The sequence below is a fragment of the Tenebrio molitor genome, chromosome 6 (assembly GCF_963966145.1).
Source record: "Tenebrio molitor chromosome 6, icTenMoli1.1, whole genome shotgun sequence".
Lineage (NCBI taxonomy): Eukaryota > Metazoa > Arthropoda > Insecta > Coleoptera > Tenebrionidae > Tenebrio > Tenebrio molitor.
Window position 1 is genome coordinate 20,355,257 of NC_091051.1, and position 144,179 is coordinate 20,499,435.

The following is a 144,179-nucleotide window of genomic DNA, read 5'->3' on the forward strand; positions in this document are numbered from 1 at the left end:
TTTGTTATTTATTTAATGTTTAACAGAATAATAAACGTTAATCCTACAATTTGTACAATTCTACAATTACTCTTCAAATAAGGAATCAACTTCGGAAACCGCTTTAAATCAACATATTCCTTTAAATTTTATATTTTTCAAAAAACTGAGACAGTCACCCCATGAGATACGTTCATCTTTAACAAAAACTATAATCACCATGGCTTCAAACATAAAAGTGTGGAAAAATAACGGAAACCGTTTAACGATTTTTACCATTGCTTGCCCAACCACTAGGTATGCAACAGCATGGAATACCTAGAGCACATTGTTTTTGATTTTTCTTCCAAATATTCCAATATGAGGCAGGGCCGTAACCAGCGCAGGGCCAGGCAGGGCGAAGCCCTGCCTGCGCAGATTCTTGCCCTTCCAGGGCAAATTTCAGATGTAATATGGCAAAGCCCATTATATTAAGAAATAAATTACATAAATTATTATTAAAATAGTGTTTCTCAGATTATGATATACCTACGTTTGTTAATATTCCTTTCGTCAGCTGTAATTAATTGGTATTTTAATTCCAAAACATAAAATACGATATAATAAAATCGTGTTTTTTTTTGTCATAATTCGATATTCAAAAAGTGCCAGTTCGGTAGTTCGGCTGTGCGATTACGATATCAATCGCCTACCGCTTTACTGAGAATACTCTTTTCCAAGAAACAACAACACCCGTTCCGGTAGTTAATTCTGCACAAGTGCAAGCCGCAGAAATTCTTATTTCTGTAGCATTCAGATTTTGCCTTACCTTTAGTGGAGTGGAACCAAAATTTTAAGTGTTATTAAAGAGTCAAAAGGTGAAAGTGGTACTGACTAATAACTATCTAGTGGTTGGTTAACAAAAGTAATTTAATAGGCAGTAGATAGTGTACATATTTAGTAGTGATGGATATAAGGAATTTTTTCGTTAAAAAATCAAGATTAGAAGATTCGAATAACTCGCACGTTACAATTCCCAAAAGTAATGATCATCAGGCTGGCGATGATAATGTTCAAATAGCCTCTACTAGTTCTAATTATAAAAATCAAAATACACCGGCGCCATCGGATTTAGTTGGAATGGGAAAGCTTATCAAGCAAGTGGAACTTAAAACTTATCCTAAACAGGCTAATGGTCGTTCTTTCCACTCAGATTGGTACAAAAAATTTAAATGGCTGGAATACTCTGTTCAAAGTGATGCTGCCTTTTGTTATGCGTGCAGACAATTTCAACCATTTGCCAACAAAGAAAAAACATATACCGAAACGGGGTATAGGAACTGGAAGAACGCTCTAGATTCAAAAAATGGTTTCCCAAAACATGAAAATACCGAAGTTCACATAACGTCAATGAAAATGTGGAAGGAAAAACTCGCAAGACAGAATACGGGCATCTCTGTATCCACACTAGTCAATCATAATATACTGGAAAAGCATAGATATTACATTAAATCGATTGCAGAAATTATACAATTTCTAGCGATTAATGAATTAGCGCTGAGAGGTGCATATGAAGCAGAAGAACACGCTGAACGAAGTTTATTCAGTAATCTTTTCAAATTCACACTTAAAAAAGATACATTGCTTTCTGAATGTGCACAGCATATACCGAAAAATGCGAATTACACATCGCCAGCAATTCAAAATGAAATTATTGAAATTTTGTCAGACATGGTGCGGGAGTCTGTTGTTGCAGACATCAGAAACGCTGATGTGCCGTGGTTTACATTGATGGAAGATGGAACGCGAGACAAAAATAATAGGGAGAACATATCAATAGCCATCCGGTACGTTAAAAATGGAAAAGTCTTCGAGGAGTTAGATGCGAAGAACTTTACCGACCTGACGCTGGATATCATGGAAAAAAACAATTTAGACACTTCGCGTCTTCTGAGTCAATGTTACGACGGTGCCAGTGTCATGAGTGGCAAAAGAGGAGGTGTTGCCGCATTAATCCAGAAGAAATTAAAGAGGAATGTGCCATACGTACATTGTGCTAATCACAGATTGCACCTAGTTGTTATTAAAATGGTCTCAGATGTAGCTAAGATCAAACATTTTTTCGATCAATGTATACTGTTACACACATTCTTCCAACACGGAAAAGTTGCGGCGATATATGAAGGTAAAAGTATTGTTAGGGTCCTTGATCAACGCTGGTCAGGTCATCTGGCAATTGTCAATGTTATTTCTTCCAACTTTAAAGAGATCTTAAAAACACTGGATGCCATCATAAAAAGTGATAAATTTACTGGAGAAGATGTTGCTAAATGCATTGGATTGAAAAGTGTCATGCTTGGAATAGAATTTCGCTTTAGTTTAATGCTTATGAGAAATATCTTGTGAATTTTAGAACCTGCAGATGCCATTTTGCAAAACCGTTCAAGTAGTTTGAAAGATGCTTTGTCGGTTATAAAATCTGTAAAGCAACGCATCGCAAAACTAAGAGAAGTGGATATATTTCCTGAAATTTTTACGGAGTCAGAAGTATTGGTGGGCAATACTAAGGCATCAACATCAGAAATTAATTTTGATTCTAAAAAACGGGAAAAGAGAGTTCCTGTGTCTATGAAAGACTATGTAGTTTTCTAAAAATTACCATGTAACACAGGTAATAATGATAATGAACCATCGCAAATGAGACAATTACATTTCGAAGTAATTGATTTAGTAATAACACAATTGGATGAACGATTCTGTGAGAACGAAGAACTTTTAAATTCCATCAGCAGCATAGAAGAATTCAATTACGAAAAACTGGTAGTTTTGGAGAAACTACTCGTAGGTATGTAGTATAAAAAACCTAGTAGGTTTTTCTTTTATTTTTTGTAAAGAAGTGATTTTATTTTAATTCAGAACAATAAATTATATCTTTCTTTGAGGTGCCACCATTCCTTCCAAAGAAGAACTCTCAGTGGTAAAATGTTTCTTTGAAGAAAATCCATCAGATGCTGACAAATTTGAACATCTGTATAAGCTGCGAGAAGCTTTCAGGAAAACGTACGATCTCTTCTCCACCGTTGCCACTTTTGGATGCAGTACAGCTTGCTGCGAATCTTCATTTTCGACAGTAATTGCTATTAACCGTCCTCAAAGAATTGCAATGACACATCAGCGTATGGCTGACTTGGTCTATTTAGCTTTTGAGAAAAAACGAACGCAGGAAATTGATTTCGATTTGTTCTTGTCAAAATTTAATAACAAGCGTGACAGAAAATTACAGCTTTATTAATTAGGTACTCATCGCAAAGGTGTATTTAAACATACCACTACATTTTTGTTCTTTCTTAAACTTTTATATCTCTAATAATAAACTACCTTTAACCTTTACGTTTAAATTTTTTAGCCCTTCCATGAAAATCGCCTGCCCTTTCTGCAACCAAAGGCTGGCTACGGCCCTGATATGAGGTTTTTTGTGGTATTCTTGACTTCTTTTTCAATGCATCACTTCCGGAAAAGTCCATACATTTTTTCATAGGTTTTTCTCGATTTGGCAGGTATGTAGCAAATTGTTAATGGCAGCATTTTGCAGCTTCGACAATTCCAGGATTTTCATCGGAAGAGCTAATCATCTCGAAACCACACAGAAAACTATAATAAACTAGCTGACCCGGTGCACTTCGTATCACCTACAATCGCTGTTCGTTAGCCTCGCTAAAACTCAAAAACGGTTTCACCGATTTGAATATTTTTTTTGTAACATTTTGATTAGCTATAATCAATCCTAATCAACCTTACAACTTCAATTCATTGAGATCAATAGTACTGGCTATATTTTATACGGTTTGAATTTCGTGTGGTTATTAAATGAAACTTGTTTACAATTCCAATGAATTTGATGTCTTTTATGTACATGAAATATAAATACAATTGGTACCACTGTGATCTAAACGCATTTCTGATTTCCGGTTGTCAGCTTTGACAGAGTTGACAGGCGAATTTGACGTTTACGTGGTATCATTCTTTCCAAATTAGAAGAAGAGTGGTCGATCCGGAGGGTAACCCAATATTATAACATCGCGAAGAGCTGACTCGACAGACGTTGCCTTGTCCAAATTTCAATACCTAAATTTGTTTGTGATCGTTTTGTGAATTTGTGAAAAGCTATTGGAAATGTGTAAACAAAGTAAAAATGAGGAATTTTACATGGGAGATGAATTCTATCGGCAGTATTCTACACTGCTGAAATGCTGGAAATGTGTGATGTGCCTGGAATGTGATCGAGTTGGAACCATGCGGTTTAGTTCCAGAATTTAAGTCACAATTTAATAATTAAGTCAGAATTTCATGTCCAAACTAATTATTTATTTTCTTCCATTAAATTTGTAATCACAATGAATCTCAAGCAGTTTTATTGGGTGGTTCAAAATGATTATGAAGAAGTATTGCAACTATATACGAAAATTTATGTGGCAACTGTGTGAATGGGATAGAGTTGACATTTGTATGACATTTTATAAGCGTGCATTTGATTTTTTAAATTTCATCACACATTGATTTGACAACTTTCAAAATTGCGCGACTATGAACTGTCAAAAAAATGTCAATTCTATCCCACCCACACAGTTGCCACATAAATTTTCGTACATAGTTGCCAGATTTATCCACAATTATTTTGAATCACGCAATATTTACATTTCGATTGCAAGATCGATGTTCAAGTAAACAATCCGATTGGTTTGATTCCCAATTTCACAATCAGCTGTCAAATGACATTTGTGCATGTAGGGTAGGCAAATAAATTGGAATAGAAATAAAACAACCACTACATTTGTTGGACAGATCGCGAAACAGCACAAAAGTAAAAGGAAATGTAATTTTATTTTAATTTACTGGATTGCGTTTTTCCAGATTTTTCTCCAAATCTTCCAGATTTTTTTTTTTCAATTGAAAACAAAAAAAAAGCATCAAGCAAATATGTAGCTCCAAAAGTCAGTTATGATCGAGAGTGAATACAAAAATTATAATTTTTGAAATTTGTCCGAATTTTCCGACTTTCCTTTGTAATTGTCCCGAATTTTTTTTCCAAAAACTTATCCAAAACCCTAATAAACAAAACCAAAAAAGAATTACGCATAGCCATCGTTCGAATCCTGAGTTATGGTCTTGAGTTCATACAAAAAAGCACTTTCAGTTTTCCCCGAATTATTTTAATTTAGTTTTTCCAGATTTTTCTCAAAATCTCTCAGATTTTTTTTCTATTGAAAACATTCAATTGAGTTATTTCCATCCCGGGGCATATCGAACAAAAAAAGAATTAATCAAATATGTCGTTCCTTTCGTCAGTTATGATCGAGAATGCATACAAAAATTATAATTTTTGCAGTTTGCCCGAATTTTTCGGCTTTCCTTTGTAATCGTTCCGATTTTTTTTTCCTGAAAACTTTTTCACGACTGTAACGAACAAAACAAAAAAAAAATTATGCATATCCATCACAAAAAAAGCACTTACGGGAAAAACTGAAAGTGCTTTTTTCTGTGGGAACGGCTGGAACGATTTGGCTAATGTTTTTTTTAATGTTCGTAATAATCCGTATGAGGTTTTTATGTAAAGAAAAATTGGAAAAGTTGCCCGGAAAATTGGAAAATTCGGGAAAAACTGAAAGTCCTTTTTTGTGATAGATATGCATAATTAATTCCTTTTTTTGTTTTATTCGTTATAGTCGTGAAAAAGTTTTCAGGAAAAAAAATCGGGACAATTACAAAGGAAATTGAAAAAATTCGGGCAAACTGCAAAAATTATAATTTTTGTATGCATTCTCGATCATAACTGACGATAGGAACGACATATTTGATTAATTCTTTTTTTTTGTTCGATATGCCCCGGGATGGAAATAACTCAATTGAATGTTGTCAATAGAAAAAAAAATCTGGAAGATTTGGAGAAAAATCTGGAAAAAGTAAATTAAAATAATTCGGGGAAAACGGAAAGTGCTTTTTTGTAAGACCGTAACTCAGGATTCGACCGATGGCTACGCCTAATTCTTTTTTGGTTTTGTTTGTTAGGGTTTTGAATAAGTTTTCGGAAAAAAGAACTTGGAACAGTTACAAAGCAAAGTCGGAAAATTCGGAAAAATTTCAAAAATTATAATTTTTGTAAGCACTCTCGATCATAACATATTTGCTTGATGCTTTTTTTTTGTTTTCAATTGAAAAAAAAATCTGGAAGATTTGAAGAAAAACCTGGAAAAACGCAATTCAGTAAATTAAAATAAAATTACATTTGCTTTTACTTTTTTGTTGTGTCGCGATCTGTCCAACAAATGTAGATGTTGTTTTATTTCTATTCCAATTTATTTGCCTACATGCACAAATGTCATTTGACAGCTGATTGTGAAATTGGGAATCAAACCAATCGGATTGTTTACTTGAACATCAATCTTGCAATCGAAATCGAAATGTAAATATTGGGTGATTCAAAATAATTGTGGATAAATCTGGCTACTATGTACGAAAATTTATGTGTGGGTAGGATAGAGTTGACATTTCTTTGACAGTTCATAGTCGCGCAATTTTAAAAGTTGTCAAATCAATGTGTAATGGAATTATAAAAATCAAATGCACGCTTATGAAATGTCATACAAATGTCAACTCTATCCCATTCACACAGGTGCCACATAAATTTTTGTACATAGTTGCAATACTTATTCACAATCATTTTGAATCATCCAATAAAACTGCTTGAGATTCATTGTGATTTCAAATTTAATGGAAGAAAATAAATCATTTGTTTGGACATGAAATTCTGACTTAATTAAATTGTGACTTAAATTCTGGAACAAAACCGCATGGTTCAAACTCGATCACTTCCTTTTTACTTTGTTTACACATTTTCAATAGCTTTTCACAAAACGATCACAAACAAATTTAGATATTGAAATTTGGACAAGACAACGTCTGTCGGGTCAGCTAGTCAATTATTAAAAAAAATCCTCCACCACCCGGCGGCACGGCAATTTTGCCGGATTACGGATTACGGATAATACTATCAAGTAATAGTGCAGTGATTATCAACATAATTACCGGCGTCTCGCCTCCACATTTTGACTTTTTTGTGTTTTATGTTCTGTGTCAATGTTAAGAAATTTCCTCACGACATGACATGAGTATAATAATATACCTTTTTGAATTTCAACCACCAATGTGTTCTCTAAGTTCAAAATTTTTAAATTTTTAAAAAGAGATTGCGGTACTATTCCCGTTGCTGAAATTATAAGTGGTAAAATCGAAATTTTTTCTAAACACCAAAGATTTCTCATAGCAACGGAGAGTTCTAAATATTTATTAATTTTTGTGTTATATGTCTGTGTTATATTGTGTGAAATTGGAACAGCTATATCTAAAAGATATTATTATAAAAAAAAATTAAAAAAAATTTGTTACACAGTCTAGGACTGGTTTTTACAAATCTATGAGGGGCATGATGACCAACTCAATAGACCGAGACCAATGGCTTAACGTGACTTCCGAATCACTGGACAGAATATAGCCTTTTTTTTTTTACTTATTTAAATTTCGTCCTGGATCGGAATCGAACCCGCGACCCTCGCGTCCCTGAGCCGAAACGCACTCCCTTAGGCTATATTCTGCCTTAATATTATTATTATTATTATTATTATTATTATTACCGTTTAATTTTGATTTTAAAATAGATTTAATTCTTAAATAAAATTGTTTTTCTAAATTTTCTTTTATAATTGAATGTTGAATATGATTTGATCGAAAATCTATTTATTTAATTATTTTTAATTTACAATGCGAAAATTTCCGATAATAATACGGAATCTGGAAAAGTGCCCTGAATGCTTACAGCGTTTCCACGTTGGATGGCAAGGGAAATCCTCTCTAAAAGGAATTTCTTAGATTTTGAAACCCCTGATTCCGGGATTAGTCGGTCTCCGATGACATTAATGAAATCTATTGTTTCTTTGCACCAAGGGCCTAAGGTTTCAAAGGCTAAACCTTTAAATACGAGTATGTAGTTTGACGAAATAACTATATTTGTTATGTTTGCGTTTGCAAGCCATTTCAGCGGCAAAACCTGAGACTTCAGATGTTTTCAATACGTAACTGTCTGCAAGTGTATCTACGACAGTAACGTCCCAAACCAAAGGTTGACCTTTAATCCACGGTACTAAAGTCATCCCATCAGGGCGTTTTCCGTCATCACCAGATAGTCCGTTTGGTTCTAAAGTTGAATTAACATGAATAGAAGTCAAAGACCGGTTGATAATAGAATTAATTGATTGATTAATACCTAAATATTTATAAAATTCTCCTTTATTTAAATTTTTAATGATTTCTCTTTCTTTAGTTATATATTCTAAATTTTCGTAATGACCGCGACATATTGATTGCGTTTTACACTTACCAATACCAAAACTCATGCCAATATCATTTGAGAAATTTTCAGTTATTGTTAGTAAAGATAAAATGTGATTCTTTTTAGATGCATAAAGTTTTATGTCATCCATATAAAGAAGGTGATTTAATTTGGATAGTGTGGTATTATTAAGTCTAATATTGAAACCATATCCAGTGCTATTTAATAGATTTGTCAAAGGATTAATGGCTAGACAAAACCATAAAGGACTTAAAGAATCTCCTTGATAAATTCTCCGTTTAATTTGAATAGGCTCGGATTTTAATTTAGTATTGTTTATTGATAAATTTAAAGTAGTTCTCCAAAATGTTATAACATGGGATAAAAAGTTAATCAAATCCAAATTATTTTATAAATTTTAAGAATTTTAATTAACCATGAATGTGGTACTGAATCATAGGCTTTTTTGTAGTCTATGAATGCGGTATAAATATTTCTATTATTTTTTCTAGCTTGTTCCATTATTACCGTATCTATTCACAGGTCTACAGTGGATTTGGTGCCGGAAAGATTAAAACTGTTTTTGATTATGCCTGCTATGCTGATTCGAATGGTATAGATTTTTTTCTAAATCTACGTGTAGTTTCCGAGATATGACACGTGTCCAAAAACTGCTGCTTGTACATATTTTTCACCTTTTATGACATTACTGAACATAAAGAAAGCTTCTTTTTCGTTATTTCTTTGAGTGAATTTCTTCAGGACATTCACGCCTGATACCCCAGCAGTAGTCAGCCATCATATGTGTAGCCCATCGACCCTGGTATAATTTTTAGGTTCTGATGAAATCGCTCTTCTTGTTCCTCACTGTAAGAGCCAAGATTTGCAGGAAACTTATCCAAATGATTATGTACTCGTAGATAATGGACTTTGATGCATGGTACTTCAATTTTTCCAAAACCAGAAATTTGTTTTGATACCCCTCCTTTAATTTAGTGGAAGGAGCAATAGGTTCTGCACCATATTTATTACCATTATGTAGCGGCTTGAGTAAAAGGTAGGGGTTTTGATGATGTTGCCTCAACTACAAGCACACGTCTCTTGGCGGATTCCAGATCGGGATAGATCTTTTTTTTTCGGTTTTTTGGTTCCCTCCAAACCATAGGCACACTAAACTTCGAATGACGTCTTTTGACATTCTTCCACTGTCTTAAATGTTTCCTACACGTTTTGCAAACATTGTTTGGAATCCAAGGTTTGTCAACCTTTTTGATTTTCATGTTGAAGTAAGCGAAATAGGTATGCATTTTGCACAAATTCAAATATGGATTTTCGACATTTTTTTATCGTATATTCGCCACAAACATAACAAAATGTATTCGGAACATTTAGATAAGATACTTTTTGACGAAAATATCTCGAAGATTTTATTTCGGACCGTTTTTTATTAAACAAACACCAACACTAAATACGTGAAACGGCAAACAGTTATCGCTGCGGCTACCGCAAAAACTGTACGTAGTTTTTACAAATTAATATTACTGAGAAGATCACTAGACCCTATGCATTAAAATCACGTTTAAGTTTCAGCGGCACCAATTTTTTTTTTTTATTTTGTAGACCTGTGTTATGAGTTGTTCTTTACAACCAAAACACTCCTTAACACAACCTTTTTGTTCTTCATTAAGTATATTTAATTTTTGACAATGATCGTAAATTATTACTTTAATGCAAGATGTCATAATTTTATAAATTGTAGGCAGACATGCGATTGGCCTATATTTTGATGGATTTTTAGTATCGGAATCTTTTGGTTTCAGATATGTTATACCATGGGCCAAAAACTCTGGAAATGTGTTAGGTTCCCTAATAAATCCGTTGAAGTGATCAAGTAAGCATTTATGAATACAAGTAAATTTTTTTTCTTTATACCATACTGTTATTAGGATTTATCAGTACTCAATGCTTGATTGATATGATACCTATAACAGACTAGGCCGTTATTCAAACTTATCAGAGCGAGGCCGTTATTTTTGCTACCGTTGCTACGGTTACGGCACAGATGACAACTAAATTTAATTTTTGAAGTAAAGAGAAATGTCAGTCTTACAAATAAATCATCGTTAAATGTTAAGTATTATTGGTATAAAGAAAACTATAAAACAACATACGGCCGATATGGATATAACAGACTCGGTTGATTATAAAATCTCGGCTCCGCCTCGATTTTACAATACCTCAACCATGTCTGTTATATAACCCATATCGGCCTAATACCGTTATATACTATTAACCAACCTCCAGGGGATTTCCAATTATGTGAACTATTAATATTTTAACTAAAATTTCAAGGCTAATTTGAATATGATGTGGATTATTACTATCTTGTATCTCATTGTCTAAATGAGGAATCCAATCTGCCTGATTATTAAATTGAACTTCATTTTACCATGTTTGACCAGAATTCTTTAATTTCATTTATATTTGGTATACCATTATTATTTTGAGTTTTATTATCTGCTAAATTTTTGTAAAACAACTTCTCGTTATTTCTAAATAGTTGGTTTTCAAATTTCCGTTGTTTATTGTTTTTATATCTTTTTAGTCGTTTAGAATAAATATTTAATTTCTGTAATAAAGTGTCTTTAATTTCTATAAATGTTTTATTATATTCCTTATATTTTAAACAATGTATTCTGTTTTTATTTAAAATCGATTGAATACAATTATTTAGATGATAAGAATTTATACCCTTTAAATATTGAGTTATTCTACCTAAATTATTCTACCTAAATCTCTGCGTTTATTTAGTCTTCGTTCCCATTTTGGTAATTCTTTAACTTTTATATTATTTGTCTGGTTAATTTGTTTTGAACCATTTAATCTGATAATTGTTAGAGCTCCACTATACAGGGTGATTCATCTTTTACCGCCGGTGGCAAAATTGACCCTAAAAATTATAATTTCGTTTTCATATTTTGCAGACCTAATTTATCATTCATGAAATTTATAGGTTAATTAGGTCAAATGTTGGCATTTTCTCAATTATTAGTTTTTTAATTTATTCAACCTTGTGGCATATGCACACTCAGGTATTTTCACGCAATTTTACCATGTTAAATTAATTTTATCATATGGTATTATTGAAATAAACGCATTTTGATATTCAAATTTGTATTTGTTTCATGATTTAGGACATAATGTCCCAATATTTAACAATAAGATCTATTAGGGGATCTTTATTGCCACCCCTGTGGGTCCTTTACAACTCTATTCGTAAAACCGAACAAATTCATCTAAGCAGGTCAGTTTTACAGGGTAGTTATTGTTAAAGAAAATTTACAATACTAAAAGTCAACGAGTACCAATAAAAGCAATTTTTCCATTAAAATTGATTTAATTCAAAAGCTATCAAACATTTTTCAAAACGGATTGTAGATATTGATTTTATACGCCATTAGCCACATTCTGATGTAAAAATTTAAACATGAAATTTTTTTCAAAAACAGTTTTTTATAAATATCTGCTCATAAAATTATGTTATGAGGAGCAAAAATGAAGTTTTATGTGCTGCGGCTGGTAGATTGGCTGCCGAACGCAGTGAGCCAGCCGAACTGATTTAAAATTTCAATTATTGCAAAGAATTTTTTGGAGCTTTGTTGTTTAGGTAATAGTGGTCTATTAAATGGTTCTACGGGGTGATCAAGAAGGACTGTTTAAGTTGGTAACACTGGATCGTATTTTAAATCGTATAACAGGAGTAACTTCCGGTTGTTGGTGGCTTGTCGTTATTAATGCTATACCTATATCAGATATTTGTCAAATAAACCAACCAAACATATCCAGTTGCAGTGTTATAAATAACCGAATTAAAAATTTTTCTCCATTGTACTGCCAACTTAAACAGTCCTTCTTGATCACCCGGTATATGTTCAAATTCGTTCAGAGTTCTATTGAATTCATCTTCAATTTGTTCTTTAAAATTTTGATGGTAGTAAAAATTTTGATTAATAACATGTATATCATTGTAACTCAAGTCTAAATTATTTATGTCGTTTTGTATCGTGTTGTTTGGTGTTGACCTATTTTGATAACATTAATTAATATTAACGGTAATACAATGTAAACAAAGATGTACTCGTACGTCATTACCTTGCAATGTTACCGTAGTGGATTTAAAATATTTTTTTCGATTTACGGTAGTCTCTTCTACACCGTAGTGCACCGTTAGTACGCCATTTTTGGGACACCCTGTAACTCAAAAACAAAAAGACTTTTACTAGAAAGGATGTATGTAAGAGGTATGGAAGAGGAGGGAAAGGATAGAGAAGGAGAGGGGTGGGGAATAAAAGAAAATGTAGGTTAATTTAAAAAAGAAAAAAGAATGATTTTGGAATTGTAAGTTTATTTAGAACTGTAAAGTATAGGAATCCTTTAAAGCCCGTAGGGTAAAATAAAGTAAAGTAGTATGAAATACTAGAAAGGATGTTTGTATTTAACTTTTATTCATCGTCACCAACCACCGATTTTTTTGACATCCATTTCGAGGACACCTGTCCTGTATATTAAATTTCATTAATATAATTAATTTATAATTATTCATTTCATTTACTTATAATAAGGTAATAGCTAGGTAGTAGGTACCATCGGTGGACATTAAAACCTGGGACATCCAAAAAATTTTCATTGTGTATCAAACTTTCGCTTTGTCCCAAATTGGCAGATTAGCTATTGTCACACTGACATCACTCTTTGCAATCAACTCTTACCCCGTCGAGTTTCAATGTTTTTTTGTTACCTACCTGTCCTGACCGCCAAAAAACCGATTCTTGAATAATTACCAACCATTTAATTGGGAAAACAAACAATGTCATTCAGTATGAAATAAACTAAACTTTAACTTGATGGTTTTGACAAATAAACGTCATTCACCCCGTCATAATTTTTATAACCTTTTCGTAAAAAACCAAATTTAACCGACACAAATTTTGTAATTTTTGACTTTATACAACTGTCATCTTGTCCCATCTTTTAATGTCCACCGATGGTACCTACGCTTTTCAATCAAAAAATCTTTGATAAAGTAACGCTTAAGGTATAAGATTATATGGCCCTTTAAAAGTATTTGACCGGAGATAAACGTCCCTTTTGTCGCAATCGCAGTAGGCGGTCAGCCCAACCATAAATCATGCTTCAAGCAATTCTCTGTTGTGAATACCAGAGCCGGCCTCAAAACAAATACGTACCGATGAAATTATATTTATTTATTAAATATTACAATACTATTACAAATCATCTTTACTGTTTTCAAGACACAAAGTACTAAAGGGAATTTCGTTACAATCACAAAATTTACAATAAACATCAAAAACATGTTCTATCACAAATTTTTAATCCCTGCCCTGAACCAAGGAAAGGGGATGCAGCTGCACGAGCCGAGACAACCATCTCAACGCCAATATTGGTTTCCATTATTGGGATAATTTTAGTGCTGCCATATAATCTTATACCTTAAGCGTTACTTTACCTACCTTTTGGGTTCTTCTCTTACTATATTGGTTATTAAATTATTATTATTATCTAATAAACTCTAGCTAAGCAGGTAACAACTTTAAGTAGTTAATTGGGGTTCTTTTTCCTTATGACATTAAGTTTTATTCTAAATTTATTTATACATCGTTATATTATAATTATTTTTTAATACCTATATTGTAACGTCTTGCATCCAAATATCAAACTCATTAAAATCATTGAATATTGTTAGATCAACTACTTCACTTCTATCGTGTCTGTAGTTGCACTGAATTATTTAATTGTTACTTATTTTTAAATCAACTAATGAAATTAATATTAATTAAATCATTATTTATAATGATATGTGTTCTTGTTATTTTCCAGTTGACGTTCTTTGTCTCCTAATTGTGTCCTAAATATTAATTTATATACTTCCTAAACGAAAAGAAACATAATTCAGCCAAACTGATGCAAGATAGAAACTTCCAGCAGCCGAAAGAAATCTTCTTATCACCATTAAACACTCGTACGAACCAAAACAACATTATCTTCTTTTATCTCTGTTACCAGATGCACCAGTGTTCGCACAGTTGCCTAACCAACGGTTATCACGTTTACAATTCCACAAAGCGGTTACGCCTACCATCGATAACGCACAACACGCAGTAGTAGTAGTAAATGCCTTCACGAAGGAGGCGAGATTCGAAACGATGTTGTGCCACATAAACCATTAAAGTTTTATTTTTTTCTAATACGACAAAATTAAATAAACTGTTCATGTGTGTGCTAATTTTATTAATATGGCCATTAAATTTCATACCTGTGTGATCTGTTTCTTCTTTCTTCAACTTTCACTTTTGGGTAAGTGCTTACCCGCATTTTCTTTATATCAATTCACATCGACAATTATTGAAACACATGTATTTTCTGACAAATAAAATACGGCAAAAATATTTTCTTATCTTTTGTGTAGAATGTTAATAAAAGCATGTCCACATTTAAAATCTCCACTTGAAATTAACTAGGCAGATATGACATTTTTAAATTAATTTAATTCCAAGATCAAGTCAAATTTTCACACGATTTCGGTTTTTTGAAAACGGCAAAATCGCCTCAATTGAACTCTTGTTGTTAGCTAAGATTTCTTGAGTAAGAGTCTTGGTATTTAGGTGATTCTGTATTACCTGGCTATGACTAATCTTGTGGATCAAAGGTATTGCGAAATCAACTGCCAATATTTGTCATCTCTTTTATTTATTTATATTTGCTGTGTCAATATTAAATTAATTACTATATTTATTCTGTACCTACCTACTCTTAATTAGTTACCAATTTAATAGTGATAAGAGATATATTTTTTAATTACTAATTTTAATTAATTAATTTTTTATTTAACTCTACAAAAATTTTATTTACCTTATTATATCAACTAACTAAAAACAACCAATATAATAATTTTATTATAAAATTTAAAATACATAGTTAGGAATAAGTTTAAATCAAAGCAATGATTAAAAAGTATTAATCAGCTTTGAATCGATAAAAATATACCCACATATAACATTTTGTAAATGTTACTCTTACGTACAACATATAGAAAAAAAATATGTCTTCTTGCTCTGACGTCATGGGAAGGAAGTGGTCGTGTTGTCTAAATACGCAGTATATCGTTATAAAAAATGTACGCGCCAAATTAACTTTAACGTCATAACCACCATAATCTTATAATTTTATTTATACTCGTAGTATTTTCCCTGTCTCGTTCCCGGATTTGTTTTTTCGGGAGTTAAAATTATTTCTCAAAAAGTTCTCTTTTCGTCTAAACATCTTATCAGTGGTATTTATCTTTAATTTTAAAAAAGTTACTCATGCTGTTTACGAAGAATTTGATAAAAAGGAAGGATGCGGTAAAAACGAATTTTAAGGTTGAGGGTAAAAAAATAAGTATGAATAACTGTAAATTAGATTATACCGTGTGAACAACAATTACTAATTGAGTTGGCAATAAATTCTGGTGACTTTTATGTCATGTTCCAACGAGAAAACTCATTTTATTAATAAAAGAATACAAAAACCAAGACGTTTAAATATGAAATGTATACCAGCTTGCAATAGTGTCAATAAAACAAACCGAAATAGGTACAATTCACAGTCTTGAAAATTTCATGTAAAATTTTTTATTGCCAACTGAAACAGTTATTGTTGCTCACCCTGTACTACGAAAAGATCATTATTCTATAGTAATATCAATATAATATGCGATGAAATGAAAATAAATTCTATGTATCCAACTTAGTAAATACAGTCTAACTAAAACTTAATGATGAGAATAAGAGAATGATAAGAGCTTACAAAAATAATTTTTTAAAGTAACTCGAGAAATTTTAAACAGTTTCTAAAATAAAATATACCCAGTTCTATTATTTTCAGTGACCTTTAGACGGTTCTTTTAGATTTTGCTCCGTATATTTTATGTATGTTTTAAATGTACCCATGTAAAATGAATATTTTCTGATGTTTTAAATTAAAATTAAGTAATTGATAACCAATGCTACCGACAATATTAATTTGCATAATAAAACAACCGCAGTATAAATACAAAAAAATAACTAATGTTTTTAATTAATTTTGACTTTCTAAATACACTTGTGACTCAATACGAGTATCTATATGAAGTCACTGGGTTCGTGTTTCATATTTAAATTTTGTTTAAATAACTCTTATTACTAAAATGCTATCAATATTAATATTGTTATTTATATTTTTTACATTAGTTTTTCTTTTATAAAAGGACACAAATGATGTGTCATCAATTGTTAATTGACGTTCATAAACAAAGAAGCCATCGATTTCATTAATGTCATCGGAAACCGACTTATCGCGGAATCGGGCGATTCAAAATCAAAGAAATTCCTTTTCGAAAGGATTTCCCTTGCCATTCAACGTGGAAACGCTGCAAGCATTCGGGGCACTTTTCCAGATTCCGCAATATTATCAGAAATTTTTGTATTATAAAACAAAAATGTTATGTAATTATGTTATTAATATAAACAAATTCGTTATACAGGTGTTTTTTAAATGCTAGTACAAAAAAAAACTGGGTCATATGGAGATTCTAAAGAGTCCAGAAAACCTTTTTTTAATCGAAAACGGTAGAGATAAATTAACCCTGTCCATGCACATTCTACGCCACAGACCCAACAATAGTAAACAATAAGTTAAACCATAGCAAGCCGACAATGCTATGAACAAAAATAATTAAATAACAATTACGTTTTTAAATACCTTTAATTCAGCACCGTACTGACAATTTTATCCAATATTTAATTTATTTTTATCTCGAAAACGAAAGAACTTTTATTACCACCTATTACCAGTCTTTTTTTGTACTATCATTTAAAAAACACCATGCATGAAGAATTGTAATAAAAAAAAGACATTTTCTCGAGAAAATTATTTCAATGGAATAGTTCTAAATAACTTATTTCCTGGATTTTGTACCTCTTGTATGAAGTGAACAAAAACGTTGATACCTACATAAGTACTAACAAAAATATACTTTTTAATAAGTATCGTAATAAAATAAGTCAGATATCACATTAAAATTTGTTTCACAGTCTAGGACTGGTTTACAAATCTATGAGGGGCATGATAATCAACTCAATTGACCGGGACCAATGGCTTAACGTGACTTCCGAATTACGAGATAGAATATAGCCTTTTTTTTCGCCCTGGGTCTGAATCGAACCTTTCGACCCTCCCGTCCCTGAGCCGAAACGGACTCCCTTAGGCTATATTCTGCTTTTTCTATTTCGTTGTCACAATGAGCATTTTGTGACACTGAAAACACTTTCACAATGCTATGCTATCGAACTCGTTCCTTTAGATAGAGCACTCCTCGCTGCGCTGGTCGTGTCCTAAACCCTCTCGTTCAACAATGACTGTTTTGTGGAACTTGTATAACAATATATTATTATTTACGGCACTTTCAATCTAGTAATCTGAATTGTTTCTCATTCTCGTACTTAGTAAGTATGTATGTATTACGTAATTAATGAATTTAATCTCTAAAATGTAATGGCCAAAAATACATTGTTAGTTTTTCTTTCTCCTTTTGATCATTAAACCTTTTAAATTTTACCAAGCCATTTCAGCAAACACCTCTTAATAACAACAACCTTTACATTTTTTCGAAATTCTTTGTATTGTGATGATTGATTATATTTTACTGTGGACGTAACCTGTTTTAAATGACTCCATATCTAATGATAACGATTGTAATGACTAATGATCTTTGAAATCTCTATGTTTTTAAAATAACAACAAAACTTTTAACATAATAATTCTAATATAGCCTAAGGGAGTCCGTTTCGGCTCAGGGACGCGAGGATCGCGGGTTCGATTCCGACCCAGGGCGGAAAAAAAGGCTTTATTCTGTCTCGTCATTCGGAAGTCACGTTAAGCCATTGGTCCCGGTCTATTAAGTTGGTCATCATGCCCCTCATAGATTTGTAAACCAGTCCTAGACTGTGTAACAACATTTTTATACCCTTATAACGGCAGATTGTTGCTTTTTACGACAACAGATCATAAATGTTTATTTCCATTTTTAAAGTTATCTTAAGTTAACCCACCTCTCTATTAGTGTGTAGGTACTAATTAATTAATTAATTCAAAAGTAATATTAACTGAGAGTTTCTTTTGATACAGGAAACACGTAATGACAACATAGTGAGTACTCCAGGGCAGTTAACTAAAGTACATATTTAGATCTTGAAATACAAAACAAAGGTCAAAATAAAGATAATGAGCAAGAATTAGATTGCAACTAAAATATTTTATGATATTTGTATAGTTATCTTCATTTCAATGATATAAAACTTGAAACGTAAATGTTTAAGAAATTTTCTTAATGTTCTTTCAAGTCGATCAATTTATATAGTGTCAACACCAAAAAATAAAGGAATTATGAGGTTGTAATGATTTGAATACATTACTTTTTCCGCCAAATATTTGAACCTACGCAAAACGGTAACAAATGTGGTCGTGATCGTCATCGAATCGGAGGAGCCCTACGTTGTGATTTTCTTTTGGCGGAAAGGTTCGGAATGCAAACGGTGAGGGTTCCAGTTGGAAGAGTGCCGCAAATAAAAAAAAAACACACATGTGAGGGACGCAAAATACCTTTTATTAAAAATGTCTGTAATAACTTTGATGAAAAAGAAATTGGAACGAATACAAAGGACAGAAATTAAGTTTAACGAAGTACAAGAAATTAACTAGTTGAGTACATCACAAAGATAAACTGCAAGATGAATGCAGCAATATTTAAAATAACAGAAAAACGGGCACATGACAGACAAAATGACAGTTTAAAGCTTGCAAAACAAGTAAACAAATTATAAGGCAGTTATTACAGACAGGGACGGATGAAAAACCCTCCTCAAAAACCGTATCCCAGGTATTACTCATATTTTACAATTCGATTAATGACAAAAACAATGTTTAACTCGGAACTACGCGGTCAAGGTACGCCAACGGGAACTTAGAGCTGGAGGTAACAAACTTTCGGCCGCGAGGGGACTCAGAAAATCTGAATCGTCTTGAAAGCAGCGACATTTATAGGTACTCGGGGTATCGCGTGTCGGACTACTGTGTACCGACCCATTTCCGAGTGATATAAGCGTTCGGGGTTGTACGATGAGCTTCTCAGAGTCGCGTAGAGCAGAACTTGTTCCACCTTCCCCAACCAACCGTTTCCGACAAACTCCCAAGATCCCTATAACTGCGACGGGGGCTTCACGTCAGCTTCTCAGAGTCGCATACAGCAGAACTTGTACCACCTCCGTTATACGGTCCTACATAACCGTCGCCCCCACGGGAATTTGACTAAACAACCCCTCCGACCTCCTGAATGTCACCTAGCCCCCATGTGATCGTACTTACAACATTTTACCTTTAACTTTTCCGAAATCTAGCAACACAGAGCGCAACATTAAACAATGATAAAATAAGCAAAACAAAACGTAACATTAAACAATGGAAATAAAAGAGAACAAAACGCGAGGTTAAATAACGATAAAATAAAACGCTTTAAAAGGAATACCATACTCGCTGGCAATACTAAACAAAAAATATGGCGGGTCGAGTGCCGTTAGAAAATGTTAGTGAAAGAAAAACAAAATGGACGCACGCGGTCCGGACGACGGCTACTAATCTTCGAAATTAACAGATTGTCAAAAATGGACCTCCCGGGAGAAATTTAGGGATAATGCTTAAAATTAACAAATGGACGCCTCTTAACGAAACAGCATGCAACAAAATGAAATCTACAACATACCCTTACCACGTGGTCCTGGTCCCAAAACAAAACACAAAAAAAAGGCAACGAAAGTGGGATAAATTACCCAGGTGAATTAAAAACGTTGAATTCTTCAGGGGGACACAAAATATATACTCGGAACGGTAGTGTAATCGGTTCAGATGTAACTTACTGATTTTTGGAATATTGGATCGCTCTTCGCAAGGTCTGTCCGTTTCGAAAAACCAAACAAAAGTGAACTACCCCCTTCAACCACCCGCGCGAGCCCGTTTCCTCCCCGCTATATTTCCGCTAGTAGTTCCCAGTCTAACCGCTAGTACCTTCACATTTGGCGCGCTGTTGTGGCGGTACCGGAAACTTAAATTTAAATTTTAAACTGGGTCACTACAAGGTACAAGAGAATATATACTATACAGAGAGTTAGAGTAATGACCTACTAAAATACGCTAACAGAACAGTGACAACATTGGTGCATACCAACCGATGTTGCCAAGTTTGCTTATTTTGAAATGTCTATAACTTGGAAACTAGCCAAAGGAAAAAAAAATTACAACAAAATTGAACTCAACTCTTCAAATAGTTTAACCCCTCAAGAGATTGGGCGCCATTTTTGAGACACCCTGTATGTATAACTATATTCAATAGCAATGTCCCGAGTGCCTGTCAAATTCTCGATAATTTAATTTTGTCGAGTGCGAGAAGCGCACGTTTGGAATTTATGAGACAATTTGACATGCACGAGAGGATAATTTGGCAGACTGTTTCCTGAGAAAAATGTAAAGTAAGTACATACAAATAATTTTAGATTATATCATTAAGAGTAGAAGTGAGTCTTTCTGTGCTCAGCCCAGAGATTGAAGACCGAGACGAAGTCGAGGTCGCAACTGGGCGAAGCACAAAAAGACTTACTGCTACTGCAGGGTTATTCTAAATGATTGTAGTCCAAGTACCTAGGTGTAAAAACTAAATGTAAAATGTATGGTTGCCCCTCCATATAAAAAACATCAAAATGATGTGAATAAGTGAGTACACACCGTTCACACACATGAGGTAAATTGGGTGCAAAACAACTCAATATTTTTAGAATTGGTTGCAAAACAACTCAATATCCTCATCACTGCACTTTTCACGTAAAAAATGACAGTGACAGCGACAAAAATTGACAGTTCACATGAAAGCGGCAAAATTTCATAAGATGGGCATGGCCTCCTTCGACTACAATAATTTAGAATAACCCTGTACTTTATCTTCAAGCGGATTCCAAAAAAAAAATTGGATATGAACTCATTTATTGAGTTTTCTTTTCTTGCAGTTACAATTATCAATTTTGCAGTTGTCAAATTTTAATCCCTACTTCCCTTGTAATATTATTGGTATTTGAAGTTTCGATAATATTAATAAAGTCTACAACGCTATCTAAATTATCCGATGTACTTTCCGCAAATTTCCAAGTGAAACTTTCCCAAAATCGTGAATGATCGCGATTAGTTATTTTTAGTATCCGGAACTTCTACGAAGATAGCAGAGCCCCAATTGACAAGCGCCAGGCACACCTAGTAGAAACATAACCTACAATAATAATTTCATAATTCTTCCTCTACGGAAATCAGAAATTGTACCTTTGTAGCCAGATTCTTTTCATCAGGAGCATTATGTACAGTAAATTCATTTTTGTAATGACGAACTAGCTGGAACTTTTTTTTTGTTAGATTTTTTACAAAATAAATAAAAGTTAGACAGTTGGCAATGATTTCAATTGTCATATTATTGTCGCTGCCACAATGAATGAATTTCCAAAACGAAGTAGAGCATCAATAACTAAGCAGACGAAGCAGCACATTTTAAAGGCTTTCAACGAAATAAAAGAAATCACTCACGGAGATAATGGAAACGTAATAAAAAAGTACAAAATTGTAGAAACAAATAACGTGACCCATAACCTATCTTTTTAAAAGCCCAAATTCGCGGTAGAAAGGTGTGTTCACAAGACAAAAGTTACTAAATTCAGTAACTCTACTTCCTCATTACAAAAATGAATTTACTATAGAAATCGTAGACTTTTCGGGACTTTGGTGGGATTAGATCCTGCATAGAGTTTGCCGCGATCTACGTCAATTCTGGAGGCGTGAAATGCATTTCTTTTTTGACGACATCGGACATACTTCAGTTATTCGCTAAGTATAACAAAAATTATCAAAACGTGAATAGCGAACGATTACAACTTACCACTGTTTACTTTTTAATACTGAACGGCCGTCCTGCTATTTTTGATTTTGACATCTGGCATCCATTCACCCCATTCGCCCATGACAGGCGACTCGTGTTACATCACAATGGAACCGGTTAAATATTGGATAATAGTTTCGTTTATTCCCATTTTTAGAGGGATAATTTAATTATTAATTATTTTGTATAAGTAATAATTGTAATTGATAAATAAATTGTGACAACTGTAGACACTTCTACTCCTAGGACTTGAAATATTTCTACTCCACTCTCAAAAAAAGTCGCTTTAAGATAAACATAATACAGTGTTTAAAAATTGGTTTTTCTTTAAATTTCTATGCGGTCATTGACGGTCATCACTCATCAGTCATCACATTTGCACTGAATTGGTATCTAAGGTGATTTATTGATAACAGTTTTGTTCTATTAAAAAAAACATCTATAATTAATTGCACTAGTGCAGTAGGTATTATAAAATATTACAGCTTCTTGGCTGTCTTAAATTTTTCTAAGGAAATAGTCAAGATTAACTAGGGACATTTAAAAGATGTTAGAAGAAAATACTGTGACAGAATTTTTACGAAGAAATCTAAAATTCTGCAGCAATAAAAGGCGTTTTTAACATCATTAAACTTCATTTACTCATACTTCTGATCAAACATAATTCTTCTCAGATTTAATGTTATTCATTTTAGCTCTTTGAGATGTAGATAAACACCGTTCACGTTGTTTTGGCATAATAGGAGGCCATGATTTATTTTTTTAACGTTGGACACATTGTTTGATTTCCATCACTAAAGTGCCTGACATGCGGACCTTTCAAAATGAACATAACATGTTGCTGAATTTCCCGCGATGTCTGAGTATTCTTCTATTGCAAACTAGTAAAACTGACATTGCTAGCTATTGACGCTATTTATAACCTCAAATTTAGAAAACCATAACCTAATTCAACAGACAGCTTTACTACCAAATTAAATGCAAAGTTTCCATGGCCTCCCATTATGCCAAAACAACATGAATGCATTTTACTCAGTATTTTTCGCCATTAGTGTTTGCTTCTTGAATTGGTCACAATCAATAATTGTAAATGTTAAATCAGAATAATACATGTTTGACACCAAAATACCACACTTGTTTTACTTCCTCAAGATCTCCGACATAAAAGAAATTGGTAATATTTGTCCTTGATAATTTATCAGTAAGTGATAACGATAACAGCTACAGACAGACCATTTATTTAGTGTACCTAGACCGGAATCTCTGCAAATATAAAATTGCAATGTTGGTTTGTTGAGCTAATACTTTCCCAAAACGAAGGAATGATAAACATCTCCTTATCATAAACGAATTATGTAATCATTCTAAAGAGTTTTTATCTATTCGATAACATTTTAAAATCATTGAAAGAAAACTTTACATGAAGTGACATTGATAAAAGGATTATTTTTCACTTATAAACGTAATGATTACAGTCGAGTTGCATTCCACAATCCCTTGTAATTATAAACACATTAAATAATTATTTTGCGTAGTTTTTATCATTACGTAAGTATGGTTTAGGAAAATTAAAACAAGAGCGGCCGTGTTACACCCACATGTGACAGGAGACACCAATCAGCACTCGACAAGGCCAATTCATTCTAATACGAATTTCATTACTTATCGATCGTCATTTGTTTGTCGAAATAACCAAACAATTGACACACACAGCTACAAGCAGTTAGTCTATCATTTTTCTAACAGTCTAAACAAAACAAATGCTATCGGAAGGAAACAGTAGCCTACTCGAATCTGATAGAAAATCTAACACATCCTCTTACTGATAGAGCTTTCCAAGCCTCAGTTATCCAAAAATAAATTTGGTCATTTGAACATTTCGTTATTAATTTCAGGAAATATTTTTGTGTCTTCGTTCGAACATGTCAAGCCCGAAATCCTGTCAGAGTACGAGACCATTGTCGAAAGAGGTGACAACTTCACTGTGATATGTCAAGGAAATGCGCCTTTGAAGTGGACAATACCCACCATTACAGTAATTTTTAAGTACTTACTAAACCGACAGTTGAATTCACATTTTTTTAAATTTAAGGATCCGAAATATTCAGAATGGACGACTACACAGGTCGTAGACGTGTCACCTAAGGACGACATCAAATTCAAATATGCCAGCAGACTTTTTTTACGAAACATCACTTATTTGTATACTGGATTTTATAAGTGTCACGGAAAAGACGTTGATCCTTCTGACGAAGATTTTGTCGCAGTCATTTATTTATTTGTCAGTGGTAAGATTTAATTTTGCCAAACAATTTAAATCTCTTAATTATTTCAATTTATCCTTAAATTTTAACAATGTTTTGGTTGTAGATAAAGACCACTTGTCCGTCGGTGGTGCAGACGTCGATACTGTTTTAGTAACACAATTCAGTGAAGCCGTTTTACCTTGTAGACCAACGTCTCCAGATGTTACTGTAGAGCTTACTCTGATAACTGGGGAAAAGGTAACTTTAGTTGAGATTTCTTATATACTTGACAAAATGCTGTACAAAAAAGTGCAAATGATGAGATCCTATGGAACTGAAAAAACTGAACAAAATAAAAATAATTGAATAAATCTTTGATTAAAATAACAAATCAAGATCCCAAATTTACAGTTTTACGCATACCTAAACCGTTTTGTAATGTGTTTCTGTTCCGCTATTTTTGTAGATTTTTTCATACACACCTCACAAAGCTTAATGTAACATAACCCTCCATCCAACATCTTGCTTTGTTTCTTTAATTACTTTTCTTTAACCGCTTCCGGATTGTACATAATTTCTATTAACAACCGGAAGTACTCTAGATCACCTGGATTACTAACACTCATGTAGTTGTACAACTTATCTAATAGAAACCTAAGGTCTTTTTGGGTCCTATCGATGAAGAGGGAATCTTGTACCGGTACCATCCTCACTACGGCTTCATTACTAACAACACAAAACAAACCGAAATAATCATATACACCTGCAGCTTCTTCTGGAATTCCACCAGTGAAAATAAAACGGTCATATTGGAAGTGGAACGTACGTATGGTACCAGAAACAAACCCTCGCGAAAATTCACTGACCACCAAACGAGCAATTTTCGCTGGGGTTGTAACACTATTGTTTTATTTTACAGAAAAACGCCACATATGACCCGAAAACTGGATTTAGATTTTACGTTGCTGATGCAAGCGACGACTCAATATACTATTGCACTTTTTCACGTGGAGATTTTGAGGTCGATTTATTAGTATATCTAAAAGTAATTCGTAAGTAATTGTTACGATAATGTCTGTGGGTTTGGAGCTTTCTGTCTAGTCCAGTTTCGGTGTTGGTTTGGTGCTTTGTTTCCTTTTCTGTTTTTGAAATAGGTACTTTTTTCTTACTATTCTCGACAAACTTACAGCAATGACGCATTCCGTACCTAAACCTCTGCTGGAAGAGATCAGTGGAGGCCACACAGTTGTTGGTGAAAAGCTGGTTTTGAGTTGTAAAATAAAAACACAGATTTACGTTACGATCGTTTGGATCACACCGACAGGACCACCCGATGTAAGTACTTCGTCGTATTTAAAGCTGTTTGTTTAAGTTAAAATTATGATAAAGGCCACGCGCATGGAGACATCCCCCCAGAGAAAGAGTATCGACGCTTCCAGTGTTGTGCAAGAACTTACCATCAATCAGACCACTCTAAAGGATAAAGGAGTTTATTATTGCAACGTCAGCGATAATCAAAACCACTTTAGCGTGAACAGCATCAACATCACCATTTACGGTATATTAGATCAACTGATCATTTCATACAAATGTCGAATCATCTTAAGTAATGTCAAATTTCGGTATAGTTTAACACGTTGTAAACGCAGAAGATGGTATTCAGCATGAGCTACTTTAAATAACACTATAACAAAACAACAATAAAGAAACTGTTTTTTTTTTGCGTAGGACCTAAAGAACACTTTATCAATCTAACTGAAGAAAACAACGTGTACGACATTTCTGTCATAGCCGGCGAACCTGTAGTCCGGTGGCGTATCGACGTCCAAGGCCATCCCCAACCTAAGCTCAACTGGCTGAGTAACAACAACGAAACAATACCTGAACATATGACCGATAAATATGTCATAAATATGACACTAACTGAGGCGATTCTTGAAATCAAAGACGTGGCCATAACCGATTATGGACACTACACTCTAGTTGCCGAAAATAAATTCGAAACAAAAACTCTAGTATTGTTTCTGAATGTGACCGACAAACCAACTGTGATTATAGAAGCCGACACTTTTCACATGGTTAACCAAAACGCATCCATCAAGTGCATAGTAGCCGCTTATCCTACGCCTACCATATATTGGTCATTCAAGCCTTGTCTCGATAATTCGTGCACGTTTCAGCAGATCAACGAGAGCTCATCTGCGACAAACGGTCTCCAGATCATTTCTCGCGTTTCTATCAAGTCGCTGAATACAGGTTTGGTAAAGTGTTTAGCCAGAAACTCAATTGGAGAGGATTCGTTAGTTCAAACTTTATATGTCACAGGTAAGTACCTATTCCAAAGAAAAAGAAGAAAACAACTATGAGTTGGATTTTAGATGTTAGAAACGGTTTCGACATCTTCGGTTTTGATAGTACCGTCATTCTCAATGCCGAAAATGATGAGGCTGTGATTGCTGTTGGTGAGAATGTCCAAATGATTTGCGGAGCCTCCGTTTACAATTACACCACAGACATGAAGTGGAAGCGTGATGATAAGTTGATAGAGACTAGTGATCGTAATTGACACAAACTAGTGATTTTCAAGTTTTTCAAATACTTTTGTAGGATACAGGATTGACGTCAGTCATACGGATTATTCGGACCGTTTAATTTTGAATATGCCAAAAGTCAAATTCGTTGACGCAGGCCGCTACAGTTGCCTGGTTAAAACTAAGAATGGTAAAACTGTTTACAAAAATATGACGCTACAGGTGTCAGGTAAGACCTTTTTCGTATGATGTTCGTTTCACGACTTTTGACTTCACAGAGCCATCAAAACCAGTGATCAAAAATACTAATATGAACAAAGATATGGAGATAACTTTACCTAATCGTGTAGAATTTTTCTGTAAAGTTTGGGGTGTTCCTAAACCAACAGTCACTTGGTTTGCGGTAAGATTATTGTTCTGTTCTTTGATAATACCTACAACTATTGAGTAGGTATTACATTTTGTTTCCTAAAAATACGAATTATTTAAAGATAAATTCTTGTTCTCACTAAAATCATATTATACTTATTATATTTTTAGAACGATGAAATTATACATCCTTCCCGCAAAATTTATATAAGAGACAGCAACCAAAGGATTCACTTTTCGTCGCTTGAATTTCAGGACGAAGGGACGTACAAATGCGTAGCTTCAAATAAAGTAGGAAAAGTTTCTAAACAGATAAATTTGAAATTCAAGAGTAATGTTAAAAAACAAGTGTACCGGAATAAATCAAACTAATCAAGTTTTTTTTAGACAAGCCGCGGACAGACCAGATGCTAAAAATAGTAATTAGCTGTTTGGTAATATTCGTAATTGTGATTTTAATTTATATAGGATTTAAAATCCGCAAAGAAAAGAAATTGCAAAGGGAACTAAGGATTGCTGGATTAGCAAATTTCGAAAAGGGAGCTTTAGAAAATCTGAATCCTGAGTTGGGAATTGACGACCAAGCCGAACTTCTGCCTTATGACAAGAAGTGGGAATTTCCTATAGAAAAACTCAAACTAGGTTAGACAACATTTAGAGAATGAAAAATTCATAATAATTGTTTGCTTTAGGGAAACAACTAGGCTCGGGTGCCTTTGGAGTCGTCATGAAAGGTGTAGCCAAAGGTATAATCGACGGTGAAGAAAACACCACAGTTGCTGTCAAAATGGTAAAAAAGAATGCCGGTCACACCTACATCAAAGCCTTAGCGTCAGAGCTCAAAATCATGGTACACTTGGGCAAACACCTAAATGTGGTTAATTTACTAGGTGCTTGTACGAAGAACGTTGCCAAAAGTTCGTTCTACAAATCGTTCGATTTCAACTTTTCTTAATATTTTCTTTTAGGAGAATTACTTGTGATAGTAGAATTTTGTCGTTATGGCAATCTTCAAAATTATTTATTGCGTCATCGGGATAATTTTGTTGATCAAGTCAACCCCAAAACTGGTCATATCGATTACACCATTGGACAAGAAATACTAGAGAGAACGTATTCTGTGTCTAGTAACAGAAGGTAATTTTGTGGTGTATTTAAAATGATTGGTACTAAAGTCGTTCAAAATTTTTAGTAATTCTCAGTCGCCATACATGAAATATGCCGCACTCTCATTTTCAAACAATCAAAGTGGTAGTTCTCAGGTACCACAAATGATTGATTACAGAGCTGAAAATTACAACGGTGCTACCGGTAAAACCGACGTTACAACTGTTTCGATGTCGCCGAATTCAGGTAATTAGGACCCATAAACTCTTTGTCTTTATAATGTTGTTGCGTACTGAACTAGGTGATGATGAGGTGGTCCTAAGTAATAACAGCAGTGTTCAACCAGAGTGGCGTTCGAATTACCGCGGCGACTACAGAGGAAACGTCAAACCAATTTGTACTACAGATCTCTTGGCATGGGCTTTCCAAGTGTCCAGAGGAATGGAATATTTAGCGTCACGCAGAGTTCTTCATGGCGATCTGGCGGCAAGAAATATCTTATTAGCAGACAACAACGTAGTGAAAATTTGTGATTTTGGGCTTGCCAAAAGCATGTATAAAAGTGATAACTATAAAAAGAAAGGAGACGTAAGTGTTTATTGTGGTGATTCAAACAAATGATGATTTTGGTTGAAACAGGGACCTCTACCGGTAAAATGGATGGCAATCGAATCTATCAGAGACAAAGTTTTTTCCACCCAATCAGACGTTTGGTCCTTCGGCATTGTCCTGTGGGAGTTCTTTTCGCTGGCGAGAACTCCTTATCCTGGAATGGAAGCCGACGAGAGACTTTACAACAAACTTCTAGATGGCTACAGGATGGAATCGCCAGAGTACTCACCAAAAGAAATGTAAGTACATATGTATATGTGATTGATTATCATCAGGATAATTATATTTAATCAGGCCGTTTGGTTTCTTTAACATCAGTGTCTTAATAAATGGAAAAAAAAAACTTTTGTGAAAAAAAACCTCAAACTGTCAGTAGATATTTTAGAAGTTTTTGCACACTATCCAGACCTATTTTATTTTTATACCAGATACAAGATGATGCTAGACTGTTGGCAAGCCAAGCCTCTGGCAAGACCCACCTTCATGAAACTGTCCGAAAGGATAGGTTCGTTGCTGGAAGACACCGTTCGAAAGCACTACATCGATCTGAACGATCCTTATCTTCTAATGAACACTCAATGGCTCGAAGAAGGCCACAGTGATTACCTTGCAATGGTGAATCCACCAAATTTTGAGAATCTGTCGTCTCCCCAGTATGTGAATGATTTACCACCTAACGAAGGCACTCCCGGTTACCTCTGCATGAAATCTGCAAACATCTTCAGTCCGAGAGCTGATGATTCTCGAGTCTTCGATTTCGAAGTTACCGGAAAAGGAAAGAAAGAAAAGAAACCGGAAGGCGGAACAGGAAACGAACTAGTTCCGATGCTCCCGATCAATAATGACTCTGACTGCGACAGTTCGAGTTGCAATAGTCCTGTCGTACCGAACAGTTTTTCAAATCCTTCTTATCATCTCCCACCTATTGTGGAGAAGAACCAAGTGAACTCTGACAGTGATAATTACGTAAACATGCCACAAAGCAAAAGTGTGTTAAAAGACACCAATCCTTTCGTTACTAAATTGGGAAAAGATCTAAAAGACGCGAATTACGTTAACAGTAACAGTAGAGACTGGGAAAGTATAAAGTTATAAATCATTACAATTATATTTATGATTTTATTCATGTCATCGTTATTATTATGGATTTTTTACTGTATTACATATTTATCTTTGAACTGAAGATGAAGATAATTACACTGTATATTACATAATTTTCTATCATGTGCCAAAGATTTCGTAAATATGTGTACCTTAATGTATATATTTTAAACCTTTTGTGCGTACAAATACTTTATTAAAAATAATAAAATTTCAGGCTTAAGTATTTATAATTTCATTTAATACTAATTATATACATAGAAGCATTTGAAGTTATTAATGAAATTGGAAATATCAGAAAAGTGTACCTATACAAAAGAAATGAAATATGTATACTTAATTTTATCGATATTTTTTTATACGAAATAAAATGTTTTTTTTAATTCTCTGTGTATTTATGTTGATTTTTGATTTTCTGGATTTTTATTTATAAATCGAAAGTGTTCAGTACTTAGGTACTTCGTAACTGCCACTTTACCAATGTCATGTAGCGGTCATGAGCATGACTCATGGGCTAGATACTGGTTTATCAGTTATCACCCATACCGCCCGGGTTCGATTCCCTGTTAAATCATCAGGTTTTTTCAAATCACTACCATCTTTCGGGAGGAGATGTAAAGCTGTCGGTCCCAACTACTTACTTAGTAGTGGTCGTTAGGTAGTTAGAGACGCTTGCGCCACCTGAAAACTTCTAGCACTTGGCCTTAGCCAGAAGGTATACGATTATTTTTTTTTTTACCAACGTCTTAAAATAAAAATTCAGTCTTCTTTGTAATAGCCTATTTATTAGGTATTGTTGAAGAATTATTGTTAAAATTTATCACAAAACAATTAAGCCTGGTGATTACACTAACTCTTTTCAGAACATATTTACGAGAAATTTTGCTTTTTTCGGAAAAATACAAAAAAATGAACAATGGACCTGGACCTTACTTACCTAGTAGTTGATAACTAGTAAAAGAATAATTATAATCCAGTAACTGTGGATGATTCTTAATAATTTTCTTCCAGCTAGCTGAAATTTAGAATATACATATTTTCAGTTAGTGGGTAAAAATAATGTATCAAAAGCACCCATCAGTGAATTGTACGGAAAGAATTTACTGTAAGTAACTAAGAAGTGTCATAAATGAGTTTTTATTAAATATCGCCTTATGGATTCTTTCTATGACTAAAACACTACTTATCAACGTACATAAAAAAAATTATAGCTCCTAAAATGTCTCAAATAGTTATTGGGATCACTAGTCCAGAAAATGATATTTTCCGAATGTGAGTGGTATTGCGTAGCCAAGGCGCCTAGCCGCGGCGAGCAACACGAGCACTCGCAAAATATCATTTTCTGGACGTGTAATGCACAAAATTTTTTATGCCGACAAATTTAAATCATTTTTAAAAAGTAAAAAATTATTATTAATTAATTCAACCAAAGTAACTTCTATGTCAAACTTTGTTGACATTTAAGAATCAATACTGCCAGCCCATTTTCTCTAGCGAATTTTTAACCAAGGTCACTTTTGTAAGTACTAAGCCGGGAATTTAACGTTCCCGGCGGATTTTGAATCATGCAAAACCGTCGATAACGGCCGGCGGCATGAAAAAGGAGTTTTCAGTAAATATTTTCTGATCTATTAGTCCTATGACTAAAACAGTTAATATCAAATAGATATAGATTAAGAAATTACCTAGGTACAAAAAAGGTTTCAACATTTTTCGAATACAAGCAACAGTTTTTACATCTTACGCCTTCTCAGTTTAAACAAACTGTCAAATGTGAACGAAAACCTAATTAAGACATCTTTATTAACATTACTTTACATATAGATTCTGAAGACCATTTTCAAGGAAGTGAATAGACTATTAAATTCTGATTTATGTTCATGTACGATACACGACCTTCAAAGCACAAACACGGTGGCAGTGAAATTCTTTCCACGCAAAATTATTTAAAAAATCACTAACTCTATGCTTAATTTAGAATTCTAAAAAGAATCTACCTATTAAGCTGTGATGCGTGAAAATAATTGCTTCTACGAAAAAAGTGCGTGACTATTTTTATGGGAAATTTCCTCATCTATAAATTTGATAATAGCGGTTTTAGTTGTAGAACTAATAGATAAGGAGGAACATCAAAGAATTAGACATTATTTACGAAACGATAGCTTAATGGTGACTTTATTTCCGATTTCTGGTAGCCTTGAGAGTAAAGTGTCGAAACTTTGAATCTGAGATCATAGGAAGGAAGTGGCCGCATTGTTCAAATAGACAAAAGTGGTTAAGAAGGGAATTTGAACTTATGGTTAGATAAAAAAAAATGTCGAATGTGGGAAAAACCAATCGATATCAACAGATACCACTAATGAAAGAGATTTCGTAAGTCGAGACAGTTGGTATACTCCATACACTGGTATATAGATTGCTTAGATAGATGACAGACACAGAGACAAGTGTCTACGCGGTAAAAAGTAGAATCGTGTTCGAAATTATGTGTATAACGTATAATAGGTAGCTACTTTAAAATTTTTATTTCTGTATTCTATAAATGCTAAACCGTAGAGGGATATGGAGGGAGCACTGCCTATGCTCTATGCTGGCAATGTAAAGAAAGCGGCACGTCGCGAGACCTGTGCGGAGACCTTTTATGACGCCTTTTAAAATGACCGCCAGTACTACATCAGATGCTTCATAGGCGTCGGTGTTCCGTCATTTTACTGGGATTTGGTTTTTTACACGTGAACCGGTTAGTGAATTGTTTTTGTATTTTTTCAGTTGTATAACTCTGATCTGTTTTTATTTTGAACTAAATATTTACCGTCGTCTTCCTACAATTCCTACAAAAAATGTCCCAGAAAAAAAGTTAAAGGAAAGATGAAATATCTGCGTTAACTTCGGTTTCTCTCGGCTCATCTGGTCTACAGAAAAGCGCGGTCGTAACCACTTTTTTGAAGAGTGCTCCTTCCATATCCCTCTACGTGCTAAACTAAAAAATTAAAATAATTTCAAGTTGCCTAATAAAGCCCCGATTAAATTAATTTGTAATCGAGTTTATCCATGAATTCGAAATCGTATGTCGTTACTTGAACTCCAGGCTCCAATAAACACAGCTTGAAACACAGGTTACATCTCAATTACATCTCACTTAGGTTTCGACAAAATTTTTGTAAATACCTACAGATAATCTTACCGAAGAGGTGGATATCAATTCAACGTTTATGTTTGCAAGTAGGTACAGTTGGTTACAAAAAAAACGGGAACTGTCAAAATAAAATTGACGCATTTTTACAATTTTTTCATAGTGTGACATTTTTAAAAATTATTTGATAGGTATTGTCAAGTAGACAATTAATTGACAAATGGACAAAATCAAATTTACATTAGGAAAATTTTCGTTTCCCGTTTTTTTTGCAACTAACTGTAGGTGTAATACGCCAAAGAAAAACATAGTTTAGTTATGAATTTGAAAATAAAATCATTGATAATAAAAAAAAAATCTAAAAAAAATCCTTTTTTAGGTACCCTTAATGAAAAAGGTAATTTTAGGTAATCCCATGCCGTCGACAAGTACTATAGTCTTTCTAACTCGGGTTGAGCCAGCAATAAAAATAAACTGCGTACCCTTATTACCGCAATGCCATCATCCTCTTAGCTTTTAAATGAGCGCATTTTTTAAAGCACGAGCGACGAAGGAGCGAGTGCCTTTAATTAATGCGCGAATGAACGGTGGTTCGTACAATATTTTTTGTACGAAAATTAAATTAAATTTTTTTGTTTTAATACATTAAACATAAACGAACATAAAACCAAGTAGGCAGTGATCTTTGATTATTGGAAACAATTGCTTCACTTGATATTTCAATTTTTACAATAATTTGTGAATTTTGTAGGAACAATTTTCAACGATTATAAATCTTTCCGTAATTTTTTAATGGAGGAAAACCCAGGGAAGTTGTATTTTATGAACTAAATTTTATTATTATCAAGACAGATTTTTTTTTTGAATGCCTCAAAGGGCCAGTGTTTTTTGCAATTTTTACATTCGAGTCGACCGGGAAGCACTCGTTCGGAGCGAGCATTGGATGTTGGAAGCGTTGCTTTCAAGGCTATGAGTACAAAAAAAAATTAATGTGCACCTCGGCCAAAAAGTGCCTTTTGTCCTCGCGTGTTTTCAAGTCTCGGCTGCGCCTCGACTAGAAAACCCAGACTCGAACGAAAAAGATGCACTTTTTGGCCTAAGTACTCAAAACTCTCTTATCATTTGTCGTAACTTTTTTATGTAGATTTTTATATTTGAAAGTTTGTTAATATCGAATAGACAATTAAAAACAACAACCCTTTACTGTTGAAATCAAATAACTATTTTTTTTTAATTCATCTTCCTTCTAACTAGAGCGGTCCCATGTACCTACAGATTGCACATAACGGCCAAAATTCTGAAGGCGGCCCTATAATCAGTATCATTTCCTTTCTCCGCTGAACGATTTAAAATTTAGCGAATTTAAATATTACTATGTACTTCCTTTCCTCATCCAACAATAGGTTTTTTAACTTTTAAAGAGCTAGAAAATGTTAGTGTTCGGAGCTTTCAGGTGAAGCCACAGCATAAATACAGTGTCAGTGATAATTTCTGCATTATTATCGTTACTGTTTGTGAAGCAAAATTTAATTTAAGCTGAAAGCCACCAGCCTAACTTAAAAATAAAACAGTAATTGCATTCTTTTCTACCCGCACTGCGCTAAAAATTTTCGACGCACCAGTGAATTCCCACCCGAACCTCATAATTCAAATAAACTCCTCACATATTAATCAACTTTCATGTTCCCATCCAATTTCCACAAAACAATTTCCATGACCCAAATCGATTTTATTCCCATTATATCCAGATGTCAATCGGTAACGAGCTTGGAAAAGTCGTGATTTTATTACATATATCGACCAAACATATTTTTCTTTTATTTTAACATTTCGAAACTATTCTAGACGAAAAAATACAAGCTGTGTTCAAACATGAACAAGTCCCAGCTGAGTGCACAAGTGTCAGAGAAGCTCGAAAATATCAAAAAACGAGTAGCCTATTTCACGTACTTTAACGAATGGGATGACGAGACCGTATCACAACTCTGCCAAATTTCCAAAATTAAAACATTCAAGCCGGACCAGATTATTCTTAACGGACAGTTCGGACAGAAGAGTTACGTCTACTTCGTCACAGATGGTTCTTGTAGGGTGATCGAATGCCTTACTTTACCACACACAATCGGAGGGGACGCAAAATCTGTTTTCATAAACGTGAGAAACTGTCCAGTTTCGGAAAGAAGTTATTTATAATTTTTAGGTGTGCACTTTACATCGCTTATCGTGTTTTAACATCGGCGAGAATTTGAAAAATCGACAGATAGTGAGCATCACAAATACTGAATGTCTGCTTATTCCGTTCTATTGGTTACTGGAACGCAACGAAGCTAATATTTGGGTGAGAATTAGGCAGTGTTTGACTTGGAAAATTCCAAAAACAGAAACTATCGTTAGAAATTTGTCGGACGAAAAGAGATGGCAAAGCTATAAAAAGAAATTAATTCGGACCAAAATGAAGAGAAATGTGGATAAAATCGGATTTCATGACGTGCCCTACAGCTTGAAGGTATTATATTATTAAGAAAAATTATGTTTATAATATTTATTTAAAAATATCGCACGAAACACATCCACTTTAAAAACAAATTTATTTACACAATAATATGTTTATATGATTATACATCTGTTAAAATTCGTTTTTTTCTACACCTTGTCGACCTCCTTAGGGTTGCTTCAGTGTCGTTACTGAAACTGTTAATTACAATTGACAAACACTTTCACTAGACACAACACAACTTACTCTGAATCTGAAGTTTCTGATATTACAATACTGTTTGTCCGTCTGGTCAAATTTTGGGAGGTTTTCGATGAATCTGTTGTTGGAGTATCAATAGTTAAACTAAGATCCAATTCCTTCATCTGAATATTAAAAAAAAAATAGAACAAGAGATATCTAGTGCGTGTACGTCAAATGACGTCAGCAACTTACTTCCATGCTCGTTTCGACGATTGTGTGAAGAGTTGTTTCGTTCGGATTGGAATTTCTCCAGTTCATCCTTTCTAAAATAACCACACAATTTTTTCCATTACTATGTTTTCTTCGCTTTATTTGTTGTGGTTCCTTTCCCCTATTTTTTTCGTTGTCTGGTGCGACTTCTTCTGTAAATTATAAAGCAACCAAATTAAGTACTGCAAAAGTTTTCCAATGAAAATGCAAATAAAAATTATAATTTTATGTTGCAAATGAACTTTTTTTTATGCAATCTACACCTATACCACAGATTACTTATACCAGATCGGACACTCGAGAGAGATGTTAAGAAATTAATAAAGGATAGAATATTAACCAATTTAAAAGTCCCGTAGGCATGCGCAGCACTGCCGCTTGTCCCAAAATAATATACGAGTACATCGTGCATGTTCGGATCATGTGCTATGTGAAAATCCGTAGCGAGAAAAACCGTCGGCGTCTGACGACAATTTCGATCTGTCCTTGCTTTATCGCAGTATTCGCACTTTTGTTTAGCATATCTGTAAGAAAATCTTCGACTAATGCAACAGAATTCGTCGTCGTCAAGTCGACGTGGATGTCCACGTGGAAGATGATGCGAAAATACCTCACCCCTTCCGGCCCAAGTGGTGGAAAACACGGTGGTATGATAGTTGTTATGACCATAAATAATGGTCATCTCCCTGGCCTGGCAACATTTTTGTGTACGTGGCCACGGGGGTGAAATATTGGGAATGTATATAAGTTTAAAATGTTAAGGAGGGAGGACTTTCTCTCGCTATTGTCTAAGCATATTTTGATTAAAAAATATGTTTAAACCTGTCTTTTAACACTCCGACGCGACGTTTCGAATAAACCTGTGGAATTAGACTTCAGGATTTTTTTTCCATTTTTTTTATTTTAAATCTGCGACCATTGTATCGCTGACATATTGTTCAATATGGCAACAGCAGCAGTAACCCATTTAAAGGGCCACGCTAGTGAAGGTCATTAACGGCGAATGCAATTCATCAAAGGTTCCGACAAGAGTGTCCGATCTGGTATAAGTAATCTGTGCCTATACTTCTTGATCAATACGTTATTTCTCACTACCAAAATTGTCGATTTTTCATTGTTTTTTTTTTACCTGGCGACATTTAATAATCTTGACGAGTTAACTTCAGCTTTTTGCTACTACTGGAGGATTAGCAAAAGCAAATACATACACTCACCATCACGAAAAACGGGTCATTTGTAATTTTGGAAATCCTAAGTTTCCAATGAAATTATATCGAAAAATGATTCAATCTAATTCTTTACAAGATTCTTTTACACTTTTGTAACCACAAAAATCATTTAAATAAAAAGCAACATTACATTTTTGCGTACATGAATAAAGACAATCTTCTATAGTTGCCGGGTGTTTTTCATTTGTTTATAACTTTGACATTTTGTATAATGTATTTATTGTAGTACCTACGTATTTAAAATATAATTAAAATAGCATTAAGGCAGGAAGTATGTACTAGCAATGGCAATAGCACTGATTGAAGATGGCAGAAATCAACATTATGTGATCCGTAGGTTAGGAATTTCACAACGTATTCTCCGTAAATGGTATAGGAGGTTCCAAGATAATAACACATAATATTACTGCAAAGACTGTTCGAAGGAGATTAGAAGCAGCTGGACTTGAGGTACGTCGACCAGCTGCAGGACCGAACTCCTCCGGCAGCATCGAGTAGATCAACTGGTATTTGCGAGACAACATCGCCACTGGGGAAATGAAAAATAAAGAAATGAACGTTTATTGTTCACTGCCAAATCCACTTTTTATCTGAGATCCCCACTTGGACGGAAGAGAGTGTGGTCACGTTCTGGGGAGCGATATGTTCCCTGCACTTTTAGTGATTTTAGAGTTTGTTATCAGGAACGGCAAATCATGACATGAGCTGGTATTTTTTCTATGAATGCACACACAAAGTTGTATAACATTTCTGGAGGAAGGTTTAAAAGCTCAAAGGTACATAGTGGAAATGCTTCAAGATTACGTATAATACTCGTACATTCATTTTTGTAATGACGAACTAACTGGAACTCTTTTTTTGTTAGATTTTTTTACAAAATAAATAAAAATTAGACAGTTGGCAATAATTTGAATTGTCATATTATTGTCAGATTGTCACTAAACTTCGTCCAGCGAGAGATTGGGTGATTTTAAATTGTATTAAATTAACCCAACACTACAAAATGCACTAGAAAACATTAATTAGAGCATAATTTCAGGGCAAACATGTTACTGCTTGAAGGATATATTTCAAATTTTACGTGCCCGAGGTATTCCTTTCTCTACGCAGAATTTAGTGATTTTTATGTCAACCAATCTCTCGCTGGACAAACTTTACCAAAATGTGAATTTCCAAAACGAAGTGTGTAGAGCATCAATAAGCAAGCAGACGAAGCAGCACATTTTAAAGGCTTTCAATGAAATAAAAGAAATTACCCATGGAGATAATGGAAACGTAATGAAAAAGCACAAAATTGTATGTGGCGGATATTTTTTCGGTAAATTATAATCTAAAATAAAACTCCAAGTACAGATTTTAGTCCCAGAAGTATACAAAATTTTAAATGAAGGAGTTGATAATTTAAAATCACGAGTTGCGGGACGGGGCAATAACAAAAAGAAATTTTGGGGCAATGCTTTTCGGAAGGATTTGCAAACAAAAATTTGTAATTTTCAAAGGGCCAAAAAACATTTCAAAATTGATGAACCACTCTATACAAAATCATAAAATCAATTGGGTACAAGTACTATCGCGGCCAAAATACTTTGGTCGTCACTTTTTGACACTTCAAATGTAAATCAAGTATTAATGTCAATATACATGACAATTTCAAATTATTCTTGTCAAAAATATGGCACCCTCAGTTTTTGATAAATATAGAATCGTCTTACTTGCTTCTGAAGGTTATCTAAACCGCGACCATGTTGATCTTTTGCTTTTGAACCCTGCCTCCGCAGCTGGGATTTACCCCACCCGTATGACACTGACGGATTAAAATAATTTTGACAACAGTAAAAAATAAGGTTAAACATCCTAAAGCTTGCTTTACAATTGAATATCATTTATGTCACATTGACGACCAAAGTATTTTGGCCGCGATAGTACTATGCCGGCCAAAAAATTGTGGCAGTCATTGTCTGTCAATTCAAAAAAAAAATTGTAATCCGTACTTTATTGTCATCATGATTAGAGGTAAAGTCAAAACGAAACATGACATCACGTGGTTTGCGCAGAAGACGAATGTAGATCAGTTGAATTCAGCTTACGTATATGACAGTGGCTGAGTCAACAATTTTCTTTTGTTTACGCTATAGAGGGTTTTAGGGGAATGTTCTGAAGATGAAGATAGTTTTTAGTGTTCTATTAGAGGTTCTACAACAAAAGTAGATGACCTCGGTGTAGAATTTCTTTCATCAAATGAAGAAAATTGAGTTTTGATTAAGTCATGTTTCGTTTTGACTTTAGCTTTACCGCTTTGATTATGAACGTTATTTTTTGGGTGGTAAATTTCAAAACTCAAAATTATTTTGTCATTTCTACTACACAGAACGTTTACCTCAGGTTATCTATGTACGATTGCTCTAATTTTGTTTATTCATGTCGGATTTTTGGAATATTTGAACTTCAAACAGTTTAAATTGATTGTCAAAATGACAAGAATCGAAAGTGGGGTTACGATTCCTAAAGGTTTGTTTACACTTTACTGAATGTCAAGAAAGTGACGGCCAAAATTTTGTGTACTATGGCGGCCAAAAAATTTCGTCCGTCATTTTTCCGTCATTTCAAAAAAATCGGTGTAGTCCATTCCTTATTGTCATTATGATTGATGTTTTTACTTGTCACTTTTGAAAGTCAAGCAAATGCCATCGGTATCAAATTTTAATAAAATTAAAATAGTAACTCTTGCACAAAGAGGAATGAATGTCCCAAGCTGAGATTTCGATGGACCTTCGTATACCTAAAAGTACAATTTCGTCCATTCTTCAGAAATGGAAGCAAAATGAAACTATTGAAAGACGCCAAGGCTCAGGGAGGCCTAGCACATCTACTGCAGAAGAAGATAATATGCTTCTCAATAGATTACGCAATAGCCCTTTTATGACGGCTGTTGAAGCGGTAAATACAAGCAAATACAACGGAAAGGAGCGGTCGATTTTCGGCAAACATATGGACATGGATTTCAGTAGATAGCCCCGGGATAATGTTGCATCTAGAAGATCAGCTCAACAGTGATGTGTTTATGTTAGGATTCTTGAAGACGTGATGATGCCCTCAGTTTCAAGAATTTTTCCGAATTTTAACTTCATATTTCAACAAGACAATTGTTCAGTGCATACAGCACATAGGGTAGCAGAATGGTTCAGGAATAATAGCATAAACGTTCTTGATTGGCCGAGTCGCAGCCCTGATTTGAACCCTAAAGAAAACATGTAGGGACTTTTGGCTCGTAATTTGCAACAACGACAAGTGATTCGGAATAGGGCAGGACTTTTGACTGCGATTACTAATGCATGGCGATCATTACTTAGGAATTATCACACAGATTTATGCCTCTCCATGTCGCGTTGTGTAAGGCGAGTTATTGATGCCAATGGAGCGATGACCAAGTATTGATTTTAAACTTCATTCATTTTATCTTTTGATTTAGCTAAGTACTTAAACAAAAATAAATGTTTCATTTCCATGTCTTTGCCTTAATGTTTTTCGTTTGATTTTTTTAAAACTACGGCATACTCGTATAATTTCCACGGTTCTCTGTTTGGTGCTTTAATCCAAAAATAGCCGCAAGTCTGCCTCTAGTGCCACTAGCGGTCGTGTGGTAATTGTGTAAGAGTAGAACTTGTCCTTTGTATTCACAAAATTTGAACTGATGGACTGAATGACAGATTGTCAAAATGACAATAACGATAAAAAAGCGAGGTTATTGGTGCTTAAGGGTAGTTTACACTTCATGTCAGGGCCTTGAAAGTGACGGACGAAATTTTTTGGCCGCAATAGTACTATGGCGGACAATAAATTTAGGCCGGCAAATTTCTGACATTTCAAAAAAGTCAATGCAAGCGACCATTTATTGTCATTATGACTGATGTGTCAGTTTGTCAAATTGAAGGTTTTCAAGCTGTTTGGCGTTTCCTTCGCCTTTTTCATAACTTAAAGATCATGACGCACTAGCATAACTGATTTGTAATAGCACTTCTCTCTGGAGTACTTACGTTTCTTTTCGTAATTTTAATTTTGATTATCGCTGTCACAATGACAAGAATGACAAAAATCGAAAATGGGGTTAGTTGAACATAATGCCAGCTTCACATTTTGATGTCAACTTAATGACAGGCCGGCCTAAATTTATTGTCCGCCATAGTACAGGCAACTTGAAAATGTATCTCACCATAGGTACACAACGTGAATGGTGTTTAGTTCCCTATTCACTTTTCAAAGAGAAGAAATTCTTTTTAATGCAGGATAATGCTTAACCACATGCTGCACGGACTGTTGACCAGTAGGTATTGATGTCAATATGACTCGGATAGAGAGCTTTTATAAATAAACGTAAATGTTGACTTATAATTCATCGGGCCAAAGGCCCTCGGATTATAACCACGTCAACCTCAGGGAAAAATCCCGTTCATATCTCCCTTAATGCATAAATATCTATTACCTCGCTAACATCGTTTTATCACTAAAAATAAAAATGATCCGTTTTTCCAGCCGGTGAGTGCATTTTTTGCTCAAGGTAAACAGTAGGTAAGATTTTATTGCAATCAAAGTAACTTACAGTTGGCTTAAAAAAAAACGGGAAATGAAATTTGACCTAATGTGAATTGGAAATTTAATTTGTCAATTTATGTCAATTTGTGTCTGTTTGACAGTAGTATTTCTGACACATAAGTGCAGTTTTTTAACCTAAATTCTAAAAGGCCGCTTCAAACTATAAAAATTTAATAAAATTTGACAGAACTTTTTCTGACAGTTCCCGTTTTTTTTTTGGAGCCAACCGTACCAACGCAGATTTTTTTATTAATACGTAGCAGACCGTTCTAAAAAAAGATTCACTTTATCAACTAAATTTGAGTGAAATTCATATGATTACGAATGGTTTGAGGCAGATATTTCTCCTTCAAAAATGTTTCAGATTTTTTAAAATCTCATGTTTTTAGTATCATAAAAATCATGAACGTTTAATACCAAAGAAGTTTTAAATATAGCTGTTGCAAAAGATAATACGGGGTGATTAAGGATTGTTTAAGTTGGTAGTACTGAATTTTATTTTTAAATGGTACAACTTCCGATTGTTGACGGTTTGAGTGACAGCCGCATCATTGACAAATAACATTTGACATTTCAAATTAATAGTGAATCTGTTAAGGAGCCTAAAAAGAAGAGTTAATTTATCTTTGGAGTGAATTGGGGGGGGGGGGGGGGCAGTTAGAAATTTTCCTTTAGTTAATTTTTAGATAATTGTTCTCTATTTGAAGTTTGATTTCTTTTTATCGTTAATTTTTACTCTTATAACCTTCCATTTTGCCGCTGTTATGTTACGTCAGATATCTGTCAAATAAACCAACAAAACAGGTTGCAGTGTTGTAAATAGCCGAATACAAAATGTTCTTAACCGTATTGCCAACTCAAACAGTCTTTCTTGTTCACCCGTATAACAATTTAATTGAAATAATTTTAAAAATCGCGATTAAGAAAACTGCAGAATTTCAATTAAATAGTGAACATTTAAAATTAAAACAAAGTTATGTTCTCTTTGTATATCTAAATGTTCTCGACATAATTTCGCTTAAACAAGTAAGAAACTTAAAAATATGGAGCATTAACTAAAAGATAACAAAAGGTAATGCCTAATTAATGACCACTTGCAATGGATACAATAAATAACTAGCCTTATTAACGTTACTTTCACTTCAAAATTTTGAATTCACTTACGCAACACAGTGACAGGAGGTTGTTCCGTCGCATTTGAATCTGCAATTGGACTATTTTCATTTTCGTCTCTTTGTTCTGTACTGCCAGTAGTAGTGTGGATCACTTGTCTTAATTTAAAAATAAATTTCTCAACGTGTCTCCTCGGAGCTTTATCTTTCAAGTCCTGCAAAGTAATAAATACTACAATCACTAAAATGTGTTTTTTAAACGTTCGCACCTCTAATAACATCTCGGCACGATCTATCATTTCACTCGCAGACTCCGCATTTGTTCGTTTTAAGTCAAAATTACACATCAATTTTGTCAAAAGTGGTACGATACGATCGTTGGTGTTCTCCGATATCTTCATAGATATGTCCAGCACTAAAATCTTGAGATCATCCTAAAATCTCAAAATTAGTTTGTAAACAATAAGTAACCTCAGGTGTTTTTCGTAAACATCTTACACACCGGTTCTAAACTGATATTCATATTCTCCGAGAAAAACATTAAAACGTTGTCGACGTCGATGTCGGCTAAAGGACTGGTTTTTGGAGCGTTCGCTATACTCGACAGGGTCGGTACGATAGTTTCTTTCATTACATCAATGGAATTTCGACATTGCAAGTACTGATCGATCAACAGTCCCAAATAAACTTCCAAACGAATATCCTGTTTTTCTGTTTGAAAATTTAAAAAAATGTACAGCGTACAAACTACACCTTTTCCAATTGTATTTCAGATAATGTCAATTGTATTTCAGATTAGTAAATTGTATTTCAGAAATCGTCAATTGTATTTCAGATTAGTAAATTGTATTTCAGAAATCGTAAATTGTATTTCAGATCGGTAAATTGTATTTCAGAAAACGTTATATGAAATTCAGAAAATATCATTTGTAAATCAGAAAGTATCATTTGCATTTCAGAACGCATCATAATTGTATATTACCGAGGAGAACAATTCTGTCTTTTGCCAAATCTATGTACATAAAATTTGTTCCAAGTAAAGAAGTCTTCGTTCGACAACGCCAATGCTTCTAACTTGTATGTAGAACCCGAAGATCAGTTGTTGCGTATGTTTTAATTTTATTATTATTTTCTGAAATACAAATGATATTTTCTAAAATACAATTCACCTTTTCTGAAATTCATTTAATTTTTCTGAAATACAATTAGCACCTTCTGAAATACATTTTACATTTCTGAAATACAATTAACACATTCTGAAATACATCTTACTAATCTGAACTACATTTGATATTTTCTGAAATTAATCTCTTACTTTCTGAACTACAATTGGAAAAGGTGTAGACACAATACTTACCAGTTAAAGGACTATACCATTTGAGTAAAATTCTAGAGAATAAAGTCGGCGTTACAGGAAACGATTGTTTTATCAAAGCCGTTATCGCTAAAACTGCCTTGTATCTGATTTCCTCGCGCTACAAAAAAAAAAAAAAATCCGTGGAAAGATCATAATACAAAATTAACACACCTCATCATCCAACATGTCCAAGAATATTTCAAAAATGTAAGAAAGTGTCATATTATCGATCTTCCCATTTGTCATGTCATCTTCGCTGTCGGTAGAATACAGCTTGCGTTTCGTCATATTTTGATTAAGTGTTGTATTGTCGGTCTCTTCGTTTTGACTTACAATCTCGACACCGTACAGCGAGATTATGTCTGTTACGCCGCAGACCGACTGAATAAGAGCCGAAACGTTGTTCATCGGAACCGTTCGGTACGTTGCAATCTGTGGAATGAACTTACTTATCAGGATTATTAACTACTTAAGACGGGAATATAGAGAAAAATGTTTCTTGACATGAACTGTTAAAATAATTACTTGTATGTATAATACCATTATCAATTAAATAAATTTTAACTTTGGGTTCTTCCACGCCCACCACGACTATAATCTTTGGGGATTCCCTCTCTACACATTACCATGAAATCGGGAGGCCTTTCTGGTTCCATATAAGGAAGAAAAGAAAGAACTCGCGGAAATAACGATATTTCCCAGATTATTCAATGTGAACCATGCAGTGTATGGCAAATAAAGTATCTGTCACAATGTTGTGTTAATGTTAATGTTATTATAGTCAGAATGTTAATCTTACGAACATTAGTGAAACGTTTAACCGTTCATAATAATGGTGATGGTGATGTTAATGTCATTAACGATCTTAGTTGTTATTAAAATTAAATCCAGAAATTTTCTGGTTCAATTTCAACATCTTCGTTATCATCAACCATCTCCATCTCTACTAACATTATAACTTTGTAGACTTAGAGGCCGATTTCAAGTTGACCTGCAACGGTCGTAAATTCTATTGTCATGGTAACGGCGTAAAATTACAAGTTTGAGAAAGATGACGCATATTGGTGATCAATGTATAGGACAAAGATAGACACACTTTTGCGCTGCACCACCATGACTTGAAATCTGGCCCTTTGGCGGAAAATAATGAAAGCGTAAAGAATACCTCCCACCATCACGATCTTAATATAATAAAACGATCCACGGTTCACGGCGTTCACGCTCGCAGCGAAAAGATAGCGGTGCGGCGCTGGAGCGGACTGGTGGGAGGCGAAAACCCTTTTTCGCCGGTCTCTGATTATAACATTACCACTAACATTAACACTATTGTGACAGACCCATGATATGTTTATGTTTGTTTTTATAAATGTACATTACCGGAATGCAGATGACTTTGGCGTACTCCTCTGCAGTCGCTTTGTCGATTACCGAAAACAAGGCCAAACATTTGAGCACCCTCCAGTGAGACTCTGCACTTTGACTGCTGATCAACGGCACCAGAAAGTGATCCCTGCACGTCACCAAAGACGGTGTCAACTTGTCCACAACAGGCAACTCTAAGACACTAGCCAGAATATCCAGACAACAACACAACGTTTCGTTGTCTGGCCTCCGCATCCGAATCATTTGGGTGCTCGTTTGGTTCTGTAGTTCCTCCAGCTGTTTGTTGCAGCTGACCAGTTCGTTATCCAAAATCTGAGCTGTCTGATAGTCGCGTTGGTTAACAGCTTCATTTTGTTTCTCTCTTAGGATGTTTATCTTCACTCTCAGCTCCGCCACCTGTACAACAAAACAAAATATATGTACGAGCATAAATAAATCTTTTAAAAGGAATAAATGATATAACCTGAAATGAAAACGGTCAAACTCTGGTTGACAGAACAATTTTTATTTTTCTATTAGAAACTAGCTCTTTGAAATCTCAAAATTTCTCGTTGAGCAATCTTTATCAAACAATTATTATTAACGGTGTGTTCTTTGACACTAAATATGTCATTCAACACACTACGAATTAATTTTCCTTTTGTAGATGTAATAACGCTCTTGCTTTAGGAGCCACTGTTAATTTTAGACGCTCTCCTCTTTCTGACCATAATTTTAAGAACATTGTTGGCAATCTTACCTTAAAATCGCGTTCTCGCTGGTGGTCCTGAGACATGGGTTCCTCTACAAGGGGTTCCCTGACGTCAGAGATCAACTGACACATGTCGCATGTGAAGAATTCAATGTTGCTGCTGCACTTTTGTGCAACCGAAACCAATTTCTTTGTAAGTTTTATAGTAAAATTGTTATTTTGTAAAACTGTTGTTGCGAGGGATTGCATTGTACGCCTGCCAACCTGCAATGAAGACAAGTAACGAAGTCTCAATTTTGGCAATTGCAACTTACTTCGTCTGAAAAGTCGTAGTTCTCTGCGATTTCAAAAAGGTTCAAGAGATCAAACTGATACTCGAAAAATTTCCATTCATCCATTTTTTCCGATGCTTTGGTTTTAATTACTCTAAAAGCCATTTATTAGCACCAGCAAGTTGTACAATAAGATTTATTACCGCTCAATATAGTGACAAAATGGTGTCAGTTCAGGTAAAATGCTATCCAAATGCTCATCCATATTACCAGATTGTCTCAATAATTCAACAAGGATGTTCCAAAATAATGTTACATCATTTGATAAATTGCCAACATCGACTAGTTTGTCCTTGTTGATAGGTAGAGCTGCTATTAATTCAATGACTGAATGTTTACTACAATAAAAAAAAAAAAAAGATTTTCATCTGTGCAAGTAGAATTCTATAATTACTTGTAAAATTCCCTAATCAACTCTTTGCATAAATATGTCATCTTGTTAATATCCTCTTCATCTGCTACTAGTTTTAATGCACCCACAAAATTTAAATAATTGCCTCTATACGCAGTCAACCATTTAGGTAACAGATAATCATAAAATGTAGTCTTCACTTTGTCATTTGTCTCTTTAAAACCACACAACAATATCATGTGCTTATGCGCAATTTTGAAATTTGAAGGTCCTATATCTGCACATTTATGAAACGCGACTGAGCGAACAGACGGATCTACGTCTCGAATTCGGTCTTTTATTTTACCCAGAGTAAACATATTTGGAGCTATTCGTGAAGTCGCCTCTTTCCTAATCTAAAATCCAATCAAAGTGATAAATAAGCAAGTAAACTATTGCAACAAATACAATTGAGCTTCCACTGGACAATGCTTGTACGTAAGCATTTATCACAGGACATTCAAAATTTTGAGGATCTTGCAATCGCACCAAAGCAGCCATCGCCTCCAGTCTAATCGGTATTTTAGGTTCCTAAAAATGAATTTCATAACAAACATTTTACATTATTGGTGGAGCTTGCCTGCATCCGTTCCAGCATGACTTTCTGTATTTCATCAATTAAATTGATTTCTAGTTGAACGTCTTCTCCAATGTCTTGCAAGACAATTGCAATAAAGTAACAAGAATTGTATCTGAGATCGTACACGTTCAAACAACTCCACTAGAATTAACCAGAATTATTCATAAATAGTCACTCATATCAATTTGACCAACAAAAAAGGCTATTTTGATAAAGAATTTGATCAATAAGTTTGTTGTTGGTTAAGCTATAATAACTAATCTACTCAAAAATGATGGATTTGTTTATACCTCAAGTGTTTTCTCAATGACAGCGGCGAGAAAATCATGGGACTCACTTTCTTTTTCTTCTTTCAGGGTGAGGTCAGCACAAAAAAGTGAAGCGAAGTTTAAAGCTCTCTTTGTGTACACACTACTTTCAGAGCCCTGTCGAACTATTATTTTCAGGAATTCCAAAAAGACTTGGAGAAATGTGTCCACTGGAGTCTAAACATGTTCTTACATTATTTTCTACCGAATCATTCCTTTTCTTATGAAAACGATATTAGAAAGATAATTTTAAAGTTATGTAAACAAAAAGTAATACCTAACGAAATAATTCTACTCCGTCTGTTTCAATTTAACATTATTGGTATACCACATTATTTGAGGGTGAAAATAATTGTAATTATTCCAGTTAATAACAGTTAACACTTACCTTTTTATATAGTTCCTTTAAGACTCGAACATACTTTCGATGACATGACGATGTGTTTTGCACTTTTTCGAAAATGTTTTGGATATCTTTTCTCGACATTTTGTTTACTATGTATTTCTTAATTTGTTATAACTTTTTCCACATTTGAAATTAACCACAAAATAACGGTAAGGTTGTTTGACGCTATCCCCACTACTGTCTGTCAAAACTCAAAAGTGTCAAACATTCAAAATTCAAAACAAATGACGAAGTTGCGAACACATCACTAAATAATTCACTATTCACTAGTATTATAATAATAATATTGGAAGATTATGGGTAATAATAACGTTAAGAAGCTTTACTTCATCAATATGAATTTACAGAAATTTCACAAAATAACAGAACTACACTGAAGAGTATAAGGTATAAGATACTCTTTGAACTACACTTTGATAGATATAATACCGAGTTTAGGTAAAGTGGGTACAGGTTGCAAAGACACACTTGTGATTTGCAACAGCACTTTTATGGCATTCGTCATTTCAAATTACTTTAAAACTGTACTTATATGGAAAATATTCAATCCAAACTATGAGTTTCTGGTTCCTTTGGGCCTTTATTTTGTTCAGAAATATTTAAAAAATGCCCCTATTTTTTTTCTTGATAATGATAGCCCTTTTAATTGTCTAAATGACAGTGTAAAAATTTTGTTATCTTATAGTTGACTCAAGTTGCAAAAAACCACTTGTCATCTGCAACAGCATTTTTTTCATATTTTTGAACCAAATAGGGCCAGAAAGGGATCATTGTTTCGGTTGAATATTTTCCATATAAGTAAGTACAGTTTTAGGCTAGGGCCACACTACAGATTTTTCATCGGCCGACAATTTAGTTGGTTCTTAATAAGTATGGGGACTTATGTGAGTGCGCACACTAAAGCGATTGTAGTCGGCCGACAGATTGATCGAAAAATAGTTGCAAGGACTTCCCGATTCCCTTTCAACAAGAAAGTTGGCCAACTATTGATAGAGCATAGTCTAGTCTACTATGCGAGTGCGCACATTCACCGACTGGATAGTCCACACATATTATGCGTGCAGTGGCTCTCTGCAGTGCTAAAATTTTGACTTTTAATTTATGATTATGAAAGTAATAAAATACCGGGTGATCAAGAAGGACTGTTTAAGTTGGCAGTACAATTAAGAAAATTTTTTAATTCGGTTATTTATAATACTGCAACTGGATATGTTTTATTGGTTTATTTTACAAATATCTGATATAGGTATAGCATTAACAACGAGAAGCCACCAACAACCGGAAGTTACTCCTGTTATACGATTTAAAATACGATCCAGTATTACCAACTTAAACAGTCCTTCTTGATCACCCCGTATATTGAACCAAAGGATATTTTCAACCTATAGTTTATCTCAATTCTAAATTTCCACCACCTGTTGAATTATGTTGGTAAAATCAAAATATTTCTAAAGTGGGGATTCTGATTACCAAAGTTGGCAATATAATTATTTTATAAACATGATTCGAAAACATTAAATTTAGTTCATAAGTTTATTTTGCTTTTATAATTTTATTTTTTACCTACTCACTTGCTGCATTTTAAAAAATGTTTTCGTTATGTTCCTTTATTCTGAAATTTTGAGCTGTAAAAACGGAAATTGACAGATAACCTAACAAATACAATCTGACACATTTTTCACCAAACAGTGTTGTCGGTTGTATTTCCAATGTAGAATGCAGTGTTGGTGGAAATTTAGAATTGAGACAGACTATATGTCAAATCTCATATTTAATTAATATCGCTTAGATTTTATCAACTGTGCATAAGCAGTCGACCGATTAATAGTCGCCTGTCTGCGCACCGACAGCCAACCAAATAATTTATAATAATTTAGTTTGCCTTGGTTTGCCTGGTGTGCGCGGAATCTACCCAATCGGACTAAATTATCGGCCAATTATTTAGTCTGTAGTGTGGCCCTAGCCTCAAAGTAATTTCAAATGACTAATGCCATAAAAATGCTGTTGCAAATGCAAAGTGGTTTTTTGCAACTTTTTATATTATGTGAAGCAAGCTGACAACTTCTTCAGGGAACATGCCCCGAAATTGGTTGAATGCATAAATGTCGTGTGCCAGTGTAAAAACCATTTTCACAAATAAAATGTTATCAAAATGAACCTTTGATGATAAATTTGAAATTTGCCTGTCAAATCTGTCAAAGCTGACAACCAGAAGAAGAACCAGAAATACGTTTAGATTACAGGGGTACCAAAATTACCTATTCAAATTTTCATTGTCACCAACAGATGCAGACATTCATAGATCAGCCAATGTTGATCACGGTGTCGGCTGTACTGTATTTTAGCATTCTCGTTTGTTGTGTCGAATGTGTCACTAAAGGGCGAGAATTGGAAATTAAAAACAAAACGCAATGTAAGAGCAATAAATATTTCTTTTCTCATTATATTTACTTTTATTTTGTATTTTTCCGCCAAAATATCATCCGAGGGAAAGCGGCAACCAGCAAATAAGGGCGAAAGTTTACATTAAGGTACAGTCGCAAGCAATAAATTTTGGTCGTCAAGGTCATTCCTTGACGCAATCGAAAATGTTCCATTGTATATAAAACAGTCGTAAATATCGTAAAAAATTTTGACATTGACGACCAAAATTTATTGCTCGCGACAGTACGGTTAGCTTCAAAAAAAAACGGGAACTGTCAGAAAAAGTTCCGTCAGATTTTATTAAATTTTTATAGTTTGAAACGGCCTTTTAGAATTTAGGTTAAAAAACTGCACTTATGTGTCAGAAATACTACTGTCAAACAGACACAAATTGACATAAATGGAAAAATTAAATTTCCAATTCACATTAGGTCAAATTTCATTTCCCGTTTTTTTTTTAAGCCAACTGTATGAGTTGCACCACCACAACGTCGAAAATTTCCCAAGGAAGAATCGGAGAAGATGTAAAACATCGAAACCCCATATATTACTTTAATAATAGTTATTTATACAACGGGTTTCTGTATAAATTGGGCTTGCTGCTCATTTTACTTTAGGGCAGCTAAGAGGGAGTTTACAAAGGAGAAAAATGAAAATTTATGACAATTGAAAACAATAAAATGTGGCAAACTTTTTCGAACCTGATTATTGTTTGTTGTTATGATAACGAATCAACAATCTTAAACATTGACACAGCTTGTAATAAATTGAAGTGCAAAATGGCCAATTCAATTTTTCATTATTACCTATTATTTTTTATTATTCATTAAATTATCTCCTTCGGACTCGTTTTTTTCATCGTACTTATGTGGTTTGTGTCGTCAATTTACCAAGCAACTAAATTAAATTAAAAAAATTTCATCCAATGAGGTGATATGAGGAAGGGCAGGGGGGTGAAACTGGCATTGGCAAAATGGCAGCGGAAAAAGTGTGGGTGCCACCGGCGGGGCGTGAAGCAAAGGGGGGAATTTTGAATAGACCGCGCAGACAAATGTCATTCTTGTCATTTAGTGACTCTTGTGAGCTTGCGCCTTTGCGGGTTTGCGAACTAGCATCCATCTTGTGTGTTTTGTTTTGGGTTATGCCAAGGATGCTTGGCAAATTTCCCGAAAGTTTTCGTTTAGGTTAGTGCGGATTAGTGCCATACTTGATATGTAAACTGTGTAAACTAAAGTTTTTCAGTCGTGGGAGTTGTTAGCCGAAAGAAGTATTCTTGTAAATATCCAGAATCCAACAACTGGTGCATGGAAAATTTGTGAACATCATTTTGAGGCAATAGTTTTGTGAATGAAAGAAAGGATCGTTTAAACACCGGTTCTGTACCAAAACCTTACGACCATTCTGCAAATGAAGATTTTGTAGTTGTTGATGTCATCAGTCTACAACATTGACCGCGGTTTGCAAAGGTTTGGATCAAAAACCTTCCTCACATTCTCAAGATAGTGAAATAATGGACAGCATTTCCAGTTTTCATCTTCAAGACCATAATTATTGTGGAACAGGTGAAAGTGAAGTTTTGACAAACAAGCGTAAATTCGCCAGTAGAAGTATTCCGCACTATCCGACGGATATCAAGACTGAAATGTAAATAGTACTGTGATTTGTTTTTTACTTTTTTCAAGTGAATGTTAATTTGTTGTTTATCTGTTTTCTTGAATTTTTAGAGTTTTATCTTGTTACATTTTTTTCTTATTTGTGTCGGTTTTTCGTTCAATATATAACTAATAAATATATTTGTGTTTAATTTTATTTTCCTACTATTAAAATTGTTAATATTTTAAAGTGAAAAAGTATATTTGGTTATTTTAAAACCAAATTTACTTTTTTCACTTTAATATCTTGACAACTAAAAAAAACTTATATCTGAAAAAGGGAGCACTATAAAGACGGTTGCGTTCAAATTTTTCCCGCGGTCATTTAGTTTGCCACTGGACTACCAGGAGCGCTGTATTTTCCGTTGCCAACCTTTAACATAGGGAAATCAGTTCTTATCTTAGGTGTTCTGTGAGGAAGGGTGCCGCGAATGCTTGCTGCATTGCCCCGTTGAACGGCCAAAGAAAGTCTTTGACGAAGAAATTGTTTTGCTCTGACGTTGCTAGTTTCTTTAACCAACTTAGAGCTGATAGTGTTGATAAAAGATCTAGTTTCTTCGCACCAAAGACCCAGTGTTTCGAAGGCAAGTGCCTTGAAAATAAAATTTGCAGATTTTAATATTTTATATTTTTCATGTTTTTTACGGCAAGCAATTTCTGCTGCTGCCCCAGCTTCTACGGAAGTCTGTGAAAGATATGAATGGGCAAGTGTATCAACACAAGTTACGTCCCAAATGAGACGTTGGCCCTTTGACCAAAGGGTGAGCGTGGCGCATCTAGGCGTGGCGCCATCTGGTCTCTTACCATCGTCACGTGAAAGATTCGTAGGTTCAAGTGTAGCTGGGATATGAATTGATGATAAAACTCTTTGAAAAATACAATTAAGTTCACTATGCGTTGGGAGCCTTCCTTTGCTTTTAGTACCTACAGCTTAGACCATGAACTCCTTGAGCATTGACAAATGTGCGGCAGTTGCAAATGTGATTTTCAAATAGATCGCAGCCAAGTCGAAGATCTACGCAAAGTTGAAAAACTTGCAAATCCAAAAAGGTACCAATATTTTTTGAAGGAATGGCATCTAACCAAGATCCAGATTCATTGCACTGAAGCGCTTTAAAGCGAGCTATGTCTGTAACTGTATTAAATTGAAGTTCACTTGTGATAATTCTTGTTAGGTTAATGTTATCCCAGCATTTCTGAATATGTCTAGTCGATGGAAATACAGAATTAATTGATGACCATTCTTCCAAGGCTGTATCCAGGAGGTGAACTTGAATCGGAATGTCCTTAGTAGGGAGTAATGAAGACATTCCATTCTGAACGCCATAGGCTGAACTCAGAAATGCTATCAGGCACACATCTGAAATTCTGCGAATTCGCAAACCACCTTTAGAAACAGAGAGAGTTGCTTGCAGCCATTGGATATCATTGATATTAATGTTAAGAATGCACGTGAGGCGACGGAAATTTCCAAAGCGCACAAGTACGGATAAAATAAGTTAGTCTTGGTATAAAGAGGCAGTTCTTCAATAAAAAATACGCCACATGAGGGTTGAGGTGGTCAAGGCGAGAGATAAGTAACTTAATTTTTTGTTCTTTAATCCTGAATTGTTGAATATACGCCTCTTCAAAAATTGGAGCTTCCAGTAACTGTAAGTCGTTAGACGATACTATTCTAATTCCTGGACAAATTTTTTCAAATTGCTGAATGATAGACGTATCTTCATTCTTTGAATTGAAGAAAATTTCACATTTATCTGTGTTAACTTTCAAACCAATTTCAGCTGCTAATTCAATCAGATTACGAAGGTCATTTAAAACAATTTCTGGGGTATCTGCAAGAGTGGCATCATCCAAATACCAAATGTTCAGCTCCTATATCATTATCGTTACCAAAGGTTGAATTGAAACACTAAACGCCATTGGATCACAGGTATCACCATGTTGAACACCAACTTCTGAAGATATGATTTTATCTCCAAAAAAAAGAGATGAAGGTAATCTGTAACTTTGATTCATAAATGGATAAAGGATAGGAAAATTTTCTTTAATTTGTAAAAGCATTTTATCTCTTTCTACGGAATTAAATGCATTCGCAAAATCAGTCTTCAGCATAATTGTATCATTATTTTCAGGAAGATTGAGATAAGTACGAACTGTGTGGATAGCCGTTTCGGAACCTTTTTTTGTTGCTACTCCAAAACCAATTGCTATTGGTCTCAAACCACCGTCTTTTTTTGAAAGAGCGCAGAGGGAAGCTCCAAAAAATTTGGCAAGAACTTCTTCATTAATCTTACCAGCAAGAATAAAGTTACATAATTTTGTAATGGCTGTGAGGGCACGTTTACCAGCTTCTCCAGCAGAAAAAGAGACCATATCCTTCAAAAATTGAGGTCTCATACCATCGATTCCTAGTGCTGAACCGCGATAGAATGAATTAATACCTCTTAAAACATCTGACTCGTTCACGGATAAGACAGGAATGTTGTTCAGAGGTGGCTCCGGAAATGAAAGAGGACGAGACGGTGTTGGATGTTTCGTTTTTGAGACATTGAAGGTGACGTCATCAAAAGGAGCAAGTTTGTCATCAGAACTTAAAATTTTAACTGCTCCTCTAATGTCAAAATCATTCACTTTTCCTTCTATTCTTTTTTGAAATGTACTTGAACCAGTTACCTTTGTAATCGATGACGGTAAATTGAAGTTGGCAATATTATCCTTAATTTTCGACGTTAAATTTTTGATTTTCGATCCGTTTAAGTTAAAAGATATATAAGCAAAAACAAATAAATTTTCCCAAGCCAGAATAGAGTTGGAGTTGATGCACTCGTGAATTACAGACGACAGTTTATCTGCAGATTGATTTCGGGCTCCTTTCGGAATTCTTCTCAGAGTAGGTATGGATTTTGCTATGTAAATTTATTAATTTGTCTTGAATCGATCTTCTTGACAGATTAATATGACTGATATCAACTTGTTTGTCGCAATATTTTCCGACATGTGTTCTAATGCGTTTCTCGTCTTTAAATAGGTGTAAAGGTGAAAATGGGCACGCAATTTTCGTAAATGGCTGTTCTGTAATAGAAGACGTTTGTGAGTTTTCCAAATTTGAAAAAGGTTTGACAACTTTGGGCAAGCTTGACTCAATTTCAAAATTATCCTGCGAAAGTGGTACATCTTCATCGCTTTCAACTTCGCTGTATCTATATTGAGGTCTAAAGAATTTGCCTAAATTGGATCTTAAACCAGTAAATCCATTCGATGTTGACGGGGCACATGGAAGAGGCGGAAACAAGGATACAACATGAGAATGACTTTTACTCATGTGAATTTTAACTCCTGCATTATTTTTCAATATCTTGTTGCATATTTTACATTTTGAACCATCATTAGTTTGTGATAAAACAATATTTTCTGATGAAATAGATGATTGAGATTGTGACATTGACATTTATGCTTGCTTTAAAATTTTGTTCTTGTTTAAATTTTTATTTTTCATGTGTTATTATACAGGGTGAGCAACAATAACTGTTTCAGTTGGCAATAACAAATTTTACATGAAATTTTCAAGACTGCGAATTGTATCTACCGGGTGAGCAACAAGTACTGATTGAGTTGGCAATAAATTCTGGTGATTTTTGGTGACTTTTATGTCATGTTCCAACGAGAAAACCATTTTATTAATAAAAGATTACAAAAACCAAGACGTTTAAATTTGAAATGTATACCAGGTGTCAATATTGTCAATAAAACAAACCGAAGTAGGTACAATTCACAGTCTTGAAAATTTTATGTAATTTTTTTTTGCCAACTGTAACAGTTATTGTTGCTCACCCTGTATTTCGGTTTGTTTTTTTGACATTATTGACAGCTGGCATACATTTCAAATTTAAACGCCTTGGTTTGTGTAATCTTTTATTAATAAAATGGTTTTCTCGTTAGAACATGACATAAAAGTCACCAGAATTTATTGCCAACTCAATCAGTAATTGTTGCTCACACGGTATTACAATCTATTTTGATTGAATAAATTATAAATAAGCAACTAAATTATCGCAAAAAAAAAATTTATCCGGATAAAAAAGACCGCTCATGTATACTCAATTTCATATAAATGTGCATCTAAGCAAGCCATGAAAATCTGATTTTCTGTTGGTAGTAAAGCTAAAGCTAGTGACTTTAACTTTCAAAGTTGCTTGCTCTGCGCGAACTCGATTTGACTAATTTTTTAGTTTTTGTCCATTTTAACTTTGCTGATTTCAAAAGCAATGTTACGTCTTTTTACTGCTTAAATTAAAGTAATTCTTATTTGTTATTGTCTTTGTATTTTTACCAAGTAAAGATTTATTGGACATGACCTTCATAAATGTGACTTTTGTAATGTAACTAAATTAAAGGTGCTTTTACAAATGCACAGCTCACTTGATGAACATTTATATGAAATCAATTATACTATTCCGGATACGGAACCTTGGCCAACATTTTTTTTGACATTTTAAAAAAAAATCAAGACAATTAATAAAAATCATATTGAAGTTTTTATTGTGACATCAAAAAAGCAGGGAAATAGCATTATCAAGTCAAAAGTTGGGTAATATTCAATGAAGGCCAGTTCACACATATTTGTCAGTTAAATGTCAGTTGTGGCCAAGATTCCATGTCCGGAATAGTAATTACTTACGATTATTACTTAATGAATGCAATTAAAACCATATATAATTTATAGAAAGTTTTTTATTTAATATTACAAATTAAGCTGACAAAACGCAAGCTCCCCCAACAGCTTTAATCTTATCTTCTGCCGATTTAGAGAAAAACTTGGCTTTAACAATGACAGGTTGGTTAGGCAGGCGACCTTTACCCAACAATTTGTAATATCCCTATAACAAAAAACAAAATTAAACACCATAATAAAAAAATTACTAAATAAATCTAATTACAAATGTGATCAGTCAAAATGAACCATCAGCATTATTTTAAGACCGCCCGTTCATATATCATCATTAAATATTTAAATACATGTTGATATTGAACATAAAACAACTTACAGCTTTGACAATGTCAATAACTGGAGCTTTGCCTTCAGGATGATTCTGGTATTTTGACCTTGTCTGCTCACTAACAAGAGTCCACAATTTGTCTAAATTGATAGCAGGGGCCCATTTAGAATTACGCCGTAAATGATAATTCCTCATTCCCAACTAAAATCAACTATAAATCAATGGTTCATCAATAGAGGAATAAGAACAAACCTTTCCGAAGTAACCTGGATGGTACTTGTCGAAGTTTATTCTGTGATGGTGCATACCACCAGCATTACCGCGACCTCCTGGATGCTTTCTGTGTTTGCCTGTAATAAAATTCCTGTTAGCTCTCTACTACAAATATGTTACATAAAACAGAGTGGGAAATCATTCAGCATAAGAACATTAATCAAAGTTAAATCATACCGCCCGTTCATGTATCATCATAATGTTATTTACGTAACATACAAACTAATGTTTACTTACCAATGCGGCCATGTCCATGGCTCACGTGCCCCCTTAACTTTCTTGTCTTTTTCTTATGAGTCGACTACAACATAACCACAAAATTAATTGTAAACACAAATAATACTCGAATGGCCTATAAATATTTATAAAATCGAACAAACGCTATCCTAACATTACTCAGTAAAGTAATGGAATAGATGCTGGTAAATGGATGATTCAGATTTTTCAAAAATGTTTCAAAAGAGAAATTACACCTCGCTTACCATGTTGCCGAGAACAGAACAAGTTCGGAAAGGCCAACCTCGCCAACTGTTTATATTTGGTTACACAAGGCTACCAACATTTAGTTACAGACACTGATTCTCTTAAGCGTTTGCTTACAATCATTGTAATTATGAAATAAGTGATTGTTATTTAATGCAATTAGTTTCTATATTTACTTAGAATAGATATAAGACATTAAAATATAAAAAATGATTTTATTACAAAATTGTGTCTGGAAATAAATTCTAAGGTTGGCAATCAATAAGTTACTATTGAGATCGAGAAACGCTGACAAATGTCAAAAGTTCTGTAAAGTTTATAATACTTTTAATTGTGTAGTAATATATTGTTTTGTATTAATCGTGTTGAACTAATAAGCTTAAATAATGGATTTTCAAAATCGCCCTGGAGGAAAAACCGGTGGCGGCGGAGTCGCCTCTTGGTCAGAAACCAACAGAGATCGCCGAGAGCGTCTCCGGCAATTGGCGTTAGAAACTATAGATCTTCAAAAAGATCCTTACTTTATGAAAAACCACTTAGGGTCATATGAGTGCAAACTGTGTTTAACGTTACACAATAATGAAGGTAGTTATCTTGCTCACACTCAAGGCAAGAAACATCAGGCAAATTTGGCCCGAAGAGCTGCTAAAGAAGCCAAAGATGCCCCAACTCTTCTACAACCAGAGAAACCTAGAGTGGAACCGAAAAAATTCGTCAAAATTGGACGTCCTGGTTATCGAGTGACAAAACAGAGAGATCCAGAAACAGGTCAACAGAGCTTGTTATTCCAAATTGATTATCCAGAAATTACTGACAATGTGATGCCTCGTCACAGGTTTATGTCTGCTTATGAGCAGAAAATAGAACCTCCAGATCGTAAATGGCAATACTTGCTGTTTGCTGCAGAGCCATATGAGACCATTGCATTTAAGGTACCCAGCAGAGAAGTAGAAAAAACAGATAATAAGTTCTGGACACATTGGAATCGAGATACAAAGCAATTTTTCCTGCAATTTGCTTTTAAGAATGAAGCAAAGAAACCGACGACAATTATTGCGAGACCCGGGAATATGATGGGAGGAGTACCACCTCCGCCGATGATTCCAGTGCCACCGCCACCGAGACCACCTATGTTTAATGCCATTCCACCACCGCCACCGTTGATGGGTGCAGTTTTACCTGTTCCACCACCACCACACTAATTTTGTACTGTATAATAATTACATATCAATACATCTATTGTATGTAGAAATGGAATTATTCTTCAAATAAAATGTTTTTTTTTTTACTTAATAAATTATTATAATTACTTAGGTACTCAGCTGTATTGAGTACTCACAGTATGACACAGTGACCAACTTTCCGACAGATGAAGAAGTGCCTGAACACAGATAAAAGGGACCAAATTGAATAAATGCTTTACTATTTTTTTCATTGATAACCACAGAATAAGCAAAAAAACTAATGATAACACTTAATCGTTTCGAAATTAGAAGCAAATTAATCAAAAGGTTGAAACAACGAAACGCTCACTGGAAAAGTAATATTGAAATTTACTAATCTCAGAAATGAAACATGTCGATAGTAAAACAATGGTTTGGTGGTTATAAGGGAGAAATGCTCAAAAAATTTAAAATTTATTACAAAATAAAAAAAATAATATATTATGTTACATTATTTATGCATATATTTCTATACTTATATTTATAGGTTACCTACATATTTCTAACATATAAATTCTTGGAAGACATGAATGTTTCTTGCAATAAAATAAAAACTTACAATAAATAAACAGGGACATAATGCCGATTTTAGATTATGAAAAAATGTACAAAAACCAATTGTCAGTTGCGTAAAACGTTTTAAAGGAAGATCGCATAAGTCTCTGTTTATACTTATTTAGTAAACCATTGTTAGCTACACTCCCGATTACGCCGAGTCTGAGTTAGATTGTTAGGTATATGTACCATCGCTACGTTGGATCGCTCTACCTCGGTACTTTCGTTTGCCACTTATTGTAATCGTAAGTACTTCCTATTCCATGAACGTGTAAAATTTATTAGTTGTGGCACGCTTCATTTATTCCAAACAATAAATATTCTTCTCATCACAAAAGGTCTTCAATATACAATCTCAATTTCTACGTCTCTTCTTTCTTCCCCAGTAGTGTATTGAGTTCACAATTACAACACACCTACTTGTATCGTTTTGGAGCGTCTCGCAGGATTTGAGTTTACAATTCCATTTTTGAGATATTGACTCAACCATGGCTGACAATTTTGACAGTCATACGTTGAGACCGGCTGTTCATGTAGTTCTTCCTTTACGTGCGTTAGCAGTTATTGAAGAATGTAAGGATGCCTCGTAGAAAACGAACCCGTCACGTTTCATTTATTCCAAATTATGACATATCTTCTCATCACAAAATGTCTTCAATAGACAATCTCAATTTCGTCGTCTTCGTTTTCTCTCTGATGTTCTCATACAATACAATTCATTTTCTACGTCACTTCTTTCTTCCCCAGTAGTGTCTTGAGTTCACAGTCACAACACAACGAGTTGTACCTATCGTTTTGGAGTGTCTCGCAGGATCTGAGTAGGTAAGTACACAATTCTAATTTTGAGATATTGGGCATTCAAGGCTCTCGTTTTTGAAGCGACCATGGCTGACGTTTTTGGCAGTCATACGTTGGGACGGTGTGTTTATATAGGTAGTTCTTCCTTTACGTGCGTCAGCAGTTGATGGAGAATGTAAGGATGACTCTTAGAAAACAAACTCACCACGTGGTGCTTTTAGATTTAATGTTGATGTCAACTCAGAATTGAAATTATCGTGAGTGTAGATAACACTATAAATATTTTGAACATAAAATTAAAAAGTTATAGGAATAGATAATTTATGACAGAAGAAGAATCGCCTAATAAGTTTAACTTACATTTGTCTTGATCCTGAAAAAATGTTTTTCAGATAATTTGTACGATAACAATGACCGTACTTATCAAGGATGGTGTGAACCATTAGTTCGTAATCTAATATGAGGGGCCCTAGAAATTTTGTATCGCAATTCTGCAAGGAGAGATCATGGTCTAGTAGAGTTGCGGAATTAAAATTTCGGGCAGTATTGTAATTTCCATACAGTCATACAGTAAACTCTAAAACAACCTTTACGTTAATAGGTACTATGGCGGACAATAAATTTAGGCCGGCAAATTTCTGACATTTCAAAAAAGTCAATGCAAGCGACCATTTATTGTCATTATGACTGATATGTCAGTTTGTCAAACTGAAGGTTTTCAAGCTGTTTGGCGTTTCCTTCGCCCTTTTCGTAACTTACAGATCATGACGCCCTAACATAACTGATTTGTAGTAGCACTTCACTCTGCTGCACGCTTCTTTTCCCAATTTAAATTTTGATTATCGGTGTCAGGATGACAAGCATGACAAAAATCGAAAATGGGGTTAGTTGAACATAATGCCAGCTTCACATTTTGATGTCAAGCCAATGACAGGCCGGCCTAAATTTATTGTCCGCCATAGTATAACCTCATGTTTTACTCTTGTCAAATTTTGTCATTTTGATTTATTGGTATTAATAAATAGTGATTTACCTATAGCATAATAACGGGTATGTAGCAAGTGGAAACGATGATTTAATTACAGTCAGCGCAATTAACTCAAAATTCAAAAACTGGCTGCGTGACCGACACAGAAAACTTTAATTTTTGAATGTCAGTCATGATGATAGTAAAAGGTGGTTTACAGAGATTTTGTTGAAGTGACAGAAAAATGCTGCCCAAAATTTTAATTCCGCGAATGTGCCAAAAAAAATATATACACCTATATAAATTGGTAATAACAGCTTTCTCTCCCGTTTACTCGTGTTCCATCTCCTCTCAACACCCTGTATAGATAGAACAGTAAAAAAGTTACCGAATGTAATTTATTTCCTGAGCCCTTTCATGCTGACAACTTTTAATTATTGTATAATAATAATAAAATTATTGCTACTGCCATTTTCACCACGGTTTATAACGAAATAACATAAATTATACTTTGTGACAACGAAAACTGTTGAATTAATTTTTATAACTTAAAAAATGTGACACAATTAATCAATTTGAGCTATAGAATTAAACTATATTTTTTTAAATTTAGAACTGCAGGTTTCAGTTTAGTTAATATAACAGAACTAAGTTTTTACAGTCTGAAATTAAGAAACAATATACAGTGAGTTTTTTTAAGACTAGGGTTTTACATGCAAATTTTTCAACCCCTGTTAACTTTTATGCTCATGAAAATATTCGACCTAGTTTTGTAGTAAAATTGTGGGATATGATAATATATTGAAACAATATTACTGTTTAATCTAAAAACAACGCTAAGCTTTGTAATTTTCACAAAAATAAAAATTAACAGGGGGTTGAAAAATTAGCATGTAAAACCCTATGACCAGTCTTAAAAAAAACTCACTGTATGCACAAAAATCATTATTCGTGTTAAGTATGTATTCCATAATGTTCTTAATATAAAATTTAGTTAACAATGATGAAAAGAGAACCATTTGGATACATATCACAGATTACCCTATATATTTATTTACACGGTTATAATAAGTTTTTGAAACATTTTAAAAATGATTATACAATGTGTTTCACGTAAGAGTACCAGCCAGACGAAGTCTAAACGCAACACAAAATACATTTCACAATGGGAACTAGTTTTGGACACCCCTAACTAACTACTAACACAATCACTGGAGAGCTTTTACACAATTGTATGAAAAAGGGGAACTTAAAAAAAATCAGGGATGTCCAAACTACTTTTTGTCAAAACACGGTGTATATCTACACAATAGTGTAAAATGTACACACTTACATATAATGCTAAATGTTACAATTAAAATTTTAATCACAGCCACTTTAAATGGACTTCTCTTTGAATATTTATCAACATTAGTAATAGGTATTGAAGTACAATTAAATTTTATGGAAGATATCTTTATTTAACCTGTTTTTTTTTTTTTTGTTGGAGGAGCTTAAATATTTATTTAAATAAAAATGAATAGTAGGGCAGAAATTTCTATAATAGTCATTAGTCATTAAGTTAAACCATGTTTAGAAACTTTGATCAGCAATGTTAACATTGGCCATGGTTTCAGTACGTTTTCTTAACATTTGAGCAATTTCTTCTTGTCCATTCTTGTCAGCCAAACAAAGTGGTGTTAATCCATTTTTATCGAGAAATTTGAAGCCTGCCCCGCACTCAATTAAATGCTGAACTACTTCTTTATGTCCCTTCTTGGACGCTAAATGAAGCGGTGTCGATCCGTAATTGGTAACAACATTTAGAGAAGCTTTTGACTGAACTAACATCAGAACAACTTCTTCGTGCCCATTCTGAGAAGCCAAATGAAGCGGTGTGAAACCATTGTTATCAGCTACTTCAACGTGAGCTTTGCCTTTAATTAGCATTTGAACAATTTTTTTGTGACCATTTAGGGAAGCTAGATGAAGTGGTCTCAGACCATTTTTATCAGACGCTTCGATATTAGCTTTGCATAAAATAAACAATTGAGCAATATCTTCGTGACCGTTCTCGGAAGCTAAATGAAGTGGAGTCGAACCAAAGTTAGTAACGACATCTGTGTTAGCTTTCGACTGAATTAGTAACTGAACAACTTCTTCGTGTCCGTTTTGGGAAGCTAAATGAAGTGGTCTTAAAGCATTTTTATCTGTTGCTTCTAAGTTGACTTTATTTTGAATTAATTTTTGAACAATTTCGTCATGTCCATTTTGAGAAGCTAAATGAAGAGGAGTCAATCCGTTTTTATCAGTTACTTCGCAGTTGGCTTTGTATTTGATTAACGTTTGGACTACTGTTTTATGCCCGTTCTGGGAAGCTAAGTGAAGAGGTGTTAAACCATTTTTATCTGGAACTTCAAAGTTGATTTTGCATTGAATCAACATTTCAACAATTTTTTCGTGGCCGTTTTCGGAAGCCAAATGGAGTGGTGTCGATCCAAGATTAGTAGCAGCGTCAAGGTTAGCTTTGGACTGAATTAACAAGCAAACAACGTCTTCGTGGCCATTATGCGACGCTAAATGAAGTGGTGTCAGACCATTTGCATCAACTGTTTCCAAATCTATTTCGTATTTAATGAACAGTTGAACAACTTCCTCGTGTCCATTTTGGGAAGCTAAATGCAGTGGTGTAGACATAAGATTGTTAATAACATCAGTGCGGACTTTTGATCGAACTAAAAATTCAACAATTTCTGTGTATCCATTCTGGGAAGCCAAATGAAACGGTGTCAAACCATTTTCGTCACGTACTTCTAAGCCAGCATTGTTTTGTCTTAACAGTTGAACAGTAGCTTGATGCCCTTGCTGAGCAGCAAAGTGAAGTGGCGTCGATCCCAAATTGGTGACGACACCAATGCTGGCTCCAAAATTAATTAACAACTGAACAATTTTGTCATGCCCCTCGAAAGACGCTGAATGAAGCGGTGTCCAACCATCTTTAGTGGTCACTTCAAAGTTGACGCTTCTTTTAAGGAACAACTCAACAAGCTTTCGGTATCCTTTCTTGCACGCAAAATACAGCGGTGTGCACTCATCATTACTTTTTGCGTCAGGGTTCGCGTTTTGTTCGAGTAACAGTTTAGCAATGTTCTCGTGTCCGTTTTGAGTGGCTAGATGAAGAGATGTCGAACCGACATTAGTGGTGACGTCAACGTTATCGGTGAATGTAAGTAATAATTGAACAACTGTTTTATGACCGTTGTAAGCAGCCGTATGAAGTGACGTCCAACCATCGTTATCTTTCACGTCAATGTTCACTTTACGTTCAGTTAATACTTTAACAACTTTTTCATGTCCATTCTTGGAAGCTAAATAAAGCGGTATTCGACCATATTTATCTTTCGCATCGAGATTCGCACCGTGTTCAGTTAATAATCTGACAATATTTTCGTGTCCTCTTTGTGCAGCTAAGTGAAGCGGCATCGTTCCAAGCTTAGTAGCAACATTGATGCTATCGGTCAATGTAATTAGCAGTTGAAGAATGTCTTTGTGTTCGTTGTAAGAAGCTGTATGAAGCAGTGTCCAGCCATCGTTATCTCTGACATCAACATTAGCGTTGTTCTCAATTAGTAATTTAACAACTTTTTGATGTCCGTTTTTACAAGCCACATAAAGTGGTGACCATCCATCTTTATCTGCCGCGGCATGGTCAGCATTGTATTGCATTAACAATTTAACAACATTTTTGTGTCCATTTTTGGATGCTAAATAAAGTGGCGAGATACCATTTTTATCTTGTGCATTGATATTTGCATCCTGTTGGATTAATACTTCAACTACATTTGTGTGCCCTTTTTGAGCAGCTAAATGAAGAGGTGTCGTTCCGAGCTTTGTAGTAACGTTGACGCTGTCAGGGAATCCGGCTAACAACAGAACAATTTTTTTATGACCGTTGAAGGCAGCTGTATGGAGTGGGGTCCATCCGTCGTTATCTCTCACGTCAAGAGCCGCTTTATGTTTAGTTAATAATTTAACAATGTTTTCGTGGCCATTCTTGGCAGCCAAATAAAGTGGTACTCGACCGAAATTATCTTGCGCGTTAAGATTAGCGTTGTGCTCAATTAAAAATTCGGCAACGCTCTCGTGTCCTTTCTGGGCAGCTAAGTGAAGTGGGGTTGCTTTGCGATTAGTAACAACATTGACTTGATTACCCAACGTAGTTAACAGCTGAGCAATATTTTTATGTTCGTTGTAAGAGGCCGTATGAAGCAGCGACCAGCCGTCCTTATCTTTGGTGTTGATGTCGGCGTTATGTTCAATTAATAATTTGACAACATTTTTATGGCCGTATTTGCAAGCCACATAAAGCGGGGACCAGCCATCTTTGTCTTTTGCTTCAAGCTGGGCACCGTGTTCGATTAACAAGTTAATAATATTGACTTGTCCATTCTTGGAAGCTATATGAAGCGGTGTCCAATCGTCTTTATCTTTCGCACTAATGTTGGCGTTGTGTTTAATCAGAAGTTCCACAATATTTTCATGGTCATTCTGGGCAGCTAAATACAGTGGAGTTGATCCCAGGTTGGTAACAACGTCAATGGTGACATTAAAATTAATTAATATTTGTACAATTTTTTTGTGCCCGTTGTATGAAGCCGTATGAAGTGGAGTCCACTTGTCTTCATCGACCACATTATAATCAGCCTTCTGCTTAAGAAATAGTTGAACAAGTTTGTCATGTCCATTCTTGCAAGCTAAATAGAGTGGTGTGGAACCCTTTTTGTTACACACGTCGATCCTGGCGTTGTGTTTAATTAACAACTGCACAACCTTTTTGTGCCCATTTTGGGTAGCTAAATGAAGGGGTGTGGATTTAAAATCGGTAGTAGTGAGGTCGGTATTAGTTTCAAAATTAAGCAGTACTTCGACAACTTTGTCATGACCGTTGTAGGCAGCAGAATGGACTGGAGTCCAGCCATCTTGATCAACTATTCTGAAGTTTGCCTTCTTCTTAAGCAACAGTCGAACAACTTTCTCGTGTCCGTTTTTTGAGGCCAAATATAGGGGTGTTCTGCCACTGTTATCTTGGATATCAAAATTGACTTTGCTTTTGATTAGCAATTCAACAATTTTTTCATGACCTTTTTGAGCGGCTAAATGAAGCGGTGTCGATCCGTTGTTACTAACTTTGTTGACACGGGCTTCGGATTCAATTAACTTTTGAACAATTTCTTTATGTCCTTTGTGGCAAGCTGAATGGAGTGGTGTCCAGCGATTATTGTCAGCAATGTTTATATTGGCCTTGGATTGAATTAATAATTGAACAATTTTTTTATTTCCTTGATCACACGCCAAAAAAATAGGCGTACGACCAAGAAGATCTTGACTGTTTAGTTCGTTTCTGTTTAAGTCTTCCAAAAGCAGTTTTTCTAAACAGTTATTACGAGATTCTTCTACCGCTACATGCAACATCGTGAGGTCTTCCTTTTTCACCACATATTTTTTGTCTCCAACTAGACCAACAAATTCGGCGTACCCAAATTTCACAGAATAATACAAAATGCTGCAAATAAAGCTTTCATCTTTTTGTTCTAAAAATCCTGTTCTTTGTTTTACTTCAATATATGCTATTGCAAATAAACAATTACATCTTTCGGCATATAACAGCGCATTTATCTTGAACAGGTCGTCAGTTTCGTTAACATCAATTTTATCAAGTAAATACTCCAAGATGTTTCTGTATTCTAAATTTTCCGGCTTCCCTAATTGATCATTTTCACAATTTATTACATAATTTCCATTATTTCTGATCACATTTAAAATTGGGAATCTTTCTCCCCAGGAACAAGCTAAATGTAAAACGTTTCTTCCACCTAAATCTTTACACTTGATTTTGTCTATGTGATTTTTTAATGCATGTAAATTTTTATATAAAACAGCTACATGAATGGGTGAATTCTTGGCTAAAATCAAATCGAAGAAGAACCGTATGTTGGTATATTTTTCCTTGAAAATAATGTTTTTAAAAGTAGAGATGCGCCGATAATATTTTGAAAAATAAACTGCAGCGAAATATTCAGCGTAGGAAATATGAACAAAATTCGGTTGTCCATTTTCACTAATTTCCGTAATAAAGCCACAAGGATCGTTTTTTGCCTTTATTTTGTCTAAGAATTTGTCGCAGTTAATATTTTCTTGTTTCAAAAATTCGCTGTCGAATAACGCTGTTAGAGCTGCTTTCTCGTAATCGTTAAGTCTGTTGATTTTGTTTTCCTCAAGTATGTCCTCAGCATTCTTATTGTCAACAGACATATTAGCCTTATCTTTGTAGTAAATGTTAAATTTTTCCTGTATAAAGTAATGGTACAAGTCAGCCAACGAGAAAATTCCCTTTAATAAATCTTGATATTTTTTTGGATTGTTTAGAAATAGCTCGGTAAACATAAAAATTTGTATTGGGATTCCCAAAATATCATTAGATTCAGGAAACATAATTTTAGTTTTAATCATGTCAATGATCTCGCTGAGAGTTTCATTAAGACCAAGAGACGTCAGTCTGTTTTTCATGTAGAAAGTTTGCTGTTCATCATTGATGTGACTAATAGTTCTCGATAGCACATTGAATTCCCTCTCTAAATTTTCTGTTAAATGGGGTCGACAAGCAATCCACTGCATCAAACTATTTTGGGACAGCTTGTGTATAAGTGTTGTAATAGTTTTTAAATTGTTACCACCAATTTCATCTAAGCCGTCCCATAGATAGACAACTTCACCTTTTTCTATTAAGTGTAGGAGACAGTTTTTATCGAATGTTTTGTATTTTTTATATTTTGATTCCAGAATATATTTTGTAAATGTGTCGGTACTAGCAATATTTTGAGCCTGATCACAGAAAGAGGAAATTTCTTTGGAAGTTAGAAGTACTGTGCAATATTTTAAGGAAATGTTGTTTCTGAGGTTATTCAGCAGCACCGATTTTCCTATGCCTGGCTTGCCATTTATAATATTCACATTGTTATTAGACTCTACTTTATAAAATGCCCTTTCTTCCACAAAGTAATCATTGATGCGGTAGTGATCCAAATCGGTTATTTTGTTGCTTTGAATCCATTGTAATTTTTTCTCACTGGTTATTCTGAAATGATGCCATATTTTGATACTTTCATTTTGTTCACATAATTTACAGACGTTTTCCTGAGAACACTCCGTTTCACTGATGTAAATATTTTTCCGTTCCTTATAATCGAAATTCTTTAATATCTCGTTATCTGCATATTCAACTATGCCGCTAAAATGTTCGAATTTTTTCGTTTTTAGGTATTTATCGATTGGAATCAAATTGAAATTTTTTAGGTGATTATTAATTTTTTCTTCTTCGCTGACATTGCTGATTACGATTAACGTGCTACTGTCAATTGTTTCCAAGTATTTAAAATCAATAATATTTAGTGATAGAAATTTTGTAATGTAAGGTTCCGGATTTGTTTGTTTTTTGTCATAAATGTAATATGTTCGATTGGCCATTTCTAGTAACTCATTTGTGGTCACAGTTTCACGAAGTTTTTCATTCTGTTCAAGAAGTTGTCCAATACTCGTTTCTTTCTTCTCCTGTATCGACCACATAAATTTTGCTAAAATATATTTATATGCTTCTTCTCTAGCATCTACATCCAAGAGAGTTCTAAATATTGAACGATTTTTTAATTCCCCTTTTGACGGACCTTTTCCAAGTATAACAAATTTTCCGCTTTGACATAATTCTATTGCTTTATAAGTGGATTTGTTCTCAATTAAAATTAATGGAGCCTTATCTATTAACCAAAGTAATATACTCCAGTCTTTATCGGTTAAGTCAGAGATAGCTCTATCGGTAATTTGATAATTTTGTATTAATCTTCTAATAACTTTGCTATCTGATAATTCATTCCTAACATCTCCCCAGATTGGCTGTACATATTCATATGCACTTTCCCCACATACAGTGACACCAAATGAAGTAATTATTTTCCGCAACAGTTTCATTTTTTCACTGACGGGACCAAAAGACAATGGTTTAATTGACGAAGACATTAACTGAAGGGCTATTACGCGCTGTACGAATACTTTATTTAATTTGTCTTTTTCCCCTTCACATCCACTCCATTCCGAAATAACATTGAAATAAGTATTTGAATCTTTTTTATCACAAGCGAATTTTTCTTGAAAAATCTTATTAGCGGCTTTTTTAACTTGTTCCACATTACTTTGATTAGTGTACATAAAAAAATTTTCAAAAAATATCTTGTATTTTCTGGAAACTGGAATATCTTTCTCTACTACGTCAAATTTGTAACAACAATTGGACCTGTTGGAAGTGTTAAGGAGTGATATTGCTTCACATTTAATTATTTTAAGATCAAAACATTCTTCATCGACATATTCAATAAGTATTTCTTCAGCAGAGTCAAAGATGCGATTAGTATAAAGGATTAATTTATGGCCACAAGCTAATTTTTCAATTTCTTGGAAAGATTTAAAATACTTTTTTAAGGCAAGGTCCCCACTTTGTGCTGTTAAATGTTGTAATATTACAGGTTTTTGTGTATTTACATGTTTCAATTGTAAGGCATATTTTTCCACACTGTTGTCATTGAACTCAATGTCAAGAACTACATCGTCAAAATCACCAAAATCAGCATCGTTTGACGATATTGTGAAGTTTTTTATGTTGTCATTTGATATTAGTTTTAATGCAAAATTAGCTACTATTAAGTTTTCGTAGTCTTTACCTTTGTCTGTCGTACCCCGCCGTTTTTTGAACTTCTGCAAACATAAATTAATTGTTTAAAATTTTGTTTTTATATCGGTTTGAAATGAAATTAAACTTGCAAAACAAATTATAATCTCCAGATTTGAAGAGTGTGCAAACATATTTAAAACATGTACCTAGCGACAGCATAAACTGGAAGATAATAAAGAACAAATTTAAAAATACTACAAAGATGTGTACCTAATAAAGATTTACACAAAATGAAAAAAATTACTGAAATTTCTAGAAAAAGTAAGATTTTCTTGTTTTTTTTTGCAGATACGGAATTGTAATTAATAGTTGTAGTTAGGGTAATTAAATATTTTTTATTATCAAACTATCTACCCATTAACAATTTGAAATAACCTTTCTCGGTAAGTATTCCATATTTCAATTTTAGAAAACTGTTATTTGTCGCTTGTTTACTAAATAGGTACCTACACATGACAAAATACAGTGGATGTACCGCCAGCCTCGCAACGTTAAACAAACTATAGGGCATTCATTTTAAATGTTGGGTTTTGTAATAAAACTTGCCTGCTTTGACACTTGTCCGAAACTCAGTGAATCTAAAAGTGTGTTCAATATATTCGGGTCCGAAATTAAAGAATGGTGGGATCGAGATCAACTTTTAGAAAACCAAGTGGAACCATTAATATTTGTTGCCAATACTGGTGAATCATCTAGTGAATTTGATTCAGATGACGATTAATTTTTTATTTGTTTACGTATTTTATTATTTATTTCTTACTTACTTTAAAATATACATGTAATGGATACTTTGCTAATTACTCTTATTTCTTTATTTAGTAATCTTATTTGTTAAATACATTATTTAAAATCAACAATCTCTTTACATTTTTCTGGTCACTGATCACAAAGTGTGTTTTAATTTTTTTTTTACTTGTGGATATTTTAACGTCTCTTTCTTTTGCTCGTCGATAAGATGGTGAAAGTACGATGTGGTACCAGTTTTATATGAACAGAGGGATTCTTACTTTACGGTACCGATACAATGAAAATTTGCCGCTTTCGTAATTTATGGTGTTTTGAGTTTACAACTTTACCCAACATTTAAAATGAATGCCCTATAGTAGACAGATTTCCACTACCGCCAGTATCGCCACCTATCAGCGATACTAGTCTCACTTATCTTATGAGGCTTGCGGCACATTCAACTACGTCACCAATGTCAACTGCGGTGGGACAATCATTTATAATAACCCTGTATATACTTACTGAATAATTGTGAAAAGTTGACATATTGTCCCTGGTTTTTGAGGCCTAAAATAAATTTAAAAAAATAATCAAAAAAGAAATAACAATTGATAAATGAACAGAAAATAAACATGCGAGTTAATTTACGATAAATATTAGTGCTATAACAAATAACTAACAAGTAAAATATTTTTGCTACAAAAAGAAAAACCATGTGTATAATCATAATAATCTAAGCCCGATTAGAGAAAATTCTAGAGAAAATACTTTAATACATTATGTATGTAGGTACAGATTTTTTGAGTGAGGAATGACAAAAACAGAAAGAAAAAGAGACAAGTATAAATTTGAAAAGGAGTTCTAAGTGGCTTCAATAAAAACTAGCTTCTGAAGGCAACAAGAAATAAAAAAAATAAAAACTTAATTTGAAAAATTATTTTGAGAATCGCCCTCAAATGTCACATGATTTATATTGACAAATCACAACTCCGAATTGTTTGAATAGCAACCAATCACAATTTAATTAAGCGGATATTTTCCCTAGGGAAAATTTCCGATATAATTGACCTAGGGAAAAAAAAATTCGGGCAATTCTCTGTCAAATATACCTCGGGACAGATATATATTGCCAGACATTTTTTCTTGCAGTCCAACACTCCTGTTTGTCGCTCAAAACTACCCTTGGGCTGGCGCCCTCGTGTAATTTTCTTGCTACAAACGCTCGTGTGTGAGGACTGCTCGAAAAAATTTCCGGCAATATATCTGTCCATTGGTATATTATATATGATAATTTAATTCATGTATAAAAAATCCCATAAGCCGCGATGTATTTGTCACTTTGACATCGGATAAAGTTAGCCCTAACTTTGCATCTGGATAAAATGTGCTTAAACTTCCATGCCAAACTCTTTCGAACCTGATTATTGTTTGTTGTTATGATAACGAACCAACAATCTTAAACATTGACGTGCAAAATGGCCAATTCAATTTTTCATAATTACCTACCTATTATATATTCATTAAATTATCTCATCGAATTACGCTCGAGGTTTTTTTCGTCCAGGATAAAATTTCATTTTTTAAACTCTAATTTGGTTTCTTTTTGGTAAATTATCGTAAAAAAATTCAATTTTATCCGGACAAAAAAAGACCTCTCGTGTAATTACAGTCGAGAATCGCCCTCAAATGTCACATGATTTATATTGACAAATCACAACTCCCTAGGGAAAATTTCCGATATAATTTACTTAGGGAAAAGTTTTTTCGGGCGATTCTCTTCCGAATATACCTCGGAACAGATATACAGGGTGCGTCTACTAAAACTTTATATCCGAATATCTTTTTTAATTATCAATTAAGGTAAACAATATTTAGCAATATTATATTTCTTAATGACCTCTTGACATGTGCTTAACAAAAGTTAACGAAACCTGCAAGGATACAGAGTTATTTGAAAAATAACCGCAGTAAAATTTTTTTTTTGGCTTTTTCTCAGATTACGGAGTATAACATATTCAGCTGTGGCCTCTGTATCTCCCTGTATTGTTTTTATTACACTTTTACTGATGACTACGCAATAAATTAGTGTTAAAAAGAACTAATTTTCCAGCTGTGTTCAAAACAGAGTTTATGCGTAAAAAGTTGTTACGAATTTGTTTCACAGATGACTCATTTTTCAGCAAATAATTTAGATACGTCAATTTGACGGGGCATTGTTACCTTATTTGAAATTCTTTTACTACTGAACTATTCGGTAAAACACAATACAAATTCAAATGGGTATGTATGTACAAACTCCGGTGTAGGTACTATGGCGGACAATAAATTTAGGCCGGCCTGTCATTGAGTTGACATCAAAATGTGAAGCTGGCATTATGTTCAACTAACCCCATTTTCGATTTTTGTCATTCTTGTCATCGTGACAGCGATAATCAAAATTAAAATTGAGAAAAGAAGCGAGCACCAGAGAGAAGTGCTACTACAAATCAGTTATGCTAGTGCGTCATGATCTGTAAGTTACGAAAAAGACGAAAGGAAACGCCAAACAGCTTGAAAACCTTCAGTTTGACAAACTGACACATCAGTCATAATGACAATAAATGGTCGCTTGCATTGACATTTTTGAAATGTCAGAAATTTGCCGGCCTAAATTTATTGTCCGCCATAGTACGTCTGCATCCTAGGGATCAGTCTTCTCTGGAAAAATTTACTAAACTATTTTAAAGTAAGCGTCAAGCTTAAAGAGGGGGTGAAGGTGAATAAATAATTTAAACACATACTAAATAATAACAATTTAAATATCTGCAATAAATTCAACAATGTAACACAATTAGCAGCACAGAAAATTTAAAAAATGTCCTCAAAATAATTATACATAACTAAATTAGATGCTCAAAATTTATTTCGACCATTAACTTCCACACACCTTTCAATTCTGGAATAAAAACTCCTCAGTAAAGTTCTTGTTGCAGGATCATTTCATATGGATGAAATTTCAAAGACTTTAAAGTTCTAATAATCGTGCTTTGTGAGACATTCAGTGTAGCCGCTACTGCTCTTGTGCTTGTGTGTGGATTTTCAGTTACCTAATCAACAACGGCATTTTGAAAGCTAATATTTTTTGTAAGTGCATCCCTTACTCGTGGCAATTCTTTAACACTGCCAGTATCTTCAAACAGCTTTACAATTTATCTGATATTCATTTCGGAAAATTTATCATTTTCTTGACGGGCCTGAAGAATTCTTACTGTGGCTCGATAGCACCGGTGACACTTTCCATACGTAAAAATAATATTAATTTTCTCTTGCTGCGAGAACGACATCTTGTATAAAAGATTATTTCAAAGATTTCACGAACTTTTTTACTTTGACGTTGTCAAATAATAAATTAATTATGTTTTTTTTTTTGTAAATCAGTAAGCCGTAAAGTATTTTTTTACGTAAATACACACTGGTGAATGAAGTCTGGAAATTGTCTTTATTTAACATTAATTTATTCGTCAATAATAAGCACTAGGATGATTATTAGGCAGAAAATCTACATAGAAACATTTGATATGCATGGTAAAAGTTATAATGTTAGAAAATGCTGAAAATATTTTTTTTTCATTAATTTTTTTCTTGAATATTCCTCTTCTGTCCAGATCCTTGTTAATTTTTTTAGTGCCTATGTAAAGAGGGCAATGCAGCCTTAATTAAGACTAAATATCATTGAGCAGACATTTAAAATAACGAAGATATTCAAATATAAAGTTTAAGCAGACGCACCCTGTATATCGCCAGAATTTTTTTCTTGCAGTCCAACACTCGTGTTTGTCGCTCAAAATTACCCTCGGGCTGGCGCCCTCGTGTAATTTTCTTGCTACAAACACTCGTGTGTCAGGACTGCTCGAAAAAATTTCCGGCAATATATCTGGCCCTTGGTATATTATACGAGTATGTATATGAGAATTGGAAATCATGTATGGTTGTCCATAGCAATATTTTACTTATATTGGTTAATTGAGGAATAAGTCAAGCCGGCATCTTAGTTCAGTCAAGAGTTTTGGTGATGCAGCGTAAGGCTTTTCAAAAGGTAGTACTATTCCGGACACGGAATCTTGGCCACGACTGACATTTAACTGACAAATATGTGTGAACTGGCCTTTATTGAATATAACCCAACTTTTGACTCGATAATGCCATTTCCCTGCTTTTTTGATGTCACAAGAAAAACGTCAAAGTCATTTTTAATAATTGTCATTTATTAATGACACTAAGGACTGGTTTACATAATTTTTTTAGAAATGTCTAAAAAATGTTGGCCAAGATTCCGTGTCCGGAATAGTACATATTGGATAATTTCCGATAAGAGAGAAAAACATTTCAGACTTTGCTTTTCTGCATATGATATTATCAATCCTAATGAAAAGTTTTACATGAAACTCAATTCTGAATTTTGTATGGCCTTTTGTATCGAACATGTTGCTGTTAAGTACATTTGTTTTTGAAACTTAAAAAAAAATTTGAAAATAATTTTCGAGTGGATCGCTTTTAAAGTGTTATTGTAACAAGATGGAGAGGAATATTTAACCTTTAAATGTTTGTCCGTTTAATTGTTTTTAAATTTCTATTTTTTTCGAAGTAAGTAGGTATCTATTGAAATATGTATTACATTACATAAAATTCCCAGTTTTTATTTGCGTAAAATCGCATGTACATAGAACTTATTTCTTGTGGGGAGGTTACTGCAATAATCTTCCCTTAGATCAGATTTTTTTTAACTGAACATTGTGAGATACCCGCTTTTGAATTCAAACCAACCGCCAACAAAAGCCATGATCGTACCGATGTCGGTACCGCCAGCGACCGCTAGGGGCGGGTGTGAAAGTCGACAGGGGATGAACGGCACGTTTTCTTTTGGGGGAATACTTTTTGTCTTGACTGCAGAGGAGTGCAGAAGTACTGTGTATTTCTTCTGTGTTTTAATTGTGCGATTTTAGTTGTTTTTTTTTTATTGAACTGTGCTAAATGTTGCTGTCCAGCTTCTGTTTTTGGACTAGGTGGGTATGTGTTTGGGGTATTAAAATTATTTCTGTTTCGCGCGAAATGTAGTGTAACAATAATAAGACACAGATAGGTCGCACGTGGGTTTGTGATACTTCCACCATGTTTTAAAAAAAATCCACAATTATCTCGACCCTCCCCATGTATTACGCTTTTAACATTTATAAGCTTGCGAAGGAGCGTAAGGCAGCTTGGTTCTAGCTTTGCAAATTTTATAAAATTGTACGGATCACGTTTTCTTTTTGTTGTCAAATCAGGTTTTACAATTCACTAACTTTCCTAAAAGAAAAGGACACCAAGTTTTAGCGTGCGTCTGTGGCTTTCACTTTTTATAAGCGCACTCCCTCATTTTTTATCCCCTTTTTAATTATTCCGAGTGACGCTTTTGGTGTAACAAGTATCTATTTATTGCTTAACATTTTAATCAAAATTTTAAAGTTTCCACTTTCCATCCCGGTAGCAACCAATTGGGTTTATATTTCAGGTATCTGCGCGGGCTTTTCCTTATCCAGGGATCTTCTACATTTAGTTATTTCCATCGTTTAGGTCCTGGCGCCCTACATATTATTCAGGGCGCCACCTTACGTCGATAAACCGGCTCAACTAAGCTAGGGTCGACCGGACTGTGGTTTTAAATTTTTATGTATGTGTTATTGGTTGTTACCACTTTTCCATCCCAAACTGAACGTGTTCTTAGGTTACTCCGTCAACAAAGTTTTGTCGCGGTTTCGTTTGCATTTTCCAGTTGCTGTGAATGTCAATTCTTCCTAATCGCGAGGGTCTCTCTCTGTTTGAGGGGTTTAGTTTCTCCTAACATCCAATCGTTGAACACGACCCCGCGACCCCTCGTTTAACATGTTGCGCCCCAAGAGAGACCCGAAAACCATAACGCTTGGCGGGGCTTGCTGAATGCTGGTCCGCAACGTCGCTCATGGTATAAGTTGAATCCGAGTTCCTTGGCACAAACTTCCGGAATGGTGATCTGTTCCCTAAGTTTGTGGTACTTGACAAGCGTCGTTTGTTTTTGCTTTGAAATAGTCATATTCAACTCAACCGATGAACTTAGAGTACATCAATTTGATTTGATTTAACGTAAAGCAGTTAGGACTTTTCCCTTAGCACTAAATCACGGGTAGACGGGAAATGTTAAAGTCGTAAGGATAGGTGCCACAGACCACCGGACCACACAAAACCACTCGCTTCTTCTATAGCGTATCTGCCTGCCGCACATTGTAAATTAACTTGGAAAAAAAAACATGCTAAAGTTCTCGTCTAGTGCCCGCTCCCGCTCGAACGGTCCGAAGTAACTGTTTTGTTTGTAACGTACATGACCCTTCTGTTTTTTCTGAATTTTGAATTGCGTTGTTTATGAAATCAGGTTTGCTCAACTTACAATAACTGTCCCGTTCACGTGGTCACTTCGGATTTGTTCGTATTTTCAGGAGAGGTTTTTAGCGGAGCCTCATTCGGGGGTCTAGGGGAATGGCCAGAGCTCACCATTTTCCTAGAGTTATAAATGAGTAGTCTTCTCACATTTGGGGAGACTTGGGTGCCTTCTCCCGAGACGTTTATTATTCATTTTACCCGGCGTTAACAAAAATCATAACATTGAATAAATAGCTGGTTTTAATTATTGTGTTGTTTTATTTGCACTCTTTTGTGTGGTTCACAAACCCTGTTGGAACGATTCTGGTAATGTTTAATTTGTATTAAAAAAATCCCATAACGTAGGGAAATTAACGAGGTACGATCACGCGCTCTTGGCCATTTTTTTTGAATTTTCGCGGGTTTTATTTTCATTGCTTATGTTGGTAGAGAAAAAAGGATGGCCGCTTGGTGGGATTTTTGAATTGCCCACTTGGTTTATCACAATTGGGTTACAATGGTTTGACATGATTTAATTTTTAATCTTCCATTATTTGCTTTATTTTTTTGATTTAAGTGCTATTATAAGTGCTATTTAAACCCTTCAAAATTAGTACCTACGTAAGTATACTATACCTTTGAAATTTGAATTGATATTGCATCGACAGATACCCACTGAGCAATAAAAGGTTAAGATTTTATCACCGTCCCTACTTTGTTCCGTTTAAACATTAGCTATTTATGTAACCAGTTAGGAAATGCGTTATTTTGTGTAACGAGTGGAATATTTGCGGGACGAGCGCAGCGAGATCCCGCAAAATCACACGAGTTACACAAAATTGCATTTCCAAACGTGTTACATACAAGATTTTTTCTAATTTCGACAAAAAAAAAAGTTTCTTCAAACGTTAAACGAAGTAATGAATTTCATTAATAATAAATTATCATTGTGTTAAAATATCAAGTAGGTAAGTAGGCACGGTTATTTTGCTTAAAAACAAAATATATGACAGTGTCAACTGGTGATACAATAAAATTTTCCTAACCGGTTAGGAAAGATTTTACTTTTCGTAACCAGTTACGAAAAGTGTGACGTTTCCAAACGTCAATTAATTTTGAAAAGTGTCACTTTATATGTATGTCAAAATTAGAAAAAAACATTTATTTAATAAGTTTTCAGTTTTGTTAATATAATTACAATACAATACTGTCAGTTCATTTGAATTTATAAGTAAAGTAGGATATGACTTTAAAGTTAACAGTTGCATCCAAGCCGAGTGTTCGATACAACTGTTATTAACTGGCCGTTTCATATTTTGTATTGAATTTTGAAGCGTCACTTTGACAAACCAAATGAACGTCTCAACGGTGCTGCCAATATAATTTTAAAGTCATGGCCTGCTTTAATTATAAATTTAAATGATCTCACGGTAGTAGCAGCTGGTTTTTATTCTTTCGAAAATAATTTTCTTAAAGATTTCTTCGAGACTATCTATTTTATCTAATTCGAAAACAATGTTAATACCTATATGGAAGTACGACTCCACAATAGTACAATTTCTCAAGTTATTATTTTATTCAATCTGTTACTTAATACTACATACCTATTAACATTTAATACCTAGTTTAGTGCATATGCATATTTAATAAATAGAAGTTATGTATTACATATAACAATAAACTTACCTACCGAATGTTCCATTCTAACCGCAAAAACACATTCTGACAGTTTTAGGTAGACATTTATGTTAGATGATATGTTTCAAGGATATTTGTGGTAAATGTATGCCTACTCTTATCAATCAGCCGATAAGTACTACTTTCGACGGTTGCCAGTTATTGTAGGTACCGAAAATTCAACTATAGGAATAACATTTCACAAATGTAAATTACAGTGGTTTTGTGTGTCCACTTGAGGACGCAAGGTCGCAAGTGTGTGCTGACATGACTTGACGATGACGATTAGAACCTGAATCATACTTAACCAATGACGTTATATCTAACTAGACGCGCCGTAGAGTGAGAGGCATTGACTTCTACATACAAGTGAGACAGCGAATAAAAGTCAGCCGACTGTTGGCAAAACATTCTGCACTTCTGCAGTAACTGCGTGTTCCTTATTCTTAACGAGGTGTAATAAGCATTGTAATCGCTTTAACAGTAAAACACCCATCTTTTAGAAATAATACAGATGCAACAGTAAACTTTTGCCGCACAATTGATAAATTATTCGGGCGTCGGGGCGGATTCACTAACGCTAGTTAAAGTTAAATGTAGATTTAAATGCTTCGTTCCTTTAGTTACCTATTGTTATAACAATGTTTTCGTATATTTTAACCCACAGTTAACTTTAACTGGCGTTGGTGAATCCGGCCCTACCTACATAATAGGTACGCGAAATTCACTCAGTACGAATCCTTTCAAAAAATGTCTGTCAGAGGTGAATATTTCTTCTACAAATTACTAAGGCATTCTTTGCCGAAGCTGAAAACTGCATCATAAATTTGAAAAATCTGTCGGGTGGAAAAATGGTTTTTAGTAAGAGAAAAACTGGCTTTATTGGACTAATAATAATTAACATACTTTCAGTAGAAATCATTATTGAAAGGCAGGTATCATCGAAAAAAAATAATTTTTTGTTGTATTTATTAACGTACAAATTAAGTGAAGATATTGAAACCTTTTTTGCGCAATTAGGTCAAAAGGATTTCAGAATACACTGACTATACTGACGATGTTATTACCTACATTTGTGGCTACATAGCAAGAAAATTAAAAAATTAAAACGCTACAAGCATTCGGGGCACTTTTCCAGATTCTGCATTATTGTCGGAGATTTTTGTATTGTAAAACAAAAATGTTATGTACTTATTAAGTTGATTAATTATATTTACTAATCTGAAAAATAAAATTAATTGTGCAGAATGTTCTCAACTAGTAAACCAAAATTCAATTTCCAGACTAATAAGTCGAAAAGATCGGGGAGGTTTAATTAAACTGTTTGTCTCTGTTGTAGAAATATGCAAGATCGCAGAAATGATTTTTAAAAGTAGGTAATAAAAATTTCGCTGGAAAGTGGAAACGTTCTTATAAGACAAGTTATTTAACAAAAAAATATAAAAATTACTTTCCTGAATTAAATGTTCATATTTTAGACCAAGATTAGGTCAATAATAATTTATTACAATTATTGAATTTAATGTTAAAGTAAATATTATTTTACTATCAGAATACATCATAAGAATATGCAAATCAATGAGGTTAAAAAACGTATCAGACATCACTATTCAAAGTCAATTTTGTTTCAGCATCAGCAAAATGTATATTATAATTATATTCTTAGATGTTTGTTACTTTACTCTAAAAAATAAACGTTTCTGCCACTAAGAAGTATTAATAATTTATTAATCCTTTCATAATGTACTAATAAACTTGATTCAATTTCAATAGTAGTTGTTTTATTACAAATGTAAGAGAATTTTAAAAACGCAACAGAAAAACTACCTCTTCCACCCCAAACATGTGGCTCATAAATTATGTTCTGAAAGGTCCTTGACTCGGGGGTGATTTTTAAGAGTTCCACAGGCGAGACAGAGGCAGTGTCGCTTGGCAGCTGCGACCGACGGGCTGTTCAAGGTACGAGTAGGTACGAGAGTGACGGCAGGTGAATAATTGTGACCCGGAAGTGGTGTAGTGAATAGAGATACAGTTACCAGGTGTGTTGGTAACTGGGTGATAGCAGGTTTGGGCAACCTGGGCTATAAATCAGTACCTTAATGCGTAAAACCTCCCTATACCATGGTATGATTCCTGAGCACCGGATGTCCGGGTGGGGCACCTTTGGCTCATGACACGGCTAGGCCGTTGACCGGGCGCGTCTCGTAGAGATGGCTGGTGGTGGCAACCAAATGCACCGATCATACGTTGCTGGTCAAAAGGTTATGAGGTCATCCCGGTTCCCAGGTACTGAGGGGGCATAGTGACGTATGGAAATGGGTTGTAGGCTCATACTCTGGCCGTGGCGGTCTTCCTCTGTGGAGACTGCGGGCGGGCTATGCACCCCAAACTGCACACGGGGCTATTACAGGTGCTACTAGAACATCCAACGCAATCCCGGAACGTAGCGCTCTGAAGACGACGCCCGTGGTTCGAGCCCCTCATCATGATAGAAGCTAGGGGGAGGAATCCCCCGGGTGAGTCACTGTATGACCTTGATTCGCGACAGATGTGTCAGGTGTTTATCATTTACATGTTTGTACCGTCCCATTGAGCAAACCCGAGTCCGGACCTGTGCTTTACCCTTTGAATGACTGAATGAGGTGGAGGTGAGTCCGATTGTAGATTATCGTATGACTGTAGCTGAGATTGTCTAATTTAATGTGTACCGATGAGTCTGATCGATTAATTATCAAATATTGAGGGATAACGCCCTTGGGCAAAAATCAAGTCTTACACAAATTAGTAAGAATTCTTATTAATTTCCCCATAAGAGCCAATGTATAAGTTCAGAAAGTTGCCAACAGTCACGTGGTACCAGTCAGCCTCTCTTTGTTGAACCTGTTATTCATTCATATGCTCCTTCTCACTCTTATGGTTGAAATCACTTCATCGCATTGCCCGACCCAGCTACGGCGCATCTAGCGTAAATTGTAAGATCATTGTACTTAACGAATCAAGATTACATAACTACTCTGACCTAACCTATTCAATAACGTGAAATATCTATAATCTATAAAAAGATTGTTCCATTTTATAGTACATACTATACATTCATATAATAACTTCAGTGTGAAAAGTTTCAAACTATGAATGTTGTGACAAAGACAACGATTTGAGGTATACCGGGTGTTATGGAAGTCCACGTAATAAATTTAACCACCAATAGGAGTAAAAATTAAATATGATTTGAACCCTCAAATTCATACCCGCTTATGTGTTTACACATCCACTGATAACTGATAATTCGTTTCAATTGATGATTAACCATCCCATAAGCGAAGTGTCAAATTAGGGGTTAGAAAAATGTAAAAAAATATTCGATTAAAAAGAGATCAATATGTGAAAAATGTTTATTTTAAAGTTTTATTTATGATTAAATTTATTACGTGGACTTCCATAACATCCGGTATATTCCGTTAAAACGTTAAAACCTTCAATGTTGTCTTTACTGAAATCGAACTGGGTCGAGAACTCACGGTTGCAGCAGCGTTGTTTCAGTGTAACTTTTTCATATTTTTTGTCAGTTGATTGTTTGTAAATATAAAATATTTTAAACAAATTTTGTTCGAGAAATGGCAGCTATTTAAGGAGGTTCAGGCAAACTACATCGGCAGTTTAAGCAAAATTAAGCTTTAACTTCCAAATAGCAGTACCTACCTACCTCTAAAAATATTGGATGCAATGGTTTACAAATCAACTGAGTAAGTATAGATATTGTTTCTGCGAGTACCTACGCAACCAATAAAATAGATCTGTTGATCACAACGCGATGATATTAGGTATACAGACTGTTATTGAAATGCGTTGAGAAAATGTAAACAGAACTAGAACGTATCAAAAGTCAAAACAAATTAGGTACTTTTCTATTTACCATTTTTTCTAAATCTTTCTAAACACAGATAAAATTTTAATTAGTTTGATCGTAAATTCTGGTACCCGGCAATGTGTCCGCGCGTACATTAAGAGCGAAAGGAGATAAAAAAAAATGGATAATCAAGCAAAAACCAATTCTTTATTCGTAGTGAGAGTGACATTGAAGTTACGCACCACATGATCAAGGGCATTAACCTTTAAATTAAAGGCTCGAAATGACGCCCTCCGCTATCGATGCACGCTCTTGTGCCCTTCGAGCTATAGAAGCTTGAGTTCTTACCAACATGTCAGAATTTTGTCGAATTGACTCGACAGCTAATTCTTCGATGGTGTTAACGTTAACAGTAATTTCATACACAATTTGGTCCCATAAAAAAAAGTCACAGGGGTTTAAGTCCAGCGAACCTGCTAACCCTAAAACTGGTTCCATTACGACATATACACCGATTTTCTAAATTAGCGTACAACCAAATTTGAACATCCTGTGGACTGTGAGCGGGCGTTCCATCACATATCCTACCGAACTAGGAACGGCACGTCATCCAAAAGGACATTTAGCACGTTTTGTAAAAGAAATTAAATATTCTTCACCATTTAAATCTTGAGGTAAGACATGTGGCTCGATCAAATTATTATCAATTATTCCCGACCACGTTAATCGAAAATCTTTGTTGGAAAACACGTTCTCGGGTTTGCAGAATTTCAGGCTCCAAGTCCAAAACACGGCGAGATCTTGAACAGTCTCGATCGCGGTTGATAGGATTAAAAGTACTACACTCAACCGCAAAATTAACCGGACACGAGGTTTTTCAGAAAAATATCGATAACAAAAATGTAAATAAAAATAATTGCAACTAATAATGTTTAATTATAAACATTTTGTACAAAATAAATTAAAATTTGATTTCAAACTAAACAAAAAGCACCTTTGTTTAAAAAATTAAAAGACGACGAAAAGAATAATTAGAAAACTGTTGAAGAAAGAGCCTCAATATCGAGTATTTCCTCCTCGAGCTTGAATGACAGCTCTTAGTCGTCCTGGCATAGGTACTTGTAATCAAAGCCACAATCTCATCCTGGGGTATCACCTCCCATTCATGCAGTAGCGCCTGTTCCAGCTGAACTACTGTATGGAACTCGCCATAGTTCTGTCTAATGCTTCTGCCTAGGTTGTCCCATAGATGCTCAATGGAGTTTAAGTCAGGGCTCATGGGTGGCCACCGTAATACCTGAATACCAACATCATGAAGATACTGACGCGTGATCTGGGCTACCTGCGGTCGCGCATTGTCGTGCATTAGGAGAAAATCTACTCCTACAAATGGCGCAAAAGGTACCACATGCTCTTCTAAACACTCACGGATACGGATGTACCTGTCAGCGTTAATGCTACCTCTCCGCAAAGTTACAAGAGCCGTACAACCTGCCAAAGAAATGCCTCCCCATATCATCACACCTCCACCACCAAAGGGTACTTTAGACGCAAAGCAGCATTGAGCATAGCGTTCTCCCGGTCGTCTAAACACTCTTTGGCGAAGATCAGGTGAATACTGCCACTGCGTGAAACGTGATTCATCTGTAAAGAGAACCCGGCGCCATTCGTCCATACCCCAGTCGGCATGCATTCGAGCAAATTCCAACCGCTACCTGCGATGCTCTGTGTTCAACCTAGGGCCAGTAGCAGCTGGATGAGATGTTAGATTGTGTTTCCTCAACCTTCTTAATACAGTACCGGATGAAATCACGGTACCATGAACATCTGCCAGTCTCCTACTCAAAGCTGTTGCAGGAAGCGTCCGTTCTCGCAGACTTTGTAGTCGAAGAAATCGGTCTTCCACTGCATTTGTTGCTCGTCGTCTTCCTTGTCCAGTCTTCTTGCGTAAGAACCAGTTTCCCTGAATCTTTGTATCGCATCAGATACCGTGCTTCGAGGGATGCCAAGCAAGTTAGCGATATATCGGATGCCGCGTCCATCATTATGTAGAGCAACAGCTTGAGCGACTTCGTCGGAACTCATTACACAATAAAACGCTTTTACAACAATTCTGTGTTTCGAATAAGCAAAGAAACACACCAGAAACAGCTATGAAAACGAATTGAAGGGCTTTGTAAAACAAGTAAAACATTGCCGATTCTAGGCTATCTAAATCATCGGTACAAAAACTACTCCTCGTGATAAGGGAAAGCCCAAAAAACTTGAACATTTCTTTCTTTTAAATGTTTATGCATATGAATATATCTATACAGGGTTATTCACGAGAGGGGTATTTCTGATTTTTTTTGCCGCAACCCATTATACACATTGCAACAATATCTTGATTTCAAATTTTGAAAATGATTATAATTGAATCCACGATGGCTCTTAGTCCTGTCTCTTTGACGTTAAAGCAAAAAATCTTTGTCAATTCGAAAAATTTGCTTTTACAATAACGACGAAAAGACTGACATGCACCTCATTTATGGAGGATGTGGAAATAATTCTGTCGCGCTGCGGATGTTTACAAGCCGATAGTAGACACTTCGAACACCTTTTACATTAACTTAATTTGTTAATTAATTTGTTGAATTTTGATTAAATATAGGTTATTTGCCAGTTTGACATTTCTGACAAATCTATCCAACTTACTCTGATTTGTAATTTAAAAGAAATAACACATTTGATTTAGTAGTTACTGCCGTTGGTATTGTTGGTTGCGGCAAAATAAAAATTCAGAAGTACCTACCCCTCTCGTGAATAACCCTGTATGAAATTAATATACAGACCGTTTTCGCAAATTGGGGAGACGAAAATTAAATGTCCGGTTAATTTTGCGGTTGAGTTTATGAGGTTGACGTTATGTCGCTTTGTGTATGCCACATTAAGAAACATAGTTAGCCAAAGTGAAACATTTAATATGTTAAATGTTTCACTTTGGCTAACTATGTTTCTTATTTTAAAAAATTAATAATTTCCACCAAGATATGTATTATGCAATGTATTATGTGTTGCCTATTGCTAAACCGCAAGGCGGGAAGAGATAAAATGAGCACCCTGTAATTTAATGAATTAAGGGCCGGATTCACCAACGCCAGTTAAAGTTAACTATAGGTTAAAATGCTTCGTTACTTTTTTTAATGCTTTGGTTTCAGCGGATAAAGGTTACACACCTTTAAATTTAAGTGATAATATAATTTTAGATATTGTTGAGCCAAATATACCTGACACTATAGCAAATATAAAACAGGAGTCTTTACATGGGAGATATTTTAAAGAACTGGAACAACCAGAAATTAATATTCAGGCTTCTCATGCATGGCTTAAGAAATCAAAGGGTTTTATATTTGCAATACAAGATCGTGTTATCAATACAAGAAATTATAAAAAACACATATGCGGTTTACAATCGGTCATCAATAAATGTAGGATTTGCGGAACTGAAGGAAAAACCATTGAACACATCATTTCTTCCTGCACCGTTTTGGCTCAAAGCGAATATAAGAAACGTCATGATATAGGTATTCGCTAAAATTATGCACATGAATTTAGCTGTTAAGGATGAACTGGAGTAACATTGAAAAATGGCGAAATTTGCTTAAAATTGGTACAATAGTCCTTTCATCCATTCTAAAGTACTTTGCTAAATTTAAAAAAATTTGATCGAGGAATTTTAAAGTTATTACCTTTTAAAATTTCGGGATATTTTACACGTGTTCTTATGAGAAATGGAGCAATGGTCGCATAAAAATTGATAAAAAACATATTTCAAAAAGGCCAATTTTTCTAAAATTTTTCACACATAAAGTATCGATATCGTAGAATTTTCTAATGAATTTACAAAAAAAGTTGGTCGAGGATTTTCCTTGTAATCGCTAATTACATGTGTAAAAACACGGTTTTTGAGGTTATGTATCTGATTTAATTACAATAAAAGTGAACAAAATGCATATAATTGACGTCGGTATGCAACATTACACTCATATCGCACGTTTTACTACAGTTACGTTAAGAACTTTAACAGAAATCAATGAAAATTGAAATTCAGTGTGCTTTTGTTTACTTTCACGTACAGTCTTAGTCAAAAGATTGTAAAATCACATGTAAGTAATTATCTAAATATCAAGAAAATAAACACAAAATTTACTTGCAACTCATTACAATTCGTATACAAAAATTAAAAACTATTTTTTCAAATATTAATTTCTCGTAATAAACGTTTCATAGCATTATAAGAATTCCGCAACTTTTTGCTGAGATTGTTACTCCAGTTCATCCTTAAATTCAATTTATTAAAGGATACACAACCACATTACATTTATAAACCAGAAAGTTGTTTAGAAAATGACAATTACAAATTATATTTTGATCGCACAGTTTTAACTGACATTCACATTCAGCATAACGGACCAGACATTATTATTTTAAATAAACAACAAAATCAAGCATATCTTTTAGATATAGCTGTTCCAAATTCCCATAATATAACACAGACATATAACACAAAAATTAAGAAATATTTAGAGCTCTCCGTTGCTATGAGAAATCTTTGGAGTTTAGAAAAAAATACTATTTTACCACGTATAATTTCAGCAACGGGAATAGTTCCGCAATCTCTTTTAAAAATTTAAAAATTCTGGATTTAGCGAACACATTGGTAGTTGAAATTCAAAAAGGTATATTATTATACTCATGTGATATCGTGAGGAAATTCCTTAACATTGACACAGAACATAAAACACAAAAAAGTCAAAATGTGGAGGTTTACTGTGTTGTCTATGACTATCCATAACATACTTCATACGAAGCGCATTTTAATGGAATTGGAATGGCCATAACATAGTTTAATGAAGTTGGTCATGCTTTACGTACCAAAAATACAAACAACAACAACAAAAAATAAAAACGCTATTATCGTCATGTTCCATTTTGCGCTAAACATTGGCATGTTATTATTTATCATTTGCTCTTCCAACTAACTTAATTTGGTTATTTCATTGTAACGCAATCCTTTTTGATAGCTTCTCTCTTGGTGTTCGTCATTTGTTTCAAAAGTTACTATTATTTTTTATGTGAAGTAATACTTGTGATACATTGTTGTTTTCAGAATAAAAATCTATCAGAATTAGTAAAAAAAAAGTATGTAATCCCATTTGAAAAATTTTTTTTTGACAGTTTTGTCTTGAAGCCCTTGGAGCCATACGTGAATTTGGTAGGCCATTATACACTATAAATCACAGCCTACTCTAATTACGAATTTATTTGAAGGTACGATATTACTAATCTACATAGGTTAACGGAACAAAATTGTCTTTTAATATCCAATTTTTTTTTTGATCGGGCTTCGGTGACGCCGTGGTGCATACAAGATTTTATTTTTCACTATACGTGTTCTTTAAAAAAAAATAAAATTTGGCGTCTTTGCAATTATGAATTGATGAGGGCGTTATGAATTCATTACGCCCGCTTATTCTTATTACGCCCTGTTTTATTCCCCGGTTGTTATGGACATGTTTACGTATTTCGTATCCTAGGAGTTACCATTCAATTATATTAAAGTGAAAAATAAAGTATCATAGATTGTATTGGTAATATCTTGAAGTATTCGCGCGACTGACTCTCATTGGTTGTTATGAAACCCACGCGAAAAATAAATTATATGACATTTCAAATTAGAAATTGCCAGTTTTGTCAAAGTGGTTTAAGCATTTAGATTTGCGAGTTTTCATCTTTAGAGCTTTGTTTTGCGATTCTCTGGTTTTAAAAGTTATTAGTTTTGATCGTGGTGCTGTTTTGATCTGTTCCGTTGCGATTTTTTGTAAATTTTTTTAATTACAAACATCGAAAATGATACTGAGGTAATCTTTGTTCATGCATTAAATAGGAGTACATATTAAATAATCTCTTGCTTGTGTTTAGCCATTTCCGAAAAAAGCTGGATATTTTAATTTCAGTAGCCAGCTTTTTCGGAAATTCGAAAATGTATTTTATTTTATTCCGTCGGGCACATTATTACTCGTGAAATACCCTGTATTAATAAAACCTAATATATTACTCCTACTGTACTGAAGTTTTCTTTCGTCTTTCGTCTTTCCTAAGTGCAAACATGCAGAATAATAATAAAACAACTCGTCTAAACCTGCTCTTTCCATTTTTTAAAATTTCGCGCCGGATCTATTTTTGTACCGTAGAGTGAACATTTTTAGTAACATTCATGTCAAGCAATCTATGAGTGGACAGAGTTTATATTTTGGGTGGTAAATTTCAAAACTAGAAATTATTTTGTCATTTTCTACTACACAGACGTTTTCCTCAGGTCATCTATGTATGACTGCTCTAATTTTGTTCATTCATGTCGGATTTTTGGAATATCTGAGCTTTTTAACAATTTAAACTGATTGCCAGAATAACATATAAAATGACAAGAATCGAAAGTGGGGTTACAGTTCCTAAAGGTTTATTTACACTTTACATGAATGTCAAGAAGTCTGTTTTTTCCTGCAAGGCCCAAGCCGTGGCGGGAAATTTGAAATAAGCCAATAGGATTAGTTAAAAATCGGTAATTTTACAATAAAACAATACATTAATCCTGCTAGCACGGGATGTATCCGTCACATGTCATTTCTGTTTTTTAAAAATGAGTGAAAAGATCAAAGGCAAACTTACCGTTAATGAGAAACTGATGATTCTTAATGTCCTTAAAGGACTAGAACACGATCATCCTCAGTTTAACAAAACTGTTTTATTAAGCAAGTGTTGCGAATACACAGGTAACATATCTTTTATTCTCTATATTAATGAAGACCAACAGAAATACTCGTACTTATCTAATGTGTCGTTCTGTGCGAACAGTTAAAAGAGTTTTGGCCGAGGAAAAAAACACTGGCACCCTTAGACCACCGAAAGTACCTCAACGTGAAGATCTTTTAATTTTAGAGGAACATCAAAAGTATTTAATACGACGAACTGTACACCAGTTCTTTTTCGATAATCTTCCCCCAACACTAAATTTGATTCATGCCAAGATACAACAAAATGAAGAAATTCCAAAAATGAGTAGATCCAAATTATACACTGCGCCGCAAAATTAACGCATAATTTCAAACCTCGTGTTTTTGAGCCAAATTTATTTCCAGTTATAACATTTCGAAATGTAAAGTATTAAAGAAGTAGATTTATAAAAGTAAACACTATAATAATCAGAACACAACAAAGAAATCAAGAAAACAAAAAAATTAAAAAATTCAAATTCGGAGAAAACAAAGAAATTTAACATTTAATAGTGCGTGTTGGCACACCGTCGCTTTATTACAGCTGCACAGCATTGTCTCATGCTTAAAATGAGGTTTTGTATAACTCTTTGCTTAATTTCTTCTCAAACTTGAGTTAGACCCAAAGACAGCTGATGAAGAGTTGTTGGTGGATTTGGTAACCTTCTAACTCTTTTATCTGTAGGATCCCACAATTACTCGATGAGGTTTAGATCTGAACTCCTTGCTGGCCATTGCATTTGCCCAATTTCGACCTCACGGAAATAATGCTGCACTATTCCCGCAACGTGCGGTCGACCATTATCATGCATAAAAATAAAGTCATCCCAATAAATGGTCGGAATGGGACAATATGAGGTTCCAGAATATTGGTAATGTACGTCGCCGTATTTTGGTTTCCTCTTTCTAGCACCACCAACTCTGTGCGAGTGTCGAAAGTGACACCTGCTCAAACCATAACGGAACCTCTTCCAAAATTGACTTTCGGGATAATGTTACATTGAGCATATCGCTCTCCTGAGCATCGGTTCACCCGGACACGTCTGTCACTTTGATCCAGGCAAAATCTGGACTCGTCAGAGAACATTACTAACCTCCATTGATCCAATTCCCAATCAACGTGATTTTGGGTAAACAGCAATCGTACTCTTCGGTGAGTCGCTGTTAACTGTGGGCCCCTTGCTGGTATCCTGGGCCTTAAATCGTGTTCAGCAAGTCTTCTTCTAACAGTATTTGCACTAATTTGGAATTGATATCTTCCTAAAGTCATAACTTGCAAAGCTGGAGCAGTCAGAGTCCTGTGTCTCAACGACTGTAAAAGCAGAAAACGATCCCGTTGAGCTGTTGTTGTTCGTCTGCATCCTTGTCCAGGTCTTCTAGAGTATTCTCCTGTCTCGTGGAAACGACGCAAAACTCTAGATACCGTTGACTAGTGCAGATCAAGACCATTTGCAATATCTTGTTGATTAATACTGTCTTCGGCTAGTACAACAATTTGTGCACATTGTTCGGCTGTTGTATGTCAACTTAAACGTTCGTAGGGATTCATTTTCGAAATTTATGACTGAAGGAACCAAAACTTCTTACTAACCGTCTCTCAAATCCACAATCAAAATGCTTTACGAAATTGACCAATAACACTAATACAAACTTTTCATAATAAACAACTTTAGAAGTTATGAACATGGCGATTTTTGCTACTAAACAAAAGAAATACCATAAAATAAGAGATTCAGCGTAAGGAAATCGCAGAAGAAGTAAAATACAAAAAACTACGGTTCATTTTTACTTTATACGATAATTTTGCGGCGCAGTGTATAAGATGTTAAAATCTCTAAATTTCACGTGAGTAGACAACAAAATGAGATTTTGATTAATTAAAAGCGTAATCTTTACAATTAACAGATTTATCAAGAGAGGTAGGAAAAGTATATTATTAAATAGAGAGGACATTGTAATGTGGAGAAGAAAATATTTACGTCAAATAAAAGAATTGCGAAAGCAAAAAAAAAACATATATTATTTAGACGAAACATGGGTGAACTCGGGTCATGTCAGATCTAAAATATGGGTAGATCAGAACGTAATGAGCAAAAGAGAGCTGTTTAACCAAGATTTGTCAGTCGGGTTAAAAAATCCTAGCGGAAGAGGAAAACGTCTAATAGTGGTACACATTGGAAACGAGAAAGGTTTTGTTAACAAGGGGTTGTTAGTTTTTGAAGGAATTAAATGTGGAGATTATCACGCCGAGATGAATTCTGAAAAATTCGAAGCTTGGTTCATTAAAATCTTAAGTTTGATTCCTCAGAACTCAGTAGTAGTATTAGATAATGCTCCATACCATAGTAGAGTTTTAGAAAAATGGCCAACTTCAGCATGGCGAAAAGAACAAATTAAAGAATTTTTGGAAATAAAACAAATTCCTTTTGAAAATAATTTACTCAAATGTGAACTGTTAGATTTGACATCTCTTCATAAGCCAGTCCAGCCACTTTATGCAGTTGAGGAATTAGCAGCAGCGCATAACGTCAAAATTCTGAGAACTCCTCCCTACCACCGCGAACTCAATCCAATAGAAATGATTTGGGCTCAAGTAAAAGGTTATGTGGCTGCTAACAACAAAACATTTAAGTTGGAAGACGTTAGATTGTTGCTAGAGAAAGGTATCCAGAATGTAACACCAGAGAGATGGGAAAAGTGCGTGCAACATGTAATTAAAGAAGAAGACAAAATGTGGAACTTGGATGGCTTAATGGAAACTGTTATGGAACCATTAATTATAAATTTACAAGATTCCTCTGATGATAGTTCAGATATGAACATATCTGATAATAGTGACATAAAATAATTTGAATCGGTTGTCCGTTTGTCTGAATGTAAAAGTTTTTTTTAATCAATAATGAATTTCTTGTTGCTTTAATGCTTGAAACTCTTCATTTTTATTATTTTTCACATTACTATTTTAACCCCCTGAAACCAACAACCAGTTATACAATGTGTTTGCAACATCCTGCAAATTTTCAAAATTTTAGCGGTGTAAGTTGTACTGGGCCATGCAGGAAAAAATAGACTTTAGTGGCGGCTAAAATTTTTTGGCCGCCATAGTACATTTCATCATTTGGTCATTATTCCACGAATTATAATTTTAATTCGTTTTTCCAAACAAAACTTGTTCGGTACATTTGATTTTCGTTAATTATACAGTATGTTATTGAAATGCGTTAAGAAAATTTAAACGGTGATAGAACTCATCAAAACAAATTACTTTTCTATTTACCATTTTTTCGAAAAATCTTTCTAAACCCAGATAAAATTTAAATTAGTTTGATCGTAAATTCTAGTACCCGCCAATGTCTCCCTGCGTACATTAAAAGCGAAAGAAGATAAAAACTTAGATAATCAAGCAAAAACCAATTCTTTATTCGTAGTAAGTGAGAGTGACATTCAAGTTACGCACCACACTTGATCAATGGCAGTAACATTCAAATTAAATGTTCGAAATGACGCCCTCCGTTATCGATGCAGCATTATTCACACACACGAACGGTGTTAACTGGAGTCTCATACACAATCTGTTTTAAATGGCCCCATAGAAAAAAAGTCACAAGGATTTAAATCCGGTGAACGAGCTGGCCATAAAACTGGTCCATTGCGACCTATCCACCGATTTTCTAAATTAGCGTCCAACCAATTTTTAACACCTCGTGCACTATGAGCGGGCGCTCCGTCATGTAAGTACCACATATCCCTCCGAACTTGCAACGGCACGTCATCCAAAAGGTCACTCAGCTCATTTTGTAAAAAATTTAAATATCCTTCACCATTTAAGTAAATGTGGAGGTAAGACATGTGGCCGGATCAAACGATTCGCAATTTTACCTGCCCACACGTTAATCGAAAATCTTTGTTGGAAACCACGTTCTCGGATTTGGTGTGGATTTTCTTCTGACCAGATGTGGGTATTATGCGAATTGAAAACTCCATCTCGAGTAAATCCTGCTTCATCTGTGGTTAAGATGATGCTTAAAAAATTGGGTTCTTCGTCGATTTTTTGAAGAAGCCATTGTCAAAATGCAATTCGACGTGGATCTTCTGGTTTTAAGTGTTGGACACGTTGAAAATGATAAGGATGTAATCCTTGTTCGTGCAGCGTTCTCCAAATTGTGAAATTGGAAACACCCATTCGTAATGCAAATCGTCGGCAACTAACATTCGGTTCTTCTTCAACAGCTTGCAGATTTTCAGGCTCCAAGTCCAAGACACGCCGAGATCTTGAACGGCCTCGATTTCGGTTGACAGGACTAAAAGTACCATAATCCCTTAAATGCTGGACAGCATTCACAAAGGTACGTTCACAGGGAACTTGGCGACCGGGAAATCTCTCCATGTACAAACGCCTGGCTGCACCAGCATTCGATAAAGCTTCCCCGTAGATCAGCACCATGTCTGTTAACTCCGGATTAGTATACTCGTACTGCACCATTTTTGACGATAATTACGGGAAATTCACTTTCCAATAAATTGGAAACACGGCCGCATGCAGGTGAAGGACGTGACTAAATTGTGTCAGTAAGTTTCTGCAAGACCTATCCCCCTGGGTTTTTGCCGTATTGACTTTTTTTGCGTTAACCTTTTTCGTACGAAGCCGCTGATTTTCCACCGTGCCATCCATAAACGACTCGATGACACGGAATACGGTGAAAATAATAAATAATAAATAAAAGTATAAATTTAAGTTTACGAAAAGATGGTAAATAGAAAAGTAATTTGTTTTGATGAGTTCTATCACCGTTTATATTTTCTTAAGCCTCCAGTGGAATAAAATAAAATTCCAGTTTCGGGGAATGTGGGTTGCATACTCTGTAAATTTTGACGGGTGTCAATCAATTTGCCGGGGGTCCTTCAAGCAGAAGTTATGGTCACAAAATGGATGCATTTCTGTCAGGTAGAAATGTCGACACAGACGACGGCCAATAAACCCGTTCCCGTTATCCCATAAACCATTATTTCGGAATACTGACACTACAAATACGGTAATAGTAATTAACGTTATAAGTCCGGGAACTCATAGTTTACAGTACGAGTTAGACGTTTAAGGACGAGGCGACGAAGGAGCCGAGTCTTGAAACTCGAAACGAGTACTGTAAAAAGAGTTCACGGACGAATGTCGTTATGTATTTTATTTCACCTGCCTTAAATTTCGTTTGAAAGAAACATTGAAATTAATTTCAAAATAATTCAACAAAAGCTCCAAATCTAGTCACATTTTTGGAACATGATTAGCAACGGCTGTTTGGCAATTGTTATTTTGTTGAAATAATTTTGTGCGTCAAAATGACTTCTAAAGCAAATCCTCCAGAAATTGTAAGAAAATCTGCAGAAGCCTGTGCTGAATTAATAGCTAGCAAGTCTGTGGTGAAAGGAATCAAAAACAATTCAGCCATTTTTGTAAATGGAAATCAGAAAATAATGTGAAAAAATTACGGAAGAGGTTATACTGGCTGGCCTATTTTTTTAGATTTGGTTTAAATGGTTGTATTATTTTATTTGTGAACTTGTTGCGTTACACTTGGTTCACTAGGACGGGAACTGAACTGCTAAACCGAACTGCCGGGTGTGATGCTGGGGTGGAATTTGATTCCTCCTGGTGCCTCACAGAGCGGTAGTCGGAGGTTTGGGTCGCCATCTATCGGTGATTGCTGATGCTGGTGGAAGTTCCATTGGGATCGTCTAAGGCTCGTAGCCGGTAGCTGGTGATGCCATCTTTAGGCGATCGTTGGGAAATCTGCCGATAGATCTATTGGTGGTTGTGATGTATTGTTGGTTGCAGTGACTGGCTTCCAACAGGTCGCTACATCATCCCCCTTCCAGCGGGATGGTCGCAGAAGCGGACAGGGCGTTGGATGTTGCGTCCAGATCGCGTTTGTTTGGTGTTGGTATCTGTTGTGTTTGTTGCTGTGTTTGGTGGAGTGATGGTGGGTTGTGGTGGGTCTTCATTGGCGACGTATGCGGGTTTGAGACGATCTGTCGAGACGGAGGTCGGACGACCGTTGAGGAGCAGGCGGAAAGTTCTGTGATCACGGCGGAGAACTTTGTAGGGTCCGTCGTACGCCGGTTGAAGAGGAGGTTTGACTGCGTCGTGGCGTAAGAAGACGTGGCTGCAGGTTTCCAAGTTGCGGAAAGTGAAAATTTGTTTGTTTCCGTGACTGCTTGTTGGTGTTGGACGGAGGTCGTTCATCAATTTTCTGAATTGTTGAATAAATTCAGGGTCGCTGAGGCGTGATTTGCTAGGGTTGAAGAATTCTCCAGGCAGACGAAGGGTTTGACCGTAGATTAACTCGGCTGTTGTGGCTTGTAGGTCATCACGCCACGCGGTGCGGAGGCCCAACAGAACGAGGGGAAGCGCTTCTGTCCAGGTTTCGGCGTGGCAAGTGAGGGAAGCCTTTAGTTGACGGTGGAGTCGCTCAACTAGTCCGTTGGCCGCTGGGTGATATGCGGTGGTACGGAACTGGGTAGTACCACATATCTTGTTGAGGCAGCGAAAGAGTTCGGATTCGAATTGGCGGCCCTGGTCGTTGGTGAGGCGAAGAGGCGTACCGAACCTGGAGATCCAGTCTGCTACAAATGTTTGTGCGACGGAAGCAGCGTCGATGTTGGTCAAGGGGAATGCTTCGGGCCACCTGGTGAAGCGGTCGATGCACGTCAGCAGATAGCGGTACCCGTTGGAAGGAGGTAGGGGGCCTACTATGTCGATGTGCACGTGCTCGAAGCGGTGATTGGGGGGTGCGAAGCGTCCGAGAGGAGGCGAATTGTGACGCCAAATCTTAGTTCGCTGGCATTGGGTGCATGTGCGGGTCCACTGGCGACAATCTCTCTTGATGTTGGGCCATACAAAACGATCTGTAACAAGCTTTGTAGTGGCACGAATGCCTGGATGAGAGAGGTTATGCAACGAGTTGAAGACGGGACGTCGGAGGGTTGGTGTGACAAAGGGACGTGGTTCACTGGTTGTTGTGTCACAATAGAGTGTCAGGTTGGTACCAGGGATAGTGATCTTTTCCAGACGGAGGCCTGTGTTGGCAGAATCATTTAGACATTTATTGGAAAAAATTATAGTTTCTGTATAAATTAGTAGGGGTTTTAATATTCTATATTCAATCGTTACTGAGAACAACTAATTACCTACAGCTTGGCCGTTTACTCGACGTTACTAGACGCAGGTAGTTTGGCCCAAACGATCGATACCGGGTTCGATATTGGAATGGATGGGAACAGAAAACTTTATGAATGTATAATTGGGATAAATATTTTCCGTTTTGTGATTGCATTTTGAGTGTCACATTCTGAGATTATATAGTTTTTAGGTTAATAATAATAATTAGATGATATACCTATTTTAACTTAGGTTTCTTAATTTAATTTTTTTCAATCCATTTTCATAAAGTAAAACGCCCCAAATTAAATAAACCAAATATCTTTACATCAAAACATTTTCATTAAATTCTAATCACGGATTTTATTTCTCTATGTATTATGGTTTCATAACGTGTACCAAATTTGAACTGCATCGAACAAAATTTAATTTTTAAAGTGATAGTTTTTTGACTGCTGTACCTAGGTAATTAATTTTAACAAAAAAGTAATATCCAATTTTTGTGGCGGTGAACAGTATTTATGCATCTATAATACTTTCATATAAATATAATTTAGTTTTAAAGTCATTTTCGTGCTTGTCATAAGTGATGGGACACCCGGTACATAGTTTAAATTTTTATTTCATACTATCCGGTAGATGTTCAATTGCATCATCAATTTGAGTCCGGTAAGTAAGTTATAATAACAATATCAGAGAAAAAGACAAAAAATATTTGACAGTTTAACCTTGAAGTCGTTAGGGCTTTACGTGAATTTAGTAGGCCATTTTGTAGACTACTCACAACAAATTAATTTGGTGTATAGATAATTAAAATCGTCCGATAAATAAGGGAGCTATGGTCTCGTCTTTTTTTTGGACACCTGTATAATTGGTGCTCGATTAAAAAAAGTGTTATATGTAGGTATTAGGTATTTTAATTACTCGCTATTATTAGAATTAGTGATTGGTTTACTTTGTTAAAAACATAAAAAGGTTATGATACCGCACCGCGGCAATCCGGCTATCTCCTTTCAGGTATATTTTAAAAATGGGATTCATAAGTTGACCATCGCGGCACGCCGGGCCTGCCCCGAGGGTGTCCCGTGAGCCCAGTGCAAGTATCTTCCCAACAAAAGTTGCATTCCGGGCGTTAAGTAGTGATTATGTCAACCCGAGTTTACGACCTCCAGGGGCTGCAGGTAGTTGGGAAGTATAGTGGACTGCCTAATAACCGAATTTTACGCGTTTTGTTGAGGCTTTTGTTTATTTTTCTGCTTCCAATCTAATTTGTTTTTCCAAAAACTGAGACAGTAGCCCAATGAGATACGTTCTTCTGAATCCAATGCACTTTTTAAATAGCAAAAATAAGGAGAATTACTGCAAAACGTTATTAACTTTTTTAAAAAGAATGAAGCGATTTTTCAAAAAACTGAGACAGTAGCCCCGTGAAATACGTTAATGTTTAACAAAAAATATAGTCACCATAGCTTCAAACATAAAACTGTGCCATTTTAAAACGCGAGTGAAACGAGCGTTTTAAAGGCCCACGAGTGCCAAAAAAGGCCCAATTTACACACGAACGAGTTGAATACAACGTTTTTTTGTTCGACGAGCCCCTTAAAGGCTCCAGATCGCTTAAAACCTTTAAAATTAGCTTGACGTTTCGTTTTGACAAGTTGTGACATTTATCAAAATCCGTTCACATTGGAGAAAATTCTCAAATTCTGACAGTGTCGAACAAAAATAGTTATTTTTATATTAAGTGCGTGAAGAGAGTGTTTTTTGTGCATGAAAAGGTCTTTTACGCCGAGACGAAGGTCGAGGCAGTATAAGCCTTTGAATGCACAAAAACATCTTCACGCACGAAATATAAACAATATTTTTTCTATAATTGATTCAAAAAATTGAAATTAAAAATTCAAATTTTTGAAGGAACTCTGAAGTTTCAATGCAGTGACCATGTTGCTAGGTAACTAATAAAATACAGTGCGTGAAGTGAAACACAGAAATAGTCGTGTGCATGAAATCGCATTTCACACACTGTTTTGTATGGTTTCTATGGTTTCGATCTTACTAACAATGCAAAAAGAAATACACGTTAGAAAATGACCCACTTCAGGCACCGATAACTATGCGTGAATTTCAATTTTTTGAATCAATAATAGAAAAAAGAAATTTTGTATTCAGAAAAATCATCCATTCGAAATTCTGTGACAAAACGAAGCGACAGAAAAATTGGAGCACATTATCGGGTTGAATGTTAAAAGTTGTGCGAGCCGGGGCCTTCGCCTTAGCTGGCAGACGTCGATAAACTATCTCTCTCGGACCTATGTATTCGCATAAGACGTTTTTGTCGCACCTATTTAAAAAATTTAAAATGTTTATTCGCGTCGGGTAATTATTTAAAACCCTCGTATTCGTCTGGCTTTGTTGCACATATTTTTAATATCAATTAATAAATCTGCCATAAAAATTTCAGACTGCCTAAAGTACAGTCGATGGACAAATAAAACTGGGACAAAAATGACAATCACATTAGTCAAAATTTACAAATTTGCATCGTTTAATTACGGCTTTATCACAAATAGGTTAACTTTGGTATGACATATTGTATAGACACTGACAAATATATTGACAATTCAATGGTCTGATTTACACAGATTAAATTTTAAGTGTCCCAGTTTTATTTGTCCACCGACCGTACCTATATTTTTTGCGTACTATGGCGGACAAAAAATTTTGAACGATCAAATTTTGGCATATCAAAAAATGTCAATGTAAGCTGCCCTTTACTGTCATTATGACGTTTATAAATTAAATCAAAAAATTGACGGTTTGAAGTAAACGTCTCTCAAGTTTATAATAATAATTTACTGATACAATGCCAGCCGTATCTGAATTTACTAAAGCCAAAATAGTAATCTTTCACCAGAGGGGTAGGTATGTCGTATGGGCAAATTTCGACGAATTTAGGGTTATCGAAGGGCACTATCCATGCCATTATGCGGTAGTGGGAACACACCGGGACGGTGGTTCGGCGTCCAGGTTCTGGAAGAAGGCGGGTGTCTTCCGTGGAACAGAACGAGGCACCCCCGAACTATCACCGAAATATGTGCCTGTCCATGAGGAATAGATTGCTCTTGGTTGTACAACAAAATGGAGCAATGATCAAATATTGACTTCTTCAGTTTTAGTTGTAAAGTTTTTTTTAATTTTAAACTTTTAATTTTAAGTTTAATAAATAAATGTTATAATTTGTTAGTACTGTGGATTGATCTGTACTTTGAATTTTTTGATATTTGCGTACCAAAATACAACCTGTTGGGTCGTTCTGTCTTGACGTAAATAGAACTAAATTTGGTTTCATCTATGATGAAGACATGCCTGATTTTATGTTGATGCTAAACCTCTAAGAACTAGATAGCTACGTATCTACATTCTACACCACTCGATAGCCTAGGGGCTGCAGCGACTTTCGCAATTTCGACGGCAAAGACGAAACGATTAAGATTCATCCACGTTCACCATTCGTGAGCCGAATTAGACACACCAAAATTTTTGTGTTAATCTATGATTGACTAATCTGTCACTGGTGACATGACAAGAAAGGCAAAAATAAAAAATGAGGTTAGTTGACCATAAAGCCAGTTTTACATTTATATGTCAAAGGAATAACAAATCGTTCAAAATTTTTTGTCCGCCATAGTACACTAAAAAAATGACTTTGAGGCAGTCGGGCTGTACTTTAAAACCGTCCAAATAATCTGGCATTTTTATTTCTGTAATCTATAAATATTAAACCAAAAAAATAATATAATTTCAAGTTGCCTAAAGTATGTTTTTCGTTGACCGCTTGTTAATTTCAATATTAATGAATTCTTTTGTCTAAATTATAGTGTATTAATGGACCTCATTAATACACTATTCTTCATTAATCAACGATTTTGCGATTTTGACGTTTTGATACAGGCAACCAGATATACGCATAAAAAACCAATGAAAAATGAAAATGACTCAATAACTCTAACATCGTACATTTTAATACATAATTATTTTTGATTATTCATTACAAAATATTTAATATTACAACTATTTAAAGTTAAGGAAGGAACAGATAAATTGTTTGTGCTGTGAACGTCAGGATTTATATTCAGGTTCAAATCATTTTGGACGTTTTCAAAGTTGTTTGAGGTTATGTTGATATCACCTGGGGCTTTGGAAGAAGAGGTTTTCTCGTTTGTGCAAAATAATTGTTTAGCAATGTTTACTTTGTTCTGGATTGAATCTTCAATGTATGCCTCCGCAACACTGGTTGATTTCCACCCCCCGAGTCTCTTTATTGCTGCAAAATCTGCCCCTGAATCTGACAATATTGAGGCAGAAGATCTGCGGAAGCAATGTCCTGTATATAGCTGTGGCTGATCCAGTTTGAGAAATTGTGCAACTGTACATGGTATTTTGGCAAATGTGTTGATGGCCACAGGATTTGTAGAGCATTTATTGTTTTGATAAAATACAAAGAATCATGTGTGTTTTGTATGCTGTGGTCTCAGGGGGTCATTCACGAAACTCGGTAAGGCTCGATAAGGCGTTGCAAATTCAAAACCATGACAACTGACATTGTTGAAGCATTTGCCGTTTCGTCAACGATTTGCAATTTTGCAAAGTTTCGTGAATCTCCCCCTCAGTGTTATATATTGTCTGATTAATTTTAAGAATGTATTTTGATCTTTATCCACAACCGTAAAAATTCTTTTCTCCTTTGTTTTTGTTTTTGATCCTGGGATAGTGATTAGAAATTTTGATTTTAGGTCTTCAACATTATTGGTTTGTAACTCCAGAAGTTCATGCTTCCTTAACGCGCCAGCTATTCCAAAAATTAGTGCGACCTATAATATAAAGTGGTTTGCTAGTACACATTTTAATTTAAACTCTTTGCTTACCTTGGTCATTAAGAACAAATTATTAGGAGCGTCAAGAATGAATTTTTACACCTGCTCTTTTTCTAAAACTTTAGATTTTTTTGGAACGTGTCCTTCAGTTTGTCTTTTAATATACATTATCAATTTGTTAAATTTTCCTATGTCGATATTTTTCTTCACATAAAGAGTTGATTTCAGCATTGAGAATTTTGGCCAGAGACTCGCTATTAAGCCTCTTTGAGCAATATTTAAAAAGTACGCCAGAAAGACAGGCTCCGTGTAATTTGTTATTTGTTGTTCAGTGCACCAGGTTTCAAATTCATTATAGGTTTTTTCGTACAGCTCTAGACTTTTTGCCGGTAGTAAACTGGAACATGCGTCGGCACTGGCCATTACTGCAGCAGGTAATGCAGAAGGGTTTTCTAGTTCCATAACTTCACTATTTGCAATTCACTTTTTCACAATGGCGACCTTTTTTGTTATAACTCGCATCTCATATTTTTGAATGGTAACTAGGTTTTTTTTAGCAAACGTGATTTTTACGTGAAATTGAATGTGAATGGAGTTGATGTCTTCTGACACTCTTTGTGGAAAAGAGTATAGAAAGTGTTGAAAAATTCTAAAATAGCCTACCCCGAGGAGAAAAAAAAGATGAAGGTCTTTTATAAGGTGTCTCATCTTTATCGAAAAAAGCTGAAATTGGTTTTGATTTCACTTTAATTTGAAATTTTGTCACAAAAAAAAAACAAAAATTGCGGTCAACGAAAATTTTTTGTAATCAACTCGTTTGTTAATGGGCGATTAATAATCTCAACTATTAAAGGCACTCACTCGCTACGCTCGTTCGTGCTTTAAACAGTTTCGATTATTAATCGCCTTCATTAACAAACTAGTTTATAAATAACTATTTTTGGGATTAATTTTTTGCAAATGTCATGTGCTGCGCAGTAGTAAAATAACCGCAAACGCCCTTAGCGACTCTCGATTCCAGATTCACTAAGATTCAAATACATAGAACAATTTTTTATATTTCTGACTGCCTAAAATACCTTTCCTAAATTCGTCATCAGCTCTCCGACTATTACGCATTTCAGGTAAAAGTAGGCCAATTGAAAAGCCGTTTATTTCATTTCAAACATTTCAAATAATGCAACCCAATATACACGAATTCTGAAATTTTCATCAGGTAACCCTACCCTTAACGTATTTTAATAACACGCTGTATTGTACGGTGCTTGCGTCCTTGCGTCGACAGACTTTTTTGGCATATCTGCGTGGCATCCGCCAATTGTGACCATTACGCATCCCCTTCCATTTTGTCGACTTCACTTCGCTGCCCTTTACTTTTTACTACTTCTCCCGCCTTCGCGCCTTCGCTATTTTATAATTGCAATTGTGTCGAAATGTGTATGTGTGTCTAGTGTTCGAGTGGTTCGACTTTTGATTCCGTTTTCAAGTGAACAATATGAAATATCAGTTGCTTTGATGCTTTGAATGAGAAACGGCAATTCTCATGTGTCTTTCCGTGTCCTTAACCTAGTTTCTTTTCACGGGTGAAGACATCACGTGGTAAGTAATTCTTTTTATTTTGTTTTTATCGTGAAGGTATCTAAATCGAATACCTATTTAGGGTGTAATAATTTTGAAAGATTTTGTAAGCATTTTTCGGCAACGTTCTATGCAACTTAAAACTATAGGCTGTGCCAAACCCAAATAACCACCACCTGTTGAATTAAGTTAGTGAAAACAAAATTACACTAGACCAATCAAATGTAAGTACACAACGTTGGCGGTTGATTTTCTGGGTAGAAGGTAGAAATGCAGTCTTGGTGTTTATTTGGTTTTGGCAGACTATAATACATAATGAAACCTGCCATTCAAACATGTAGTTTAGGATGAGGTATGTTCGGCAGAATAAACCGGTTTGATCAGGTTATAGGTAGATATTTCGGAACCGGGTTGGAAACTTATTTTTTGCGCCATTGAACTATTTGCTCATTTACCACGTCTGTTTTCAAGACAGTATGTCGTGTTTTCTCGTTGCTAACGATAAACTCGACAGAAAATATTTTAGCGTTCTAGAACGCTAAAGTTGTTAGAGACCGTCGACAGAAAAGTATTTTTTCGGCCTCCGTCTAGAAAAACGGATTTTCCATTCGTCTAAATCGTCTGGAAAATAGCATTTCCGTGCCTAGGCAAAAAAATCGAAACATCCAAACAGGAATTTTTACTCAAAGATTTTAGGTTGGCAGCACAAAGTGTCAATGTCGTGGAATTTTTGTGCCTACAATTTTTAAAGTGTGAAACACGACCTACTGTATTATAACCGGCCTGTTCAAAAGTGTAATTTGAGTGATCCCCGCAGAGCGCTAGTGTACGGGCGCTTTTTGGGGATATTATTCATCTTAAGTTTTTGTCACCGAGAGTTTTTCTCGTTCAAATGACATTCGAAATTAAAATCAAAAACACAAAAATACAATTGTGTTCAGTATTGTTTTAGAAAGAAAATATTAACTTACTGTACTCAATCTTAACTCTAAAATCGTATCTAAACATGTTTTTCCGATTTTTTATTCTTTAGAAGCGCCCGTACTGTGGCGCCCTCATCGGCGAAAATTGGCTCTTTCTCGGAAACATTTTCGCAATGCTTTTTTAATGATATGAACAGGCCGGTTATTATACAGCAGGTCGTGGTGTGAAATATTAAGGCGAATCGGGATGAGGTTTTATACTTGGGCCAACCAACAGATATAGTAATAAAACCGCCCCCTAGTGCCCGCGTATTTTAAATAGCAGCTTCCAATTGGCTTATTCAAAACGTGCGCAGATTTTCGAAAGCCTGATGTACATCCACAAAAATTACTTGTCGGCATCCGGCATCGCATTCGTTTTAACCTCGCTTCGAGAGTTTGACCACGTGTTTATGTTTGTTTGTTTTCCTTGGCATTTTTCGATTTGTATTACAAAATATATTTTTTTCAAGACATAAGAATGACAAATGGCAAAGAACCTGCTTCATTGTGAAACAGGCTTCGGCGTGTATCGTTCTACGCAACTAGGCCACATCCCTTTTTTTTAATTACTACACTCACCGGCAGAAAAAGCGGAACACCATTATTATTTAAAAATCTATCGTCGCGGTATGTGGTTGCTCTTTTTCAATCAGTCTTTTGAAACCTTCTAACAGCTCGGTGACGACTAGCAAGAGGAGCCTCAATAGCATTAGCTGCATAACGGAAACAACAACAGTCTTCAACCAAAGCTACTGCTCTGGCAATATTTACACCAGCTAGAGACATTTTTTTACGTTCTGCACTTAAATTCCAAGTTAACAACAATAAAAAATTACAAAAGTTATAAAAATCTAACCAGGTTGCTTGATTATTATAAAAATGGTAAATTTAAGAAAAGAAGGTTTTTAAGCAAAAAATTTGTTTTTATGCGAAATTGCTAATAAAATAGCCTATGCTAATGTGCAAGGTTATGTTTGCTATCATCGCCTCCTGGTCAAAATACATCAAAATAGGTATTATGGGAATAATTTGTTGTTGACTAATTAGTGTTCTGTTTTTTTTGCCGGTGAGTGTATATCTGTTGGTTGGCCCAAGTATAGTGAGATTCTCGGTCAACAGATGGCGCGGGATTTACTTAGCTGTTTTTAGCTAAACCAAGCGAAAAATTTGTAATCTGAAAAGGGCAATGTCTTTAAAACATCATTGAAAATTGTGGCAACGTTTTACTTTTTTTATTTTTTCTTCCTTTAAAAAATTTTTCATTGTATTTTTTTTAAAAACAAAAAAAATCAAAAAGTGGTCAACAGCGACGATAAAGCCATATTTACTAATGCTTAATCGATTTTTATTTAATTTTTTCGTTAGAAAATAGTGTCCCAAACAGTAATATACGTTTTCTCTTTGATCGAACCGCCCGCACATGTCTGGCACTGATCAAGAGTTACAAACAAGGAATTTGAGCAGTCACAAAAGTATATGTGAGACTTCTATTCACACTATTTTAGTAATGATAACTTAGAAGTTGAGGTTGCCTCCGACGATCCCAGTCGAGATCCTGTTATTAACACCATAACAGACCGATTTTTAATTGATGGTCAGCATTTTCTTAGAGAGATTAGATCTCTAGAAAACTAAAAAAATCAACTAGCAGTGGTCGATAGTGCTGTATGGGGAATTATCTCTATTGGTGGTGGACATTCCAACATGGAAGAACTGTTTTATTCGTTGTAACACTCCAATTTCCCGCTTATAACGCTCCCATGGAAGGTGTAAAATTACGTAAATTAAAACCAGGAAAGAAACAATACGTACCAGCATCAAATGGATTTTGCGAAAATAAATTTCTAGGAATTTTCTCTCCTCAACAAAATGTTTTCACGAATATTCCACTTGTGTATAAAATGTCGTGAAAATCATTTTCAATAAAAGAAAAAAATTAATTAATTAATCACTTTAACGGATTTATTAGAGAACCTAACACATTTCCAGAGTTTTTGGCCCATGGTATAACATATCTGAAACCAAAAGATTCCGATACTAAAAATCCATCAAAATATAGGCCAATCACATGTCTGCCTACAATTTATAAAATTATGACATCTTGCATTAAAGTAATAATTTACGACCATTGTCAAAAATTAAATATACTTAATGAAGAACAAAAAGGTTGTGTTAAGGAGTGTTTTGGTTGTAAAGAACAACTCATAATAGATACGGTAATAATGGAACAAGCTAGAAAAAATAATAGAAATATTTGTACCGCATTCATAGACTACAAAAAAGCCTATGATTCAGTACCACATTCATGGTTAATTAAAATTCTTAAAATTTATAAAATTAATTTGGATTTGATTAACTTTTTATCACATGTTATGACATTTTGGAAAACTACTTTAAATTTATCAATAAACAATACTAAATTAAAATCCGAGCCTATTCAAATTAAACGGGGAATTTATCAAGGAGATTCTTTAAGTCCTTTATGGTTTTGTCTAGCCATCAATCCTTTGACAAATCTATTAAATAGCACTGGATATGGTTTCAATATTAGAGTTAATAATACCACACTATCCAAATTAAATCACCTTCTTTATATGGATGACATAAAACTTTATGCATCTAAAAAGAATCACATTTTATCTTTACTAACAATAACTGAAAATTTCTCAAATGATATTGGGATGAGTTTTGGTATTGATAAGTGTAAAACGCAATCAATATGTCGTGGTCATTACGAAAATTAAATATTATTAAATATTAAATATAACTAAAGAAGGAGAAATCATTAAAAATTTAAATAAAGGAGAATTTTATAAATATTTAGGTATTAATCAATCAAATCATATTCAACATTCAATTATAAAAGAAAATTTAGAAAAACAATTTTATTTAAGAATTAAATCTATTTTAAAATCAAAATTAAACGGTAATAATTTAATTAAAGCAGTTAATACATATGCTGTTCCATTGTTGACCTATTCTTTTGGTGTTATAAAATGGTCCAAAACTAATTTACAGAATATAAATATTCAAACTAGAGTTCTCTTTACAAAATTTTGTAAACATCACCCCAAATCTGCTGTTGAAAGATTTAATTTACCACGCGAAAATGGTGGTAGGGGTTTTTCAAATCTAGAAATTCTACAACACAATCAAATTGCTTCACTAAAAAATTATTTTCTCAATAGAGCTCGTGATAACACTTTTTTTAATGCTTTGGTTTCAGCGGATAAAGGTTACACACCTTTAAATTTCAGTGATAATGTAATTTCAGATATTGTTGAGCCAAATATACCTGACACTATAGCAAATATAAAACAAAAGTCTTTACATGGGAGATATTTTAAAGAGCTAGAACAGCCAGAAATTAATATTCAAGCTTCTCATGCATGGCTTAAAAAATCAAATATTCATCCTGAGACTGAGGGTTTTATATTTGCAATACAAGATCGTGCTATCAATACAAGAAATTATAAAAAACACATATGCGGTTTACAATCGATCATTGATAAATGTAGGATTTGCGGAACTGAAGAGGAAATAATTGAACACATCATTTCTTCTTGCACCGTTTTGGCTCAAAGCGAATATAAAAAACGTCATGATATATTCGCAAAAATTATACACATGAATTTAGCAGTTAAATTCAACTTATTAAAGGATACACAACCACATTATATTTATAAACCCGAAAGTTGTTTGGAAAATGACAATTACAAATTATATTTTGATCGTACAGTTTTAACTGACATTCATATTCAGCATAACAGACCAGACATTATTATTTTAAATAAACAACAAAAGCAAGCATATCTTTAAGATATAGCTGTTCCAAATTCACACAATATAACACAGACATATAATACAAAAATTAATAAATATTTAGAACTCTCCGTTGCTATGAGAAATCTTTGGTGTTTAGAAAAAATTGATCTTACTACATATTTGTCTTTTACTAACCAGTGGCATAATAATTCAGAATGATTGTGATCAGGTTTACAATTATTTACTTCATTATTTCCAGTATTTGTAAGAAGTGATTTTACGTCGGTTTTACCTCAAATAACGTATGACAACATGGCTTTGATTTTTCTTTTTTATTTCCATGGATACAACAAAAATGAAATATTTCCAGACTATTAGACCCCTGCGCACTAGCAGCTTTTGGGGTGCAACTATTTAATCACAAAAATTGAACACACATAACTAAATGTAACCTAGCGTACGGGCGATTTTTAAATCGAAGCAACTAATAACTAGAGCGCGGATTTTTAAGCATAAAAAATTCCAAAATGAGCGCTTAAAAAAGGTTTAAATTTGTAAAAAAGCATACATATAAAATGGCATGAAAACTGAAATAAGCTTATTATAAAGTTATGAGTGGTTAAATATTTAGCAAAATACAAACGACACAGTTTGTCAGATTTGAACAAAATATTCATAAAAACCATTCAATTAATTTAATATAATATTTTTATAGGAAAATACTACAAAAATGCCTATTAATTTACAATTAAATTATTTTTTGTTTTTGAAAGAACTAATTATTGAATGATTACTTAACATATTTTTAAATGGAGAAAAACTTCGTTCTACTTTTACACTAGTAATTGGAGCATATTTAAATTTAGAAATAACATTGCCATCCGAAAGAAAACCTTTAAAATTTAAGATATTTGTAGTAAAAGTTTAAATCCTTCATCTCGTATTTTCTACTGTCTTCTTAATTTCACCAAGAAGCAAGTACATACATCTTTGTACACTAGATCTACATAATTCTTTTGAATAGTTGATTCTGCGAGAATGTGCCTGCTGGTGTATTTTTGTAAAAAAAAATCAAATATGGTGTCATTTAGTTGTGTAAGGGGTATATTGGAAGAAATATGTGTGCAGCAGTTATGGATTCTAACAACGTTTGTTGAATACTTGTCTCACTTTTCGTAAATTTTGTTGGTGAATTGCAGTTTTTGTTTTTAAGTTCTGCGTTTTATTGTACTTTTTTCGCAATTAATCTACAAAATACTAATTTCACTCCGAATGGCCTTGTATAATTTGTCCACGGTAGGTTTAATTTTAGGCATTTTTTTCAAGATAGCAAAACAAAAAACACAAAATAAAAACAAAGAAATAAGTAATGCTTTGGTTTCAGCGGATAAAGGTTACACACCTTTAAATTTAAGTGATAATATAATTTTAGATATTGTTGAGCCACATATACCTGACACTATAGCAAATATAAAACAGAAGTCTTTACATGGGAGATATTTTAAAGAACTGGAACAACCAAAAATTAATATTCAGGCTTCTCATGCATGGCTTAAGAAATCAAATATTCACCCTGAGACTGAGGGTTTTATATTTGCAATACAAGATCGTGCTATCAATACAAGAAATTATAAAAAACACATATGCGGTTTACAATCGATCATCGATAAATGTAGGATTTGCGGAACTGAAGGGGAAACCATTGAACACATCATTTCTTCTTGCACCGTTTTGGCTCAAAGCGAATATGAGAAACGTCATGATATATTCGCTAAAATTATGCACATGAATTTAGCTGTTAAATTCAATTTATTAAAGGATACACAACCACATTACATTTATAAACCAGAAAGTTGTTTAGAAAATGACAATTACAAATTATATTTTGATCGCACAGTTTTAACTGACATTCACATTCAGCATAACAGACCAGACATTATTATTTTAAATAAACAACAAAAGCAAGCATATCTTTTAGATATAGCCGTTCCAAATTCCCATAATAGAACACAGACATATAATACAAAAATTAATAAATATTTAGAGCTCTCCGTTGCTATGAGAAATCTTTGGAGTTTAGAAAAAAATTCTATTTTACCACTTATAATTTCAGCAACGGGAATAGTTCCGCAATCTCTTTTTAAAAATTTAAAAATTCTGGATTTAGGGAACTCATTGGTAGTTGAAATTCAAAAAGGTATATTATTATACTCATGTCATATCGTGAGGAAATTCCTTAACATTGACACAGAACATAAAACACAAAAAAGTCAAAATGTGGAGGCGAGACGCCGGTAATTATGTTGATAAGCACTGCACTATTACTTGATAGTATTATCCGTAATAGTGTATGTACTCCGGCAAAATTGCCGTGCCGCCGGGTGGAGGTGGGATACGAAGGAGGAATAGAGGCATTAGCCTGTTTTATTCCCAGAAATTAACTTAGCAAGCTTTAGTGTTGGATTTCCAACAGATGTATTTCACTGTTTGCTCCGTTCCAGTCGCGGCCGGGCCGCCTATAAGCACTACTTAATTGTAATTATGGCTATGAATTTCCAGAGGATATTTTTGTAATTCATTTTTAAAAACAACTACACTGTTTGATTCAACTGTGTCATTGTTTAAGCTGTTCAGAAAGACACGAATGGGTAAAAAATGTTCTCTGAATTTGGTTTTATGTTGCATTTTTATTGTTTTTTGTTGTAAAAATTGTTTTTTTACTAGAAATTTTAACTTAACAACTACTCTTCATACTTCAGTTTCCATATTAAAAAAATCTTTGAAATAAATATCGTGGAAAACGGAATTTTTTTCATAAATAGCAAATTATTGTTTAAACAATATAAATATTTACGTGCCCCAAACAAAATGTTTCTGATTTCAAATAATATATAAATACACACATTTAAAAAAAAAATCATCAAAATCGGAGCTGTTTCTGAGGATTAAGAAGTAAAAACCTTCATTGACTCGACTAAATGGAACAGCATATGTATTAACTGCTTTAATTAAATTATTACCGTTTAATTTTGATTTTAAAATAGATTTAATTCTTAAATAAAATTGCTTTTCTAAATTTTCTTTTATAATTGAGTGTTGAATATGATTTGATTGATTAATACCTAAATATTTATAAAATTCTCATTTATTTAAATTCTTAATGATTTCTCCTTCTTGAGTTATATATTCTAAATGTTCGTAATGACCGCGACATATTGATTGCATTTTACACTTATCAATACCAAAACTCATCCCAATATCATTTGAGAAATTTTCAGTTATTGTTAGTAAAGATAAAATGTGATTCTTTTTTGATGCATAAAGTTTTATGTCATCCATATAAAGAAGGTGATTTAATTTGGATAGTGTGGTATTATTAAGTCTAATATTGAAACCATATCCAGTGCTATTTAATAGATTTGTCAAAGGATTAATGCCTAGACAAAACCATAAAGGACTTAAAGAATCTCCTTGATAAATTCTCCGTTTAATTTGAATAGGCTCGGATTTTAATTTAGTATTGTTTATTGATAAATTTAAAGTAGTTCTCCAAAATGTCATAACATGAGATAAAAAGTTAATCAAATCCAAATTAATTTTATAAATTTTAAGAATTTTAATTAACCATGAATGTGGTACTGAATCATAGGCTTTTTTGTAGTCTATGAATGCGGTATAAATATTTCTATTATTTTTTCTTATCATTATCATTATCATTATCATACTTTTTTTTAGAGTAATTCTGATAGAAATTTTTATTCTAAAAACAACAGTATATCACAAGTATAGGTACACTTAAGCTAGTATGACACGACAGAAAATTCTGTAAAAATGACACAGACAGACTATGATCCTGATCGTTTATTGGTCCTGATCGAGGGTCTCTCTCATTTTGTCACAAATTTTCTACAAAATTTAGCATCGTGTCAAACAGCCTTTACGTACCAAAAATACAACAAAAAAACTCTATTATCGTCATGTTCCATTTTGCGCTAAACATTGGCGGCATATCTACGCAATCCCACATGTTATTATTTTTTGTCATTTGTTCTTCCAACTAACTTAATTTGGTTATTTCATTGTAACGCAATCCTTTTTGATAGCTTCTCTCTTGGTGTTCGTCATTTGTTTCAAAAGTTACTATTATTTTTTATGTGAAGTAATACTTGTGATACATTGTTGTTTTCAGAATAAAAATCTACCAGAATTAGTAAAAAAAAGTATGCAATCCCATTTGAAAATTTTTTTTTGACAGTTTTTTCTTGAAGCCCTTGGAGCCATACGTGAATTTGGTAGGTCATTTTGTAGTCAATTAACAACAATTTAATTTGATATATAGATAATTAAAATCCTCCAATAAATAAGGGAGCTATGGACTCGTATTTTTTTTGGGACACTATAAATCACAACCTACTCTAATTACGAATTTATTTGAAGGTACGATATTAGTAAATCTAGGTTAACGGAACAAAATTGTTTTTTAATATCCAAATTTTTTTTTTGGTCGGGCTTCCTAAATTTAATTTAAGTTACACATCATTATTCATTACAGTGACAGCCTTAAATGAAAATTGAAGATCTAGTTAAAATTGAAATAGCAACTTCTTGCATTAATAATTTCATAAATAATAGGCATTTTGCAAAACAATAAAAAAAAACTTGTTTTCCGTGCGGGTGCACATTCGATCGGGCGAGACATAGGTACTATCGCGGCCAAAATACTTTGGTCGTCACTTTTTGACACTTCAAATGTAAATCAAGTATTAATGTCAATATACATGACAATTTCAAATTATTCTTGTCAAAAATATGGCACCTTCAGTTTTTGATAAATATAGAATCGTCTTACTTGCTTCTGAAGGTTGTCTAAATCGCGACCATGTTGATCTTTTGCTTTTGAACCCTGCCTCCGCAGCTGGGATTTACCCCACCTGTATGACACTGATAGATTAATAGTATATTATGCAACAAGATTTATAAACGGCACTTTAGACACGCGTTTTATGTTAGGCACGAGCGAAGCGTAGCGGAGCGAGTGTTTAATAAACAAGTGTCTAGAGAAGTTTATAAACGAGTTGAATACTATACTTTTTCTACGACCAAATTAACAAATGGAACACACAAACGAAACAAGCAACTTTTTTATTAAACGTTAATTTAAACATACAAACTAAATGAACATACCAAATAAGAATATATACAGGGTGTCCCAGAGTTGCGAAAAAGCTCCATAACTTGTTTGTTATTAAAGCTATCAACTTTTTCTTTATTCTAGATGATAGCTACGCTTCTACTGCATATTCGGAAAATATTGCGGTAGGTATATATACAGAGTGTCCCAATATTATAAAAACACTAAAGTTATGTTTTTTTTAAATGGAAACTACCCAGTTTGATTTTATTTTTGAACTCTATGCTAAATTATGAATCAAATTTATACAGGTCGTTTTTACTTACCTGCCATCGTTTTTGATCAGTGGCGCTTTTTTTACCAGAATTAAAATGATTGACGCTGTTTGATTTCTAAATGTTTGCTGCATCTGCTGAGTGTTTACTCAACAACCTGCTTAGTCGCATATGCCTACTGCGATTTTTTAAACATAACGAACTAAAAATGTCAAAAACTCATTTTTTTCAAATGACACCCCGTATTTATTATTGCACTGGTGGAAAGCTTTTTTGACAAGCTTTTGAACAATATAAGGTTTGTATAGTCGAATCTGAAAATCTAGGGTGCTATTCTAAAGTCGCTAAATTTGGTGCAATTTTTCTGTTAAAAAGACAATACAAAAATCTATTAGGCCTAACAAAAGATAATCACACAATATGGTCACTCCATAAAGATGAATCAACCAAAAAAACAGTGTTTAACAATTAAACATTTAATTATTTTAGTGATTTTTAGTGTTTTTAAGTAGCACCCTAGATTTTCACATTCGGCTATACAAACCATATACAGTTGGAAAGCTTGTCAAAAAAGCTTTCGACCAGTGCAATAATAAATGCAGGGTGCCATTTGAAAAAAAAATTGTTTTTGACATTTTTAGTTTGTTATATTTAAAAAATCGCAGTAGGCATATGCGACCAAGCACATTATTGAGTAAACACTTAACAGATGCGGCAAACATTCAGGAATCAAACAGTGTCGATTGTTTTAATTTATGTGCAACGATTTGGATGGTACGAATTTTCGAAGGGACCCCTGCACTATTTAGGGTGCTATCTTAAAATCACTAAAATAATGAAATGTTTAATTGTTAAACACTGTTTTGTTGCTTGATTCATCTTTATGGACTGACCATATTGTGTGATTAGCTTTTGTTAGGCCTACTAGATTTTTGTATTGTGTTTTTAACGGAAAAATTGCATCAAATTTAGCGATTTTAAGATAGCACCCTAGATTTTCAGATTCGACTATACAAACCTTATATTGTTCAAAAGCTTGTCAAAAAAGCTTTCGACCAGTGCAATAATAAATACGGGGTGCCATTTGAAAAAAATGAGTTTTTGACATTTATAATTCGTTATGTTTAAAAAATCGCAGTAGGCATATGCGACTAAGCAGGTTGTTGAGTAAACACTCAGCAGATGCAGCAAACATTCAGAAATCAAACAGCGTCAATCGTTTTAATTTATGTGCAACGATTTGGAAGGTACGAATTTTCGAAGGGACCCCTGCAATTCCAAATTCTGGTAAAAAAAGCGCCACTGATCAAAAACGATGGCAGATAAATAAAAAACGACCTGTATAAATTTGATTCATAATTTATCATAGAGTTCAAAAATAAAATCAAACTGGGTAGTTTCCATTTAAAAAAACATAACTTTAGTGTTTTTATAATATTGGGACACTCTGTATATATACCGCAATATTTTCCGAATATGCAGTAGAAGCGTAGCTATCATCTAGAATAAAGAAAAAGTTGGTATCTTTAATAACAAATAAGTTATGGGGCTTTTTCTCAACTCTGGGACACCTGTATATTTCTCAGGATACAAACTGTTGGTGGCTTCAGGTCCATATTTGAAAAATACAACGAATTATTCCACTGCAATGACGTTTTCTTTCACGCCGGATGCGAAACTGATAAGCGTCAAAATACGAACTTGATCTAGAGCTAAATATGTCCAAAAAATTCAAGCCGTGTTTAAAGAAACTTCGAGCGTGTTTAATATCCCGAAAACGCCCGAATGGACACCAAGTTGTGACTAATGATAATGAACAATCGTTTTTAAAGTGACATTTTATACACTATTTGTCAGTGCAAAATGTGACACTTTAGAGAAGGAAGTAGAAAAAATAATTTTGACAACGATAAAAAATAAGGTTAAACATCCTAAAGCTTGCTTTACAATTGAATATCATTTATGTCACATTGACGACCAAAGTATTTTGGCCGCGATAGTACTATGGCGGCCAAAAAATTTTAGCCGTCAATTTCTGTCACTTCAAAAAAAAATTGTAAGTCATACTTTATTGTCATTATGATTAGATGATGATTATGATTGGTAGACTACGTCCACTGATAGAATGCATTTTTTTAAATTTCCTTAGATAACAAAATCCCCAAACCATAACATTAAAATATTAAGAAAGTATCATAGATTGTGTTGGTAATATCTTGAAGTATTCACGCCACTGACTCTCATTGGTTGTTATGAAACCCACGCGAAAAATAAATTATATGACATTTCAAATTAGAAATTGTCAGTTCTGTCAAAGTGGTTTAAGCATTTAGATTTGCGATTTTTCATCTTTAGAGCTTTGTTTTGCGATTCTCTGGTTTTAAAAGTTATTACTTATTAGTTTTGATCGTGGTGCTGTTTTGATCTGTTCCGTTGCCATTTATTTAAATTTGTGAAGTGAGTGCGTTCCTCAAGAATCTAATTACAAACATCGAAAATGATACTGAGGTAATTTTTGTTCATGCATTAAATAGGAGTACATATTAAATAATCTCTTGCTTGTGTTTAGCCATTTCCGAAAAAAGCTGGATATTTTAATTTCAGTAGCCAGCTTTTTCGGAAATTCGAAAATGTATTTTATTTTATTCCGTCGGGCACATTATTAGCCGTGAAATACCCTGTATTAATAAAACCTAATATATTACTCCTACTGTACTGAAGTTTTCTTTCGTCTTTCGTCTTTCCTAAGTGCAAACATGCAGAATAATAATAAAACATCTCGTCTAAACCTGCTCTTTCCATTTTTTTAAATTTCGCGCCGGATCTATTTTTGTACCGTAGAGTGAACATTTTTAGTAACATTTATGTCAAGCAATCTATGAGTGGACAGAGTTTATATTTTGGGTGGTAAATTTCAAAACTAGAAATTATTTTGTCATTTTCTACTACACAGACGTTTTCCTCAGGTCATCTATGTATGACTGCTCTAATTTTGTTCATTCATGTCGGATTTTTGGAATATCTGAGCTTTTTAACAATTTAAACTGATTGCCAGAATAACATATAAAATGACAAGAATCGAAAGCGGGGTTACAGTTCCTAAAGGTTTATTTGCACTTTACATGAATCTCAAGATAGTGACGGCTAAAATTTTTTGGCCGCCATAGTACTATTCCGGACACGGAATCTTGGCCATAACTGACATTTAACTGACAAATATGTGTGAACTGGCCTTTATTGAATATAACCCAACTTTTGACTCGGTAATACCATTTCCTTGCTTTTTTGATGTCAGAATAAAAACTTCAAAGTGATTTTTAATAATTATCATTTATTAATGACGCTAATGATTGGTTTACATCATTTTTTTTAGAAATGTCAAAAAAATGTTGGCCAAGATTCCGTGTCCGGAATAGTACATTTCATCATTTGGTCATTATTCCACGAATTATAATTTTAATTCGTTTTTCCAAACAAAACTTGTTCGGTACATTATACGAGTACGGTATGTTATTGAAATGCGTTAAGAAAATTTAAACGGTGATAGAACTCATCAAAACAAATTACTTTTCTGTTTACCATTTTTTCGAAAAATCTTTCTATAGTGTGTTTTTTTTAAGAACGAAGTAGGTGGCATCAGCATCGGCCGCCCCATTTACACAATACAATTCTTAGAACTGTGCAAAATTGGTTGCCTATAGTAGAGGGGTAATTTTAAAAACGAAGAAAATTTCAATGTTATTTGTTTTTTGGCATTTTATTATAAATTATTGTCTACAAATTCAATTAAGAACAAGAACAACATTCGATGAATCTTACGTTTACTTGAAAATAAAACAAGAACATAAAAAAGACTCTTAAATTTTCTTTTGGAATACATAATAAACTGAACAACAACCTAATCCTTTGTTACAAATGCAGTGAAAACTTGCATTCATTAGGAGTGGTCGAAGATAATAATCCACAACTTATTCAGTGGAAAAATACACCATCAAGTTGAATTACCTACGAGTACTATCGCGGCCATCCAAAAGTGAACGTTTTTATTTCATAGTTTGATTTTTACTTGAAATCATAGGCGTTCTAAAATGTCACAGTTTGACACTAGCGTTAAAAAAATGATTGAAACTATTTTTTTTTAAATGCCACGACATCTCACTCCGATTCAGACCCCTAGAGCTATTCCAAAGCAAGAATAAAATTGGTCGTTGGCTGCTGTGGCAAAGGAATTACATTGCAGTAAGACTTGCATCTTCCTGATACACGAACGCCAATGAACAAAGCCTAATTTAATCTAACGAAAAATACGGAAATTTTCGCAAGCTATCGTTCACTTTTGGATGGCCGCGATTGTACGTAATCAGTAAGGACATCCTTCTCGGTCGAAACATCTCCTGTTTCTAATTCCCACTCAAGATCATCTGATTCGTCACTCGAGCCTGTGTTGACGGTGAATTCCTTTTCCATTTCGTCTGCAATATTATCTAATTGATACATGTCCTTTTCTTGACGAAGTACATGACCTATCATGAACTATGCAATTTTGCCACTTTTGGGCTGTTACCTACCTCTGCCAGACCTTCATCAAAAAGTATTTTGCGATTCCGTTTCCTTGGTGGCGATTTCACTGCATGAGTTTCTTCCATTTCCTTAATGGTTTGCCAAACTAATGTCAGACCAATTCCCGCTGCTTCAGACACCCTTTTTATCATTTCTGTTTTGGAGAGCGCTTCATTTCGCGTAGATATTATGTATCATTATTTTCTGACCACTGCTAACTGGCTTTCCTCTCGATTTTTGTTACAACAGAACCAGGTTGTTGTTCTGCCATTATGCTACACCGAAAATGCTGAAATCGTGCACCAACAAACGACACTTTAACTTTGTGCACGAGAATTTGACGGTGACGCAAAAATTATGACATATTTCAAAAATAATGTCAAAGATTAGATATTTTTAAAAATAATTTGGTAATTATAGTTCAATGTAAATAAGGCTTGTCACGTGGTGCACAATAGGGTAATCTGATTTGTCAATTTTAATCCCTATCTCCCGCAACGCTTCGTTCTTAAAAAAAATAAACTATAAACCCAGATAATATTTTAATTAGTTTGATCGTAAATTCTAGTACCCGCCAATGTCTCCCTGCGTACATTAAAAGCGAAAGAAGATAAAAACTTAGATAATCAAGCAACAACCAATTCTTTATTCGTAGTAAGTGAGAGTGACATTCAAGTTACGCACTACACTTGATCAATGGCAGTAACATTCAACTTAAATGTTCGAAATGACGCCCTCCGTTATCGATGCACGCTTGTGCCCTTCGAGCCATAGGAGCTTGAGTTCTCACCAAAATGTCGGAATTTCGTCGAATTAACTCGGCAGCGTTATTCACACGAACAGTTAATTCTTCGACGGTGTTAACTGGAGTCTCGTACACAATCTGTTTTAAATGGCCCCGTAGAAAAAAAGTCACAAGGATTTAAGTCCGGTGAACGAGCTGCCCATAAAACTGGTCTATTACGACCTATCCACCGATTTTCTAAATTAGCGTCCAACCAATTTTTAACACCTCGTGCACTATGAGCGGGCGCTCCGTCATGTAGTACCACATATCCCTCCGAACTTGCAACGGCACGTCATCCAAAAGGTCACTCAGCTCATTTTGTAAAAAATTTAAATATCCTTCACCATTTAAATGTGGAGGTAACACATGTGGCCGGATCAAACGATTCGCAATTTTACCTGCCCACACGTTGGAACCTACGTTCTCGGATTTGGTGTGGATTTTATTCTGACCAGATGTGGGTATTATGCGAATTGAAAACTCCATCTCCAGCAAAACCTGCTTCATCTGTGGTTACGACGATGCTTAAAAAATTGGGTTCTTCGTCGATTTTTTGAAGAAGCCATTGACAAAATGCAATTCGACGTGGTGGATCTTCTGGCTTTAAGTGTTGGACACGTTGAAGATGATAAGGATGTAATCCTTGTTCGTGCAGCGTTCTCCAAATTGTGAATCTGGAAACACCCATTCGTAATGCAAGTCGTCGGCAACTAACATTCGGTTCTTCCTCAACAGCTTGCAGATTCTCAGGCTCCAAGTTCAAGACACGCCGAGATCTTGAACGGGCTCGATTTCGGTTGACAGGGCTAAAAGTACCATAATCCCTTAAATGCTGGACAGCATTCACAAAGGTAGGTACGTTCACAGGGAACTTGGCGACCGGGAAATCTCTCCATGTACAAACGCCTGGCTGCACCAGCATTGGATAAAGCTTCCCCGTAGATCAGCACCATGTCTGTTAACTCCGGATTAGTGTACTGCACCATTTTTGACTATAATTACGGGAAATTCACTTTCCAATAAATTGTAAACACGGCCGCATGCAGGTGAAGGACGTGACTAAATTGTGTCAGTAAATTTTTGCAAGACCTATCCGCCTGGGTTTTTGCCGTATTTACTTTTTTTGCGTTAACCTTTTTTGTACGAAGCCGCTGATTTTCCACCGTGCCATCCATAAACGACTCGATGACACGGAATACGGTGAAAATAAATGTAAGTATAAATTTGAGTTTTCGAAAAAATGGTAAATAGAAAAGTAATTTGTTTTGATGAGTTCCATCACCGTTTAAATTTTCTTAAGGCTCCAGTGGAATAAAATAAAATTCCAGTTTCGGGGAATGTGGGTTGTATACTCTGTAAATTTTGACGGGTGTCAATGAATTTGCCGGGGGTCCTTCGAGCAGAAGTTATGGTCACAAAATGGATGCATTTCTGTCAGGTAGAAATGTCGACACAGACGACGGCCAATAAACCCGTTCCCGTTATCCCATAAACCATTAATTCGGGATACTGACACTACAAATACGGTAATAGTTATTTACACAATTAGTGGGATAAAAGCAATATTACAGGATTCGAGTGTGAAGATTGCAGATGACGAGGGCGTTAGCCCGAGTTCATCTGTAATCACACGAGCTTCCTGTAATATGCTTTAGCCCACGTGTTATGTACAAAATTTTATCTAAGGCCGCCCCGAATTTAAAAAAAAAGGTAAATCTTATTTATTTCCGCCAGTTTCATTACACCACTCAGTGGAATAATGACTTACTTATCCCACTGAGTGGGGTAATGAAGGTCATTTATCCCACTGAGTGGAGTAATGAAATGCGTCCGGTAATGAAGTTCCTTATTCCACTCAAATGAGTGGGATAAGTGTCATTTATCCCACGGGATTAGATAAAAGAAATTTTGTATTCAGAAAAATCATCCATTCGAAATTCTGTGACAAAACAAAGCGACAGAAAAATTGGACCACATTATCGGGTTGAATGTTAAAAGTTGTGCGAGCCGGGGCCTTCGCCTTAGCTAATGCTGGCAGACGTCGATAAACTATCTCTCTCGGACCTATGTATACGCATAAGACTTTTTTGTCGCACCTATTTAAAAATTTTAAAATGTTTATTCGCGTCGGGTAATTATTTAAAACCCTCGTATTCGTATTAGTCCAGTCAATATAAACATTCGACCTTGCAAGAGGTCATGTAGTTCTAATTTTTTAATATGTTCTTTGGATCTCAGCCAAGTGTAAAAAACCAAATTTGCAACTTCGAAAGACTTGTGCGCGCTGCGTGGTAGCCGAAGAACAGCAACATTTTCGCACTATTTTCAGTTTTTGCTCAATATCTCTTAAGATATGAGTCTAACAGAAAAAGTTTTAGTTATCTTTTTTAAACTAGATTAAATCCACTTCAGTTTGAGGCCTAAGCAAACTTTGTGCGTCCAGCGGTTTCCGAGATACAGCTCTTCAAAAATTGGGTATTTTTTCCAAGAAGTGAATTTTTTTTGTTTGTTTCTCTTTTTATTAAATATCGTCAAAAATACTCGCCCCATGAGAAAAGTCAAGGGCAATGAACTTGAAGCGTATTTATTTAGCTTTAAACTGAGATCTGATGGGCAGCTGCAGGTCAAATGCTTCTCTAAAAAGTGGCATATAACCGAAAACCTCGAAAAAGGGAATTTGGGAAAAATTAATTAAAACAAGTTTTCGTCGCATCAAACATTACGTATAGGGCCTAAACCGATCAAATAAGTTATTTTAACGTAATTTAGTATGTGTGGTTAACAACTTGAAGGGAGTCTGTGAAGTCGGTGGAGAAATACTGCCGTCAGCGCCAGACTTGTTTTGATTGTATGGAAAATCATCAACTAGCCTAATTATGCTCCTTTGGAACGGGTTCATTAAGCAGGTGACAGACAAGTGGTCTTGATTTTTATGGGTCAAAAATTATTTTCCTCTCATTTATCCGCACCCCACCTACTGATTACGATACAGTGTTCATATCACCTTTTGAGCCAATGAGATAAGTAAAGGTCATTTTCAAAAAACCTGCTTTGTTACTTTTGATCACTGTTCCACCACTGTTCTTTAAGGCCAGAGATATTGTTGAGGGTGGCCAACATTCTGACTTAAGCTACGTGGTTGTGAGGCTTGGAGAGTTCCATCTCCTCATGTCATTCATGGGTTGTGTTGCTGCAATAATGGCAGGGAGTTGCTTGAAGGCACTATTTATGACTATTTATACAGATCACAGGCCTGGACAAGATGCTGAATGGTCATGCCTATTCATGAGCTGTACGAGCACACATTTTGACTAATCTGATATTGGCTGGCATTATTTTGGATGAGGTAGAATTGACTGGGAAAGAAAGGGCCGAAACTGAGAATAAGCTACGTGAGAGTGAGAGGTCTCTCATCTTGTTTGTAAAGGAAAATATGACTTACCAAAGCCTAAGAGCCAAATTCAAAACTGCATTGCATAATTTGGAAGGTAATCAAAGCTGTGGGACCAATATTTTCACACGTCTACTCCCGTAAAACTATTCATCCAGGCAGAGCGTCAGGGTGATTAAGAACCTTCACCTGTATACTATCGATAAAATGCTACGTTGTTTTCATTCAGTTGGTCACTATTTCTTCACAAAGAGTGCCCACTTATATTTGCAAGATATGATGGCTCTAGAACAGCGGATGGATCCAACTGAGTTTAAGATATTCATAGAACAAAATTTTACAATCCGCCGATCCGATAAATTTTGGCCCGGCCTATGGTCAGATTTCATTGCTGATGTGGTTTATGAAAAGCTACGGTGGATTGGCACATCTGCCTGGAATCTCCAGCAGTGAGCTAGCACAGTGGACCGTAAAAATGGGGTTCATGATAAACATACTTGTATATGCCAGGACATGTACCCGCTGGAGTTCAAATTAAATCGCGCCAATGAATGAGAGGAAAATAATTCTTGGTCGATCAAAATCACGACCACTTGTCACCTGCTTCATGAACCCGTTCCAAACGAGCATACTTGGGGTGTTCGATGATTTTCCATACAATCAGGACCAGAACAAGTCTGGGGCTGAGGGCAGTATTTCTCCACCAACTTTACAGACTCTCTTCAAGTTGTTAACCACACATACTAAATTACGTTAAAATAACTTATTTGATCGGTTTAGGCCCTATACGTGATGTTTGATGCGCTGAAAACTTGTTTTCATTTATTTTTCCCAAATTCCATCTTTCGAGGTTTTCGGTTATATGCCACTTTTGAGGGAAGCATTGGACCTGCAGCTGCCCGTCAGATCTCAATTTAAAGCTAAATAAATACACTTCAAGTTCATTGCCCACGACTTTTCTCATGGGGCGAGTATTTTTGACCATATTTAATAAAATAAGAGACGTAAACAAAAAATTTTCACTTCTTGGAAAAAATACCCAATTTTTGAAGAGCTCTATCTCGGAAACTGCTGCATGCACAAAGTTTGCATGGGCCTCAAACTGTAGCGAATTTAATCTAGTTTAAAAAAGGTAACTTCAATTTTTTCTGTGAGACTAATATCTTAGGAGATATTGAGCAAAAACTGAAAATAGTGCAAAAATTCTGCTATTCTTTGGCTACCACGCAGCGCGTACAAGTCTTTCGAAGTTGCAAATTTGGTGTTTTACTCTTGGCTGTGATCCAAACAACATATTAAAAAATCAGAACTACATGACCTTTTGCAAGGTGGGATCCTTTTTTATGTTTATAATTGACTGGACTATATGGCTTTGTTGCACATATTTTTAATATCAATTAATAAATCTGCCATAAAAATTTCAAATTTGCGTACACTAAAAAAATTACTTTGAGGCAGTCGGGCTGTACTTTAAAACTGTCCAAATAATCTGGCATTTTTATTTCTGTAATCTATAAATGTTAAATTAAAAAAATAATATAATTTCAAGTTGCCTAAACTATGTTTTTTGGGATTAATTTTTTGCAAATGCCATGTGCTGCGCAGTAGTAAAATAACCGCAAACGCCCTTAGCGACTCTCGATTCCAGATTCACTAAGATTCAAATACATAGTACAATCTTTTATATTTCTGACTGCCTAAAATACCTTCCCTAAATTCGTCATCAGCTCTCCGACTATTACGCATTTCAGGTAAAAGTAGGCCAACTGAAAAGCCGTTTATTTCATTTCAAACATTTCAAATAATGCAACCCAATATACACGAATTCTGAAATTTTCATCAGGTAAACCCTACCCTTAAGGGTCCTCATCTCAAAATAAAAATTCCAGTTTCGAGGAATTTGGGTTGCATACTCTGTAAATGTTGACAGCTGAACCTTCTCAGCGGGAGTTACCTTACGGTCACAAAGTGCAGTGCGCTGAGAGCGGTCTTCCAGGTAGATTGATTGTAAAATGCAAATATTCTTGGCGAGAAATATTATTTCTTTAGTTTTGGAGATATCTTATAGTTTCTACTAGGTAGCGGTCTAGTGGTAGAGGTACAGGTAAAATTGTGGGACAATGATTATTTTCGGACCACAGGCTATGAATTTAAATAATAATAGATTTCAAAAATTTGAAGCAGATTATACATATGAAAATGAATAGATTAGAAATCGATCCTTTGATAACGAGGTTTTAATCACTGAATGAGAAGCTGGGGAAGTAGTTACTCGTATACTTAGTCCAATTTTTACCCTTTTGAGGTGACGTCACGATTTCCTTCCACGCTTTATGAAACGACAGAAACAAAAAAAAAACAAAAAAGCGGTAGGTCCAATTTTTACCCATTTGCGATGACGTCATTATTTAGTAACTTCACGTACTAGCTATTTATGCACCAAGGGCGTTACAACGATGATTACGCCCGGAGAACGATGAATCCAGCTCGAGGGCTTAGCCCGAGAGGTGGATATCGTTCGATGGGCGTAATCATTCGGTGACGCCGTGGTGCATACAAGATTTTATTTTTTATTATACGTGTTCTTTAAAAAAAAAAAAAATTGGCATCTTTGCAATTATGAATTGATGAGGGCATTATGAATTCATTACGCCCGCTTATTCTTATTACGCCCTGTTTTATTCCCCGGTTGTTATGGACATGTTTACGTATTTCGTATCCTAGGAGTTATCATGCAATTATACTAAAGTGAAAAATAAATATATTTAAGCTAGGATCAGAAACAAACTTTAATTGATCATAAATAACTATTATGTTTCAAATTTGTTGACAATTACTTCGAAAGGTTATGTTTGTAATCAATGTAATAAGTGAAAGAAATTAAAAATTGTCAAATTAACAGGAGCATAAAATAACCACAAAGTAACCAACAATAAATAAACGTACCGCTTTTTTTTGTTTTTTTCTGTTTCTGTCATTTCAAAGAAAAGAAGCGAGTAAGGAAATCGTGACGTCACCTCAAAAGGGTAAAAATTGGACAATACGTTTATTTATTTTTGATCAATTCAAATTTTTTTCTCATCCTAGCTCAAATATACGTGAAGTTACTAGATAATTACGTAATCGCAAATGGGTACAAACTTGACTCTAGAACTAGATAGTGATGGGGTATCCGACATAACAGTCGTAGTTGACGTTGCGTAGTCCAAACGTTCCTATAAATCGAATTACAACTCTCTATCTGGTGTGGGATGTATAATTGGAGCTAGGATTACTTTGTGTACAAAACTATTGAATTATTGAATTAATAAAATGTTTAAAAATGTAAAATTTAGTTAGCCTTGGAAATGTTGTCTTTAGCTATCGTTAGTTGTTTCCCGTTTGTATTTTGACTGAAAAATAAATTAAAATAAAAGTCAATAATAAGTGTAAAAATAAGAGATTTAACTGGAACATAATACATTTTAATAAAAAAATAAATAAAAAGTTTAAACTCCAAAAATACATAATTTTTATGCTAAAAAGATTTTGAAAATGGTGGCGATGTCAGCATGTGTCACATCACTGAATTCACAAAAAAATACTCTTTCAAAAATATTAAAATTGACTACACATGCCATTTAAAAAAAATCAAGTTAGCCTTGTATCTTCAAAACAAATGATGTTAGAAAATTGAAAACAATCTCATATGATAGAATTTATAAACACTTCTAACTGTGTGCCCGGCGGAGACGAGTTCTTCCCGGTACCCAAAATATCCTAATCTTGGATGCAGGTAGTAAAGGGTTGGGGATTAGACTGCATTGCAGGGGTGGTATCTAATTATCATCTGTACATTTAAAAAATTATTTTTTTACAACCGTCAAAAAAACGTGACATTTATGCATCGTTATCAAGTCGCAAAGTATGTAATTTTTAAAAAGAGACTGCGGTACTATTCTCGTTGCTGAAATTTCAAGTGGTAAAATCGAAATTTTTTCTAAACACCAAAGTTTTCTCATAGCAACGGAGAGCTCTAAATATTTATTAATTTTTGTGTTATATGTCTGTGTTATATTGTGTGAATTTGGAACAGCTATATCTAAAAGATATGCTTGCTTTTCTTGTTTATTTAAAATAATAATGTCTGATCTGTTATGATATTAATTAAATTAAAACTTCCGTAATTTTTAGTATTTATTATGTTTTATATACTGGGTGCCCCAAAATTCGCGAAACAACTCAATGAGGCAATGTCAATTCATGTTAGAAAATAACGAGAAAAATAATGAAAAAATTATATACCTCTTAGATTTGAAGATATGGGAGCCCAGAAGGTGCAGCTTTGATCTCATTTATTTTAAATAATAAAAAAGATTTTGACTATTTGTCTTTTACTAGCCAGTGGCCTAATAATTTTGAATGATTGTGATCAGGTTTGCAATTATTTTCTTCATTATTTCCAGCATTTCCAAGTAGTAATTTTATGTTCGTTTTACCTCAAATAGCGTACGGCAACACGGCTTAGATTTTTTCCTCTCGTTTCCAAGGATACAACAAAAATGAAATATTTGCAGCACGGCCTCCTAGATTCATAAGAGACTCGTCTCTTATCCGGCCTGCCGCATTCGTAGTTCTAAGCATTATTTTTGTTTTATAGGGTGCGCCACAATACGGGGCTTATGTGTTGTACTGGTTGCCTGCCTTGCAGGAAATTATTGTTTTATAGAGGTGTTTTCAACATTTTTAGAGGTTTTTCAACAGTTTTAACGCACACATACATCTGACACTTTTTCAAAATCTCAAATCAAAAACATTTTTTGTGAACGGTAAATTTAATTTCAACAAATTTCTTTTTTATTATTTTTTGTTATTTGTCTGAGTGCAAGTTACAAAAATTTACAATGACAGGAAGTTCTAATTTTTAAATAAGTGTCTCACTCACATTTTACCATGAACAGGACAATGAATTAGTGGATTTCCCGAAAGATATGAGGCCAACATATTCTTCAAAACAAAATTTATATTTTCCTTTGGAATGCTTGGTTGAATTTCTACTATTATTGAAATTATTGTAAATTGTATAGTTTGCGAACGAGAAATTGGACTTTAAGTTTCTTCACTTGCAATGGGTTTAGGGTAAATTGTAAAGATTATAATATTGCTAGTTACTAAAAAGGGATGCCGAATATCGGCAAAATGCAGATTGTTTGTCCCTCCTGGAATGAACTGCTCATAGTCGTAAATCTTCATTATTATCTATAATGTTTAACCTACCCAAAACCCATTGCAAGATGCAAGTGAAGAAGCTAAAATTCCAATTTCTCATTCCCAAACTATACTAGACCCACAAATTGATCATTGGGGTAACTTAGCCTTCCCTCTATCTTAGTAATAAATTAATTCCAGTAACGGGATTTTCTTTTTCGAATTTGAATCTTGTAAATGTGACAAGCAATAATCACATCCATGGATTGCCTTCGTTATTTTCATAATTAAGTAGCCACATTAAAAAGCTGTTGCCGCCGTCTCAATTTGAAAATTAGTACTTGGCAAATAACTAAAAGAAGACAATTTTTCTAGTTTTTCCTGAGAACTATCTTGCAAGGTGACTGAAATATTTACATTGGTCTTTAAATTTCGGAATGTTGGTAAAATTTTACTACTTGCATATTCTGCGGCACTCATGATATGATCTCTCAGTCCTGTCTTCGAGTGTCTTCCATGCCGCATTTAAAGTGATATCATTGGGTAGATTATGATAAGAAGTGTTAACTTTATGTCGTGAACTAATACAACATTTTTTCTTTGTTTGTGGCATTTTTTAAAGTTTCAACTGCACTTAGTTTTTCAAATTGACAATTTATTATATAAAATGTCATTATTCATACGTATTTTTAGTTGCATATACTAATATATGGATCACATTAAAGTCGCTAGATGGACATACTATACGGGGAATTTCATAGACAAAATAAGAACATATAGAACGCAAACTCCCTATACATTTTTTGGACACAAAGCGTTTACCGCCATCTATTATCTTGGTGAGGGTGCAAAATCACAGCCTACTGGATGAGTTTACCTTTCCTTTAATTTTTTTTATCATCGCAAATTTTCACAACAAATTAAAACGCCAGCAATACTTTCGATATTTTATTTTCAACCGTTTTTGATACAGTTCTGCTTCATTTTTATAAATATTATTCCTAAATGTTACCGTTCTCGTATCCTACCACTTAAAATTAAATTTTACCTCTTAATGTAAATGTGGTTAAATGAATTATTTTACCAATAATTTCATCTTCAATTTTATTTTGAACGGAAAATTAACATTAGGTACTTATGTTTGAATTACAGTTAAAATTTTGCTTTTAATATTATCGGCCGAAATTATGTTACTGAATATAATTTTGAAAATATCATTAATCTTATTAACATTTTTTACAAACTCTAAAAAACTCACACTTGCCACTTTCTGCTAAATTTTAGTATACATCCAAAAATCCTTCCAATGTTTTCATTCAATTTTTTTTATGGAAGGAAGTGCTGTTTTTTTAATTCAAAAATGTTTCCAAAGTAGGTACATATTGCTTAAGTGTAGGGCTGCTTCCTGCCAACATTTTGTGTGCCCCGGATTTTTGTAAACTCCACAAGCAAGAGGTTTCTCGCAACGTGGGCGAAATGTCCCTCCCTCCAGATTATTATCAAAGAGTTTGTCAAAAAAGTTATTGTTTTTGCAGTTCCCAAGTCTTCATCATTTAGGTTTGTTCTACCTGTTAGTTAAAATATATATTAGATTATTAACAACAATTGTTATTAGAAATTACCACAGTTAACTAATAGCGTGATAGTTGAATTAATCATGATTATGACGATTCAAAACTTGAGCTGCATAGGACATTTTTTGGATCTTATCTGCATGTCCGTAATTTTGTGGAGGGCTCTTAATTCGCCCCACGCTGAATCATAAAGATAAACCTTTACTATACAATAGTCCAATTTCACACTTAAAATTTCTTCGTTTACTTCCCAAACCAAATCTTTTGTTATCCTATAATTTCTAATTCCTTTAATAAGATGAGGTGTATCAAACAATGGTGTAATCTCTTGGTCTTGAAGTATTATTTTTCTTTTAATTTGTTGATTGTTTTCTATACAAATTTTGCTTGATTCTCTCAACAACAAATTTAGCAATCTTAGCAGCGGTACTACAGAGTGATCAACAAGGACTGAAGCTGTTGGCAACAATGACAACATGATGAAAATTTCAGTGAAGTTGGTAGCATTACATTTTCAGTTGTCAATTTTGACGGGCAAATTCAAACTTCAAAATGAAGTGTCATTTTTGTATCAATTTATTAATTAAAATGGTTTTTACACTAGAGCAAGACATTTTTATTGGTATGACTATGGCGTACTTTCGGACTTGAAATGTTAATGCTGCTAACGGTTGGCAATATTCCACGGAGCACGGACGATGCATTTCACCAATTTCAATGTTCCCCGAGCCAGTTGTTATCTTAGTTGCGTTTACGCAGCATTGCACGAGATTGGTGCAACGTTACCTACAAACAGGTGATGTGAAAAAGGCAAAACCTACTGGTAGAACACTTACAGAAGATGTAGTTAGTTGAGAATATTCGAGGTAGAATGAACAAAGCCCTCGAAAGTCAGTGCGAAAGCTTTAACTCCAAACAGGTGATTCTTATCTAAAACACACGCATCCAAAGTTCTTTGTAGGGCACGTTTAATGCAGGGCCTAATAATCCTTACCATTAAAAATCCTGTCATTCCTTTTCCTTACTTTACAGGCTTGTCATATGGAAGTTGCCTAACCATTTTAAAGAAGAAATTCAAGTTCCACCCTTTCAAATGTTCCCGGATCCAATCCCTGCATCCCGCAGACTTTCAACTCGAAAATAATAACGCATAAAACATGTTTCTCTTTCTCAGGACGGGCATGCGGGCACGGCCTGTCGCTTTTATGAATATCGAAACAGTGAGCCATTAAATTAAGTAGGTACAGCTAATTACTTTTATACTGTTTTTTGTCGTTTTGTACGTATCGTGTTTTAAAACCACCAACTCGTAACATAACCTAAATTTTTTGACGTTCACAACTTGCAGCGGGTGCCAACACTGACGCACAAAAAATTTTCATACTTTGGGAATATTTTGCTGTCATTTGCTGCCAACAGCTTCAGTCCTTGTTGATCACGCTGTACATTATATGTGAACGTGAGACAGCCTCATTTTGAATTAGAAGATAGTGACATAAAGATTGACACTGCTTTGACTGATTTTTTGATTATTGAGATTACTTTGATTTTAAAGTTTTGACTTTTTAAAACATTTGCGCCCTCTTGCGGTGTGGTGAGGGTGCGCTAAACAATTTTCCAAAAATTTATTAGGGACTTTTCATTCTATAGTATTTTATTTTCTCTATGGGGAATTTTCAAAAACAGACATTTATCGAATGCGACAGGCCGAATAAGAGACGAGTCTCTTATGAATCTAGGAGGCCGTGATTTGCAGACTATTAGGATGCATAGAATGTTTTGAAATGTTGCCACATTTAGTGTAACGAATAGGTCCATATCTTCTACAAAAAACAAGATTGATTTTTTTTAACATTTTTACCTGATCTCTTAATGACTACTTAACAACGTACTACTACGTTGTTCCGCGAATTTTGGGGCACCCAGTATTTTTTGGCAGCCGATAGTTAAATTTTATTTTGTACAGCATTGTGGATTATGCGTATGCCTATCGGGGAAACCGCGTTAAAAAAACGCCCCTTTTATTCTATCTCTATGGTGGTGTGGAAAAGAATAAATAATAAAGAATAAAGAAATAACTAATATCTAATGGGTGCTGTAAATCATGGGCTGCTGATATTGTTGGTTGCCATCATCACACTTCCGAACAATGAGTTTCGTTTTTTATTTTGCCTCGTAAGTCAGAATACAACCAATTTCAAGAAAAACGAAGATTTCTCTGCATTAGATTACACATTCATGATTACAATGAGCTACTTTAGAACTCAAACAAGTTAAAAATGAGACCGCTAGGAGTAATTTTGAAATTGCAATTGTTTAATCGTAACGACCAATTTATTGCCTTAATCGAAAAATTAAGATTTCTCTGCAATTGATTATGTCAAAAGGAATCGATAGAACTGTCGAGCAGCTTTTCAACTTCAAATTTGAAGTTTTTAGGAGTAATTTGCGTTTACATTGGTTTAGTATAGGGCTACGATTTGGAGATGAGGCCCCTTAACCAGGAGCGTAGCCAGGTTGCTAATATTAGGTGGGCCACAGGTGGGCCAACAATTTTTTTGGGTGGGCTGCTTAATGAAGGCATAAAACACACAAAAAACTTACCTTAGTGTAAAGCAATTTTTCTGTTATTATGACTGTCGTCAAATTTGTTGATAATTTCATCCGTGTTTAGAGCTTTTGCGGTAGAATGTTCAATATTTATTATTGCCAGATGATCAAGTCTTTCATCAGTCATTTTGTTCCGAATATATGTTTTAAGTCTCCTCAAACAGGAAAATGTTCTCTCACAACCGGCACTAGAAACTGGTATTGTCACTGAGATTACTGTTAGTTGATACTCTTGTTGAAAAACTATTTTATAAACTTCTAGCATATCTAAAAATTGCAAAATGTTTGTAATTTTAACATTTTTTTCACTTTCAAAGCGCTCGATTGTTTGTGGCAAAATGATAAGTTCTGCTTTAAGGGCTTCCAAATTTATTTCATAATGGGCAGCAAGAGGTTCCACACACTCGTATTTTAAAAACACAGAACTTTCTGGATGAAAAACACTGACAGCGTTGATAATATGTTCGCATTTATTGAAGCGATCATCCATGGCGCGCAAAATTAAGTCTAATGTGGGGAAAAATATTCCTGTCTTAAAATGAGAATCTTCAAGCATTTCTTCTTCTTGAATACCGAGTTCTGATGTGATGAGATATTGTTCTAGGCGCTTTGGAATCTTTTTAATTCTTCTGGATGGCTTTGTGTCCTTACTTGGTATTTCGATGTTGTTATCTTCACAAATTTTAACGCTCTCTGAATATAATAATGCAAACTGTTTGTCATTTTGGCGCATTGCCTTCAAAGTGTCTTGTGTAGATTTTAAAAGAATATTCGCCTCTGTTAGATTGGAAGACACCTTTTGAAAATAGTCACTCACCCCTTTTAGTAATTTTAAAATATTTTCATACATACACATATAAATCTTAAATCTATATATATAAAACAAAGTCGGGTTAGTTACGCTATTTATAACTCAAGAACGGCTGGACAGATTTTTATGATCTTTATATTGTTGGATTTGTCTCCGCCCCGATTAGCAGAATAACTATTAAAACATGGAATAACTAACGAAAAAAAAATTATGAAGAAAATTCATTTTGAAAGGTTATGTCATCTGTTACAATCTGTTATTGTGCGCGCATCGACAATTTGAACTTAATTGAGATTTAACGTCAGCTGAGTTTTAACACCAAGTGTGATCAATGGTGATCAACAACACGTACTTTTGCATTGTACAGGGTGCGACAACATAACTTCCTTTTTTGAAATGCGCGCTATTCAGACTGTAGGGGTCGTAATGGGGCGGGGGTGGTCTCATTCGAAAGCCGTGGTTTTAAAGATTTGTTCCCTATCCCCCTGTCAGCTGCCATCATGCGTTAGAAGAGTCGAAAGCCTGCGTTTGCCGTTGAGGTCTACTTTTCAAACTGATTTTCTGTGATCGCAACCCTTCCGAAATCGCTTCAATGTTGGGTCGTGTCGCGAACCAGAAATCAATTGTTACATGGGTCACTACGTTTAGACCATAATTTCAGACAAACCGGGAGTGTGACAAGACGAAGAACTGGAGTCTCACCTCAATAAGGGGCAATTTGTAGTAGAGAGCCCGCTCGCCCGATTTGTCCCCTTGCAATTTTGTTTGTTTTTTTTTTTTAATCTCGCGTTTATATCAACCATCAAAGGACCCTACAAGGCTAACATCCCTGCAGAAATTGCGAACATACCCGCTGCTATGTCATGGCTAACGCTAGAAATGGGCTTATTCACATATTCAGTGTATCGCACCTGTATATAACTAATTATGCATTTAAGTACGTCAACTGTCTGTAATTATTTAAATGCTACTCCAAGTAATGCTACGTCACGGGGGAAGCTGTTTTAGGGTTGAACATTTATTGCTGTGCGGCATACCTAACCTTGAAACTATCAAACAAGTGTCCAAACCATCAAACCAACAAACCAGTGGAACAAAATCTTCATCTACAAAATGTTTCCAACAAACATGCATATGCTCTACTGCTCATTATACTCTCACTTCTTGCAAATGAATTTACCGAAAAAACTTAATTTTTCAGTACTCTATCAATGAATTGTCGTAAATTCATCGGAGTTAATCACATTTGCACATCACGTGACGTGAATACCAATAATCTCCTTCATTTTGATTATTCATTTTATCTTAATAAAAAAACTTAATTCAATTCAGCTAATAAGTTAACACAACATTTATTGATTCTGAGGCGGTACGAAGTTCGCCGGGTCAGCTAGTTGAAAATAAAATTGAAATTTATTTGATATAAAAATCCGCTTGCCTCTGGTGCCCGATCACTTTTATCCACGATTAATTTATTTAAAAATACAAGTATTTCAGTAATTAGTTGTTTAAATGCAGAACATGCTTGAACTTGTGCTGTCCATCGTGTGTAACAAATTTTTTTTAATTCAATAGGTTTTCTTTTGGGATTTAAAAGCACTTGGGTTTCTATAAATTTGGAATGAACTGCAGAGCCAGATATGAAAACGTAAACTGCTTCTAAGAGATCAAAAAATGTCTTTCCGTGGGCTAGGCTTTTGCAAATATCCACAGTAGTTAAATTTATACGATGATTGAAACAATGCACATACACAGCTTTTGGAACTTCATCACGGAAAAGTTTTTGAACCCCATTTAAGCGACCACTCATCACATTTGCTCCATCATATGTTTGAGCAACACAATTTTGTAAATCTATTTTACATCGAATTAATAGTTCTTTAAGATAAGTTAGCAGTGCTTGAGCGTTCAAATCTTTAGCGGCTTTGTATCCTATAAATCGTTCATAAATAGTTCCTTTTAAATAATAACGTAACACTACCGAAATTTGTTCTGTTTTGGAAATGTCTTTTGTTTCGTCACACACTACAGCGAAGCATGTAGCCTGATTAACTTCAGCACTTATTTGGTCTAAAACCATTTTAGAACATATATATAAAATTTCATTTTGAATTTGCGGGCTTGTATACTTTGCGTTTTGGGGTAGATCTTCATCTAATTTTTTTTAATAATGGGATTGTATTTCGAAAAAAGTTTTAATAATTCCAAAAAGTTTCCCCGGTTTCACGATGTCCCCTTTGTGCAATATTTTGTGTGGCAGTATACATTAAAATATCAATGACGATTCCTAAATATTCACGATTCTCTTTTACTAGAGCCAAATGAGCTTCATTAATCTGACTGGCCACAGATATTCTTGGATTTGACTTTACCTGACTATAGTTAATCCATTTTAGATGACAGTTTCTGTGCTCGGAGCTAGTTTCATGCTGTTTAAATCCAGATTCTTTCTCTAAAGCTCTTTTCCAATTTTTAAAACCAACACTAGTAAACACTTGACTAGGATTTACTGAAAAATGTCGGCACACAAAACAAAACGCACCGTCATTTAATACACTATATTCCAACCAGCTAGGGTAGAGTACCATGAACTATTAAATTGTCTAAATTTATCATTAAATTTCGTTCTCGGAAATAACTTCAAGATTGGTTGCGTGGGTCCATCAGTAACATTTTGTGAAATATCTCCTGGTCCTGGAGGTTGTTTGTGAATCGATGGCTTTTCTTTTTCACTTTGCTTATTTTTGTCCAACAACCATTCGTTAAATTCGGGAGATTTTTCATCATCTCCACCAGGGTCGGACTCTGAGTCTGATAAGACGTTACTTTCAAGTTGAAGATCTGGTGTACATTGAGGACTGGACCCAAGGGCAACTTCAGTTTCGGCGCTTTCAACCAGTATTTCAAAGCCAGGAGGCTGATTTTCAGTAACTTTTGTACTTGTTGATGGTTCCTCTGACGATTCTTCACTTTTTTTTTGCTTCTTATGTGACGAAAAAAAATCTTGTATTGTTCTTTTACCACTCATTTTAATCAGTAACACAGTACCACAGTCCACAAAATAAAATGTCAATTATAAAACCAGACGGTAAAGACGAAAGAAAGAAACTGAAAGCTGAACCGGGAATTAACCCATATGATTGTTTTTTGACGACTAAGCAGTTGATAATGATAACGTTGTCGATAGCTTGGACGGGCAGGTCTGATTTAATGACTCAAGTATTTTTATGGGCAAAAATGTTTAAGTATGTAAAGGATATTGTTACTTTTCAGATTAGGTACTTATATTTCTTGTTCTAAAATTTTTTTTTTTTAACATTTATTTAATTCAAAAATATTTTCTTAGTTTCCTTAACGAGGGCACACAGGTGGGCCGGCAAATTTTGGGATGGGCCAGGCCCACCGAGGCCCTCCCCTGGCTACGCTCCTGCCCTTAACGAATTTCAATAACACGCTGTATTGTACGGTGCTTGCGTCCTTACGTCGACAGACTTTTTTGGCATATCTGCGTGGCATCCGCCAATTGTGACCATTACGCATCCCCTTCCATCTTGTCGACTTCACTTCGGTGCACTTTACTACTTCTCCCGCCTTCGCGAGTTCGCGCCTTCGCCTTTCGCTATTTTATTATTGCAATCGTGTCGAAATGTGTATGTCTGTCTAGTGTTCGAGTGGTTCGACTTTTGATTCCGTTTTCAAGTGAACAATATGAAATATCAGTTGCTTTGATGCTTTGAATGACAAACGGAAATCCCCATGTGTCTTTCCGTGTCCTTAACCTAGTTTCTTTTCACGGGTGAAGACATCACCTGGTAAGTAATTCTTTTTATTTTGTTTTTATCGTGAAGGTATCTAAATCGAATACCTATTTAGAGTGTAATAATTCTGAAATATTTTGTAAGCATTTTTCGGTAACGTTGTATGCAGCTTAAAACTATAGGCTGTGCCAAACCCAAATAACCACCACCTGTTGAATGAAGTTAGTGAAAACAAAATTACACTAAATGTACCTACCGTTAATGGCAATTTTGATTTTACTAGGATGCCAGACCAATCAAATGTAAGTACACAACGTTGGCGGTTGATTTTCTGGGTAGAAGATAGAATGCAGTCTTGGTGTTTATTTGGTTTTGGCAAAGACTATAATACATAATGAAACTTGCCATTCAAACATCCAGTTTAGGATGAGGTTTGTTCGGCAGAATAAACCGGTTTGATCAGGTTATAGGTAGATATTTCGGAACCGGGTTGTAAACTTATTTTTTGCGCAATTCAACTTTATTTGCTCGTTTACCACGTCTGTTTTCAAGACAGTACGTTGTGTTTTCTCGTTGCTAACGATAAACTCGACAGAAAATATTTTAGCGTTCTAGAACGCTAAAGTTGTTATAGAACGTCGACAGAAAAGTATTTTTTCGGCTTCCGTCTAGAAAAACTGATTTTCCATTCGTCTAAATCGTCTTGAAAATAGCATTTCCGTGCCTAGGCAAAAAAATCGAAACAGGAATTTTTAATCAAAGATTTTAGGTTGGCAGCACAAAGTGTCAATGGCGTTGAATTTTTGTACCTACAATTTTTAGAGTGTGAAATATTAATGTATCAAGCCTGGGTTAGGAATAATAGAAAGAACGACAACGGTTTTGAATATTTTTTTGTGGAATTGATTAACTTTTGGCGTGACAGTCGCTTGTTGGAGCCTTTATGTTGCCAATGGAAGAAAAATAAATTCTCTATCCGGTAACATTTTAACAAAAATTATTATATTTTGCTTTAAATAAATTGTCGACCGAAAAAGTTTTGTGTATTACACCATCGACATCTAGATGGACATTGGATTGCTAATGTAGGCTGCGCGAGCGAGAAAGCGTAGAAAGAGAAAGCAATAAACTTAGGTATGTCGTTGTCCTTCTTTTGACGTCATTTATTATCGAAGGGCCAGTAAGAAATTATCAGAGAGAAGGAACCATGAAGGAACCGAGCTCTCTTTTTATACAATTTGGATGCGCAGTCGCCTCTGCTTCACGAACCGTGCTTGCACTTGCAATTTTATTACTTTTTTTTTAAATAAAATTCTGTACACGTAACTGGTTAATCATTAAGGACTTTTGTTGATACATTATACCATCCTGCAATACAAAAACGAAATTATTTATAACGAGCCAATTGAATTTTTGTAACTTGTTATTCTTAGGCCAGGTTTATTCACCTTCAAGTAAATTTATCTGGCCAGTAGTTGCTATGATTTAGAATCTGCTATTGGTACTCGTAGATTCATGGTAATTAATTACCGTTGAAATAAAGTTACTTGAAGGTGAATAAACCGGGCCATAATCTTATTCTAACATTTAAATCGGGACTTCTTGTATGAAGGTCAAAGGGAACTTGTTGGGTGGTAAGAAATCGCGAAATTTTAAAACAGACAAACAACAAACAAAAAACTAGTTCTTGGAGGAGGGGTGCGAGCACACACACACACATCGTCTCGGCATTATTGTAATACGAGTATAAATCATACAACATCAATGAGCAATATATTTTTTTTGTTGTTACTGAGATAGTTTCTTCATAATTTTTTTATTCATAATCTATATACCGGGTGTAGAATTGGTTTACGAGACATAGGATTTTACATGTAAAAATAAAGAGTTTCAATTATTGGCTCCCCTAATAATTTTACGGCAAAATAGTTAAAATGAAAGTTGGAGAGAATTAAAATTACTGTCTAATTTTAGTCTTACTTTTTTTCTAACATCTTGTGGTACTGAAAGAAAGGCAAGAAAAAAGTTGACACAAAACAGTAAAAAGTACTACTAAGCATGAAATTGTATTTCTTTCTTTAATGTTATTATGGAGGATCTTTTTTAAGCAACTTCCAAGCAACATTTGCTTCAGGTTTCCTAGACCGATCAATTCCTGCCACAGAAACAATTGGAAGAATTGTAGAGAAGTTTGAGCATTTAATGGAAGATACCTTTTCATTCATCCTGTAGTCCTGTACGACTTCATTTGAAGGGCAAATTAAAAGACAATTAAATAATAGAGAAACCATCCGACAAATACATAGTATTTTAAAAGTCAAATTTCATGGCTAATGCTACTTTTTAGTATTTTTGTGTTAACTCCTTTCTTGCTTTTCTTTCAGTACCACAAGATGTTAGAAAAAAACAAAGAGTGGAATTAGACAGTATTTTTAATTCTCTCTAACTTTCATTTTAACTAACAACTCTTTATTTTTACATGTAAAATCCTATGTCTCGTAAACCAATTCTACACCCGGTATATAAAACAAAGTCGGGTTAGTTACGCTATTTATAACTCAAGAACGGCTGGACAGATTTTTATGATCTTTATATTGTTGGATTTGTCTCCGCCCCGATTAGCAGAATAAGTATTAAAACATGGAATAACTAACGAAAAAAAAATTATGAAGAAAATTCATTTTGAAAGGTTATGTCATCTGTCACAATCTGTCATTGTGCGCGCATCGACAATTTGAACTTAATTGAGATTTAACGTCAGCTGAGTTTTAACACCAAGTGTGATCAATGGTGATCAGCAACACGTACTTTTGCATTGTACAGGGTGCGACAACATAACTTCCTTTTTTGAAATGCGCGCTATTCAGACTGTAGGGGTCGTAATGGGGCGGGGGTGGTCTCATTCGAAAGCCGTGGTTTTAAAGATTTGTTCCCTATCCCCCTGTAAGCTGCCATCATGCGTTAGAAGAGTGGAAAGCCTGCGTTTGCCGTTGAGGTCTACTTTTCAAACTGATTTTCTGTGATCGCAACCCTTCCGAAATCGCTTCAATGTTGGGTCGTGTCGCGAACCAGAAATCAATTGTTACATGGGTCACTACGTTTAGACCATGATTTCAGACAAACCGGGAGTGTGACAAGACGAAGAACTGGAGTCTCACCTCAATAAGGGGCAATTTGTAGTAGAGAGCCCGCTCGCCCGATTTGTCCCATTGCAATTTTGTTTGTGTTTTTTTTTTTAATCTCGCGTTTATATCAACCATCAAAGGACCCTACAAGGCTAACATCCCTGCAGAAATTGCGAACATACCCGCTGCTATGTCATGGCTAACGCTAGAAATGGGCTTATTCACATATTCAGTGTATCGCATCTGTATATAATTAATTATGCATTTAAGTACGTCAACTGTCTGTAATTATTTAAATGCTACTCCAAGTAATGCTACGTCACGGGGGAAGCTGTTTTAGGGTTGAACATTTATTGCTGTGCGGTATACCTAACCTTGAAACTATCAAACAAGTGAACAGTTCGTCCAAACCATCAAACCAACAAACCAGTGGAACAAAATCTTCATCTACAAAATGTTTCCAACAAACACGCATATGCTTAGTAATTCTCTTTCCAATTTTTAATTTAATTTTCCATATTTTCTTCCCATCAGATGTTGACTGCATCCCAACCAAACTCATTAAAATATTCAATCCGTTTATGGCGATTGTTAATTCTGGATTATTTTTATACAGTGAATTTTTTTATCAATGAACCATAGAGATTTACATTGTATAAAGTATAAACTTTATTTCGCGACAATTGCTAATTTCAAAATTATTTTTCGGACATGAAATAAAGTTTACACCATGTCAATTCCTATGGTTCATTGATAAAAAATTCACTGTATAGTTAGTTACAACTCGGGACACAGCAATTTGCTCTACTGCTCATTATACTCTCATTTCTTGCAAATGAATTTACCGAAAAAACTTAATTTTTCAGTACTCTATCAATGAATTGTCGTAAATTCATCGGAGTTAATCACATTTGCACATGTGATACCATACGTGAATACCAATAATCTCCTTCATTTTGATTATTCATTTTATCTTAATAAAAAAACTTAATTCAATTCAGCTAATAAGTTAACACAACATTTATTGATTCTGAGGCGGTACGAAGTTCGCCGGGTCAGCTAGTTCCAAATAAAATTCGTTCGGTTTTCGGCGTTTTTTTTTACATTGTTATTCGACTGATTGGGAACTTTTTTTTCAGCTAACAATGAGTACTTTTCCAAAAATAAATTTTAAATTAAATCGTTTTAACAATATTAAAACAATTGTAATTATTTTATTAATGTCATCGGAGACCGTCTTATCGCGGAATCAGGGGATTCAAAATCTAAGAAATTCCTTTTTGAGAGGATTTCCCTTGCCATTCAACGTGGAAACGCTGCAAGCATTCGGGGCACTTTTCCAGATTCCGCATTATTATCGGAAATTTTCGCATTGTAAATTAAAAATGTTATTTTATGTTAAATTTTAATAAATTTGTCAATTGTAATTTATTTATTAAGGGCTCGATAAGGCTCGATAAGACATTGCAAATTGAAAACCACGACAACTGAATTGTTGAAGCGTTGTATTTGCAGTTTCGTTAACGTTCACGAAACTCATCGTGAATTTACCCCTGAGTGTTTATTTGTAATTTGTAAATTATCTTATTCACGGCTTATCCACGTTCACGGCTTTCACAACATTTATGCGAATTCAAATAAAATCCCGGGCTGCCAAGGGGTTGGAAACCGTCAATTCTTGTGCTGTTTTAAAGCGTAGGTTAATTGGAGCATGTTGATATAGTTGAATTTTTTTAATAAACAATTGTCAAAACGTTGTCTTGTTGGTATGAGCCAAACTGTGATTTTCATGATAATACGATTGGCCACATTCAGTGTCAACATTTTTTTATGTAACTGAGCCTGCGCCCGAACGAGCGAGAGTTTATTTCAAATTCGAAAAGGTTTCTCCTGATTTCTCATTAAGTTTGTTTTGAAAATGAATTCACGGAAGAAAGGGACGGGAAGTGAAGTGAACATAACCTTAACCATGATTTGGTGTCAAATTGTTATACAGCTGGTCCATATGTACAAATTTTAGGGTGGTACAGTATGGTTTTTTACTTCATTTTGACACTGACAATTGTTTATTAAAAAAAATTCACTATAGGTAACCTAAAATTTAGAGCTAAAAATCTTTCTTTTTTTTTCTTTGCAATGTTTTACATTAAAAATAGAATAATTTAACGATTGCTATTCTTGAAGCAAATATCTAAGAGCACCATTTGCTAAAAACAAACATGTTCATGTTCCCTATTAAACAAAAACAAATGTCATTCGTGTCAAACCGCGGGAAATTCAAACATTACACTGTTCTAAACGGTCTAATTTTCCAACGCCCACTCAACCCAGGATTTTATTTGAACGCGCGATATTGTTAGCAAAGCTGCTTTTTCATTAAATTGTACAAAAGGAATTTGGTGATAGGAATTTAATTTAATTTTTTTACAATCAATTTCTTAAGCAATTCTATCGGTTGTTTTTTAAAATTTCACCTCAAAGTAGGAGTTGAAGAGTCGACTGTGAACACACCACTCGTGTAAAACGTAAGATTTAAACAGCTGATCCGTTATCCGTATAGTGCGTTACAATCGACTCTTCAACGCCTGCTGTCAGGTGAAATTTAAAAAAACACCCGATACTTATGTAAAAAAATAAACAAAACAAGTTGATTTCTTAAGTACTATCGCGGCCATCCAAAAGTGAACGTTTTTTTTTATAGTTTGATTTTTACTTTAAATCATAGGCGTCCTTAAATGTCAAAGTTTGACACTAGCGATAAAAAAATTATTAAAACTATTTTTTTTTTAAATGCCACATCTCACTCCGATGCAGACAGCTAGGGCTATTGTAAAGCTAGAAGAAAATTGGTCGTTGGCTGCTGTGGCGAGAGAATTACATTGCATCTTCAATATAAAGAGGGGTTGGCAAGAAAACAGGCTTGAGAGGCCCATGCGAATAGGTATTGGAAAGGTTTCTTTACTAAAGTTTACTTTCACTTTAATAATGTATTAATTACTTCTCAGTCTCATTTTTATTAAACATTATTTATTACAACTTTTTATTATTAAAATAGTAACGCCTGCTGCACGAACGCCAATGAATACAGCCTGATTTAATGTAACGAAAAATACGGAAATTTTCGCAAGCTATCGTTCACTTTTGGATGGCCGCGATTGTACTTAGATTTTGATAATGTTTGAGTTAGTATCATATGTATTTGAAGTCATTCATAAAAGTGTACCTACTCCAATTGTCAATTAGGCTTATTCAACCTTTTTCACGTGAAAAGGGTGTATTTATTTGATCTCTGGATAAATGTATTTTAGGATAAAGGTTTGTAACCTTTTTTTTTTGGAACAACTCAACGGGGGCAATGATCAACTCACGTTAGAAAATAATGAGAAAAATAATTGAAAAATTCTATACCTAATAGATTTGAAGATATGGGGACTCAAAAGGTACAGCTTTGATCTCGTTTATTTTAAATATTAAAAAAGATCTTACTATTTGTCTTTTACTAGCCAGTGGCATAATAATTCAGTATGATTGTGATCAGGTTTACAATTATTTACTTCATTATTTCCAGTATTTGCAAGAAGTGATTTTACGTCGGTTTTACCTCAAATAACGTATGACAACATGGCTTTGATTTTTCTTTTTTATTTCCATGGATACAACAAAAATGAAATATTTCCAGACTATTAGACCCCTGCGCACTAGTAGCTTTTGGGGTGCAATGTAACCTCGCCTACGGGCGATTTTTAAATCGAAGCAACTAATAACTAGAGCGCGGATTTTTAAGCATAAAGAATTCCAAAATAAGCGCTTAAAAAAGTTTTAAAAATTTGTAAAAAAAGCATATAAAATGGCATGAAAACTGAAATAAGCTTATTATAAAGTTATGAGTGGTTAAATATTTAGCAAAATACAAACGACACAGTTTGTCAGATTTGAACAAAATATTCATAAAAACCATTCAATTAATTTAATATAATATTTTTATAAAAAAATACTACAAAAATGCCTATTAATTTACAATTAAATTATTTTTTGTTTTTGAAAGAACTAATTATTGAATGATTAACATATTTTTAAATGGAGAGAAACTTCGTTCTACTTTTACACTAGTAATTGGAGCATATTTAAATTTAGAAATAACATTGCCATCCAAAAAAAACCCTTTAAAATTTAAGATATTTATAGTAAAAGTTTAAATCCT

General features: G+C 34.5%; 6 protein-coding genes and 3 long non-coding RNA genes across 15 annotated transcripts; 5 read left to right on the forward strand and 4 right to left on the reverse strand.

Annotated features, from left to right (window-relative positions):
- Nucleotides 1-924: 924 nt before the first annotated feature.
- On the forward strand, nt 925-2,364 carry LOC138133236 (zinc finger MYM-type protein 1-like). The gene has a single exon (XM_069051068.1). The coding sequence runs from the start codon at nt 925-927 to the stop codon at nt 2,362-2,364; it is 1,440 nt and encodes a 479-aa protein (XP_068907169.1).
- A 12,134-nt stretch (nt 2,365-14,498) lies between these two features.
- Nucleotides 14,499-30,752, forward strand: LOC138132613 (vascular endothelial growth factor receptor 1-like). 4 transcript variants are annotated; one of them, XM_069050180.1, is made up of 19 exons: nt 14,499-14,716; nt 24,299-24,438; nt 24,496-24,691; nt 24,774-24,907; nt 25,300-25,471; nt 25,839-25,984; nt 26,039-26,207; nt 26,378-26,974; nt 27,028-27,207; nt 27,257-27,409; nt 27,459-27,583; nt 27,721-27,880; nt 27,937-28,191; nt 28,242-28,466; nt 28,518-28,686; nt 28,742-28,902; nt 28,958-29,244; nt 29,296-29,507; nt 29,697-30,752. In XM_069050180.1, exons 1-19 carry the CDS (start codon nt 14,656-14,658, stop codon nt 30,361-30,363), a joined length of 4,209 nt encoding a protein of 1,402 aa, XP_068906281.1. In that variant the 5' UTR covers nt 14,499-14,655; the 3' UTR covers nt 30,364-30,752. The 4 variants fall into 4 exon arrangements, with proteins under 4 accessions (XP_068906281.1, XP_068906282.1, XP_068906283.1 ...); XM_069050181.1 differs by having other exon boundaries at nt 25,309-25,471; XM_069050182.1 differs by lacking the exon at nt 25,300-25,471 and adding an exon at nt 25,569-25,701.
- Nucleotides 30,753-36,029: 5,277 nt separating this feature from the next.
- Nucleotides 36,030-49,053, reverse strand: LOC138132968 (condensin complex subunit 3-like). Of its 2 annotated transcripts, none has more exons than XM_069050724.1 (17): nt 48,811-49,053; nt 48,405-48,599; nt 48,115-48,255; nt 47,943-48,065; nt 47,538-47,890; nt 47,287-47,481; nt 47,126-47,237; nt 46,860-47,075; nt 46,115-46,516; nt 44,909-45,169; nt 44,738-44,855; nt 43,883-44,091; nt 43,650-43,814; nt 43,433-43,595; nt 36,432-36,601; nt 36,243-36,361; nt 36,030-36,187 (listed from the first exon to the last, which is right to left on the reverse strand). In XM_069050724.1, exons 1-17 carry the CDS (start codon nt 48,907-48,909, stop codon nt 36,118-36,120), a joined length of 3,111 nt encoding a protein of 1,036 aa, XP_068906825.1. In that variant the 5' UTR covers nt 48,910-49,053; the 3' UTR covers nt 36,030-36,117. The 2 variants fall into 2 exon arrangements, with proteins under 2 accessions (XP_068906825.1, XP_068906824.1); XM_069050723.1 differs by having other exon boundaries at nt 36,030-36,193; nt 48,811-49,050.
- A 3,147-nt stretch (nt 49,054-52,200) lies between these two features.
- On the forward strand, nt 52,201-53,043 carry LOC138132406 (uncharacterized). 2 transcript variants are annotated; one of them, XR_011160068.1, is made up of 2 exons: nt 52,201-52,436; nt 52,487-53,043. It is a non-coding gene; the product is annotated as an uncharacterized lncRNA (long non-coding RNA). The 2 variants fall into 2 exon arrangements; XR_011160069.1 differs by having other exon boundaries at nt 52,495-53,043.
- A 274-nt stretch (nt 53,044-53,317) lies between these two features.
- LOC138132407 (uncharacterized) lies at nt 53,318-56,746 on the forward strand. The gene is made up of 2 exons (XR_011160070.1): nt 53,318-54,901; nt 55,040-56,746. It is a non-coding gene; the product is annotated as an uncharacterized lncRNA (long non-coding RNA).
- An 874-nt stretch (nt 56,747-57,620) lies between these two features.
- On the reverse strand, nt 57,621-58,780 carry RpL27A (ribosomal protein L27A). The gene is made up of 5 exons (XM_069049882.1): nt 58,660-58,780; nt 58,415-58,478; nt 58,157-58,254; nt 57,953-58,105; nt 57,621-57,784 (listed from the first exon to the last, which is right to left on the reverse strand). The coding sequence occupies exons 1-5, from the start codon at nt 58,660-58,662 to the stop codon at nt 57,656-57,658; spliced, it is 447 nt and encodes a 148-aa protein (XP_068905983.1). The 5' UTR covers nt 58,663-58,780; the 3' UTR covers nt 57,621-57,655.
- Nucleotides 58,781-58,911: 131 nt separating this feature from the next.
- On the forward strand, nt 58,912-59,948 carry Sf3a2 (splicing factor 3a subunit 2). The gene has a single exon (XM_069049880.1). The coding sequence runs from the start codon at nt 59,047-59,049 to the stop codon at nt 59,860-59,862; it is 816 nt and encodes a 271-aa protein (XP_068905981.1). The 5' UTR covers nt 58,912-59,046; the 3' UTR covers nt 59,863-59,948.
- A 336-nt stretch (nt 59,949-60,284) lies between these two features.
- Nucleotides 60,285-80,062, reverse strand: LOC138132403 (uncharacterized). Of its 2 annotated transcripts, none has more exons than XM_069049878.1 (3): nt 79,789-80,062; nt 72,210-72,254; nt 60,285-70,984 (listed from the first exon to the last, which is right to left on the reverse strand). In XM_069049878.1, the coding sequence occupies exons 1-3, from the start codon at nt 79,798-79,800 to the stop codon at nt 63,776-63,778; spliced, it is 7,266 nt and encodes a 2,421-aa protein (XP_068905979.1). In that variant the 5' UTR covers nt 79,801-80,062; the 3' UTR covers nt 60,285-63,775. The 2 variants fall into 2 exon arrangements, with proteins under 2 accessions (XP_068905979.1, XP_068905980.1); XM_069049879.1 differs by having other exon boundaries at nt 79,785-80,062.
- Nucleotides 80,063-130,229: 50,167 nt separating this feature from the next.
- On the reverse strand, nt 130,230-131,449 carry LOC138133589 (uncharacterized). The gene is made up of 3 exons (XR_011160424.1): nt 130,669-131,449; nt 130,511-130,604; nt 130,230-130,460 (listed from the first exon to the last, which is right to left on the reverse strand). It is a non-coding gene; the product is annotated as an uncharacterized lncRNA (long non-coding RNA).
- Between the last annotated feature and the right edge of the window lie 12,730 nt (nt 131,450-144,179).

Excerpts from the sequence above, each read along its gene's own strand:
- LOC138133236 (XM_069051068.1), top strand. The coding sequence starts at position 925 with ATGGATATAAGGAATTTTTTCGTTAAAAAATCAAGATTAGAAGATTCG.
- LOC138132403 (XM_069049878.1), bottom strand. Across the intron at positions 70,985-72,209 it reads CAACTTTTCACAATTATTCA|AAGTTCAAAAAACGGCGGGG; the intron begins GTAAGTATATAC and ends TTATGTTTGCAG.
- RpL27A (XM_069049882.1), bottom strand. Across the intron at positions 58,106-58,156 it reads ATCCAGGTTACTTCGGAAAG|TTGGGAATGAGGAATTATCA; the intron begins GTTTGTTCTTAT and ends AGTTGATTTTAG. Across the intron at positions 57,785-57,952 it reads TTATTGACATTGTCAAAGCT|GGATATTACAAATTGTTGGG; the intron begins GTAAGTTGTTTT and ends TTTTTGTTATAG.
- LOC138132968 (XM_069050723.1), bottom strand. The coding sequence starts at position 48,909 with ATGTCGAGAAAAGATATCCAAAACATTTTCGAAAAAGTGCAAAACACA. Across the intron at positions 44,092-44,737 it reads ATGGTATAGTCCTTTAACTG|AAAAACAGGATATTCGTTTG; the intron begins GTAAGTATTGTG and ends ATTTTCAAACAG. Across the intron at positions 36,602-43,432 it reads ACCTCCTGTCACTGTGTTGC|AAGAAGTCGCACCAGACAAC; the intron begins GTAAGTGAATTC and ends TATAATTTACAG.
- LOC138132613 (XM_069050180.1), top strand. The coding sequence starts at position 14,656 with ATGGCCATTAAATTTCATACCTGTGTGATCTGTTTCTTCTTTCTTCAA. Across the intron at positions 28,192-28,241 it reads TATAGAAAAACTCAAACTAG|GGAAACAACTAGGCTCGGGT; the intron begins GTTAGACAACAT and ends TGTTTGCTTTAG. Across the intron at positions 28,903-28,957 it reads TTCGATGTCGCCGAATTCAG|GTGATGATGAGGTGGTCCTA; the intron begins GTAATTAGGACC and ends GTACTGAACTAG.
- Sf3a2 (XM_069049880.1), top strand. The coding sequence starts at position 59,047 with ATGGATTTTCAAAATCGCCCTGGAGGAAAAACCGGTGGCGGCGGAGTC.